The 142,171-nt window shown below is 49.1% G+C and overlaps 2 protein-coding genes across 2 annotated transcripts; one reads left to right on the top strand and one right to left on the bottom strand.

The window, feature by feature from the left end:
* Positions 1-53,501: 53,501 nt before the first annotated feature.
* GREB1 (growth regulating estrogen receptor binding 1) lies at positions 53,502-118,026 on the top strand. Its single transcript, XM_069494748.1, has 32 exons — positions 53,502-53,658; positions 58,468-58,587; positions 61,031-61,207; positions 69,486-69,668; positions 70,991-71,131; positions 72,779-72,907; positions 76,536-76,649; positions 77,133-77,264; positions 79,747-79,932; positions 83,299-83,646; positions 84,784-84,912; positions 85,612-85,737; positions 87,198-87,395; positions 88,118-88,298; positions 89,593-89,788; positions 91,192-91,328; positions 96,255-96,594; positions 97,377-97,492; positions 99,144-99,343; positions 100,682-100,771; positions 102,054-102,682; positions 104,422-104,524; positions 105,800-105,958; positions 106,903-107,045; positions 109,402-109,563; positions 111,308-111,512; positions 111,893-112,067; positions 112,797-113,015; positions 113,884-114,019; positions 116,012-116,212; positions 116,651-116,789; positions 117,863-118,026. Exons 1-32 carry the CDS (start codon positions 53,502-53,504, stop codon positions 118,024-118,026), a joined length of 5,835 nt encoding a protein of 1,944 aa, XP_069350849.1.
* Positions 118,027-126,696: 8,670 nt separating this feature from the next.
* On the bottom strand, positions 126,697-134,477 carry NTSR2 (neurotensin receptor 2). The gene is made up of 4 exons (XM_069494932.1): positions 133,789-134,477; positions 129,792-130,065; positions 128,194-128,284; positions 126,697-127,231 (listed from the first exon to the last, which is right to left on the bottom strand). The coding sequence occupies exons 1-4, from the start codon at positions 134,410-134,412 to the stop codon at positions 126,970-126,972; spliced, it is 1,251 nt and encodes a 416-aa protein (XP_069351033.1). The 5' UTR covers positions 134,413-134,477; the 3' UTR covers positions 126,697-126,969.
* Positions 134,478-142,171: the final 7,694 nt, after the last annotated feature.

The following is a 142,171-nucleotide window of genomic DNA, read 5'->3' as shown; positions in this document are numbered from 1 at the left end:
TGTGAACCCCAAATTATTATTAATTGTGAAAGGAAGATGGTCCTTTTGGTTTGCTTCATTCCAGCACTCCATTCACACGCCAGTTTTGTCATGAAGACACAAAGCTGGCTTGGAAAAAAAAAATCGTCCTCTCATTGGCTGAATTGGGAGAGAAATTTGACATCCTGAGGCCTTTGTATGTGGCTGCAGGGGTTAGGCTGGCGACCTGGCAGTAGCGGAAGGTGGGCGCGTGGAGCCGGCTGCGGCCAGTACTGCAGAAGGAGCTTTTGTTTCCACTGCTCTGCTGTCCAGGATGATGGCTGGGGACATCAAAGACATGTCTAAACACTGCGATCTGGCCCTGTCCTTTGCCCTGACTGTGTAAGGGGTCTCCCCCTGGGGAGCTCTGAGGGCATAGAGCTCCGAGCTTCTATCTTGCTGTTAATTTTGGACAGAAGTGGATCAATAATATTTGCATTATCCACATACATCAATCTCTGTTTTGTTCTGAGGAAAATGTATTGATTTACTTATCTGATTACAAGATTAAAAATTATTTTCTTCAAATTTAAAAATTATATGTGTTCATTGCAGAAAACTTATAAAACACAGAAAAATAAAAAACAAAAAATGAATTCCTTCACCTAGAAGTAACCATTGTCAGCATTTTGGGAGGTTCTTTATATCTTTTTAATGTATACATATAATATAAGTTTTACAAAGAAGGCTATCTATACAATTTTTTCTGTAGGTCTTCTAGGAACCTTTATCCATGTCATTGCTGTAAGTATTCTAGTCACATTTTGATATCTGCAAACATCAGATGTCCTGTTACACAATTTCTTCACATTACAGAATTGTAGCTTTGAAAAAATTGAAATGGTATCTTTCCCCTTTCTGGTTGGTAGAGTATTCTTATTGTGGCAACTAAACTGTTGCCCGTAAAATTATCTGGTTTTCTTACAGGAGCTATTCAAAAGTATTATTCAAGTAACAGATTATTACTTTATTAGGTAAAATGTTTCCAGCAGCTGGGAAAGTGGAACCTGGGAGCTTTCCTCCGTTTTGATGAGCAAATCCTGCGTCCTTTACATCTTCACAGCAGGGAAGGCTGCGGTTCCTGACCAACTGCAGCACCCCTGTGGGAGCAAGTCAGAGTAGGAGGAACCGCAGAAGAAATAGAGGGAGTGGAGAGAATACTGGCAAACTGCAGTTCGATTTGACTGTTAGCATGAGATGTAGGGAAGTTTAACAGTTTCAGAGATACCGTTTCACTCCCCAGTTTCAGCTGTGACATGATTTGGATGAGGTACGGGGCCGGGGCCCCGTCTCAGAGCCTTAGATGAGGCAGTGACAGGCTCTGTCTCTGCTGACCGCATCGCATTATCATCGTGTGGTCATCCTCTTGTCCCTCCACGGCCCAGTCCCTGGGAGGCAGGAATTGGAGCTCCATCATCTGGGCCCCCATGGGCCCCGAGCCGAGTTCTCAGCCTCCAGGAATTGGCCAAGGAACACGTTCCATTTGTTTTCGTGAAGGGACGACTCAGCCGTGTCCCTGTCACCTTTGCGTTTATCCACCGATGTAACAGGTGCTTTGATTACAGGGCAGGGGCTGCTGGGGAGCTGAGAGGCAAAAGCACAGGCCTGAGAGGAGGGGAGGACGCAGTTCTGGATGCTGAAGTGTTTTGGACGCATTTCCTTTTCTCTCTGAGTTAACCGTGACCCAGGCCACTAAAGAGAGAAGGCGCTTTCATATCCTATTTTGTGTTGCACCTTTTAGGAAGGTAATTTTCAGCTGTGGCCAAACTCAAACACATGTGAGGTGCCTGCTTCCTACTACGTCTTTGCTACATTTTGTTTGTTTTCAGGAATCACGCTCTTCGGGCTCCCTTTTTATTTATGTTTGTGCTGAAATGATTTTTTAACTCATTAGGGCCTGGATTTCCTCTTAAGTTTACAGACCTCATACAATGTGGGGCCGTCCCCTGTTCATATGTTTGTTCCTTTAATATTTAATCTGAATGAAAATAAACTATTTTATCTTTATAATCTGGTCTTTATACAAGTATGAGGAAAACATTTTTTGACCCCAACTATTGTACCAGGTACTTCATTTGTACTGACGTCTGTTTTATGTATGATTTCACCTGCCGCATGTCGAATAGTGATGTCACAGGCCGAATGAATACGTAATTTAATTATGATAACAAGTCCGTGAGGTAAGTTTTGTTACCTCTGTCTCGTTGTTGAGGAACAGAGGCTTAGACAGCCTCAGTGACAAGGTCGTGTGGCCAGGAAGGGGTAGAATTAGGACTGAAACCAAAGTCGTCTGGCCTCAAGGCTGCATTGTTGCCATGGGGCTGTCCGGCTTCCCGAGGGACCAAGCGTCATTGCCGGTGCTAGACAGAGAGGAGGACATGGGGCTGCCGCAGAGGTGACTGCTAGAAGAGAGACCAGCGTTGTAGTCACGCAGGGCTAGTGGAGCTGCGCTCCCCAGCCGGTTCCCCACCGTGGATGCAGTGTCCACGGCCTGATCGTGGAACACACATTCCTGAGGGAGGGAAGTCCCCATGTCACTGCCTTCGTCCCAGAGGGATCACTCTCACGAGTGTGACATGTCTCCTTTCTGCCCACGTTTTTACACGTTTGTTACCTAAATGTGTATGTGTTGCTTTGCGTGCTTACATTTTTTTGGTCATAAATCATTCATAGTCACGTTATCGATAGATCTAGTTCATTTTAGCTGATCTTTGATATTCTGTGGTGTGAATATGTCATAATTTATTTTTCCTCTCTCACCCTAATGGTGGACGTATTAATTATGTCCTTTTTTGTAATACTATGACAAATGTTGCTCTAATCCTCCTTTGTATCTCTGTGTGCTTGGGTAGGAGAGTTTCTAGGGGTGGAATTGCTGGGTTAGATTGTGTGTGCACTTCCACTTTAACTAGGTAGTGCCAAGTCGCCCACTAGAGTGGCTAGACTAATTTGTGTGCCCAGTAGGGGTGGATTAGGGTGCCCCCCTCACATTTTTGCCAACACTAAATATTGGCAGGCTTCTTAATTTTGGCCGCTTTCCAGGTGTGGAAGTATAGTTTGAACTTTGATTACTGGTGAGATTGCACACCTCTGGTTTTATTAGGATTAGCAGAGCAAGATAATCTTCCTTGTTTATTGCATGTTTCACATTCTGACTTTTAAAAAGTTTTACTCAATATTCAGCATTATAGTGATCTCCCCTTATCCATGGAGGCTACGTTCCAAGACCCTCACTGGATGCCTGAAACCACGGATACAAGCTAACCCTAAATATACTATGTTTTTTTCCTATACATACATACCCATGATAAAATTTAACTTATAATTTAGGCACAGTAAGAGATTAACAATAACTAACAATAAAATAGAACAATTACAGCAATATACTGTAATAAAAGTTATGTGAATATGGTCTCTCTCAAAATATCTTTAATTGTATTATACTCACACTTCTTTTTGTGATCTGTTGGCCTGAGACCTGAGATGGCTACTAAGTCACAGGTGGGTGGCAGCTACAGTGTGGATTCACTGGACAGAAGGATGATTCACCTCCCAGGTGGGATGGAGTGGGGCAGAGTGGGAAGGCTTGAGATTTCATCATGCTACTCAGAACGGTGCATAATTTAAAACTTATGAATTGTTTATTTCTGGAATTTTCCATTTGTATTTTCAGACCTTGGGTAACTGAAACTGCAGAAAGTGAAACTGTAGATGGGGGAGGACTACTGTACTTTTTAAAAGCATTTTTTATAGAGATATTCACATAACATAATTTACTATTGTTAAGGAGTATACTTCAGTGGTTTTTAGGATATTTACAAAGTTGTGCAACCATTGCCACGAATTCCAAAGCATTTCCATTGACCCCCAAAAGAAACCTGGTAGCGATTAGCAGGTAGTCCCCTTCCCCTCCTTGCTTGGCAACCACTAATCTACTTTCTGTCTCTATGGCTTTTGCTTATTCTGGACATTTCATATATTTGTGTCTGGTTTCACTTAGTATAATGTTTCAAGGTTCATCCATGTTGTATCCTGTAATAGTACTTTATTCCTTTTTATGGCTGAATAACCTTCCCTTGTATGGATATATCACATTTTGTTTTCCCATCCACTGGTTGGTGGACCTTTGGGTTATTTCCACGTTTTGGCTATTATGGGTCATTCAACATTACTTTTAAATTTTCATTCCTATACTATTCATCAAGCCCTTCCTTGTGCCAGACACAGCACTCTATGCTACTTTATTGGTTCTAGGCAACAACTGCCCTGCAAGATAGCTATTATATTAGCCCATTCTACAGAGATGGAGTCTGAGGCTAAGGGGGAATAAGTAACACTTCCAGCCAAATCTGATCACTCTTCTCCTTTGCTTAAAACCTCTCCTAACAGCTCCCCATGCCCTTGGGGTGGAGAGCACAACTCGTGATGGGGTCTCTGTCCTCACTGTGTCCCTGGCCACCCTGGACAGAGCTTAGAGCCTTTGCACAAGCCGTTCTCTTTAGCTCTTCTGTCCTTCCCTGAGAGCTCATCTCACATCCTCAGGGATGTGAGGAATCCAATAATAACATGAGTAAGTTATGACAAACAATGAAAGTGTTCAAACTTACTTGTAAACAGACGTTGGCAGTAAAGCAATAGTAAGGTTCACCGATGTAACTATTAAATCAGGAAGGATGATGACGTTTAGCATTGGCAGACTTTCAGTGGTGACAAGGGTGCAGAGAGCCAGCGCACTTTACTTATGGTTCTGCAATGCAGAGGTGACATGGCTGGCTATCAAAGCCTGTCAGGTTTGTTTATTGCCTCAGCAAACATTTATTGAGCACCTGCGGTATTTCAGGCACCAGGGACAGACCTGTGAGCGGAATGCACATGTTCTCTGTACCCCTGGCTCTAACATCCTCTGTGGCCTAGGAGTGGTGTTTCCAGCCACAGTGAATCAGCCGATGCTTTCTTGGTTGAGTGTAGGTGCTGGGATTTCCTGTCCTGGAGAAGCATGGTTTGTAAGGGAGGCAGGTGTGTCAGCAGGTAGTTACCATGCAGCTGAGCTGGGCTGGATGGTTTACTGGAGGGTGTATCTGGGGATGGAGCTTGAGGTAACAGCCTGAGGGGAACCAGGGCACTTCTTGAGAGGCCGATGGCGAGAGCCCTGAGGCTCATGGCTCAGAGCTTCCCTTCCCTGACTGATCTCTTTCGCAGACCTTTCTGCACATCCTCCCAGATTGCTGGTCTTTTGTTAATAGATGATGAGAAACCTATCCTGACAAGGGTAGACATTAGGGGTTTAGTTGTTGTATTTATTATTTTCTATTAGACCAGGTGCTTTTGCAATTGGTTAGGCAGTGGAGGTGGCTTTCCCCAGAGTAGTTAGGAATGATGATATATTAATAGTCCTCTTTCTCCTCTTCATTCATTTATTGAAAGTTCATTGTGCCGAAGCATTGTGTTGTGTGCTAGAAGAAAAAAAAATGTCCTAGGGATGAGACAATGGGAGCCCAGGGAGGTTAAGTAAATAGCACAAAAACGGAGTCTGTGCAGCAGAGCAGTTTGGAACCAGGACTCTGGACTCTTCATCGTGTCCTGTGTCTTTTATTTCATAGATGTGGAACCTCCTTCTGGTCCCCGACGTTCCAGACACACTGCAGCATGCTTGGCAGACTGTACTGGGGACATGGCACTTTGTGTTTCACAACTTGCAGGATCAAGGATTCACCCATGGTAGCCATTGTCTTAAGTACAAAGTATTTATGTCACTTTATATATTTTGTACAAAGCAAAGAATATGCTGATTTTGATAGAAAATTACACAATCATTGTTAATTTATTTTACCAAAAAATTTAAAAGAAGTTATAATCCTTTTCTATATACCAGTTTTTCTGAGTAGGTGATATAACAAATATTGGTATTTCCTCATGAATCACAGTGATAACGACATCATAGTAATAGCAACAAACATGACCCTTAGTGGCTGCCTACGCTGTCCCAGGCACTAGGTCAGGTGCTTTATATTTGCTATCAAGAAACCAATCATGAACATGCATACTGTGTTTTACTAGTTCAAAGACCTTGCCCAGCACTTGCAGTTCTGTAAAATGTGTATTTTTCTAGCTGGTACAGGAGTCTTCTGGCACAGAGCCCCTGCCCGTGTGGGTACCAGCCTCCTGCTTCTCAGCATCCCGCCTCCTGGGGATCTGGGTTGAGCTGGCTTCCCAGTGCCACTGTCAGCTGTGCCCACATGGAGTCTGTCCCTCTGCGGCCCCCACTTTGCACTGGAGTCCTGAGCTCGTGAGCTGTGGCTGCTGTCACTACACTGGCCTTGGAGTGGGTGAGAAAAGGGCTACTTTCTCCTTTCCTGAGTTATTCTAACTGAGGATTCTGGATTTTCCTTTAATTCTTTCCATCGGCTCATCTACGCATGGGCTGTATTGCTTTGCAGTAATGTATTGAGGAAATTATCTCAGGAGGGAATTATAGTCCAAAAACCATAAAACCATTTACTAGATCTGATTGTTTGCAGAGACTGGTAGACAGCCTCTAGCCCCTTTCTCCTGTGGTGGAGGTCTGCTTTCTTCTGAGAGTGCGAGAGAGAGTGTGAGCGCTCTTCCAGCTGTCCCCACTGTGGCCCCACCCCATGTCCCAGGCCTGCTCCCCTGGTCCAATTTCCATCCCTGGATCTTCCTTCTTCAGGGGTTCTTGGCAATTGGGATTGCTATTTCCTTTCAGAAAAACCCTACTCCTTAGAACCAAGGGTTGGCCTTGCCCTGCAGCCGCCCTCACCATCGCATGCCTCCGGGACACGCGAGTCTGGCATTAGAGCATCTCCCAGAGTCTTCACTTCCCCACAGAGAACAGCGCCCTGCACGGCTCTCCAACAGAACGGGCTCCCGAGGCTGGCCTTTTTCTGTCCTTCACCCAGCAGGGCGAAGGCTTGTTTGCTCCTCCTTCCTGATATCTTTGACCTGACGCTCCCCTTTTATGTGGCTAGCTGCTTGAACAATAACACACACAATCCTTCCAAGAACAAACAGTCATTTTCTAGGACAGTGTAGTCTAAACTCATATTTAGAATGAAACAAAACAAAATATCCTTTTAAAGCCAAAATAAACTTCAGGGATTTGGCTTCAACTGTGTTGGGGATTTTTTCCCTAGATCTACACTATTTCAAATGCCATTGTTTGCCAGGACAGAATCTCTATGGTTACCATTGCCTGCCCAAAATGTGCACTGAGGATGTCTTTGGAACACAGAGGAATCTCTCCTGAAGGTGAATCCAAATATTTTTCCTCTAACATGAATTTGCCAGAAATTGCTATTTCCCCCCAAATCTGAAAGTTCCAGGGCCAAATCTACTTTTTCCCCCTTTTTAAAACCTTTTATTATAGAAAAAAATTTAAATATTCAAGAGAAAAAAGAATATTTTAATGAGCCCGCATAGATGCATTTCCCAGATTAAAAAAATAGCAACATGTGGATAATGTTATTTTATTACATCCTCCAACAATTTTCTTTTCTTTGCTGGAATATTTTAAAGCAAGTCCCAGGTATATCGTTTCATCCCAAAATACTTTTGTGTGTATCTCTAAAGGTATTCTCTTTTAAAAAACATAACCATAATACTGTTATCACTCCCAAGTCAAAAATTAGCAGTAATTCTTTATTATACCAATTACCCCGTTAGTGTTTGGTATGGTTTAAATGTTGGTGTCCTCCCAAAATTCATATGTTGGAACCTAATGCCCAGTGTGATAGTATGACCAGGTGAGACTTTAGGGGGTGATTAGGTCACAGAGTGATGTTAGTGCCTTATGAGGGAGGAATGAGGGAACCTGTTTGACCTTCCACCACATGAACAGGCAGTGAGAAGGCACATCTCTGAAGCATGGACTGAGCTCTCATCAGACACCAAATCTTCTGGTGCCATAATCTTAGAATTCCAAGCTTCCAGCATGTGAACAATGAATTTCAGTTGTTTATAAATTACCCAGTCTGAGAGGTTTTGTTATAGCTGCTCCAATGGACTAAGATTATTCAATTTCCCCTTATGTTTCATTAACATGTTTCTGCAGTTGGTTTGTTTGTTGGAATCAGGATCCACACCAGGTCTGTGTATTGCTTTTATTGGTAAGTCTCTTACATAGAACACTTTAGATCTATATGGGTTTTTTTCTTGCCATTTATTTGTTGAAGACATCAGATTATTGGTCGCTCGGATTCCCTACTTTCTGGACTTTGCTGATTGCATCACTGGGTTGTTGTTTAATATGTACCTTCACCTCTGTGTATTCAGTAAATGGGTAGTTTGATGGAGAGGCTTGGTCAGATTCAGGTTCAGTATTTGGCCAGAAGATGTCAGAGTGATGGTGTGGACCTTACATTGCGTCATGGCGGGATGATCATGTCTGTCTCCCTATGTGATGTTAGGATTGGCCAGTAGGTTCAAGTATTGTCAGCCTGATCTATTTGTTTTAAAATCCTCCTTCCTTTCACCATTGGAGTTAGCCACAATTGACAGTCACTGCCAAGATCTCTGATTTCATTAGGGGTTGCAAAATGATGATATATTATTTATAATTCTTTCCTCATAGATTTGCTGGAATTCTTTATAAAGGAGTTTTCATCAACTGTTGGGTCACCCTAAAATACAGCTCATACTGGAAAGGCAGTAAAAGTGCTGGGTTCTTTTCCTTTATCCACTAGTTTTCAGGATAATGAGTTGATTCTCTAGCATCTTCCAAAGCTGACCAACGAGTGTTAGTTTCTTTTTGTTTTTATTTTTTTAGTATTACTATGAACATATGGACTTTTTAAAAAACATATTCAGAGTGCTTAATCTATTGAAGTCATTATTCTTTTTGGAACTCGAATCGCCCACCTTTGGCCAATGGGGGCCCTTCTCGTGGCCCTGAAGGCCGGTGGGGAGAGCTCAGGCCCGGGTGTCGGGCTTGCCTCCTCCTGGCAGTCAGCTTGAGAACGAAGCTTTTCTGGGGTGAATGGCCGCGGGCAGCCAGGCTTTGACAGAAGGGCAGTAGAAGGTCACTTTGCCCATCGTGAGCATCTTACTAGGAGTCATAGCTTTTGGGGTGTTACATGATTATCCCCATTTTATGGCTGGAGAGCCGGGGCTCAGAGATATTAAATTTTTTTCCAAGACTAAATAGCCAGTAAAGGCAGAACTGGGAAACCAGCCAGGCATTTTGACTCCACATCCCTGAGAGTCGACGAGGGAGTGAGAACAGGGAAGGGGAAGGCATTCCAGGTGGGGGGAAGCTCGGGCAGAGGCACGGAGACAAGATAGGGGTGTGAGTTCAGGGGAAGGCCAGCTGGACCCAGAGCCCATTGGGGTGGGCGGAGAAGGCAGCAGGAGCTCAGCACTGGAGAACTTGAATGCCTGGAGGCTCGGGCTCCTACCACCGAGGGTTGCTGGGGGTTACCCTGTTTTGGTAGATGGTGCAGTGAGCTTGGAGCAGGTCGCCTGGGCTGGGCTGTCTGCCCTGTGTCTCGCCAGCTATTACAGGAGCCGGGTGCCCAACCACCTGAGCCCCCCTTTCCTGCTGAGACAAAGCGGGTGAGACCTCTTATCTCACAGGCTGCTGGAAGGATGGCGGTGCCTGGCACGTGATGGGTGGTCAGGGACCCTATGAGGGATCTTAAGAATCCTAAGAAAAGAATGAGACTCAGGAGACATTTTATGCAGCTTAACTAATTTCATGTTTTACTGATGTGAATATGATTTAAAATTTATAGACGAAGATAATCCGGTCAGAATGACCTTCCTTCAGTTGCTGGGGTGGCGGGGGTGAAGGAACAAATGGATCTCGGAAAGAGAGTTGCGGTTCCTTCCACACGCCGCCCGCCTGGGAACGGAGGATTTGATAAAGATGGATCTTCTCTGTTCTTGAGCTGAAATGAAAAGCTTAAAAACAATAGACTTAACTGAGTCTGATTGTTTTCCTGTTTATATTCATAAATAACACTGTGTAAGCAGACAGGATATGGTTCCAGAAAGGCCCCGAGCAGTAATCAAATCTGTCTGTCCCTTTATTTTCCCACGAGGGTAAATTTTCGGCTGTCCTGGAGGTCTGTCAGGGACCCACAGCTCGTATCCGGACGGAGGGGATGGGCACCTCTCACTTGGTCCCATTGTGGGAGGAGTAGGGGCCTCTGTGTCATCCTCACGGGGTTTCAGCCCGAGAACTGAAGGCTGGGCATCTCGGAGAAGGGAGTGTTAAGCAGCTGAGGGTCATGGCTATTCATTTGTGCAGGAGCAGCATTCAAGATCTTTGCCACAAACTGGACTCTTTCAGTCTCTAGCCCAGTGCTGGGCTCACAGGGAACCTAGGAGTCATTCTTCCAGGTCTAGTCCCTTCAGGAAGCCTTCCCCGATCTCCTTAGCCTCAATCTTCTCCCTTTTCTGACCTTCTGTAGTCCTGGGTGGAGGTTTATTCTGACGTCCTAGACACAAACTAACAGGAACACTTCTTTCCTGATCATTTTAGTTAATGGATGGTTTTTAGTCTTGCTTTAAAAAACTAAGATCAGTGACTTCCTTGTAATAATTCACATTTATTTAGTACCCAGTGCTTAAGAAGTGCTCTTTCCAGGCCTGATATTGACATGTCGACTGGGCACCTTGGCTTGGTAGGATGCACCATGTGGGCTGTAGTAGTGCTGGAGTCATCAGCGTAACTTGTGGTTCTTTCAGCCAGTAATTTCTAATAGTTTGTGGCAGGTACTGAGCTAGGCTTCGGGCTGAATAAATCCTGTTCTCTGCCCTTGGGAGCTCACAGCAGGGAGAGGGGAAGATGAATCTCCTACCCGCTCCCACGGAATAGGAGCTGGATTGGGGTGGGGATGGGTGGAGGAAGGGATATTTTTGATTGGGAGACTGGACCAGATGGAATCGAGTTGGATCTACATGACAAAAGGCAGTGGAAAATGAATGGTGTCTCCAAATCCCAGGCAGCAGGAGATAGGCGATTAACACTGAAGGCCAGATGTATACATGCCGGATACTGTGCTAGGCTTGTTTTCATAGAGTTCTCAACTAATCTTTTAAACAATGATGTTCTATAGGTAGTACCATGTTACCTGTTTTAAATATGGGAAACCTGGGAGTCAGAGAAAATAACTTACTTTCCTAAGTTAGCTATTGCATTGTTGAACTTGGAATTCACCAGCAGGAGACTCTGATTCCAAATCCTGCATCCTTCCCACTACCCTTTGCCAACATCCACTACCACACCACATCGTATTTCTGTTATCGAATGTTAGTGCCGTGTCCTCAGGTGTGTGTGCTGTTTAACTGCTTTGTGGCGGAGGGTGTTGACCCACAGCAGTGATTGTCCAGACGAAGGGGAGGGGCAATGATTACAGAGGGCTCATTAGAGGGAAAGAACCAGAATGAGCTTTTTGGAGACTTCATTTGGGCCAAGGAATGCCACTTCCCAAACCAGGAAGGCACGTGCTGAACCCAGTGACCAAGAGATGCTGTGCATCTTCCGTGACTCAGTCTGTTCTCCGCTCCTCCGCTTTGTTACGGCTCGTATCTCATACTGATTTGGTAAGGCGGCATTTCCCCTTATTACAGTTCCTCTGAAGATGAGAGCAGGTGCCACCACCTCTATAACCCCAGTGCTTAGCACTGGGCTTGGCACACCGTCGGTGCTTAAGAGCTATTTGTTGAATCCACCACGTATCCATCTACCCATCTTGCATCCACCCACCCATCTATCCATCCATCCATCCATCCACTCACTCATTCAATCTTTCCGTACGTGTTCCCTGAACAGCACAACGTACCAGGTATTACAGCCAGTGCTGAGGTAACACAGATTGAATTGGATACAGATGGTGCTCTCAGAGGGTTAATGAGAGGAAAATGAGATAACAACAACAAAAAAAGAATGAATGAATGAAGCTGTTATTATCTTCAAGCTTGAGACTCTCCAAAAAGAAATTAGTTTTTTTTTTTTTTGATCTTAAGTGCTGTACATGTGAAGGAGGCGGCTCTCACGCCGTCTTGTTTCCATTGCATCCTGGCCCCTCCGAGGTTTTCGCTGGCACCATCTGGTCCCTTCCTCTGCTGGAGGCCCGGAGACGTGAGGCTGTCCGTGGGGGCCCGAGTGTGCAGGGGAGGGGAGGGCAGGGGCACTGACCTGGCAGCTTGAGGTGGCCACATCCCCGTCCCCTCCTGTGTCCCCCAAGGGGAACACTGCCTGAAAGGCCAGAGCAGATGTTCTCAGGCCAGAGCCATCATCCATCATCCCGTCCTCTGGGAACAGGAGGTGACAGCACATTTCTCTGAGAGCAAAGGCTACATCCCCTGACGTTATTTTTGACTCACCCTACTAGGGTTTTGTGAAACACTTCAGACTTTTGCGGGGCGGAGTAAATTCTTTCACCTTCTCCAGGCTTTGTGACCCAGAAGTCCATGTGGAACGGCTCAGGGAGGCAGATTTAGCCACCCAGGATGCACATGGGCGTGTTTTGGAACACAACCAAAGAAAACCTCATTAGAGCTCAGTGTTTTATTTTCAAACTGACTTGGCAAACCTGTAAGCTGGGCATTTAAAGTGAAAATGTGTATCACATGAACAATCGGAACAAGTACTGTCTGTGTCTCTACTTGATCTTCAGACTGGGACATCCCACTGTTTGCTGGGGAGTCTCTCCCCAGAGCATCACATCCAAATGACCCCAGCATCTTCTCCTTATTCTAGTTTCTCCTGAGTTCTTTAACGCCATCTACGGAAACTTGGGAATCTTGCTTCACCTGCACAACCAGGTAATTACCAGGTGCTATAGATTTCCCTGTTAATCATGTGTGTGTGTGTGTGTGTGTGTGTGTGTGTGTGTGTGTTCTGGGGAGGCAATCTCTTCTCTTCTGTCTTCCCCTATGACTGCCCTGGTGCTGGTCCTCGGCTGGACTGTCATAATGGACTCCTACCAGGTCTCCATGGCAGGTCACATCTCCACCAGTGCGTCCTCCTGTGCCTTCTAGAACACATGTCTGGTTGTGTCACTCAGAAGCTGCAAACCCTGCTGTGTTTCCTTTTGGGCCTTGGCAGCTAGTAAGTAACTCTCCTTTCCCCTGCTCCAGTTCCAGCTGCAGGAGATGAGGAGTCAGGCAGATGGACACTGTGGGCCCTTGCGGTCAAGGTGTGAGGGCCAGATGGTCTTGCTCGTGCTCCCTGCCCCAGCTCTGGACTCCCTGCCGGCAGGATGGGCCTTGGGCCGTCCAACTAAGGGAATGTTCACACTGAAGTTACCTAGGAAGCCGCTTCACATAAGCAAGGAAGAGAGACAAAGTCTCCCGAGCTTTCACTTGATCAGATCTACTCGTTGGAGGAAAGAGGATGGGCTTCCATCTCCTAATGAGCTAGCTCTTCCTTCCTCCACAGGGAGGGTTTGTGAGTGTCATGAGACTGGGGCATTGTTTTGGGGAAGCCCTTCCCCTGGGGATTCCAGGAACAGAGCAAAGGTTTGTTCTGCTGATATGGGACATGCATGATATGACCCCTGCTTATTTTCCAGTGTCTTTCCCTGCTGATATGTCTGGAAAGTTCTCTGGTGTGGGCAGTGGCCCCACGGTTACCTGGATGAGCAAGGTCGTGTAGGATGGGGTCATGTGCTGGTGGCCCCCTCCAAGGCCAGGCCAGCCCTCTTCCTCGCTGCTCCCGGCCACCCTGCCCTTTGCCTTCCAACAGCGCGAGTGTGTGGCCTGTCTCCGAGGCTGTGCTCCTGCCTCGTTCCATGTGGCTGCCTCCACCCTGACCCAGGCACCTGCTCTTTAGGCTGCCTTTTGTGACACTGCCCTCCCAGCTGGCTCAGGTGCTGCCTTCCCTTAAAAAGAGAAACAGGCTTGATTGGAAGGTGGATTGAAGTTAGCCACTAGGAGCAAGTGCTTAGACACTAGGCCTGTGAGCCAGAGTGATCTTGGAAGAAGGCCTCACGGGGATGTGCCTACTCAGTGGAGTCTAGGGGCATCAAGATGCTGGGGCTGAACCTTCTGGACTCCTAATGCTGTCCCTTCCCATAAGTTCCAGCAGTGCCTAATCTAGTCCTCCCTTTTTAGCATTCAACTATTTGTTGTCAGGTCTGGTCCCCCAAATGTGCCGATCTTGTCTCCTTGAGGTATCTTGAGCATACAGCGACTATCGCATCTGGGCACCTTTTCCATACTGCAGAGTATGGCCCGGGGTGAGTCTTAAGAGGTGTTTATGCCAGTCCTTTATGACACTGAAACCTGGACTGCCCCGGTCCCTGGGGACCACTACACCTTTGCAAAGCCATTGGATGGCAGTGTGATTGGTGTCTACTCTGCATGATTGTGGTGAGATTAATTTTGCACAGTGTTTACTGAGTGTGGTGTCATGCTCTTTGCCAAGCACCATGCAAATGCTCAGGCACACCTTGGAGATAGTGTGGGTTTGGTTCCAGACCACTATAATAAAGTGAATATCTCCATCAAGTGAGTCATGTGAATTTTTTGACCTCCCAGTGCATATAAAAGTATGTTTACACTATACGGTGGCCTATAGCATTATGGACTGTGCATTACATACTATGCAATAGCATTATGTCTAAAACCACAATGTGTATACCTTAGTTAAAAATGTCTTATTGCTAAAGAATGCTAATGAACATCTGAGGCTTCAACGAGCTGTAATCTTTCTGCTGGTGGAGGGTCTTGCCTCAGCGCTGATGGCTGCTGACTGATCAGGGTCGTGGTGGCTAAAGGCTGGTGTGACTGCGGCAACTTCTTAAAATAAGACAATAATGAAGTTTGCCGCATCAATTGACTCTTCCTTTCACAAACGATTTCTCTGTAGCATGTGATGCTGTTTGGTAGCATTTTATCCACATTAGAACTTCCTTCACATTTGGAGTCAATCCTCTCAAAGCCCTGCCACTGCTTTACCTACTAAGTTGGTGTAATATTCTAAATCCTTTGTTCTCATTTCAACAATGTTCACAGCAGCTTCACCAGGAGTAGACTCCAACTCAAGAAACTACTTTCTTTGCTCATCCCTAAGAAGCAACACCTCCTCCATTCCAGTTTTACCATGAGATTGCAGCAATTCAGTCACATCTTCAGACTCTGCTTCCAGTTCTCTTGCTGTTTCTACCACATCTGTAGTGAGTTCCTGCACCAAAGTCTTAAACCCCTCAAAGTCATCCATGCGGGTTGGAATCAGCTTCTTCCATAAATGTTGATATTTTGACCTCCTCCCATGAATCATGAGTGTTCTTAATGACATCTAGAGTGTTGAATCGTTTCCAGAAGGTTTTCAATTTACTTTGCTCAGATCCATCAGAGGAATTAACCATCTATGGCAGCTATGGTCTTACGAAATGTATTTTGTAAATAACAAGACTTGAAAGTAGAAATTACTCTTTGATCCATAGGCTACGGAATGGATGTTATATTAATAGGCCTGAAAACAACATTAATCTTCTTGTACATCCCCATCAGAGCTTTTGGGTGACCAGGTGCACTGTCAGTGAGCAGTAATATATTGAAAGGAATCTTTTTATCTGAGCAGTAAGTCTCAACAGTGGGCTTAAAATATTCAGTAAACCATACTGTAAACAGACGTGCTGTCATCCAGGCTTAGTTGTTCCATTTATAGAGCACAGGCAGAGTAGACTTAGCATACTCCTAAGGGCCCTAGGATTTTTGAAATGGCAAATTAGCATTGGCCACTAGCTGCAGTAGCCCCCTAACTAGAGAGTCAGCCTGTCCTGTGAAGCTTTGGGCATTAATTTCTGTCTAGCTATGAAAGTCCTAGACAGCATCTTCTTCCAGTATAAGGCTGTTTTCGTCTACATTGAAAATCTGTTGTTCAGTGCAGCCACCTTCATCCGTGATCTTGGTTAGAGCTTCAGGATCACTTGCTGCAGCTTCTCCATCACACTTGCTGCTTCATCTTGCACGTTCATGTTCCTTAAACCTCAGGAACCAACCTCTTCTAAGTTCAAACTTTTCTTCTGCAGCTTCCTCACCTCTCTCAGCCTTCACAGAATTGAAGAGAGTTAAGGTCTTGCTCTGGATTAGGCTTTGGCTTAAGTACCACAGCCTGGGAGGCTTAAACAGCAGGCGTGTATTGTGTCACAGCTTTGGAGGCCAGGAGTCTGAGATCAAGGTGTTGGCAGGGCCAAGCTCCCTCTGCAAGCACCAGGGAAGGCTGTGTTCCGAGTATCTCTCCTGGCTTCTGGGAGTTTCTTGGCTTGCGGCAGTGCAACTATAGTGGCATGTGTGTGTCTGTGTCCATATTTCCCCTCTGTATAAGGACACCAGGCATATTGGTTCAGGGGCCCACCCTACTCCACTATGACTTTGTATTGACTCATTACGTCTGTAAGGACCTTGTTTCCAAATAAGGTCACATTCTGAGGTACTGGGGGTTAGAACTTTGACATATGAATTTTGGGGACATCATTCAACTCCTAAGTTACCTTCTTGACTTGAAGGTGCTTAAGACCTTGATGGGCTGAGACATGGAATGAGAGCATTCTTGGGGTGGGGAGAAGAGCTGGGGCTTTTGCATGGAGGTGGGAAGTCTTCCTTTCAGGGAAGCCTGGTGGGCTTGATCAGTTTCTCCCATGGTGGTGGCCACATCCCATGTGTTTGATTTGTGGTTCATTTCACCCTGGTGACAAGCTTGATTCCTGGGATAAACTTGGGCACTTTAATTATGTATGCATTTCAGACCTGTGGCCTGGACACCACTTCCCCCAGCTGGACCTCAGGGCCTCCCCAAATGACTTCCTCGACTTTTTGCCTCTGGGTCGCCCAAGGGAGGCTGGAAACGTGGTGATGGGATGACCCACTTCACGCGCAGGAGCAGCCTGGCTTCAGCTTGGATTCTGTTGGTGCCACAGAATTGACTGTCTCTGATGCTCAGACTGAGAGGATGACGATCAAATGCCCATTTTACAGGGAGCTGAGTTTTGAGGAGGAGTGTGGGGTAGTTGGGGGAGTTTGCCTGAATGGATCGTGGTGGGTTGGCGTACCGACATGTAGTGCCTGTAGTACGTTCATGGTGGTCTCTATGCCACCCACAGTGCCCTCAGAGGGGACAGCATGTGGCTCTGAGAACTGCCTTCCAGGGCCTGTCTAGTCTCTTTCCAGCCTCCTGTGGCTCCTGTGGCTCCCATGGCTCCTGTGGCTCCTGTCTCCCCTCAGTACCCTGGGTCTGCCACACGTCTGCCACTTTGCTCTGATGATCATCTTTCAGGCCTAGCCACTGGTCACTCCTCTTGGCAGTTTTCCCTATGGAGTGGGATTGAGCTCAGGGCTCAGACAATCCTGGGGTCTAGTGTTAATCTCCAGCATGGGGAGCCCTGGTGACCCACTCGTAGAATAATCCCCGTGGCTCTTTCCTCAGGGTGGTAAGTTACTGCAGATGCCCAGTAAACATGCTCAGCGGGCGTTGGTCCCTCTGCCACTCCCAGCAGGGGCCACTCTGCCCCCCTGGGGCCCCCATGGCTATGGTCACACATATCACTTGTCAAAGCAAGGCAGTGTGTGCTCGTAGAACAACAAGGAATCCTTTGCTATGCCTTGGTGAGGAATGACAGCATATTTGCTAGTCCATTTAAAAAAGTCTCTTCTTCCCCCATGACCCCCTCCTAATTATTAAAAAATCTATGCATTAACAATTTTTTCTGGCATAAGTTACAACTAACGTGGTTCAGTGGGTGAGTGACTCTTTCCAAAACTTCTTTTTTATATTTGCAAATATTTTCCCACTTGCTTCTCGTTTTGTAAATCTCAGAAAGGTCATGCCTCTCTGAAAACCCTTATAAAATGTCTGTCATAGCATTTTATTCAAGCCTTTCGGGGATTTGGAAAATAGGCTATTCAAAATGAATGTTCCTTGACATTCCCATTCTGTGAGTTGTTTCTATTTATTGATGGTTGTAGCAGGTGCGCCAAAGTTGGCAGCCAATCGAACCTTTGATTCCACTATCATTTCCTGTCTGTGTGGCCAGCATATTTCTTTATCTGTAAAAAAGGCAACAATAGTAGCCACCTTCCTAACCCGCTCAGTTATTGAAGAGTGAAGCCAAGTGCTTGGAATTTTATAATTACCCACTATAAGTTGGCTTCCAGCAGCTGTAGTCATTGTTCCAAGGAACAAGTCCAAGGAATTTTCTCACATACCTATCTTTTTTTACATCTTAGTCTTACTCCAGGCCAGACTTGGGATCTTTTGTTTTAAATGTGCTAATGTAATTCTTGTTTCCGTTACATTTAACAACTAGGAGTGACACATTTAGAGATGCTGGTAACTTCCCCAGACCCAGAGAGTGGCGCTGAGGACAGTGCTTTCTCTTCCCCTTGTCTGTGGGCATTTTCCTGGAGAGGGTGGCGTCCTGCTCTTCCTTCAAGAGCAAAGGAGAAAAGGACTAGCAATTCTTCACGAAATGCTGCATGCCTGTTTGATCACGGAATAGTTCTCTTCCATCACCTGCAGTGGGAGGACAACCTGCTGAGAAAACAGGGGCCTCTTCCCAGACAGGTGTCTGATGTCAAGGTCAGGAGGGGTGTGAAGAGCTGTTCGGTGGGAATTTATGACTTTACAATCATTGAAAGTTGAAAATGAACACATTTAAAAAATTTAGTATAGAGGAGAAATCACACTCATTTGAAGGTAAATCTGGGCTGCCTGGGTAATGTGATGATGTCTTCCTTTCTTTTCAGTAGGGAAAAGTTGCTCTTTGCTTCTCCCTGGGCTTCTCATTGTGTTTCAGACACCGAGTTTAAGAGTTCCAGCAACCAGGGTCAGGGCGTGGAGCAAGATGAGGCTCTGTCTGTGCGCCACGGCTGCTGCCGCCACAGCAGGGGAGGGATGGGGGGAGACCGAGGCCCTAATCGATGCAGACCTTCGTGATATCCCGTGCTGGCCTCCGGGTGCCTTTGGCAGCCTGTCCTTTAGCCAAGGCCCGAACCTGCTAAAGCAACTTACCCGACTCTGATGACATTTTTGGTATCAGTTTGAACAGGACTTGGGCAACTCATTCAGATCTAATAGGTGAATAGAGTGAAATAGAAAAAAAAAAGCATGCATAAATATAAGCATTTGCCTTTTAGATGAAAAAATACCCTTGCAAGTCTTACATTTCTTTTTGACAGAGATCTTCCAAAAAGTTTTGACAGAAAGGCACCAATTGTTTTCTCTTTTAATCAGATTAGTAGTTTAATAAAATTTGGATAGACGTAGTTACCTATACTGTTAGCAATAAGAGCTATTCCAATGTACTGTTTGTTGGATGTTGAAGGAAGGCATTTTGAACGTAGGAAACCACCATCTCTGAGAGTCTCTGGGAAGTTAACAGCCCGCCCAGCTAGATGATCCTTATTTTCCCTTCTTAGCCCCTTCACATTTTATGATTACAGGTGTTTAGTGCTCCTCCCAAACTGAAGTTCTGTGAGAACATGAACTGTACTTATCTTGCTCACCATTAAAAAATTAACTAAGGAACTAGTTCCTATATGCCAAGTCCTGTTTTAAGCTCTTTTTGTAGATTAAACTCATTTCATCGTCACAGCAACCCCTTGAGATAGAACGTTAAGTTCCTATTGTTGCTGTAACAAATTGCCACAGATTTAGTGGCTTAAAACAGCACAAATTTATTATCTTATAATTCTGGAGACCAGAAGTTTTTGGTCTTGGTCTCACTGGGCTAAAATCGAGGCGTCAGGAAGGCTGCACTCCCTTCCGGTGGCTCAGGAAGGGATCTCTGTCCTTGCTCTCCTGTGATGTTGGCACAAAGAGCCACCACTAGCTGCTGGAGGCTGCCCACACTTCTTGGCTCGAGCTCCCCTTCCCCTATCTTCAAAGCCAGCAAGGTGGGTCAGGTCCCTCTCATGTTTTGAATTCCTCTTCCCTCCCTCCTCCCTTTCCTCTTCCTTCTTGTCTCCTCTCTTTCACTCTGACTACAGAAGGCAACGTCTCTCCCTTTTTAAGGACTCCTGATTAGATCGGACCCACCGGATTATCCAGAATTATCTCCCCATCTCAAAGTCCATAACCTTAACCTCATCTGCAAAGTGCCATTTCCTGCAGAAAGTAACATATTCACAGATCGGAGGATTAGGGCATGGCTTTCCTAGGGGGCCGTTATCCTGCTTGCCAAAAGGTGGGTACTACTATTGTCTTCATTTTACAGATGGGGAAACCGAGGCACGGAGAGATCAAGTAACTTTTTCAAGGTCATACAGTTAGCAGGTGGGGCATCTGGGTTTCCCATGCGGCAGCCTAGTGCCTCATCTTAAGCGCTGGGCTGCAGAATCCGCATTGCCCATGCAGCAACTGAACCGAGTGCTGGCCGCAAGGGGAGACGCAATGCCCACCCACTGGGGGCGAACTGATGCCAGTCTCTTTTCTTAGAGCAGAAGTGATCTATATTCAAGGTGCAAAAGAATGGAATATGCGAGTCCCTAAAATTTTAAAGAATAAAACAATTTGTGTCCTATGCAGACATCCCTCTTTGTAGCTTCCCTTGATTGGAAAGGCTCCCTTGTTATAAACTCAGCTATTTCACTTCTACTCATCTCGTATTCCTGAACCCCAGCCAGGATTGTCTGTCAAATATTGAGGCTCAAAAAATCAGCTACAAAACCCTCTACTTTGTCATCAAGGAACTCTTTGAGATTGAAAATTGATGGTAACGTGTAAATAAATCTACTTGGAAATCTTATAAAATGCAAATAACATGTGCCATTTCTTGTTTGCTACTTTGTGCCATGTTTATAAGTGTTCCGGACCAGTTTTTGCTGCACTGTAGTTATTGCCACAAAAGAATGTTATGTGTGGCACTGGTGTAGTTCTTCTTCGTACAATACACTCCATTGCATCAGGCACTGTTCTCCCAGATGCCCTAAAGCTGGGGGCCCCAGGCCCCAGGCCCAGGACTCATATCAGTCCGGTGGTCTGTTAGGAACCTGGCCGCACAGCAGGAGGTGAGCAGCAGGCCAGCAAGCAAAGCTTCTTCTGTATTTACAGCCACTCCCCATCGCTGGCATCACCATAAGCTCTGCCTCCTGTCAGATCAGTGGTGGCATTAGATTCTCATAGGAGCGTGGATCGTACTGTAAACTGCGCATGTGAGGGATCTAGGTTGTGTGCTCCTTATGAGAATCTAATGCCTGAAGATCTACGGTGGAGCTGAGGCCGTGAGCTAGTGCCAGGGAGCGGCTGCAAATACAGATTATCATTAGCAGAGAGGTTTGACTGCACAATAAATGTAATGCACTTGAATCATCCTGGACTGCCCTCCCCACCCCAACCCCAGTTGGTGGAGAAATTGTCTTCTATGAAACCGGTCTCTGGTGCCAAAAAGGTTGGGGACCGCTGCCCTAAAGTGAACATTGTGATCTGCACATTGTGATCTCTGGTTTTCTCTCTCAGGGTGTCATTAATCTCCTGGGCCCTTTAAATTCAAAATATGGAGTTGTGTGCAGTAAGTCCCTACTTTGTGCCTGGGGAGAGGAGGATGAGTACAGATCACCCCCAGGGACATTCTAGGGGTTTTGCACATTTCTACGTGTTATTTGCATCATACAATTTTCAAGTTCATTTTTTTATGTTTTAACATTAATTCCAAGTATGAATGAGTCCCACGATGGCAATTAAAGTGGAGGCTTTTTGCAGCTGATGCTTTTTAAGCTTCTACATTTGAGAGAGGCTGAGGAAGTCCAATTCTACGGGATCCATCACAGCTGTTGACTGGGACTCTGGTTTTTGTGCCAGACCCCGCACTGGGCACTGGGCTCACAGCAGGAACCTAGAATTCATGGTCCCTGCCCTCCTGGAGCTTTTGCTTTGAAGGGGACAGCCGTTGAACACATGGTTCTTACAGCCCTGATAGGTGTGGTCCAACGCCTGCCTGAGGAAGTGCAGGTCCACAAACAAATCCCCTCAGTCTGATAAAACAGCACTTCTGAAGGCGCACAGGATGACGCACAGTCCGGATGACGCACGCACTGGGTGACGCACGCAGACAGGCCTGGGGAGGCCCTGGTTCTGCAGCATGTGAGCCGGGTGGACGCTGGGATAGTATTTTTCCCTCCAGCAGCGTCAGTGCGGTGCTTGGACGGCCTGAGTGCTATGCCGTATATTCCGTGCCTGTTACAGAGTAAGGACCAGTTCTGTTTCCCACCTTCCCCTTTGCCTACGCAGGCATGAAACAACATTTTTCTTGTTCTCAGCACATCTTACCAGAATTCCTAAAATGCCCGCTATTAAGCCTGCACACCTTGTCTGACATCTTCTGGTTAGAAAAAAATCATATTCAGTGGAATCTATGTTTTGATGCTATTTTTATTTTGGAAACTAATTGCCGTTGGTCTTGGGATGCCATAGTAGATGGTCCACAAAAACCTGTCGATTGAAACATCAGCACACATGTAGGCTTCTGTGACGTGTGTTTTTCCTTGGATGCAGTAAATGGGCACCCTGTCCTCGACTCAGAGATCTGCAGAGTTCTTACCAGCCTTAGGCTCTGAGGTGTATTTTGGATGGATGTCTGGTCTCCTCAGCAGAAGTCCTAATGCTGTGATTCAAGCTGAAACCAGAAAGACGGGAGGACCTATGAACAGCCTGGTGTTTTCAGTCTGTCCGATCACAGACTCGCAGGCTGGCCACAAGAGGCCTTGGCTGCTCCTCTGCCCTGGGCTGGCTCTGCACCGCGGCTGGTGTAGCTCGCAGTTCGGGGGTCGCTGTCAGTTACCACTGTCTCTCCCATCTAGATTGGTTCAGAGCACCGGGTGCAGAACGGCGACTTCTCTTGGGGTGGATGGTGCCCTTGGATACGTAACGGGGCAGGTCTTTTCTCAGGGCTTACACAGGCTCAGCCCAAGAACTCTGTTCATAGGAAAGGGATAACAGTTTATTGTATCTGAGGAAACACACACACACCCCTCGACAAGTAAACATTGCCAGTAGAAATTTGCACTCCTAACAAAGACATTATTAAACACCCAAATATGAAATTCACCCTTTTTTCTCTCCCTCCTCTCTGTAGCAGGTGTTAGTTGCAGAAGGCAAGTTGGACATTATCGATGAGGCTTGGTGAAGCCCAGAGAGGAAAGAGCTTGTTGCAGGGTCCGCGGGGCATGGGCTGGGGCTGCTCAGGGCCAGGTTGTAGCACTGAACAGGTTGAGCATGTTGATTAGAGACCACAGCCACAAGGCTGAGCGGCGTGACAGGCAGAGGGAAGTCCCTGTGACTCTTGAGGACAGAGGCAAGGTCAAAGTGTGGGCCAGTCGGGCCACACTGCTGGGGTGGCTGTGATCTGAAGCTCTGTCTGTCTTGGCATCCCGTGCTCTGGGTTGAGCAGAGCAGAGGCTAACGCGTGGGCTCAGGCCAGTGTCCAGGATCCCGGAGATGGAACCGGACAAGAAGAAAGGTGGAGAGGTCATAGCTTGGGTGCATGACAAATCCCATCTCTCCTGTCTCTGCCTCATGCTAGTGTGTGTCCCGTGCGAGTTACCCAGTCTCCCTGGCCCTCGAGTTTCCTCTGCTGTGTGTCTCATGGAGGATACTCGGATGAAAGGAACCGACGTCTAAAATGCCGCAGGAGTACCCGTGAAGGGCGAGCCATGTGCCATGCTTAGGTGGGAGTAGCCACCTCTGCAGGGCTGTAAAACAGTACTTTGATATTTTTGCATTTGCCTTGCAGTACCATGTCCTGTCTGAACATCCTCTTCTCCCCAAAAGGTCAGCATGACCTTATAGTCTGGGACAGATTTGGCCTTGCTCTGTTTTGGTCTTTTTGTTACTTTTCATACTGTGCTTTCCAAAACACATCACTCATCTTCTTGTCACTGGTTGAACAGACGCTGGACTCTTTGCAGCCTGTGGCAGACAACTCTGTCCATCCCCCTCCCTCCTGACTGACAGAAGCCTGGTTTTGTTAGGGATAGCAAAGTGCCCAGCTAAAACTCAATTTCCCAGGGTCCTATGGAGCTACGGTGGCCAGTGTGTGTCAGCAGAAGTCTGTTGGGTGAGACTTCTAGGAAAGCTACTGTCTTCCTGGAAGAGGCCATGTTCCTTTTATCCTTTGCTTTCCTCCTTCCTCTGGTCTGGAATGGGAACTACAGTCACCACCTTCCAAAGGGCAGAAGGAGCTTTGGTCTTGGAAGCCACTGAAAACGTCTTATGACATGGGAAGAACAGACCCTCCTGGGGTAAATCACTGTGGCTGGGTTTCAGTTACATGTAGCCAAATGTGATTATTGACATGTGTGTGCTTCCCTGAACTCGTACCAGCACGAGTTGATTAACTTTAACCTGTTTCATGTGGCATTTTCAAAGATGTGTAGGGCATATCCTCTCTCTTTTGCCTATTTCCTTTCAGAATGACCCACTCTTTCGATTGACCTGGGCCTCATTTGGCCAAGACACAGGAGGCTGTGCTCCTGCAGAGATTCTGCCTCTGTGGTGAGGGGGAAGCCCCAGCTGGGGGTGCAGCCAGTGTCTCGGGCCAGGACTGCCCCACCAGGGACAGACCAGCCCCGCAGGGTGTAGCATGAGGCCGGGGCTCCCTCACTCAGGACTTTCCATTTGGCTCTGAACCACTCACCTAGATTTTCTTCATCCTGACTTGTCTCCCTGCTTACTCCCCTTCTGCCCCACTTGCAGTATCATTTCTCCCACCCAGCTCTGAGGTCCCCCTGACCGATCCTTAGTTGTGAAGCTTCACACTGCACGGAGTTAAATGCCCTTCTGAGTTTCACTTTGCCCTGCGACCCGGCGTCTCTGCTCTCGTCTTGGAAGTGGTGCTTCCAAAGGCTTATCCCAGCTTTGCATAGAGGCCACATGCTTGGCAGGGCTTCATCCAAGGCTCACTTTTATAATTGCAAACTTAGCTTGAAGAAAGAAAGAAAGGAAAAGAAAAAAGAACAAAGAAAAGAAAAAAGAAAGAAGAAAGCAAGCTCTGCAGAGGGGTCGCAGATAAGTTACTCATGGAACCCTAGTTTAATGAATGGTTTTAAACATTGTTCTTCATTCTTCTTCATACCTCTTTGCCACATTGCTTTCTTTCTTTCTATCATGTGATACTTTATGAGACAATATGGTTCTAGGCTTTCTTCCTTTCTATCACTAGTTTCCTTAATATAGGAGAATAAGAGAAGACACATAATGTAGCAGAAAAATCGTGAGCTTTGCATTTCAGTAAACTCAATCAAAATCTCAGCTTGACTACTGACTAGCTATGTGATATTGATTCCTTAATATCTAAAAGCCTCAAGTTTATCATTAGTAAAATATGAATTCTTGTGAAGATTAAATAGGATATTAAATATTAAATACTAATTGCAGTCTTACTCTGTAGCTATCCACTCCTTTCTTTTCTTATTCTCTGGTGGCAACAAATTTTAATACTTTTAACTGATTCTTTTGGTAAGTATCTGATATTTCTAAATAACGTATTTTGCTACTTCTTGATTTTTGAATTTTAGGTAATATTTATTAACTTCCTAATTTATAGAAGACAAGGATTTTGTTCTCTTTCACACATACCCCATTCTCCCCACATGGATACTCACATCTTGCCCTCCATCCTTTCAATATAGTTATTTATAGTTTTGGGTTTTTGTTTTGTTTTGTTTTTTGTTTTCGAGACAGTCTCTGTTGCCCTGGCTAGAGTACAGTGGCATCATCACAGCTCACAGCAACCTCAAACTCCTGGGCTCAAGCAATCCTCCTGCCTCAGGCTCCTGAGTAGCTGGGACTAGATGTGCATACCACCACATCCAGCTAAATTTTTTGTAGAGATGAGTCTCGTTGTTGCCTAGGCTGCTGTAGAACTCCTGGCCTCTGAAAGTGACAGGAATACAGATGTGAGCCACTGTACCTGGCCAGTTAGTTATAGTTTTGATAGCTCAATTCAATGTATATGTCATTACATCATGTAAGCACTTTGACAGCTGAGCCATGTAGTTTCCCACTGCTAGTTTTCCTTTGTTGTGAATAGGTTTTTGTTTTCCCAGAAATTAGTAATTGCTTATTTTTTGTATGCATTTATCACTATCTGGTAGTCAAAACAAAACGGGGAAGTTATAAGTGCTAATAGTCATATTATCAGAAAGGAAGAGGCATGCCAGTTCTTCAGGGGAAAGGACTTTTTCCCCTTGACATTGAATTCTCAGAGTAAATTTTGTTGTGGAACCTCATATAAATGATAGGGTGGACTTAATTTGTTAGCAAATGCCAAAGCCAATTCCACATGGCTATTTTCCATAATAGTTTTGGGAAAAGGGCAAGGTTATAATATTACAGTGCAACTCTGGGAAGGTGACTCCATTAGGGACCAAGGTAATGGGGTTAAAAATGTTTTGAGGTGAAGCTTGATCCCAGGGTAGAACTTAGGCACCTGGTGGACTGGATGGATGGATAGCATGTCTCGATGACAAGCCTGTCTACACAGCAGGACTGCACCCATTCATTCAACCAGGAAGTATTACTTGAGGCAGCCAGACACTGGGCTCTGGAGATTCTGTAGTAAACAGAACAGTTGTGGTCTTTGCCCTCAGGAGTTCATGGTCCTGAAGCGTGCACTGCTGGTGTGAGGGATGCTCCGAAGGGAAAGTGCAGGACGGCCTGGGAGGGCGTGCCACCTAATCCTGATTTTACAAGTAGACTAACAAAGTCTGCCACATTTATTATTCTGCTGACACAAATTCCCAAACTGCTTCAGTATCTATAGATGTCCCTAATTTCCCTTCCCTGCAACTTTTGGAAGGCTTATTTCCTTTTTGCATTGACAATTAAATAACTGTGGAATAAACACACAAGATCTCAGAATCAGTCTTTCTCAGGTTGTAAAATCAAATTCCATCAATGTCAAACATACTGAGGAAAACAGTGACCAGACTGGACACTCCTGGTCCCAGCTGTCCACACCGGGAAAGGGCCCTGGACTCATGTGTTTGCTGTTGTGTCTGTGGACAGATCACAAAAACTCAGGGGTCCACTGTCCTGATAGAACAGAAGGAAGATGACTTTTCAAGGATGGAGCCCTTTCTGTCACTTCACATCTACTTCAAATCCACATTTACATGAAAGTTAGTGGCAGAAATCTCTTTCAAATCTATCTGCAAAAGGTAAGAATTTATAAAGTGTAAATATCCTAGTTGAAAGTAGCAGAATTATAAATGTTCTATTCCTTTTCTTTAAAATGATATAACAGTTTCTTATTAATAGACAGAGGGTTGGACTGGGTGATAGTTTTGAGTCCCCTTCCAGTTGTAAATCCTATGTTGTAGAATTTGTTTTTTGAGGTGGGATCTTGCTATGTTGCCCAGGCTGGAGAGTAGTGGCTATTCACAGGTGTGATCATGGTGCACTGCATCCTTGAACTCCTGGGCTCAAGCCATCCTCCCCCACCTCAGCCTCCCAAGTAGCTGGGCCTATAGGCACACATCACCATGCCTGGCTGGTATAGAATATTAGATAAAGCCCTTTGGCAAGCTATGCTCTGTCTCTAAGCATTAAGTGGTACCAAGTCTGTATTTCCTGGGGGAAACCTTAATACCAGTACTCTTATGAATAATGTACATTTGTCAAATTTCACCTTTTATCTTTACTACCTATAGATATTTATTCTGAAAGGAAGACCAGACAACTTTTTTAGATTAGAAGTCATTTATTAATTAAATCAAATAAAGAATTAGCCCTTGGCAATTTTTTTCAATTGGCTTTGGCAGCTCTCAACATTATTAAAATGTGACTTTGGTTACTAGAAGTACAGAATTAAATTGCAGTATATAATTTTATTATTTTCAAAAAATATTAATAGAAGACTCTAATTATGTTCATTTCCTCTTAGTTTAAATATTTTTTGCCCACAATGACTTTGAAAGTTCCCATTCACCAGGATTCAGAGACTCTGCCTAATTTGAAAATAATAATAAGAAATTCTAAAAAGTATTGAAAATAGTGACAAATCTGTATTAAACTTGTGAAGATAGAAGAGTACCCCTCACCCCTATTGGGGAAAAAACCTTATAAAACAGAAAGAAATCAGAATATATGTAGGGCAGAGACTAAAACAAAGTAAAGGTGAGATATTAATATCTACAGAAGTTTCTTTTGGTTTGGTAAGATAAACTGAAGGATAGTTTAGGAATTTGGAAAAGAACAAGAAATAAACAGATAGCTAATAAGCATATGAAAAGATGCTCAACTTTACTGGTAAAGAGGGAAATGCAAGTTAAAACCACAATGAGATTCCTTTTCATACCCACCAGATTAGGAAAAATTAAAAAGTCTGACAAGGGTGGGAATGGTTGTGGAGCAACCAGAACACTTACACGACCAACGATGGGAGCACAGGTTGGTACGACCCCTTTGCTGACGCTACTTAGGTAGCCTGCGGTGTGAATGGCGCCCCCTGCAGTTATGTGGCGGCCTTGCGACCCCTGCGTGTAACAGGAGACATTTGATGTTTATAGGAGTGTTATTTGTATTGTAAAAACACAAACACAAACTAGAAATAACTCAAATAGCCGTCAACTATAGTTTGGAAAAATAAATCGTGGTATATGTATACAATAAAACGCTACACAGCATTGAAAAAGCGAATGCCGCACAGATATAGGCAACGTCATGGAAGAACTTCAGGAACATTGTACTGGGCAAAAATGCAAGTTGTAGAAAAATGGTACAGTATGAGTCCATTCATACAAAGTTCAGAAATGTAAAACGGAACAATATGTTGCTTAGGGTAAAAGTTAAATTAAAATAAAGTGAAATTAGCTAGTTAAAAATGCCAAATTTCTGAAGGGCTCTAGCCCAGACCTGCTGAAACAGAATCTGCATTTTAACAAGACCCTCAGATGACTCTTACACACACTAAATTTAATCTTTGCTAAATAGGAAAAAAATTAAGTTAAATATATGTTAAATTCAAGGTTAAAATTCAGTTACAATTAAATTGAAAATTTTGTTAAAATTATGAAGAAAAGCAAAATTCAGGATGCTGGTTTCTAGGGGGTAGGGACAGATAAGGAGGACTAGAGGGCTTTGAGGACAGCGATGATGTGCTCCTTCTGCAACTGCAGGTGGGCATGTGGGCATCCTTGTATCAGGAGTCTTTGTAACATAAATACTTTACAAATATTCTTTTGTACCTATTCAAATTTGATATATACAATTTTGCAAAGGAAAGTTTAGAGTGAGGGTTGGGCCAGCGTGGGAAAGTGGGATCTGAGGTTGGCGGAGAAGGATGGGAAGCGTGGTGACTGTGAGGCAGAGGCCACCCCCGGCGGGCCCGAGAGGCTGCGTGCAAGGCCGTCCATCCTGGTCCATTACCCACAGTCAGCTTTGTTCCAGGGAGCAGTGACCTAGGTTGGTCGGCTGATGTCAAGGGGGAGGGCCGGTGTCGGGGCTGCCTCCCAGCTTCCTGACAGTGACCTCAGGCCCTGAACTGGACGACAGTACAGACAGTGCCAGCTCCGCCTCTGGGTAGTTGCTTCCCATTCAGCCCCTGGTAGGGTTCTGAATTTACCCTGGGAGTTTTGTCACTTGATGTATAAACATAGATGTTAGGAGCCACAGGCTGCCAAAGAGATGGTTTAGCCCTGACCACTAATTTTTTTTTATTTTTACTTTTTAAGAGACAGGGTCTCTCTCTGCTGTCCAGGCTGGAGTGTAGTGGTGCAATCATAGCTCACTGCAACCTTGAACTCCTGGGCTCAAGTGATCTTCCCACCTCAGCCCCCCACCTCAGCTTCCTGAGTAGCTGGGACTACCGGTGTGTACCACCATACCTGGCTACTTTTTTCTACTTTTTGTAGAGACGGATTCTTTCTATGTTGTCCGGGCTGGTGTCAAATGCCTGGCCTCAAGCGATCCTCCTGACTCGGCCTCCCAAAGTGCTGGGATTACAGGCATGAACCCCCACGCCTGACCCTCAGGTTAAGTGACTTGCTTGCTGGAGACTGGCAGAGCCAGGTAGGTGTAATTCCAGCATTCAGGTCCTTTCATCTGTTCCATATTGTGCAGCCTAGAAATGGACTCAAGCTTGATAGAATTTCATGATTATAATAATCTCCCCAAAGAGTTGTTTATAAAAATTGCATGTGATCATTTGTAAAAAGTTTTTAAAAAATACAGATTAGGAAGAAGAAAAAAAATTCCCATAATTTTAGTTCCTAAAATGTCCACTGTTAACATTTTAGTGTATTTCCTTCCAGTCTTTTTTAATGCATTGTTAAAAATTGCTATTAGATTAGGTGCCAAGGATGTGAATGACACAGCTCACTTTCCTGATGTACACGTTCTCTGCTTTCCACTATAATTTCATATTTTTGTCATTTGAATATTTCAGATGAAATATGTAGAAGCTATCATTGCTAATGAGTCAACATTAGCAACAATAAAGTGGGAAATGTTAATTATTCCCGGAGAGTTTAGCAAAGATCAGATATTTGGGATCATTAATTCTCTTTTTTCTTACTGCTTGAAAATTAACCTACCTAGGAACACTTCATTAATAAACACTCTCATGGTAGTTGTTTGTGATGAGTGCTTGGGAAACAGATAGGTAAGACAGATTTCTGGGAGATCCAGTCTTAGGGGGGAGGTCCATGAAAATTATACTTACGTTCAGTTGTGTCCAGTAAAATAAAAAAACAAGTGTTAATGGTTTCCTTGATCAGGGCTTGCTTCTGAAGGTCAGAGCTGTTGACATCTTTACTTTGAGCAAAAGCCACAAAGCAGTTATCTTTTCCTAAGCCTTCAGTTTTTGCGGTAAAGTTCACTACAAACTTTAGCAGCGAAAAAAATTGTGGTAACTGGGTCATTCTGACCTAGAACCAACCAAAATACTTCTAATTACTGCAGCAGACAATGATGAATCATATCCAAGGAAGCTTGGTGCCTTTTCAGTTATATGCATTCATAATCAGGGGCATTGTTTTGTAGCCAGTGAAACTTTTGCTCAAGCTTGTTTGGGTATGTGAGAAGAGAGAGGTTTGTAGATCTTCCCAGCCATGAATGTGCTTGTCAATGGAAAGAGAGTCTTCATGTTACCAGGGTTTAAGCTCTATTATTGCAGGATTGTGGTTTGTTCATTTTCACTATGATGATACAGATAAAAGCTATCCTTTGTTGAGCACCTAGTATGTGCCAGGCATTTTAAAAGGTACTCTATGGTCCTAGTATCATTTAAAGTCTTCCAAAAACCTGTAAGGAGTGTTATTATCCTCATTTTGCTGAGAAAACTGAGGCCTGGGAAGTTAAGTGATTCACATCCCCCATGTATACCAGGCATCAGTGGATGTTTGTTGAGTGAATGAATAAATGAAGAAATGAGACTCCAAACTGATGGAAGAGAAAGGCAAGTGGAGAGATTGACCAGTAAGAGCCCAAAGAGTTTGTGCCAAATGTTGAGAAGTTTTGTACCTCCCAGTTATTCATTTTTGCAATTTTAAAGCCCCAAATTTAAATAGAGATGGGGAGGGGAGGTGATTTCAATGTAGACAAATAACACAAGAGCGATGAGGGAATATGTTTACGACCAGCAAAAACATTACTAGTCCTCAAAAAACAAACAAAAAAATAAATGGAAACATACTGTTTAAGTGGCAGCCACTTGCTAAATGCTTCACTACATTAGCTTACTTAATCCTCACGAAGCCAGCTTTGAAGGAAGCATTGTTATCTCAACTATGGCCGAGGAGACTGAGCTCAGAGAGAGTTGGGGAGCCCGCCCAGGTCATGCGGCTCACATGTGGGTGAGGATGGGGCACGTGGAACCCTCCTTGGCTTCCCTGAGACTCTGCTGCTTTCCTGTAAACAAAAGCCAGGAATGAAAATTTCATTATTTATGTTTGGATTTTATTTTGTATTTGATAGATTAAAAAAAATGGATGCTATACAGATTTTTACAATAGCAACAAAACCCCAAAACTGGTCTTACCCCAGGAAGAGATTCTAGCTCAGTCAGTTCAGGGAGGCACCAAGCAGGTGATGACAGTTTTGGGGTAGCCAGAAATCATGAACTAGGAGTGACTGATGGGAAATTAACTTGTGGGGACCATATTTTCCAAACCAGAACCAGCACACTGTCATTAATGAGTCAACCAACATTAGCAAGAATAAAGCGAGAAATGTTCATTTATTCCTGGAGAGTTTAACAAAGGTCAGATATTTTGGATCATTAAGTCTCTTTTTTTTTCCTGCTTGAAAATTAACCTGCCTAGGAACATTTCACCATGCTCCCACCCCACCCCACCAGGAGTCAGAGGAACTCCTGAAAGTTTTTTAACTTGTGTGCAGAAATATAGATGTATAGTCAGTTCTATTATAACACAACATGTGTGCTCCTAAGAATCATTGCATGATGCAGGATTGTGCAATAAAAACCACAGGGTTTATGGATAATATGGAGTTCAGGGCATAGCACTCACAAACTGCATCAATGACACATATTTTAGAAAGATAAGAACCTACTAAAAAGGGTAGCACAGTTTTAAGCATGCTAAATGGTTAAGAAATACATAAATACAGTAGTAAATATGAAGTGCAAAGAGAAATGAGATTTTGCTTGGGGCACTGGGGATGGGAGGGCTGCATCTTGTGCATTACTCTGAAGTGGAGGAAGGACGGAAATCTGGAATCCTGCAGAAATTCCTAACACCAGATGTGGATGGGCGTGGCTCATCACATGAGCTGTGACTGGAGGAAGCTGGTAGGTGTTTGAGGGATGTCTGTGTGTGTGTGTGTATGTGTGTGTGTGTGTTTTGTGTATTCCTCGGCTGCTCAGTTCAGCTGGGTACCATTTTTTGCATTCACTTTTACGTTTCTTGCAGAGGAAATCACTCCTATACACACATAAAACTTGCAAGGTGTCCAGACTGTTCTATAATATATCAACCTGTTGGTAAAATTTGCAGTTTCAAAACAAGCGTCATAGCAGAATTGACTGCGTATGGGAACATCGTAGAATATCTAAAACTCCCCCTGATCCCACATGTCGCCGTGGGAAATGCATGGTTCTCATACCCACCTCCCCCAGCCCCCTCAGCAGTGAAGGCAGATGAACTGGCTCAGCTGGAAGGGTCCTCCTCTGTTGTTGAGAGTCCTTCAGTGAGTGGGTCAGGTGGGAAACTGAGTGTGGCCCCCAATCTCTAGGTATGGTAATTAAAGGATTTTTAAAAATTCTTTATATATACCTGGTTTTTCTCTGATTGCTTCGGTGTTGTTTCTTCTTCTGGGTGTTGATTTCAGGTTACATTCCTTTTTTTTTTTTTTTTTTTTTTTTGAGACAGAGTCTTACTCTGTTGCCTGGGCTAGAGTGCAGTGGCATCATCATAGCTCGCTGCAGCCCCAAATCCCTGGGCTTAAGTGATCCTCCTGCCTCAGCTTCCTGAGTACCTAGGACTACAGGCACGTACCACCATGCCTGGCTAATTTTTCTATTTTTTGTAGAGATGGGATCTTGCTCTTGCTCAGACTATCTCGAACTCCTGAGCTCAAGCCATCCTCCCGGCCTCAGCCTCCCAGAGTGCTAGGATTACAGGCCTGAGCTACCTCACCTGGCCTCATTCCTTCATTAGATGCTGGGTGATCCTTGGATTTTCATATGCTTTTCAGAATGAGGCAGAGAAAGTTGACTGGGAGTATTGTGTCCACAGGTGGAACTTGGTGACTGGCAGGTGTTGTTTTTGGGGTACTCAGGGCAGAATCAGCTGGCATCCTGGAGGCCTCTAAGTGTCAGCCTGTATATTAGTGGCTCTAGGTGGGAGGTGGAAGGGCCACGTGCTCTGTAGCCAGGATTTCACAGAAGTCCCCTGTTCTCAGAACTGCTGCTCACTTCTCCTAACACACGCTGGGCGTATCTGAGTCCTGGATCTCTGTATTTCTGCAGGGCGGGTTGTTCTCCTGGGTACATACCATCCCGCTTTGCCCATCTGTGTCAGCTACACATTCTCTCTCTAGTTTGGGTTCTGGAAGTTCATTAAACCCGAACCTCTCCTTTAGCAGATGGCCCCCTTCTCATTTTCTTCTCATTGTGGCTTAAAACATCTCACCCCCAACTTAAAAAAAATTTTTTTTAAACTTCACTATCTTTTAAAGGTGCTCTCAGGAAGGCTCAGGTACCATGCTGAATTAATTCTCATACCATAATATAAATTTATGTTTCCCTTAAAATGCATTTGTAGAAGGAATGGACTTTTCATCTATTCCTCTCTGAGTTTCCAGTGCCTGGCACAGAGGATGACGCTTAATAAATAATAATAAATAAATAACAGATAAGTAATGAATTTCTTGATTGAAATGAATTGATTGGATTCTTTGCCTACTTGTAGCTCTGATGGTCCAGGATTCAGTGATTCAAGGGGAGGGGCTGGGAAAAAGCTTTACCTAGGCAGGAAACTCTGGGGCCCCTAGGGTTCCATAAGCATGCAAAAGACTACATTAGCACCCTTTACATTATTTATTTTCCCAGCTTCCTGGCTATTCCCACGAAATCTGTAGGATTTCTGTATTTTGCCTGGACATGGATGTCTGAAGTGTTCATGTTCTTCTTCCTTGTCACCTTGAGCTCTTTGCTTTTTCTTTTTCCCTCTGTTAAAATGCAAGCACTACTTTGCAAATAGACTCTTACCAAATAAATGCCTTATATTTGCCAGGCACTGTGGTTGGTGTTGGGCATGCACATCCATGTTCTCTGCTCTCAGAGACACCCACTGCAGGAGGGGAGACAGGAGCACACAGACGGTGATGGCTCGGGGAGAGAAGTGCAAGCATGGTAGCCTACACCAGGGGCAGTCGAGACACAAAGAAGAGCTCAGTGTAGCCTCGGGAAGCCAGGACCACCACACAAGGGAAGAGATGCATGAACTGGGTCTTGAAGGATGAGTAGGAGTTCATGTCATGAATGAGGTGCCAGGGCTTTCCAGGCCAAGGGAACACACAGCATGTACAGCGTCGGTGCTGTGACAAGACGTGGAGTGTGCCGCATTGGCAGCACCAACTACAGTTTGTCCCAGGAAAGCTTTCTCTCCCTTTGTAAAGTGTTCTGGAAACCTCTCAGGGAAACATTTTGTAAAAGCCAAGGCACATTTATTTATTAATGGTGGTTATCATGGTCTGTAGAACATTTTGGTGGATAGGTAGAGACTTTTCTGCTTTTTGAATGTCATTGTCTCCAGCCCTTGTGGTCAGAAACAAGACAAAACAAAACAAAACAAAACAGAACAAAACCAAAAGCCAACACATCTCAGTCTCAAAGGCTAGTGTTGGTTGCCTGTTTGGTGACTTATGTCTATGGCTGTCATGTTTAATGTGGAGAGGGTTTGGCCAGGGGGAGAATAGCATTTTATATGGAATAGAAGAAAGGCATTTATGGCAAGTGGATATGTTGACATAGAGCAAGAATTTTAGCTGTAAATTTACAAGGAAGATGCACACCAAAAACATTCATACAGAGTTAACATTGGGGATGAGGTCTCTCTCCCCTCTTAGGGTACCTCAATGTCATTTTCATACCAAAAGCCTATTTTGTCTGTAATGGGAAAGTGTAGTTAGTTCAAAGCCATAGTAATTCAGACCTAATGAAGGCAAATCTTCCTTTGCTAATTTTCTTTTCTTTTTTTTTTTTTTTTGAGACAGAGTGTCGCTTTGTTGCCCAGGCTAGAGTGAGTGCCGTGGCGTCAGCCTAGCTCACAGCAACCTCAAATGCCTGGGCTTAAGCAATCCTACTGCCTCAGCCTCCCGAGTAGCTGGGACTACAGGCATGCGCCACCATGCCCGGCTAATTTTTTTTTTTCTATATATATTTTAGTTGGCCAGATAATTTCTTTCTATTTTTAGTAGAGACGAGGTCTCGCTCATTGCTCAGGCTGGTCTCGAACTCCTGACCTTGAGCGATCCACCCGCCTCGGCCTCCCAGAGTGCTAGGATTACAGGCGTGAGCCACCGCGCCCGGCCCCTTTGCTAATTTTCTTATCACAATGACAATTTACATCAATTAAGAAAGCTAGCAAATTATAGCACAGATGAAATGAGCATTAAAAAAACCTTGAAGGCCGGGCACAGTGGCTCATGCCTGTAATCCTAGCACTTTGGGAGGCCGAGGCGGGTGGATTGTCCGAGCTCAGGAGTTCGAGACCAGCTTGAGCAAGAGCGAGACACCCCCCACCCCCCGTCTCTAAAAAAAAATAGAAAGAAATTATCTGGACAACTAAAAATATATAGAAAAAATTAGCCGGGCATGGTGGCGCATGCCTGTAGTCCCAGCTACTTGGGAGGCTGAGACAGTAGGATTGCTTGAGCCCAGGAGTTTGAGGTTGCTGTGAGCTAGGCTGACGCCACGGCACTCTAGTCCAGGCAACAAAGTGAGACTCTGTTTCAAACAAACAAACAAACAAACAAAACACCTTGAGTTCTTTCACTTAGAGACAACTACTGTAGACATTTTCTTTCAGGCCCTTTTATGCGTTTTATTTATTTATTTACAGGTGGAAAGCTTAGAATGGTAATAATCATTACTATTATCCTGGCATGTATAGTAAATATTATATATGTGCCAGGTGCTGTTCTACACATCCTTGAGTCGTATTTCACTAAATTCACACAACAATCTTAAGAAGCAGGTACTCTCACCCCATTTTTCAGATTGGGGAGACCGAGTCACATAAAGGTTAAGTAACTTGCTCAAGGTTTAATATCCAATAAGTCAGGATTCAAACCCAAGCCTGGGCCCAGAGTCCATCCTCTTAAAAACTCTGCTGCTTAAACTCTCTCTCTCCCCACTTTTCTAAAAAATATAAATATCATATTATTTAATATTTATATATATGTTTATACATATATAACAATATAAAATTATCTACAGGGTCTGTCTCTACAGTATATGTACCTTGGTGAACGTTATATCCTAAGTATATCTGCATCCCTTATGAACTATCCACCTGCATAGCTTTCTTGCGTGTGGATATTGCATTAAGCATTCATTTCGTGGGTATTTCTGTAGTTTCCAGTTTCCCACCGTTACAAACAGTGCCCTGAGCGGCAGAAGGTAGTGGGCACTCCATGTGCGGTGGCCTCCTCTCCAGCCCCCTCCTTCCTTCTCAGGCCTGACTTTCTTCCCCAGGTGAGTGAAGTCAGGGCACTGGGGCTGCTTCTGAACCCCAGATCCTTGCTCAAGCAGAACCACCAAGGGGGCGCTGGCCCTGCCCTGGCTGTGAAGCTGTGGAGATGGGCGGGTCTCACCTGCCCTTTACAGGGAGACAGCCTGGGAACGAACAGGTCTGCCGCGTGGGGCTTTTCCTTCTACCCTGTAGCACCTGGTACTTTTGGGAACTGGGCCCAGAAACAGCTGGGAGCTCTCTTTGCTGACTTGGGCACCAACAGGAATAATTCATCTCTTTAGCCTTTGTCACAAAAGGTAGATGACTTTGGGAACCCCTGGGTCATCATATTCAAGTCATCTTTGCAGGAAAGACACTAGCAAGATGATAAAAATCAAAAGTATTTAGTACCAATGGAGTGGGCCCTCATTTCTTCTCTTTCTTCTCTCAGTTAGGATTTGATCAGGAGTCCTGGATTTGCAAGAGTCAATTGCAACAGGAATGTCTGTACATTCCTGGACAAGCTCTGGACAAGAGCTGGTATTTTCTTGAAGATTTCCTCAGTGGTAGATACTATTTACGAGAGAAGTTTAAGAACATGCATCCTGGGTTTCTCAGGGGAGTTTTCTCAGAATCTGTCATATGTCAGTGCTATCCCCTGGTCCCTGGGAGGCAAACCAGGCTGCCCGGCTGACCAGCTCCCGTGGCAAAGCCCACGTTCTTCTCCTGACCCTTTGTTCTCTGCGCAAGTATACATGGTTCCACTCCAAGTACAAAAACTTTCATGTTGTTTCAACAGAATCAGTTTAACTGCTGGTGATTAGACGGACGGATTGGTATGTACCTGTGTAGAGAGCGCTCTGACCCAGAAAAACACTTCAGGGATAAGAAGACTTGAAACTGTGGCATTTGCCATCTGCCCCTGCTGGGGCAGATGAAGCTCAACTTGGAAAGGCTACTGCTGGGAGCAGATACTAGCTCTGAAACCTTTACCCCGGCTGGCTTGGCTGCCTCTCCCCGCTGGGCAGGGGCCACGGAGGAGCCGCTGTGTCAGGCTGACCCAAGCTGCGCAGCAGGGCATTACACGCCCCACGCGTCCTCCTCCTGCAGCGCAGATCAAAGGCGCAGCCCGGAGGCGGGAGCTCTGCACACTTTCTGCCTTTGCTGGGCGTAGCCTGCTCTTGGCTGGTTGGTTTATGGGGTGCCTGAAATGACCAGCTTTTTGTAAGCTACGATGTATCTGCCTTTGGGAGCAAGCACCCACTGTGGGGGTTGGAGTGGTCTGTCTTGGCTTTTTGCTTAGTATGAAGACAGCTTCGGCCTGTGTTAAGCAGAATAATGGCAAAGTATTACCCTTTAATAATGTGCGAGGGAGCAATAAATCGAGGGAAGTCCACTTCATGAATTAGTGTCCTTATTATTGTTTGGAATGGTATCTAAAGGGGTTGCAGGCGGTTAGTTTTGCACAGAGTGGACACAAAAGCAGCAGGAAGTGTTCTTATGGATGGTAGGCTAAGGAGATTCAAAACATGTTTTGGACCCTGCCTGGTTGGTTCTGGTGAGACGTTTTTCAGTAGTTTCTTCTTGGAAACTCTTCACTGGCTTTATTCTGAAGGTCCTTCCCTCCCATTCAGTTCTCGCTGAAATTGGAGGGGACATAGCTAATTGCTTTGTAGAGCACTTAAAGACATCCTCCAAAGAAACTCTAACAATCTGTGAACAGATGTCTGAGCAGGTCGGGGCTGAGCCGTGGCTGCAGGCCAGGCAGTCTCAGTTGGAGAGACAAGCAGGTTGGACACTAGTCAACCTCTCAGCCCGGCTTTTCTTCCTTAAACAACACCTGTGGAGTTTATGAGTTCCTCTAGGGAAAATCGGAGAAATCTACATTAGAATGCCCTGTTTCCTGCCAGGGGGACTGTCAAAGAGTTTATTGGACACCATTCTGCAGTCTCAAAGCGTTTATTGCCACATCATATATGGGGGCCGACCGTTGCCACATTACTGGAGGGACACCGGTGCCATTCGTCACGCTGCTGGGAATGACAGAGTCACGTTAAGAACGCAGTCCCGAGAAGGCATGGCTTTTTTCTGTGTTTTGAAACTTTGGACTCGCCAGAAATAAGTCATCATCTTTGTGTGTTGGCTGGGGAATTCTTCCAGCCAGAATTTGGCTGTAGGTAGAAGGAAAAGGAAGAAGCAGGGGTCAGGGGTGGCCGGAGTTTGGGGTGTTCTGGTGAGATTTGGGGTGGGGCCGTGTCCGTCACCTTCCCACGCGGCCCCAGCCGGCAGGGATTCTAGAGGAAGGACGTCTCCCAAAAGGAGACGGGGCCTCTGGTTGGAGGGTCTGAGGCGTTCGGGATGGAGACAGCTGGGCAGACGAGGGGGAAGGGGGCCCGGCAGGAAGCCAGGCACGGGGGTGCTCTCCTGCGGACTTGACTCCAGGGCAGGGCCCTTCTTTCCCTGCCAGGGTTATTTCTCGAGGTGAGGGGACCGGACCACATAAGGCTTTGTGCATAAGGCAGCTCCGAGGACTCTGGGAGTGAACGGTGAGCAAGGGGACGGCCTGGGGACTCTGGACGCTGGGCGTGCCGCCCTCGCCAGCGTGCCCTCGGACTCTCACCCTGCCATTCTCTGCATGGCAACACCACCACTGACTGCTCTTTCCAAAGCCCGAAGTCAAGTAGGCTCCTCCCCTTCCGCATCCTCCGCAATTAGCAGGCTTGCTGTCCTCTTTGAGTCTTACCACACTGCGACATTCTCCTACAGTTCTACCTTTCGAAGCCTAAGTAGTCTCAACTGGTCTCACCAAGCCTACTTAAATCCTTTCGTGGCTCTACAGGGTTGATTCCAAACACTTTAGCAGGGTGTAGTCTGAGCGGCCCCCCCGCCCCGCCACTACCCTCTGTTCCCTGAATACAGCTCAAGCTCCAGCCGTCTGGAAGGACCTGTGTTCCCCATTCATACAATGAGGTGTCACCCAGGGTCAAGCCTGCGTGCATTGTCCACCTTGTGCCCAGAAGGTCCTTTCTTCCTCTCAGCGGCAAGCTAGTACTCATCCTGCAAGATTGAGCCCTTCCATGAGGCCCTCTGAGATAGACCTGATAGAATTTTCCACCTTCTTCCTTGGAAGCTGCTTTGTGCCTGTACCCCTGCTAAGGCAACAGCCACGGTATGTTTTGCATTATGTTGCTCACCTGCATTTTTAGTGTCACTGTGAGGTTCCTTAGCAGGGGTGACATCTATTTTACTTTCACCCTTAGTTCCAACTGGGAATGAAATATTTCTGCCACATACCCAACTTAGATTATGTAAGCATTTAATTAAGGCAAAACCATGATTCCAGAAGAGGAAAGTTCTCTTCTTCCCACAGGGCAGACATAGAACAGGCCAGAAGTTGTGGATTCGTGGCTTGGGATAGCCCCCTCTGTCTGAACTTGGGCCCCTGTACCCGGAAGGCCCCCAGCTGTAGCCACTCTGGGCCTGGGGTGGCCTGGGTGGGGGTGAAGCAGGGTCGCCAGCAGCCATTGCCTTGCGGATCGACTGTCCATGGGAAGCTGTTCTAGGCTCGGAGGGGAACGGGGAGAACGGGGAGATGAGCGAGCTTCCTCACTGTGTTCTTACACAGACTCGCTCTCTGTGGCCTCAGGGAGAACAAACCAGAGCCCAGGGGAGGCGCCAGCAGATCACTGTGTGTGGGTGGGGGAGGGGCAGGAGAGGGAGCAGTTATTTTTGGTTAAGTGTAAGCTGAAGAGAGAACAGGCACAAACGGGGCCCTCTGAGCAGCGGTATGTTCAGCAGGAAAGAATAAACCCGCACGTCTTGTACTTTGATGCTCATAGCAATGGCTTCTCTCCGACTTTGGCGCAGAGAACAAGGTGAGTTTAGGTGCTACCTGGGGGGAGGCAGGGAATTAGCTAACCAGGTTTCTGGAATTGGAACAGGAGTGACATCTTGGGAGCCTAAGCTAAAACCACAGGTGTGTTTATTTGGTGCACCTGTGGCTTTCAATTCTGATCTGCGTGCTTTCAGGAACAGGACGACACTCTTATTTCTTTATAATCCTCACTATAGCCTTAAACAGGTGGTCTTCCTCCCTCTCCTTTCAGAAGGTATTTTCTGGGGACCTGCCATGGCCCAGGCACTGCGGGATATAAAGAGGTAACCAGAGTAGTCCCTGAGGTCAAGGACCTTCAAATGTAGTTGGGGGTAAGAGGAAGGGAGGGTAGGAGACCAAATGATGTCTACTGGGAGAGACATGTTTCAGCTGGCTCCTAAGGAAGCCACAGCTTTATCCCCATTGGAGTATTATAAATAAAAATGGAGATTGAGTGGATTAATTAAATTAAGTCAAGATTAATACTTAAGTCTCTGGTTTGCATCTAGAAATTAGAATTATGAGCAGTTATTCCAATTTTAGGGAGGTAACTAGAACTTATTATAATCTATTATATGCCAACTGCCCTACATATGTTCTTTAGTCCTCATTACAACTCTGTAAGGTGGTTCTTATTATCCCCATTTTATAGATGAGGAAATGGAGGTTCAGAGAGGTTAGTTAACATGCCCAAAGTCACACAGCTTGAAAGAAACATAACCATGAATCTTACCCTTGGTGGTCTTATTTCAAAGGATATGCCTTTATCATAACAGCAGACATTACAAACACTTTACAAGGCCTCAAGTTTGAAAAATTTTTTGAAGTTGGTGGAGTTTAATGATACTGAGAGGTTTCTTATCTTATAACTTGAAGGGCCCTCTCTGAGCACGCTGCTCTTTTTCACCTAACTGGACATTCATCTAATTGGACTAAGAACTAAAGAGCGACGTGTTCTGAGCACATCCTGGGCCTCAGTGGCCGTGTGGGCAGGGTTGAACCAGTGATGTGTGGCACTGGATGTTCTGGTGTTGGTGACTGTGAATTAACTGAGCCCTCCGTGGGCACCGGGGAGGGGGAGGACCTGGGTCTGAGGAGTGTGAGCAGGGGGAGGTCATGGCTTTACTTTTTTGAGCACAGTGCTGAGTGAGCAGCACCCAGGAGTACCCAGAGCCGGGTGGTAACGCAGGAAGTGAGCTCCAGCCCGTTTCAGGAATTCAGTCCCAGTGTTGACAGATCAGCCCGTGGGTTGAGACAGAGGTGCCCCTTGCTTGATCGATAAGAGACGCAGTGAAAGGAGCAGGGAAGGTAATTAGGGACCTAGATTCAGCTGGACACACAACTCCATGTTCCCCAGTAAGTGCTGGAGAGGCTTTTGTGACAAACGAACTTTCTATCTCTTGGGCAAGCCTGTGGATATTCTCTTCTTCAAAGAAAAGAAAGAAAGAAAATAAAGGGAAAAAGTCACTTCGAGGAGGGGCCAAAACAAGAGTGTTTTCCTTTGAATGGGCTAGAGTTGAGTCTCCCACTTTACTGCCCAGGGAGGGGCCGTGCTGCTAGCGGTGCGGGTGGACCTGTGTGGCGGGTGCAGCTGTGTGGCCGGCGGCCCCCGGCTGGTCGGGGAGCGAGGATGCTGTTGTGTGGCCATCCTCCCGCAGAAGCAGGGCCTGCTCACCGCCTCTGCCGGGGACGTCTTCAGGCCACATTCTTAGAATGCTCCCAGTTTTCTTTGTCTGGCTAGAAATGTGTCTCTTACAGGGGGGCTGAAGGCTTATTTTCTTGTCCTGGGAGCCCCCCTGTTGGTAAAGCACCATCAAGAAACAACCTGCAGCAATCTTTCTTCCAACCAGAAGTTTTAGCACGGCTGGACAAGTGGACATCATTTTAACAACAACTTTGAAAAACACTCCCTTTTCTGAAGTCACCAGCTTCATGGAAAGCAAAGATTCTCACACTGAGGGCCCTCGTGGTATATTCTAAAATTATCCCAAATGTGTGACCTTGGACAAGTCATTTTAATGTCACCCACCACCGGTTCCCTGATGTGTAAAATAAGAACCTGATTCCTGTGTTTTTAGGGCTGTGATGAGGGTGACATAAAATTACAAATGTAAACCAAGAAAAGTGTCTGCACAAAGTGGCCCTGATAAATAGTAGCTATTGATTATTACTTAAACTGTTCTTGGGTTTATGTTGCTAAAGACAGTAATAAACATGTGAAGACAGTAAATGCCTTTCAATTTCATTCTCCATCTCTTCATCTGCAAAATGTAGACAATAAATCGGGCTATTGGGAGAAAATTTCTTGGCACATAGTAGATAGGAAACAAATATTGGTTTTCTTATTCTTCCATTCAAACTGTCAATACATAAATATATATATACACATTCATATATATATGTATACAGCACATTTGTTTATGGATTTATAAATTGCATGCATGGACTACAGTATATTATTTATATTATAAAACATACTGAAAATAATTGAAATGAGTAGATGAAATAAATATAAACTGAAGTTTTGATATTATTTATGTGTTCACCTGGGATATAACACCGTCACATAACAAGTGCTGTAATAGGGACCTTATAAGCCTTGTCATGTGGTTCTGGGAGTAGAGGTAGAATCTTTTCTCTAAATAATTGCAGGATTTTTTTGGCTCCCAGAGTCATGAAGAGACCACTCAGACCGGGGGATGTCTTGTTCTTGACATATATGCTTAGCCTCTTCCGGCCAGCTTTCCAGTGCTGTCCTTCAGAAGTTTAGAGGAATGCCGTCACTTTCTGTAAATTAAGAAGTATCTTGTCACTACTAGAAAAGGCATTAGGAGGTAGTGGTAATGCAGGTTTATGACCCTGAAAATGAGGATGCCTGAGAATTTTATATTCTGCTAGTTTAAATTTCTTAATGCTGTTTTTCATAGAAGAGATTTTTTGGAGATCAGCTTTTAATTCTGGACTAGCTGTGTGTCTTCACACAGGTCCAACCTTTCCTGCCTTACTTTCTTATTTTCTTCATTTGTAAAATAGGGGTAAAAGTAGAGAGAGAAATAACTACAAGGCAGGGTTGTGGCCAGGATTAAGTTAGATGTAACAGTTCTTGTGGAAATTCTTAACAGGGTGTCCTTGCTTGGATGTTAGTCTCTGCTCTACCGTGATCTTCAGTTGGATTCCCCCGAGATTCCATATAATGTCCATTTTCTACTTTTATGCCTGCATTTCATTTATTTTTAAAAAGTAGACTTCCTTTTAAAATAAATGCAAATATGCACATGGTCTAAAAAGGTTAACTATTATAAGCTTTAACATTAAAAATGAAAAACCTATGTCCAATCCAATTTCTGCTTTCTAGAGGCAACCATTTTTTAACTCTTTGCTTTTTTTTTCTTTTCTGGAATTTACCTCTTTATTTCCAAATAACAACTTATACTGCAATTTCTTGTTTGTGTCTAGACTGTTCTTTTCACTCTTGCTGTGGAATCGTCAGGTTTTAGTCTGAAAATGTTGGTTCTTGACATGCTTATGGCCAAAGAATGACCAGATGCACCAAAGTAAGGCGTGCGTGAAAACGAGGTTTATCGAGGAGAGAAAGATGGGATTATAGGGTAAGAGCAAGATACAGGTTTACAGAGCATGCCACATACGCCACGGCTGACGACTGGACCCACTGTCACAGCCAAGGGAGAGCAGAAGGAAGGGTGCAAAAGGGGACTGGTTACGGTCTGCATCTTATTTTATAGTGCCTGGATTGGGACCTCCCTCATGGTTCAGAGGTTCCTATGGAACCACTTTAATTGGACAGTTGCGAGTCACATGACCTGAGCCTTAACTACGCATGCAGGTTGTTCTAATTCAATTTTTGGACTCTGTGATACCTCTACTACTTGGCCCTTGGGCTAGAGAGTCCTCTGCATTCTTTTGCAGCTGGCACACTAAGTTCTGATGGGCAGATTCGTGGGGTAATTCCCTCCTCCCCAGGTATGGCAACCGTTTGGGAGATTAGGATGGGGCAGGACCGAGATGGGGGCAACAGCACCCACTTTTGTCCCTAGGAGACCCAGAATCCCTCGTTATCTACATAGCAGAATATGAGAATTCAGCTTTCTTACACCTCTTTCCTCCTACCCCAAGAACGGTCTCCTATGTACACACCCACATACATGCTCACGTGTGCACACATGTGCACACATCTGCACCCGCCCCATTCCTTTCCCCATTCTTCCAAAATAGTTATATCAAAACTTTGGTGAGTTAGCGCTCACCATAGACTTACAGTGCGCTATAACTAAATTTTCAATTCTTGTACATTTTATTTTTCCTGTAGCTACTATTGTCTCTTTTTTTGTTTACTTAAATTTTTTTGAATCTATCAATAATATACCACCATATTCTGATAGAATGTGTAAAGCTCCTTTCAGTATAATGAAACACATCAGACAATCAAATCTGTCACCTTGTTTTCTTCTTGGAGACATCGTTCCTGCAGCCTCTGTCCCCTGCTAGTGTAGATTGCCTCACTGTTGTCGTCACCTTGTAGTCCCCTTTACCTCTTTCCTTTGTTGGATTCCCCAGTCCTGGGTGCCATGGCTTCACAACTGTTCATTTTTTTTTTTTCTTGAGACAGAGTCTCGCTCTGTTGCCGGGGCTAGAGTGCCATGGCGTCAACCTCGCTCACAGCAACCTCAAACTCCTGGGCTCAGGCGATCCTCCTGCCTCAGCCTCCCAAGCAGCTGGGACTACAGGCACATCCCACCACGCCCAGCTATTTTTTTCTGTTTTAGTTACCCAGCTAATTTTTTTTCTATTTTTAGTAGAGATGGGGTCTCACTCTTATTCAGGCTGGTCTTGAACTCCTGAGCTCAAGCGATCCTCCCGCCTCAGCCTCCCAGGGTGCTGGGATTACAGGCGTGAGCCACCATGGCCGGCCCACATTTGTTAATGTACACCACTCTTGAGTAGCTTCTTGAGAAAGTGAACTTGAGAGAGACATTTTTTTATGATCTTGCATTTCTGAAAATTTTACTATACTCTCACTTTTGATTGTTATTTTTGTGGGTCTAGAATTACAGGTAGGACATAATTTTCCCTCAGAATTTTGAGGGCATTATTTATTTCCTAGTGTCCAGTGTCATTGTTGAGAAATTCCAAAGTCATTCTGATTATTTTAAGCCCTCAAATGTGACCTATTTTTACTCTCTGAGAGTTCTTAGGATGCTCTTTTTATCCCTGGTGTTCTAACATTTCACGATGGTGTGCCTTGATGTGTATCCTTTTTCATTTATTGTGCTGATCACTTGAGGGGTCCTTTAAATCTAGAAGTTTATGTCTCTCAGGTCTGGAGAATTTTCTAGATCATTTCTTTGGGAATATGTGCCAAAGTCCCTATTTTTTCTTTGTTTTCTATACTAGAGTTTTTCCTGGACTTCATGAATTAATTTTCAAATTTCCTTTTTTTTCCCCCACCCACCCTCAAAGAGTTCATTTTCAAACATGGGAATAGACTAAAGACATTAAAAGGAAACATAAAAACATTTTCTCTTTGTGGGTATTGGTGTCTGTTAAATTTTTCCCCAGCTAATGCCTTAATTGCCCTTCTTCAAGAGGAATAAAAAAATGATTAAAAATACAAATAATATAAGCCACATTAATGAAATGTTTCAGAGTAACTGTTGGCCAAAAGTAGCAATTATTCTATTATTTTGGAAATAATATGATGGGAAAATGTCATTGCCAACTGGTGAAAAAAATGTCATCTTAATATTATAGTTGTCCTATTATGCAATAACAAAATCATTCCGTCCAGTTTTCTTTTTTCTATTCTTTGTGTCTTTATCTTCAGCTTTGCCTTCTAGCCCTTCTACTAAGGTTTGAATCTCTGCTATCATTTAAACAGTTTATAAGAGTTCCTTCTTGTTTTCTGCATGTTTACTTTTCTATAGTATTCTGTTCTTGTTTTGTGGATACGTTGTCCCTCTGGGATATTAATTGTGGTGGATGCGTTTCCTTTGTGGTTTGTGTTTGCTCTGTTTTATCTCTTTGTTTCTTTTAGTCTCTAACTTTTCCATTAGAGGATTTTCTCAAAAGCTTTTGTGATGCTGGTGATCTTTGGATGTCTGCTTATTTTTAAGTCCAGCACAGAAAGTTGCTTGAAAGTGCTATACACATGGGTGCAGCTGGGTGAATGGCGGGCCTCACAGGTGCTGATTAGATGTGGATCTGTTACATTGGGAGCACCTCCTAGTTTTCAATATCTGCCCATCATGAAGCCTGACTGCATCTTGGGGGAGCCAAGTGGAAGAAGAGGAATGGAGAAGCGGCATTTTATCATCCAGTGTGTAGACTTTGAGTCAGTTCTCTTGTTTTCAGACATGCATCTCATACCTGTTGTCAGCTGTGTTCCAGAATCCAGATTCTTTGTGGTTTAATTTGTCCTGAGTAAATCCCCAGGCTTTGGCAGAGACAGGGAAGAGACTGCTGGGGGAGGGGGAGAGTCCTCCCATCGTTCAGCCCCATTTTCACCTTGTTGCCTGGGGTTCCTAAGCCGTTTCTGGGTTCTGTTGTGGGTAGAACTGGTTTGCTTCTCAGAGGATGCCTCACCCAGTTCAGGACTGGGCTTCAGTTCTGGCTCTTTCCAAGTCTGGCCCTACTTGTCCTTTGCTTCACTTCTAAATTTTGTCAGCATGTCTTGTCTGCTGTGATTTCTCTCCTGTCTCTTTGTCTTTGTGTGTTTACACCTGTGTATTCTTCCATGGTCCTGTTAGTGTGGTTTTGGGGGGAGTAGAGATAATGTGTGTTTTCCATCTGTCCCATTTCACCGGAAGCCACCTCTCCTTCCTCTGTCCTCACTCCTGATAAGTCTTTATCTTCCTTGAAGCTTCTGCCCCGCACTTATTCTAACTGAACTTCAACTCAGCCTAAAGATCACTTCTCATTCTCCCTGAGTCCTCTAATGACACAGTTTGATTTATGGTGCCACTGGAAGGGAATGGCTTGGGTCTGATGTCTCGGCCATCCAAAGCGTGTTGAGATAGCTCACCTGTGTGACTCCAAACTCACCTGGGTCAATCTGCTTCATCTAGTCAAGGGTGTAGGTGCTTCTGGGGTCACATGGACCAGAGGCAGTTAAGTACCGTTGTCAACTGTGTCACAGACTCCACCCTCTCTGTGATTTGTCCTGAGTAAATCTCCAGGCTTCCACAGAGATGGGGAAGGGGCTGCTAGGGGAGGGCGAGGGAGCCTTCCCATGCTTTTGTCCCATTTTTCACCTCGTTGCCTCAGGTTCCTAAGCCTTTTTTGGGATTTGCACTGACAGAGGACTATATTTGAAGCTGATTTGGTGAAATAGACCCACATCTGATTACCTCCTGTGAGGCCCAGCAGTCAACCAGCTGCATCCTCGTGCATGGGATTTCCAAGCAACTTTTTGTGCCTCACTTTTGAAAACAAGCAGATATCAAAGGTACAATTGAAACAGCATCCACTAGGCCTTCTGTCTTCAGGTCTTCCCTCCAGTTTTATCCCAGACTGCTCTGTCTGATTGACCTGCCTGAAACGTTACCTTTGTCATTGAAAATCTCTAACTCTGCAGCTCCAGGGACTGCCTCTCACCTATTAAAAACATCTAATTTTTACCCTTAGGTTTCTTTTTGTTATTCTATCACTGTGTCATCTTGTAAACCATTTACAAATGAACTTATTTCTTTTGCTAGAGTATGTCTGTTCCCTTGGAGTTTCATGCCTTTGTGCTCTCCTGTCCCTTTCTCAAATGCTGTTCTCAAATTTTTGCCCAAACTACCCTACTGGCCCATTTCAAGTACCAGCCCCATTGGCCACCCAAGTTCTCACTGAGTTTTTCACCTTCTCAAGTTGTAGCACTTATGGACGACAGTACTTTTTGTCCCTGGTTATTATGATATGAAATTCTTGTCTTTTCATGTGAATGTTCATATTTAGCCAGAAATTAATGATTGTGCACTGACCACTGGGCACCATGCCAGGCACTTGCACACACTCCATCTCTTTTACTATCTGTAACGACCAATCAGCCAAGTTGCCCATTTTATAGATGAGAACACTGAGACCTAGCAGAAAGCACTTTGCTCGGGGTCACACATGCTCTTTCCGGTCTGCTACAGCCAGCTTTTGTGCATGAAGGTGAAGGTTGTGGTTTGATGTTGTCTCTGCTCTGATGGGCACTGCTCAAATTCTGCAGCTGAAGCACATCATGCATCAGCGTTGTGGGGAGCTCGTTCAGGCCTTGCAGTGCAGGCAGTGGACACGCGTGTCAGGGTACGGAAGGAGCCCTGGAGGCAGTCTGCACGCTTGAATAGCTGCAGCAGGAGTGAGCGGTCAGGGCCAGGGCAGGGAAAGAAGGACCAGCGCAAGGAGGCCTTTCCTAGGCGTTGGCTGTGTTTGTTCCATGAGGCATTTGGGAGGATTTGAGCTTTGATGTTTGACCCTGAACTAGGCTCTTCTCTGTCTGGGTCTTTAGTTCCCCACTGGTCAAGTGCTGGTTTATCATCGCCCAGAGCCCAGAGAGCTCCAGGTGTGCCTCCTCTGCAGGCCTGCCGTGGCCTGCCTGTCCCGAACCTTCCTCACCTGGCAGGTGTGGCTCTGAGGCCGAGCCCTGCCTGTAAGATAGAGCACGGCCGCCGCGTCTAGGAAGTCCCTGCACTATTTGGATGTGGTCCAATAGGGAATAACACAAATGGCTACAGCTTTTAATAGTGCTTTTAGCGCATCTTTCTTGTTCTTATTTATCAGTATACTAGGTCTGTCCAGAAAGTATCCAGCCGTGTTAATCTACATATTCATCTTACATGGCCGAACACTTTCTGGACAGACCTCGTATACTTACTGGTGTGATTTCACATGCATCACTCGATACGGAATCGTATCTGATTCCTCTGGCACTATTCACTTATGGAATTAAAACTTTGATGTTCACTTAGGGCTATACAATGAAATTTCCATTTTTTTGAGTGTGGAATCTCTTCTTTGCCACGGTCTTTTTTGCCTCTGCCCCACTCCACCTTCCTCCCCCCGCCCCGTTCTATTTCTTTTCTTTCAAGAAGAATTCCTCTAGGTTATGAATCTCTAAGATTTGAATTTATCGTCTATAAAATGGGCTTCATGACACCGCTCCACGGCTGCCACACCCGTTAGGTGGGGCACACGCCCAGCGCCGTGCACCCGGTGGCGGGACGGCGAATGTTAGTTTTGCTTCTTCCTCTTTATTACGCCGTCTGCACTGGGCATGGATGTGCCTGCACCGGTGGAGCCCTCTGGGCGCCGACCAGCCATCAGCTGAGCTGAACCGGACCCTGTCACAGGGCGTGACCCTGCAGGGCTCTGCGTAATATGGGCCCGACTTAAAGCTGCTGCTTGTGAGCCTGAAGCGCTTCAGACAGAGATGCTGTAGGAATAGGAGGCGGATGTGATGCTATTAATTGGCAGTGGCTATAAATACGCCACCTGAGAGTGATGCACGTGTCCCCCAATGTGGCTGCTAACTCCTCAGTCCCATGTTGAAGTGTGCAACAGGTCGGGGGTGGGGAAAGGCAGGCGAGAGGACCCTGAGGCCTCTCTGACTGCGCTGCCCTCTCTCTTTCAGGAGCACTTTCTTTTTGTTGGGGCTCATTCCTGAGCAATCCTCCCGACAGCTCATTTCCCCTGGGCTGTAAGCAGAGGCTGACCCAGGGGCCCCGTAGTCAGCAGTTACTGCCACAAGCAGGAAGTGTTTAATGGTTTGCGTTTACTTTTAGTTGGAAGAGGAAAGGCTGAACTTTCCTTACGATAGGGACAGAAAAATCAACATGACCACAGCAGTTCATTGTACCTTAAGGAGGGAAACCAGAGCTCCTGAGGGCTCCGAGGGTAACATCTTGAAAGTGCTCTGTCACCAACAGAACAAGATGAGGAGAATCTATTACATATGCTTTGAGTCAAACTAACGTGCGAGATTTTGCCTGGCTGGTGAAGCCAGTTGCATCACCAGTGTGTGTGCGGTCGTCGCAGATGAAGGCAGGAAACTACTGTCCTGTGGTGGGCATCTTGTGCTATCTTGTAAGTTAAGTGCTACTTTAAAGATTAACAGTATAGTTGACAAGAAATACACAAGGACATAGAATAATTGAATAATCTATCTCCTTTCATCCCTTGAAGAGATCCTCTTTTCTCATATCTATAAAAATCCAGCAGGTATACGGCAAAAAGAAACCCTTAACAAGTTTAAAAAGTAGAGTTTCTAAAGACCACAGCCTTGATTATAAGCCAATAAAAGCTAGAAATAAATGCTATGAGGCTGACCCCATCCCTTGCCCAAGTCTTTACGATTTAGAATTAAACACAAACTCGAAGATAATTATTGGATCAAAGAGAGAATCAACGAGCCTGAGCAAGAGCGAGACCCTGTCTCCACTAAAAATAGAAAAATTAGCTGGGCCTGGTGGCATCTGCCTGTAGTCCCAGCTACTGGGAGGCTGAGGCAGGAGGATTGCTTGAGCCCAGGGGTTTGAGGTTGCAGTAAGCTATGATGATGCCACGATACTCTAGCCCAGCGACTCTGTACTAAAAAACAAAAAGAGAATCAAAAGGGAGATCATAAACTGTCTAGAAAGGAATGAAAAGAACTCTTTATACTAAACCTATGCACCATAGCAAAAGAGGCACCCACAAAACAATGCGTATAAAGATGACAATAAAGTAATTAGTTTAAAAGTTTGGGAAATGTACAACAAATTAAACCAAAAGGAAGTACAAAGAGGGAGATATAAACAAAGAGCTACATTTAATAAAATAGAAAATAAACAGGAAACATTAGTGATGTATATCCATTTAAATGCCTGTTCTTGGGAAGGACTAAAGATAGAAATCTAACCATATGTCTGATCAGAGAAACATCTGAGCAAATATTAGCACTTTCATTCAGTGGAATATTATGTAGCTATTAAAATTGTTTTAAAAGCATTTGTAGCCGGGCGCGGTGGCTCACGCCTGTAATCCTAGCTCTCTGGGAGGCCGAGGTGGGCGGATCGTTTGAGCTCAGGAGTTCGAGACCAGCCTGAGCAAGAGCGAGACCCCATCTCTACTAAAAATAGAAAGAAATTATATGGACAGCTAAAAATATATATAGAAAAAATTAGCCGGGCATGGTGGTGCATGTCTGTAGTCCCAGCTACTCGGGAGGCTGAGACAGGAGGATCGCTTGAGCCCAGGAGTTTGAGGTTGCTGTGAGCTAGGCTGACGCCACGGCACTCACTCTAGCCCGGGCAACAGAGTGAGACTCTGTCTCAAAAAAAAAAAAAAAAAAAAAAAGCATTTGTAAACGGGTTGAGTGAAATGCTTATGTCAAGTGAAAAGAAGATGTATTATAGAACGATCATAATTCTGTGACTTTAATCTCCCATCCCTTCCACCCCCAAGTTCTGAAGAGCATGAAGTGTGTAAAGAAAGTCCGTAGAGGATACATCAAAGTGTCACAGTAGGAGTGAAGCACTGACTCGTGCCACAACACAGACGAATCTTGGAAACATTGTGCTAAGTGAAAAGTGCCCGTCACAAAAGACCTTGGAATGAATGATTCTGTTTATATGGCATGTCCAGAATGGATAAATCTATGGAGACAGAAAACAAATCAGTTGTTGCCTCCAGCTGTGGGGAGTGCTGGGTGTGGGTTTCTTTTTTGGGGCGAAGAAAGTGTTCCAACATGGCCTGTATGAAGGTTGCACAACACTGTGAACATACTAAAGACCACTGAGTTGTACACTGTCAGTGGTGTGGTACATGAATTATATACCAATTAAGCTGCTCTGGAAAAAAAAAATCACAGTAGTTATCTTAGGGGATAGACGTATCGGTGATCTTCCTCTTGCTTTCCCATCCTCTTCTGTAATTTCCACGTTTCCAGGTGTTCCGGATGTAATTCCGCAGTACTTGTAGAGTGGAAACACATTGTCGACTAAAAACCATTTTAAGGGAAGAATTGCTAACAGTCAGCCTTTTACCAGACAAGGCAGTATGAAAAATCTGCCGGCTTACCTCCTGGGAAGGTGAGGGAGGCCGACTCCTGTGATCCTAAAATCTGGGGACGGCTGCGGTGGGTTGCTCAGTCGCCATCACATACGTAAAGTGCCGAAGGGCCACTGGTCTGCAGGTCATGGAAGACAACGTCATTTGTCTGGGATCCCTCGGGGGAAGGGACGTATCTCTGGGGAGAGAGAAACCTGGGGATGGCTAAGAGGCCGTTTCTAGTGGAATATTCTGAGAGGTGTTTAGCAGAGTGCTAAATTAGAGAAAGCTGTTACTTATATAACTTCCTGTAATTGCCCAGCAGTAGCTGCAGCTGAGGACAGCCGCCCTCTCCTGGTCTTTGCTGAGCGGAGGCCGCACGGCCCTGCCTCCTTGCAGCTGGTTTTCCTTCCACTCTGAGCTTCGTGCGTGGAGTCAGACTTTTCCACCCAAACTGAAATGCCATTTTAAAAAGAAGACTGCGTTCCCTGTTTTGAAGATGGGCAATTCTTACGCTGGCCAGCTGAAGACAACGCGGTTTGAAGAGGTCTTGCACAACTCCATCGAGGCCTCCCTGCGCTCCAACAACCTGGTGCCCAGACCCATCTTCTCCCAGCTGTACCTGGAAGCTGAGCAGCACCTTTCCTCTCTGGAAGGTAGGAGACGCGCATTTCTTCCCTTGGTGTACTTCTTTTATTGTGTGCAGTTTAATGTGAGCAGCAGAACTTGAAACTCTGCCTTCTGCTCTGTGTAGAATACGAGTCTAGCAGAAAAGAATTCTTAGAAAAAGAAGGTTGCACATAGGTTCTTACTTGGCTAAAATTGAAGTACATTTCAATCATAAAGTTGCAAGGAATAAAAGTAGCAGGAGAAAGGAAGAGGGCAAATTGTTCTGAACTGGTTGCTACATGTACTCTTATTAGAAAGCTTTGACATTTTCACTTGGATAAGCAAGAAATTTTTTTAACATGCTTTTGGCCCTCAGCTATATATTTTTTCTCTCTGTCCTGTGAGTCACAGCCATATCTTTGCCAAGTAGTCAATGCCGTTTCTCTTTGTAATAGCAGGTACAAGAGCCCTCCAGGAACTTTTAAAAACCAAGAGCAAACCCTTATGAATTGCACATGTGCCAAGAATAAACAAATTACCTTCAGGCCTGGGGACTCACTTTAGGATTTACTTAATTATCCAGAGAATAAAACGGTTGTGTTCTTTATAGCAGTGTATCATCATGTCAAAAGTTACCCCTCGGCAATCCATAGTATGAGACAGCTACTGTGTTAGAAGTTCATTTTGTAAGTTTATGTCTTTTAATTGAAGTTATCTGCAGACGTAGCTACTGAAGTGAAAAGAGGCCATGGTTTAAAACTAAAATCAAACAAGAAAGCATTCAGTGTGCCAGGGCTTGTGCTGGGATGCCCTTGCGTGTGTGTGTGTGTGTGTGTGTGTGTGTGTGTGAGTGGATGGTAGGCTGGAGTGAGTAGAAGAACATAAAGAAAAACAAGTCACGGAGGTGCTTGTCTTCAAGGGGCTTTGTGTTGAGCTTGTGTGATATTTGATAGTTCCTTCTTCTAGCAGGGAGGCATTCCTGTGTGACTGTTTAAAATGTCCTTACTAAATTAACCTTGCAAATGTCTCCTCTAAAGACCTGTATCTGAGTCTGAGAGAAACTAGATTGTGGGCAAAACCATGAACTAGGAAAACCAGTAAGTCTCTGGTATTCACGTTGAAAGTGCCAATGTTTTCTGGCATAGAAAACATTACTGTGACATTGTGGGGAGGTGAGAAATAACCAGAGAGCCTTTTATAGACTGTGTTTTTGACCAGTTGAAAGACTTTCGTGGAATATATATTTTGTGGTCATCCTTAACTTCTTATAGTATTGAAAAGATTTGTTGCTAAAGATAAATTAATAGTAGTAATGATAATTTAGTACATTTGAATGGTACCTTAAAATCTGCAAAGTGTTTTTTCACCTCCACCAGCCAAAGTCATTGAATCCTATGATTTGGGAAGATGCAAGACTGGTTTGCTGGAAGTTTAGCAGAAGTGACTGAGCAGCAGTTGCATCCTAGCTTTGCCAGCTCTGAGAGGAAAAGGAGGCAGACAAGTGGTTGAGTGGACTTGGCTGCCCACCTGGGGAGAGGGAGAAGTAGAAAGACCTGTAAGGATTCCTAATCAGCTTGTCCTCCTGTTTGAAGATTTGATAGGCTGCCCCCGGCACACCTCTCCTCGGGAGGCTGTCTCTAGCCTTCTGAATGCTCAGGGTGCTCTTCTCTGCTGCTAGACGTGATGGCACTTTCCAGGGACAGCTTTGAGGCTTGGACTCTTCATTCCTTTGCTGAGTGTGGAAAGTTCCCTGCCAGCCACCAGCAGGCTTGCTCAGCCTTCACATTGGTCTGAAAACCGAACAAGCCCGCTCTGTGATTTTCCCATTTGTCCAGCAAACAGAAACCCCCCGAGATTTTGGTTTTCTAGTGCAGGCAAACAAGGGGGCTTAGGGGATTGGTGGGAAGGGAGTGACTCTTTTTGGTTTGCTAAATGTCACCATAAACCAAGCACTCAGCTTGGGCCCCTGTTTCTGCATCGTAAAACTTGATGCAGACAGGCTTGTCTAGGCCGTATCTTGTTTTGTCTGTGTGTCAGGGTCTCTTATCTTATTTCTTGCCTTCCTCAGACAGCAACATGAAAGATGATTTTTATGACCAGGGTGCCAATATACTAAACACCCCTGGATCTGTTAACATTTTATGTATTTGTGAGGGTGATTTGGCAGGGGTCTTATTCCTTTGTTCTTTGAATTAGAGTTCTTACCTGCCGCCTCTTTCTAGGGGAAAAACCTTTTATACATTGTTGATTTTTTTTTTTCTTTAAAGAAAGACCAACAAAACAAACACTACCCCAGCATTTGGGGATAAGTGTTTATCAATTAAACAGGACACAGGTAAATTCCTGTAATCCCACCCACTCAGAATGTCATGGAGTTTCTTCTCCAGGAAAGAAAACAAGATTGAATGTGAGCATTAAAATGCATAGCCTCATGCCACACGGAATCGAGTGGCTCTGAGTTCCTGAGTTTTATTATTCCGGCTCTCCTCTCCCAATCCAGTCGGTTTTGTCTAATGCCATTTTACGGCTCTCATCCTGCCGGGAGGGCTGGGTAAACACGCTGGTTTAGTCTGCTAGGGCTGAGCCCCATCAAAGGCCCTGGGACATCTGATGCAGACCTTTGACCTTTAATCCCGATTTCTCACTGACTGGACACCGGGCTCTTTCTTTGACTTCCTGAGGCCCGAGAGCCTCCTCTTTCATTCTTTCTGAGAGTCTGAATTCTTGTTCTTGTTGCTTTGGCAGAATAACGTGCAGGCATTCCTGCATGCCCCCGCAGCTCTGAAGGCCTGGGCTTTGGGGGCTGCGTGTTTCATTTCTCTGGGATATTCTCTCCTTTTTCCAGTCTGATGGTTGGTGTCTGTGCCATCCCCTTCTGAGTCTCTGGAGTGCTGGCTCAGAGAGGAGAGAGCCTAGATCTCACAGTTTTCTGTGCCACCCAGGCTGGCCCTGCGCTGCGTCACAGATGCCTGGGGTCGCCTCTTTTTACCTTCTGCTAAAACCGCGCCATGCCTGCATTTAATGGCAGGAAGGAAGCCTCGGAAGGAGGCTCAAGAATTTATTCTGCCCCCTCCCTTGGGTAATCTTTTTACAGTCTTCCCACCAAGTCCCTCTTGGCCCAGGAAGACCGAGATAGCAGGAATCCTCCCTTAGCTTCCTGCCGTCAGGATCCCCACCTGCTGGAAATGCTCAGCGTCCTCCTCCTCTTGGCCCACAGGCAGCGTTACCGCGGCAGCCCTGTGAGGTTATGTCTCAGTGCGCTGAACTGTTTAAATCACATCGGGAACATGCTGTGCAGTTCTGAGAGCCATACTTTCCCACATAGACTGTCACAACCCCCAGTGACTTTACAGTTCTTCTGGATGAACCACCTCATTTTGAAGGTGCAGGATCAGACGCACAGAGAGGTTAAGGAACTTTCCTGCTGCCACACAGGCAGCAGTGGTGCAAGGGAACCTTGAGTTCCCTGATTCCCTGTCCAGTCTCTTTCTACTGCACGTGATTTTTGCCATGAACCCAAAACCACTTAGCCCACTGGAGAGAGGAGGGTGTTAGGACCAAGAGAGGAGAGTTTGAGACATGACAACAAAGAAACCAGAACTGAAAGGAGACAGAAACAAAAAATGAAGAAGGGACTGTATCCCAGCGCAGTGTATTTAAGGATGTTCATAATGACCTCGTTCCCCGAAGACATCTGTGTGCTATTTATTAAATGACATTTAAAGATAGACAAGTTGAAAGGGACTTTTATCCAAAATGTCTAAGTTAAAGGAAGTTGGCAGGACTGAACGTCAGTAGCTCTGGAATCCGCTTTCTCCAGCAGTGCCGGGCCGTGTGGCGGGACCCTGCTCAGAGCGGTTGGGCGCCCAGCACGCAGCCGTGCTTAGACGCTTCTCTGCTGGGCGCAGCACCTGGGGTACAGGGTGCAAGTCTCTGGGAGACGACAAGAAACTCATTTCACTGCAGCGACAGAGCCACGTGCCCAGGGAGGGTGGATTTATGTGGTCAGCTGTGGCTCCCCTGCCAGTTCCATGTTCACCAATCCTCCTGAAAGGTGATCTCACTTAAAAAAGTTTTCTAAAGCCATAAGACATTCGTGTAAGACAAATTTGGGTGTGTTTGTATTTCTAGTAATAGATGCATGCATTCTTCCCTTGGGGAGAAATAGTAACCTGCAGTTTAGCAGTTCCCTTGCTACGTAAAGGTAGTTAGTACTACTTACGTTTTGTCTCCTGAACTAAGCAGTGCAGTTTAGGTGGCGAGAGCATCAGCTTGGGCATCAGACACGACTGGAAACGTGCAGCCTGTGCTACTTAGCACGTAGCTGAAGAGCTGTGGACCAGTCACCCGCTCTCTGAGCCTCAGTTTCCTTATTTGTAAAATGGCCTCCGTGTTACACCATGAGACCTCCCGCACACATACTTGGAATGCTTACCATGCACAGGCGTTGTGCTCAATCGTTATCAACCACTTATACTCGTATTAAACCCCTAGCATGCGTGTAGCTGTGGTGGGTAGAAGAGAAGTGACCTTGAATTTGAAGTCACCAGGCCAGGCTCGGGCCGAGTCTGTTTGCCACGTGACCTCAGGAGCCAGCCATCCTGAGCGAGCCTCAGCTTTTCCGCCTAGTGAGGAAGGATGATGGTGCCCGGCTGACGGTGCGTTTGTAAGGACTAGTCACTCACTAGCCAGGACTTGCAGAGTGCGCGTTAACCGAGTGGGACTCGTTCTGCATTAGGCCCACAGTCCTGCGTCCTTGCTGAGCCCGAGGCCCCGGGTGGGAGGAAAGGCCCCGTGGGAGCTCCGGGGGGCTGGACGGCACAGCCTTGCTCATCGCTCTCCCTCCCCACATCTAGGTGGTAGCCGAGTGGACAATGAGGAAGAGGAAGAAGAAGGAGAAGGAGGGCTGGAGCCAAACAGTCTCCCAAACCCTTACCAGCTGCACCCTCCCCCTGAAGGATGCTGCACCACAGATGGTGAGACTGACTGCCGGGCCACCGCCGGCCACTGCCCGGAGTCCGTAGCTGGGCCGGTGGCCAGGCCTGTGGCTGTGTGTGGCCGGGGACCTCTTTTCCCATCCTGTGTCCCTGAGGCATGAGCCGTGCCAGTGGGCTGCGGCCTGCCCACCTGAGCCAGCAGCTCTGCAGACACCGAGCCGTAGATGCTAAGGCAGGGCCACAGCCTCTGCCGCTCCTTGGACAGCCTCAACTCATGAGTGGCTTGGGAGGCAAAAATCTGTTTTTTTGAAAACTGGAATCTGTTTTCCCTGCTCAGGCGTGCTTGTACAGCACACTTCACTCAGAATTGATTTGGAGGAATAATCTCACGTTTATCAGTATTTCACTGTTGAACAAGCAGATACACGTTATCTCGGGAACCCTGTAAAATCAGTCACGTTATTCCTGTTGAGAACCTGGACGGGTGGCAGCTTAGTCCCATGCTGACGGCTCGTGCTCTGCATTCAGGCTGGTGTAGCCCCTGCTTCTGCCGCCCACCGGCCAACAGCCTCTCTGACTGTTAGTAAGCTCATGTGTCCTGACACCACACCAGTCAAGGGGTGGCACTGGTTATTTAAAATAACTAGTTATTATAAAGCAGTGACTAATTAAAGTAAGTATCGAGCCCTTGCTCTGGAAATACGGAAGTAAATGGTATGAGAGCTCCCAGTTTGATGGGGAGCTAAGTAGGGAAGCGGATACTTTGCACACAGTGTGGAGAGTGCTGGGGTGGGGGCAAGCAGGGGTGCATGGGAGCAGAGGACAGGCTTCTAGCTCAGGTAGAGAGTTTGGGAAGACTTCCTGGAGGAGGCAGGGTTTGGGAGAATTAGTTGGAGTTAGCCAGGAGACTGCAATGGCATTGGAGGAAGCTGGGGAGTCCTAGACAGAGGGAACAGCATGTGCAAGGGCTTGGAAGGGGGAGAATATAGCCATCTAGGGAATTGCTAGCAGTTTCTTTAGGTAAGGGTGCTGGGCTGGGCTTGGAGGTTTATGGAGATACCACGTACCCTCCCTGGAGGCCTGAACTTGACCTTGAGCCTGGTGGCCTGCAGGGGAGGGACTCGGCCCTTGCTGGGTTGCTTTTTCAGGCAAAGGGAAGTCAGTACAATGGCTTTTCATGGGGTAGGACTTCTAGTGTCCGAGTGTTAAAAAGGCCACTGAATAAAATGATAGGAGGTGAACTTTCCAGTGGTCATGATAGTGATTTTTGCATAATTTCCTATTGAATGCAGTAGATACTATGACTGCTCAGACCTCTCTTCCTCCGGCTTGTCAGAAGGTGGGGGCCACACTGGACTGGGAAGGCCCTTCGTCATGGAGTCGGGGGCCCTGCTGGGTGCTTGCCCTGGACCTCAGGGAGCTGGCCCACCTTCCCCAAGTTGATATGGGGAACACCCCAGGCCTGGGAGTCAGCCTGGCTCCCCTTCTGGTCCTTCTCTGCAGCTTTGGGCAAATCATTTAACCTCTGAGCCTCAGTTTCCCTCTCTTCAAACTGGGAACAGTAACACTTTCCCACAGGTGACGCGAGAGCTCTGCAGGCCTTGCCGTGGCCCAGTGCCTGGCACGTGGTGGCACTGGCCTTGTGCCCGCCAGCCTCTCCGCAGCCTTCTCCTGCCTCTGCCCAGAGACAGGTGGGCAACCCTGGAGCAAACGGGAAAGCCCAGCACACAGGAGGAAAGTCTCCTGAACTTTGAAAGACTCTCACGCAAATGAGATTAAATATGCCGTGCAAACATGTGGCGCTCTGCAGGGCCGCCTTGGGCTCCGTCTGCTGTCTTGGTCTCAGTCTGTAGCTGGAGGGAGCCCAGGAGAGAGGGCTGGGACACCCTCCCCTGGAGGGAGACCCTGGAAAGGGCTCATCCGAATGAATCTCTGCCGTTTCCCTTTTCTTGCTTTGGCCCCAGATATTTGTAGAAACTTATTTTTTTGAATAGGAAATAAAAGAGCTAAAACATGAAAGGTTCGAAAGGGCATAGAGTGACAGTCTCTCGATGCTCTCAGTCTTCCACGTGTCCTGTTCTCCTGTTGCCTGTGCAGAGGAAACTGGCGTTACCAGATTCTCACCCCTCGTTCTTGACGTTGGCCTTTTTCTCATCCATGTAAAATGCAGCGTGTAAAAAATGTCAAATTACCCTCTGTGCCTTATGGGTTCATCTTTTACATGTTATAATTTGTCATCATTTGCCTTAAACCCTTTTCCTGCTGAGCTTCATTTGCACATTAGTGTGTATTGCATGGTGGCACCAATAGACAAACGATTAACGTCTGGTCGGTCGTGAATAACTACGATTATAGTTTTAGCTCTCCGAATTAATTCTGAGGCCAGCCACACCCAGAAGTAAGGGTTGCTCCTGACTTTGCCCCTGCGACCCCGGGCTCTGGGAAGCGCTGGGTGGCGTGCGAGCCCTGTCTGCCCTCCTAGGGTTCTGCCAGGCCGGGAAGGACCTGCGCCTCGTCTCCATCTCCAACGAGCCCATCGACGTCCCTGCCGGCTTTCTCCTCGTGGGGGCCAAGTCCCCCAGCCTGCCAGACCATCTCCTGGTGTGCGCCGTCGACAAGAGGTTCTTGCCAGATGACAATGGCCACAACGCTCTTCTTGGTAAGTTCTTCTTTTGCTTGTCTCTGGGGCTCTGTCTGCACGTGGTGGGTAGGGACAAGGGAGGACTTAGCTGCTAGTGGTGGTGGCAGAGAGGCCACCTTTGTGACCCGTTTGTCAGCACGGCACGCAGCCCAGTTTGTCTCTGGGTGGACCGTTTCTTTCTGGAATGGGGTACAAATGAGATTTATTTTAAAATGTGACTGCCTCTCTGTAGAAAGCCCATCATTTCATATTAAATTTTTCATACATTTATTCCTTAAACCTTCCTAAGCGCCCACCTGTGTCAGGAAGGGGCTACAAACCCTGTCCTAGACACTCAAAACCCAGCTGACATGAGGCAGAGGAGAATAAGGCTGTATTCCTGCCTCCAGAACATTCCTGTCCTGAGTAACCGTGGGCGCCCGCTGTCTGTGGCTTGCCTCTCAAGAGGTGGGCATTGTTACCCCAGTTTTATAGGTGGGCTGGGACCTGTTGCAGACTTGCCCAAGGGCACCCTAGTGAAGAAGACAGAGCCGAGTACAAACTCCAGTCTCCCTGGCTCCAAGTTCTACCCTTCACCGTACCGCGTGGTCTTGACCGCGTCGGGGTCAGCGTCAGGATGGGGTGGGGGGTGGGACTGAGCCTTTCCCTTCCAGCCACTGGCACCACCAGCTTTTGATTTTCAAACCAGCGGGGCCCACTGAGGCCCGACTTCAGTGCAGAGCTGAGGCCAACCTTGCCAGGCTTGGCTTCCATTCGCTCAGGTGACGTTACTGAACTCCTGCAAGCCGGGCCCCACTCGGCACGCTCCCCCTGTTGTGGAGCAGAATCTGGGAGACCCGAGCTTTGGATGAGGAACCCAGAGATCTAGGCCCCAGCCCTGCATCCGACTGCAGGTCTCTGTTTCCCCCTCGGGCCGCTGCGCCCTCATCCGTGAGGGGGGGAGGTGATTTCCACATGTGCCCAGCAGTTTGCTTCTGTCCAGTGACTTTGGGTGTGGTCACTTCACCTGCCCTGGCATTTTCTCTGGAGAAAAACCCCGGCAGATGGAAGGATTGGTAATGAATGATCAATTTCAGTTGTAGCCTCAGGAACAGTCTTCATTGTAGAAGTGAGTGTGATTGTGAGAATTTGTGGGAAAAACTTCCAGGTTAAACCGCATGATTTCGTCCCTATTTCCCATGTGTATCAACATTTAAGCCTCTATCTTTGTGCGTGATACAGCCCTAAAACTGGGTAGACAAACTCACTTCGACGGATATTTACTGAGTGCGTTTTACGTGTGGGGCACCGTGCAGAGGGCGGAGGATGGAGAGAGAAGAGAACGCAGTGGTTCCTGCCGTGCGGGCAGTGGGGGCCACACCTGTGTGCCAGGTGAACACTCTCGGGAGGGACAGCGCCGCTCTGGGACAAAGATGAGGGGGAGAAAAAGTTTTAGCCAATTCTCTCTTTAGGCAGGTCCATGGACTTGTAACAAGCTCTTTAAAATGAGAACCACAGAAAATTCACTCTCCCAAAGGAGCTGATGGGCTCCCTGAGCCTGGGGTTGAATTTGCCTTCCCGGGCTGCTCGGGACCGAAGTGTGGCGGGAAGCCAGTGCCTGACCCCGCGTTAGCGTTTGATCCGGCGCTGGCGGGGATTTGTCTGAATCCCGCTGCTTTGCGACTGTGAAGGAATTGCCAGGGTAGTAAAGGAGCTGCTGCCTCTTGGCCTCTGGAGATGAGAATCTTTAGTTCCTTCACAGCCAGCCCCGTGACAGCGCCGGCTCTTTGGGGAGTGTAGAGGAAGTAGGAGCTTTGTTAATTGCTTGCCAAAAAGCCATCTGAAATGGGTAACAAGGGCCGGTTGGTAATAACCGTCGCTTTCTTCTTTTAAAATAACTTTATGCTCTCGGCTCGCACACTTAATGCTGTGTAGGTTTCCTGCAATTAACCCTGATGGCTGCACAAGACACGGTGGCTCCTTATAGCCGGGCGGTGGCCGGGTTAGGGACCTATAAAACGGAGGCTGTGGAATCTCTTGAGGACAACAATGGCTTTAGGAGCCTTGTTTCAGGGATTTTGAATCAACTGAGGGATTTTATCTCAGAAAGCTGGAAGATTAAAATCTAGGTGTGTATTTCAGTTTTTTGCTGGTAATTTATCTAAATTGGATAATAGCTAAGACCTAAGAGAAGAAAACATATTTTGCTAGACTGTTCATTCTTAGGTGGAAGTAAACCAATCCTTTGTTCATTAGGCAGGCAAATACTTGGTACATTTATTGAATAGATTATATAACCTGAAACTCTTCAGCTATGCCTGAAATCCCAAAGCCAAGTTGGACCCAGCCCTTCCCTTGGGGGCACCCCATCTGGCGGGGGGTGGGGGGAAATGCAGGCAAACCAAGATGTCCAGCCCAGATGTCCACAACAAACGACCTTGTTGATAAATCTTAAATAAATCTTTGTGCAACGTGCTGTAGCAGAGGGGTGTGGGGATGTGGAAGAACACGCTGACCCTCAGTGGTGGGAATGGCGTCTCAGGGGATGCGGTGTCTAAGTTGGGTCCTGAAAAATGAGTGGAATTTTGCCAGTTGGAGACTAACAACAACAGCAACTAAACACTGATAGCAGCCAATGTTTATTGAGCATTTATTATGTGCCAGAAACGGCTCCAAGCAAGTTAAGATAACCAGTGAGGTGGGTGCATTGTTATCTAGCCTTCCTATATAGATAAAGTAACAAAGGCACAGAGAGGTTAACTGACTTGCTCAGGGGCACCCAGCCATTTGGACCCAGGTGATCTGGCCCTGGTGCTAGAGGACGAAGGGCATCTCACAGAGGGAGCCACGCGTATCCAGAGCGTGGCATGCTGGAGAGGTACTTAGAACTCCCCGAGTCTGGAGCAGAGGCTTGGGGAGTTCAGTTGGGTCCTGCTTGGAAAACTCTGTGGCACCCAAGAAGCCATGTTCAAACTGTGGAAATAGGAGCTATCGTGATACAGTGTATCTGTCCTTCCTCTTTAACAGTTACCAACAAAGGGCCAATCTTGTTTCATTTATAACTCCCTGCTTTTCTTCCTTTTTCGGATTATTTTGAAGCAAATCTCAGACATGGTGTCATTTCTTCTGTAAACATTTCGTTGTGTATCTCCAAAAGGTAAGGGACTCTTTGGTTAGAAATCCAATACTATAATCATATCTAAAAATTTAACAACAATTCTTTAATATTATCAACTATCCAGTGTGTTCCAATTTTATGTTACACTTTTTTTCAGCAGTTGGTTTATTTGAATCAAGATCCAAACAAGGTTCTCCGGAAGCATTTGGTGGATATGTCTCTTACGTCTTAATCTGTAGGTCTTTCCTTCCTTGTTTTCCCCTTACCATTTTATATTTTTAAGAACATTGGAGTGTTAAAATAAGGTGATCACTATGCTTTAATTTGTGTTTTAGGAAGATCTTACAGGTCACACACCTAAGTTATTTTTACTGAAAGGGAGAAACTGAGGCCGAGGACCTAGTTATAAACTTATTGCAGGATTCCAGGGGACTGTGGTGGCCTGATGGTTATGAGTGTCAAACCTGACACCACACTATTAATATTTACCACCCCCGAGTGCGTCCCATCTTCCCCACGCACACCTGGGACCCTGCCTCAGTTCCTGTCTCATCTGGAATAGGATATGGCGCCTTACGCTTTCCCAACATAGCTAGGTCATTTTTATACTTTAGTCAGGATTTGCCCAAAATGCCAAGCCAGGGGCTCTGGATATATTTTTTCCCCCTCATTTGTTGTTAGGCTATATTTACTGCCACAAGCAAGACAGTGACAGGAATAACAGAAATCCAAAAACTCAAAAAGGAAAAATTGCCCAAATCTCACTCCCTAAAAAAGGAACATCCTATTTTATTTTGTCCATTTTCCATTCACCATCCAAGTGGGGATTTAAAATAATTTTTGTAAGTGGTAATTACATTATAGATATATTATGAGATTCTGTTTTTTTTTTCACTTAATATACTACAATGAGCCAAAGATGATCCTACTTTTGTCCCAAGTCACCATTCACTTTCAGAGACCGGGAGGGTGGCCACGTAGCTTGCCAGGTGCGGCCTGTGCTCATGAGCTTTCGGGCTCCTTCCTCGTAAGGAGCACGGAGGTGCCGCCCAGGTCCTACCTTTTCTCCAAGGCCCAGCGGGAACCCCATTTGCCAGGACGTTTTCCCAAATCACTCCGGTTGCTTTCCCCACCCTTCCCACAGCACACTGTGCTGGAAGAGCAAGTCCCAGCCCAGCAGAGAGGTGCCGCCTCTCTTGGAGCTACAGGTTTTCCATCTATGAGAGGGACAATGACATATGCTCCACCTGACCACTGCTTGGAGGGTAAGTGAGCTCTATGTGAGGCTCTCTAGAAACTCTGAAATGCTGCCCAGACTTGAGGAACTGCTGTCGTGCCCGCTGGTACTTCTGGTTCCTACTCATCACTGCCTCAGTAGTGGGATTGTCTGTGTCTGTCCCTCCTTCCTAACAGGGAACATGTGTTTCTTTAATCTATGTCTTGCTCAGAGCACCTGGTTTAATTTCTAGCAACTTTTCTTTGAATGAATGCTCAAAACATATTTGTGCTTGAAAGTATTTGTCAGATTTGCATTTTTTTTTCATAGAGGGTTGACAGCTCGGGCCGAGTGGCTATCTGCACTGGGGCAGTGGCCTACAGCAAGACCCTTCTGAGTGTCCACTGTCCTGGGAATGCACCAGGTGGAGGTGTCAGGCCTGGAGGACTGGTTCATGGCTGGCTCAGGTCTGTGTGCTGGCTGTCAGCGAGGCTGCCTTGGGCCGTGGGTCACAAAGGCAAGGTCAGGTGCTGGTGGGCTTGCAGGGCCACCCTGAAGTTTGGTGGGAGGGACCCCTCTCTGTAGAAGGAGTAGCCCAAGCGATAAACCTGGGCCACCTCCAGCCTCCTGGGAGCTGAGTGCTTAGATACCACTGGGTTTGAAGGAAGCCACTCATGGATCCTTCCAAGGAGAATCATATAACTGGTTTTGGAAGGAAGCATCAGGCCCCTTTAGTCTTAGCCTTCTCCTTTATGGTCGGGAAATGGAAGCCCAGAGAAACTGAGCCACTTCTCTGTGTCTCACAGCCCTGGGAGGGACTGTGTAGTGGCCTCCCTAGGGTGGGACGTGCATTTCCTGACCCCACTGGGCTCTCCTTCCCGACTCGGCTTAATCTGAGAGAGGAGGAGAGATGACACCTTGCGGAGTGCCTGTGGTGTTAGACACGTTGTAGACACTTAACCTTTGTGGTGCTCCTGCAAGATGGATTTTTGGGAGGAGATGGCATAGCAGTGGTGCAAATTCCAGCTCCAGCACTTCCTACCCTGTACCCATGGACACTTTACTTCCCTTCTCTCTGCCTTGATTCCCTCATCTCTAAACTGGGGATATTGCTATGGATTGTTTTGTGGGGCTTCATGAGGTTTAAATGAGAATGTTTATTATGTAACGTGCTTGGCACAGTGCCTGGCACATGGTCGGTGTGCTGTGCATGTCATCTTGTTTACAGATGAGGAAAGCAGAGCTCAGAGATGTTAGTTACCTGCCCAAAGTCACGTAACTGTCAAGCGAGGATTTGAACCCAGGGACCTCTGACATCCAGATTTGTGTACACTCCGCTGCACAGGAGGAGGGAGTGGACGGTAGTTTTCCTCCCAGGAGAAGGGGAGAGCCTTGCTCAGTGGCCTGCACGTACAGACATCCCTTCAAACAAACGCTACCTGTGGCTGCTGAACTAGCCCTGTGGGGAAAGCACACAGTGTGGCTGTGTGTGGTCGCGACAGGTTCATGTTTGTGGGCTATTTCCCGGGGTGCGGTGCACTGAAGGAATGATTTCTCTGCTCTGGACGTTTGTACCTGGCAGGAATTTGAGGTTTTGGGTTGAATCCCTGCTTTCTAGGCTTGTCTTCTAGAGACATCGTTATAGACTTTCAAGTCCTAAGGCAGATTTCTCAAGAGAATGGCTCAGTATTTTACTCTTTCTCATAAAATCTTTTGTTGCCTTTCAAATAACTTCTTGATGAGTTAGGATTACCTCTGCGTTTAGCTGAGGTGGTCTGCACCTTGGGCCCCGTCTCCAAGGCCAGCTGGGAAGCTGCGTGTGGGTTTCCTGGTTGGCGTCTGGTGCCATCTCTCCAGGGCCACCTCTCAGGACAGTAGCTGCGTCTCCTGACCAGAAAGTTTTTGCCAAAGCAAGAGAGCAGTTTGCTTGCCAGCTCCCTAAATGTTTGCTGTACCAGCAAGACCTAGTGTGTCCACTCTCGTTTCTGGACCACAGAGAGGAGCTCCTTGTTCCTGTGCTCGCCGTTCCTGCTGTGGACACTCCTGCAACAGAGCCATGGCCCCCAGCCCATCTGGCCCTTGGGGCAACAGCCTGTACCCTATTTAGCTGTTTCTGGCGAGGGACAGCAGCACTGGCCTTGGCAAATTGCTCTTGGCATCCTTGGTCTTGCAGTTCCGTTTCCTGTTCATCTTTCCAACACTCAGGTTTAGAATTCCTTCTGGGGAGCTCTGAAGGTTTCTTGGGGCCTCCTCCTCAGGTGGCAGTTGAGCTGTGTGTATCTCAGGCTTGCTGGGTTGGAGATGAATGAATAAATAAAAACATTAGGCTATTACTTAGAAGTGCATGCAGAAACCCTACTGTGTTCCCTCTTACAGCTACCTTGTGTCCCCCCTCCTCCCTTCCCTCTCAGTATTTACTGGCTGGCTGCCTTGTGCACAGCGTTGGTCGGCACACACACGCTTACGTGCACAAATCACACGTGTGCAGTCACACCGTGAACCTGGTCCTTTGAAGGATGGGGATAATGGCGGGGAGAGGATGTGGATTTCAGTAACTGTAACACTGAGGAAGACGTTCCAGTGCCCCCTGAGCCACGGAAGGAGCACAGTCCGGAGGAGGGTACTCCTGGCAGGTCCTCTGGGGGAGCGGGCACTGGAGAGGGCGGTGAGTGAGGCCAGCCGCGTGCGGTGGGGCTTGTGGAGGGGGAGGGTCTGGGCAGCCTCAAATGTCAGGCCTCTTGTGAGGTTGTCATCCTCCAGCTGCGAACAGATGCCACACTTCCTGTCCCTGTGACTGTGGACAGTTGCTTAGCCTCCCTGGTTCTAAAAGTGTCCTGAACTGTCCTATGGCTGGGCCAAGAGATTTGTCTTTATCTCTAAGGCCTTTTGAGGAATATTAACTTTGCTTAAAATAGATCATGGACTTCACCAAGTTTCTGTAATGTAGGCATCTTACTTCTCTGTGGAGATGTGTTTAACCTCCACTAACCAGAGTTGTTTTGAACACTAGCCGGAGACCTCAGGGATCCTCTGTTTAAGAGCAGAGCTTGTTCACAGAGCCGTGTGGCCCTCATGGCCCAAGGCAAAATAACCTTTGTAGACTTACCAGCCAGAGAATATGATAAAATAAATTAGTCTCCACTTCAGGGTCTCTCCTGCCAAAGGCCCTTGGACCCAGAGAAACCAGACGTACCAGTGGGCAGAGCAAGGTCTGCTTGGGACGGTGGAAGTGACAGTGATCGTCAGACACGGGAGCCAGATCATCACTTTGCTCGTCTTCACCAACACTGCTAGTGAGCACAGTCTGAATGGGATCTACAGTTTATAAAGCATATTCTCTGGATTTTAATAGTTTACATGAGGAGGTTGTGTCATTGCCACTGTGCAGGTGGTCTGCCTACAGCCTCACAGTGGTTGGGAACCTGCATCAGCTCCTAGAAGAGCCCCCTCTGGCCTTGGCAGGAAGATTCTGACCGTGCATTGTGGAGCTCTCTGGACTTGTTTTCTGCAACTCCTGGGATCAGCTTGACTCCAGCATTGAATTTCGGACTCTCAAGACGTCTCCCAATGTAACCGGTCCCACTGGTCTAATTGCTTTGAGATTCTGTAACTGGCCAGCACCAAAAGAAATAGAGGCCTATCAGGGTATACAGGTGCTTGGTCAGTGTAGACAACCCAGTGGATCATTCTTGTCCTGCATGGTTTGCTGTCTCTACAGATTTTACAGATGCCCCTAAGCAAGGTAAGTCTTCTAAGCTTGCCTGGGCCCATGCCTATGACTGAGTCTTCTTGGTCATCCTTTTATTCAAGTCAACGCCATCTCCACCTCTGGGCCAGTCTGAGACAATGGGCACCTTTCCCCTGTGGGGTTCTCTGGTTGGCCGTACAGGACATGAACCTTCAGAGTCTCGATGAACCATGTTTTATTTCATAAGGACTTTGGAGGTGAGTTGGAGTTGCTCATGGTTTGTTTCCTTCTCTAGGTTTCTCTGGGAATTGTGTTGGCTGTGGGAAGAAAGGCTTCTGTTACTTCACGGAATTCTCCAATCATATAAATCTGAAACTGACCACCCAACCCAAGAAGCAAAAACACTTGAAGTATTACCTGGTCCGTAATGCACAAGGGACTCTAACCAAGGGACCTTTGATTTGTTGGAAAGGCTCAGGTGAGCAGTTTGGCTGTGGCGGGGATGTGGAGGTGCTGGGAATGTCCCCCAGTGGGCCGTGGAGCCTGTCAGCGTGACGCTGGGGGGAGACCACTCTGTAGTGGCACAGATCACAGGCAGAGGCCAGGCCTGTGAGACTGAAAATGCTCCTCTGCATTATGGACACTTAGCTGGTTGACAGTGACGGACTGTCGGATGGGACATGTGCAGGTGGGCAGAGGGCCACACTGTGCTGCGCCTCCATGTGGCAAGTATTTGGGGCAGTGGTTCTCAACCAGCGGTGGCTTTTGTCCCCCAGGGAACATGTAGCAATACCTGGAGACATTTTTGATTGTCATGACTGGGGGGTGTGTCTAGGGGTAGGGACCAGGGATGCTGGACACTCTGCAAGGCACAGGACGGCCCCCGGCACACAGGGTCCCGTCCAGAACGTCAGTGGTGCTTAGGCTGAGAAACCTGACTCGGGGAAAGCTTGGCTCAGAGAATGTGCTGCCACCCCCCACCCCCACCCCGAACCCTGTTGACTGTGACCAGACAGACCAGCTTTACACTGCTGGCTCGCGAAGAAGTGAGTGGCTCTTGCTCCCCGGAGCTTTAGGAGAAGGTCCCCCAGGCCCCTCTGTGCCTCCCCCGCATCTCACGGCCACAGTCCGCGGTGAGGGGCAGAGGGAAGGGTGGCTGGGTTTTCAGAGGCACAAGTCTGGGAGGGGCTCTCTGTTGAGGTGACCAGGGCTATTGTTTTGTCCCTCACTTGCCTGCGTCTGTTCACGCCGGGCCTTCTGGGATCTCCCAGTACTCGGGGTGGGCAGTTTTGGGTACGCCCCTCCCATCCCACTCTTCCTCCTCCCCTCTTTCTTTGCTTTATTAAGTATTTCTTGAGCCCCTTGGGCCAGTTCACCGCCTTGGGTCACTTGCTGTGACCAAGCATCTCTCGGTTAGCTGTGCCTCTGGGGCTGGCCCTTCCCGCAGGGAGGACTCACAGGGTGGGAGGGCGCATGGTTTTTCCTTTACCTTTGAGTGACACTCTGTTCTTTCCTTGGACTTCAGGGGCAGCTGTGGGATGACTAATTTGTATAATTTGTCTCTTTCTTCCAAATACTCACAATCGTGCCCCCTCCTGACAGAGCCGCCCTCTGGGGCCACAGGGGGAGGGTTGTACCCCTGGCCCCAGCTGCACACTGAAGCAAGGACGAGGAATTGGTGGCACCTTTTGTGGCCATCTGCGTATCTCAGTCTCCGCAGGACAATTCCAGTGTAGGGAATCGTTCTGTGACTGTCGGAGGAGAGCGCGTTGGTTTTCACGCGTGCGTCTTGCCCCCTAGAGTTCAGAAGCCGGCAGCCCGCCGCCACCACGTGCTCCAGTTCCCTCTTCCCGCCGCTGGACAGCTCGGGGCCTCTGGCTGCCTTCCCCGGCGAGCCCGCGCCCGGGACGAACCCCGGCATCCCGACGGGAGCTCAGGCAGGTGAGGCGACGGAGAAGCACCAGAGGTGCCAAATCCACAGACCTGGCACGTGGCCAGCTTGACTTTGTAGTCAAGCATTCTTCAAAATAAATAAAGGGCATACTTTGTTACCTTCTTCTACAGCGCCTTTACATTTCATCTGGAATTTGTAACAGTTTTCAACGAAGAATACCGTGGTTTTAATTTGGAAAGCTTTCCTGCACCCTGTTTGATACGTGATATGATCCCCTTGACTGTGGGGTCATATTTAGGGTCTCTCTGCATCCCCCAGTTCGCAGCCTAGCGCTGTCCACATAACAGGTTCTGCGTCAGCGTTTGAATCGGATTGCTAGAAGGGGCGGGTAAGATGCGACTGCTGCCCCAGATCCGTGCGTGATCTCCTTGGCCCTAACAACCTCCCTGCCAGCAGGCATTAGCTTCCGCATTTTACTGACTGGGAAACTGAGGCTCACTGAGGCTAAACGCTCGCCTAGGACCTCACGGGCAGGAGGAGGCAGAGGCGAGAGTTGATACCAGTATTGCTGATTCACGTGCTTGGTGCTCTGCCACTTTGAACAGACTTACAGATACAGCATTCCCGGGACTCTGGAAGGCGGCTGGTTGTTTTCATTCCTGCTGCCCTGAGAGGGGAGCCAGTGCCCTGGTCACTTGCTACCTCGCCAGGCCCAGGCCCTGGCACCTCTGCCACCGTGGCCTGGGGAGCCACTGTCGATGCCGTCACAGCGCCTGGGTGGGAGCTCCAGCTGCCGTCTTCTAGCTAGTGATTTGGGACAACTCACTTAGACCCTCTGAACCTCTGTTTCCTCGTCTGTAAAGTTGGGGACAATCTCTTCTGTCTAATTTGCAGGGCACTTGTGAGAATAAAGATTATAGCACTAGCAATGCTCACTTAGTGTTTGCTACACACCAGATGCTGTTCTGCGCACATTCTTCTACTAACTCATGCTGTCTAACGGTGGCTCTGAGTTGTACGACTGTCACCTCATTTTATAGATGAGGACATTGAGCGCAGGGAGGTTACATAAGTGTCAAGGTTACGCAACTGGGAAGTGGTGGAACTGGACTCAAACACAGGCCCCCTGGCTTCAGAGCCACATTCTTAACCCCCTCCTTTGGTACTGCTCCTGACCCGAGTGCCTTCCAGATCATTCTGGCCGACTTGGGCAACTTGAGCAGTGCATGAGCCTCAGAGACCAGAACCTGGAATCAGCCGCAGGCCTGGGGAGCTCAGGCCCTGCACCCAGGCGGCTGCATACCTGGCCGCTCTCCTGAGCCCGGGTGAGAGCAGTTTTAGGTGTGGTCCTGGAATTCAGGGAGCCCCTTCTCCCACGCTGTGCCACTGGGGCGTGAGCAGGAGTGTGTGTGTGCATGTATTCCTGTGTGTCTCTGTGTGCGCATGTTTATGGGCATGCATGTGTGTGCGTATGTGGGAGCATGTATTGCATGGGTGTGCACATGTGTATGCATGTGTCTGTATGTGTCCTCCCTGTGGGGCAGAATCACTATGTCAGGAGTTCTGACCTGACGGGCCTTGCCAGGGAAAAGCCACTTTGTGAAAATGGAAGAAAAGTAATGTCCTCCTGGCCTGGCCCGCAGGGCGTCCTTGCAAACTGACGCCCTCTCTGCCTTTCTCCTCTTTGCTTTCAGGGCCAGCCTCTGACCACCCCTCACTAAGTGCAGCAGTGGCTCCAGCTATTCTCAACGGCAAAGATTCCCCGAAGCACCAACAGCTGGCGAAGAACGCCCTGTCGGCCCTGCCGCGGCCCTCTGCCTTAGGTAGTGCTGCCTGTCCTGGCCGTCCTGGGGGCCCTGCGCTCCTCTGGGCCAGGGCCAGAGGGGGCACAGAAACCGCTGGGCGGGGGCCGCTGGGCCTCCTGGAGCCTGGTGTTGCTTCCCTGGGAGTCCGGCCAGGACAGCAGGTGCCTCCTGAGCCTGCGGGTCTATGCCCAGGCCCTGGGGCTGTGGGTCACGGCCTCTGCCACTGAGGGTGCAGTCACACTTGGGAGATGTCGTGTGAGCCGAGAAGCAGTGACACACCCATGGTGATGGCAAATGGCCTGTCTCATGGGCCACACAGCTGGATGGCTGGAGAGTTTTGGAGCAATTGGGGGGGTGGGGGGCAGTGTGCTGTCAGGGAATAACTTGCACTTGGAATCAGATAAATAAACCCAGCTCTATCTCTTATTAGGGGACCTTGGTGAAGTCTCAATAAATGTTTCCTCATCTAGAGATAAGAATTCTGCTCTGAGGGTACTTAAGAGGAATGAAGTGCTGTGTGTAAGGTCAGAGCACATCTGGCAGCTCACTAGTTGATACCAGCTATTGTCATGTGTCAGCATCATTGGTGAGGCTGGTCTGTTCAGAGAAGGCTTCCTGGAGGAGGTGATAACTGAGCTGCAACTTAGAAGTTGGGGAAGGATTAAGTAGAGATGATATGGGAGGAAGTGAGCAAACAGGGACGAGGAGGTGAGGATGTAGGTGAGAGGTGAGTGAGGGGTTCAGACCTGTGAGAGGAGGGGTAGGAGGAAGATAGCAGGGTGGGCAACCTGGAGAGCCACTCTTGGACTCCAAATCCAGTGCTCTCCACGTTGCCATTTAGAGCCATTTCATAAGCCAGTCTTCTCTCTCTTCCCACCCTCCCTCATGCACACAGCTAACCTGGATTTTAGGATCCAACATACCAAACTGGAGGAGCCCTTAGAAATCCTCTAGGTCAACACTGTTTTGCAGAGGAGGAGACTGAGTCCAGGGAGGCGAGGCCAGACCTAGCATCCAGTCTCTCTGCTCCCGTGACTCGGTGCTGGTGGAGGACTTCCCTGGGGAAAAGCCGTGAATTGTCTAACTCTCACTGAAGGAACAGATATATTCACTGCATTAAATCTGAGGCTTCCCAGCCCTAACCATTGTGAAGCCTAAAGTCAGCCTTCACCTTCTGTCAAGTGCTGAATTTAGGGGCAGCCGTACGGCCGAGGAGCTGGGCCTCTTGGGAGGGTGATGCTGTGTTGGGGCCTCCCTCCCTGGCCGAGTCTGGACGCCCGGCCTTGGTCCCGAGCCGCAGGGAGATAAGGGCCTCCCTCAGCCTGGAACCCTATGCTGGTGGCTCTGGGAAGACGTCTGGGCTGGACTGAGCGTACTTTCCTTGCCGTACCACCATGGAGGGATGTGGGAAATGGAGGACCCCCCCCCAATTCGCTTGGGGGGCACTCAAGCCCCTCTGGAGTCTGGCACCAACCAACCTGCTGACCCTCACTCGCTATTTCAGCTGCACTGGGCAGTTCAGTCCCCATTCTCCTGTCACTGCCCCATCCTCCCGAATCCACGCCCTGTTCCTCCTCCTCTGTGCACTCGGCAGGCGCCTCTCTCCACCCACCTGCTAAACCGCCTTTCAGCGCTTAGCTCAGGGGGTGCCCTCCATGCAGGGGGGCTCCCAGGCACCCCAGACTCAGTCCCACAGCCATTTGTGGCTGTCAGGGCCAGAGGCTGTCCAGGCCGTGAAGCTCCCGAATGCAGGCCTGTGGTTATATCCGTGTCGGAGCCCCCAGCACCGGCTGCCGTGGCCTGGCCAGGGGTCTGCAGGTGCTGGCTGGACTGGGTCGCCCTGAGCACAGCTGAAGTGTCTGAGTTCCTGAGCCCTCTGGTCTGCCCTGGGAAGAGTTCAAAATCAATTTTTAAAAAATTGTTTCTAGAAGGATAAGGAGTAGTAATGAAGGCTTGAAGCCGTCACTGAGTGGTTCTCAGTGGAGAAATGCTGACCCTGGGGGCTAGGGGATATATAGATAAAGAAAGGATTTGCTGTCCCAGACAGGGGTCTTAACTGGCATTTAGTGCTGCGGGTGGAGTGGACAGGATGCCGCATGGCCCTCGATGAGTCGGCTACACGATGAATCATCTTCCCCAAAATGCCACACAGCGCCCCCATGAGACATTTTAAGAGATAGTTGGTCCACGTTGGTACCACAGGGGCAGCTCCCGGGGACATCGTTTTGGGAGAGCTCACAGGCTTAGAGTCCACTAGAGGCATTTAGGGTTAGCTTCCCAGAGTGAGAGTATCTGTAGATCTTCCATCCTCAGGTCCGAGACCCGATTCTACACCCAGTCCCGCTGGGCAGTCCGGTCCAGTGGGAGCCCTTCCACCGCACGCGAGGACCGACGTGTGGTGGCTCACGGCCTGGCGTGAGGGGCGGAGGGACAGGAAAACAGCAGCTGCCTCGGGCTGCAGGGAGGGCTGGAGGAGCACACTGGTTTGAGAACTCTCTGCAAACAAAGTGCTTTATGCTTTTAACTTTCTATTCACTTTCAGTGAGTCTAAAGAAGAGGTAGAACTAATTTTTGAATTACTTTCAAGAGACTCTAAAGCAATAATTCTCAAACTGCAACATGCTTAAGGCCACCAGGGTGGCTTGTGAAGATGGCGTTTGCTTCCCATCATTTCCAGAGATGAGGCTCTGGTCTGGGGGCGCCCAGGAGGGACAGGTGCCACATGCCCCTGCTGTCTCTGCACACTCCTCCTCGGGGAGCTCAGAGGACTTGCTCTGGTTGCTGCTTCTCTGCCCTGTAGAATCACCGGGGCCCCACCCACGTGCTTCTGAGTTTCCCGGGAAGTGGGGGGTGGGGCTGCCTCCAGACAGATGCGTTTTAAGTCTCCCAAGTAGGTTTAACCTGCCCCCAGGGTTGCAGCGTGGAGCTCTAAACATAGGGGACATTTTGTGTCAGATTGGTCAAGAAACCAGCTCTTGATTTTTTGAGTCATTCACGATATCGCTTGAGTCACGAGCCTGCTGTTACCTTGAGTGGGCAGGGATGACTCACGGCGGCAGTGGGTGTCAGCCTCTGTGCTTGAATTTCTGAGTCTGAAATGAGCTTTCCTAGGTGGGGAGGGGAGCAGGTGGATCTGTACTGCCCCCAAGTGGTGACATTGTGGCAGTGGCTTGCGTGCCGCTGCTGCTTGTCTGCAGAAACACACGTCTCCTTTCCAGCTCTGTGGAAGAGTTTTGGAATGTGTAGGTAACAGATGATGGTGATGATGATGTAGGTAATGGCAGCCGCCGTTTAATGGGCCCAAACTCTCTGCGAGGAGCTGCGCGAAGTGCTCTGCGTGTGTTCTCTTTAGTCCTGATTGAACCGCCTTTCACAGGAGATTTTATCCCATTTTAAAAATGAAAGAATTTGGGCTCAGAGACAAACTTGGGCTTAGACACATGCACAACTAACTGCGGAATGAAACATTTGCAGAAGTTGACAGGGTGTTTCCTTATGCTTCAGTACCGCACTGGATGCTTGAAACCTATTGTCAAAGTGTGATTTAAAAGGAAAAATGCCGGATAAGTGTTCTTCAAACCAGGGGAAAGTTTTATTGATGCTGTGTCCCAGTGATAGCCTAACCCATACTCTGAATGTTGTCCAGGTATCCTGTCAAACTCCGGGCCCCCCAAAAAACGCCACAAAGGGTGGTCTCCAGAATCCCCATCAGCTACGGATGGTGGCTACCCCCCGAGTGGTGGGAACAGAGCTAAGAATGGTAAGTGACCGCAGCCTTGCCCCAGATCCCAGACTTGGGCACTGGCAGTGCTGCTGCCGGTGTGTGTACATGTGTGTGTGTGTGCGCGCGCGCGCGCGTGTGTGCGTGTCAGTGAGGGTGTTCTAGGAGGCAGACTTTGATACAACAAAAGGATCTCTTATGTGCTAGGGTTGCTTTACAAGGCCTAAGATCCCTGTGTAATAATGAATCCCCTGATCCTAGAGAAACTTAAAAAGGGCTTGTCTGTCACTTGGCAGAGAAATGGACGAGGAGGAGACTGAGTCATGGGTCGGGAGGGTTGGACCAAATGAACTTAAAGGTGCCTTTGACCTTGGGAATCTGTGATTCCAAGACTTTGGTGCTCCCGTGAGCAGGGATGTGGGTCAGGTTGGTAGCAGATTTGTTGGCCAGCCTGACGTCAGTTCTGCCAGAGATGGATGCCTGGTCTGATGTATTTTACTAACACTATTGGCATGTTCCTAGAAGGTGCAGGCGTGTCCTGTGTGCCCCAGGTTGGCGTGGTGGGACCAGCTTCAGTCGTGGCCTCTGGAGAACCAGTGTCCGTTCCTGAGAACTTGCTGAAGATATGCAAGGCCAAGCCGGTGATATTTAAAGGCAAGTGGAGCAGCGTGCTGGGTCGTGGGGGCAGGAAAGCCTAGAAGGAGACACACAAAACAGGCAAAACGGAGACCTCATCCCGGTCTGACTCCAGGTCTGACTCTCTCCTCTGAGACAAACCTCAAACTCTTTCTGGGGCAATGAAGGAACCAAGCAGAACCAGTCACTGGTTTAGGCTGGTCAGATGCCAAGAATTGTAGATCTTGCTGTAGTTTTCCACAGTGAGTCCAAGTGAAACGATTCCCTTCTGTGAAGCCCATTTGCTTGTCCACGCATTCCTTCGTCCACTCGCTCAGCTTCACCTGGCTCCACCCAGCTCCTGCCACGGTAACAGGCCAGTGCTGAGCACCGAGGATCAGGCCAAATCAATCCCTTGCCTCAGGGAGCCCGGTCTGGTGGGTTGTCCTGGTGTCACCCTAAGCCACTAGTATTTTTGCACTGTGACATCTGACTTTGGTTGGGCAAGGATAGCCATGGTCACCACTGTAAATGCATAAAACAAGACCAGATTTGATCCACTTTGTGCAGTGGGCTGGTGGGTCCACTGAGGAGACTTTTGGTAAAGAAATCTCTTTCCAATGAAGCCAGAGACCTTGAAATGGGAGACCGAGTGAGGACTTGATTGACGACTGTGCTCAGCGGTGTGGTGTGCTGGCATGTAGTAACGCACATGCGTGTATGTACACACGTAGCCACAGCACACACATGTACACACACATGCACACTTTCAGGCCCTTCTCAAATAAGTTAATATTGATTAGGTCTCATGCTTGTGGGTAGAGGGAGAGTGGTAGGAAAGTGGGAGAGGCATCCTACTGTTCATTAAGAAATAAGAAAAGACACTTCTTTCTTTTTTCTCAAAAACAACAAATGGGCAGGGTATTCAGGGAATAGGGTGCAAATCTGGGTTTTGACCTTGGCATGGGGCAGGGCCAATGATTAGGTTGGTTCCATTGGGCCCTACTGGCTAACTAAAATGAAGGCCAACCTCCAATCTTGTTGCCTGTGGCCTTTGTCCAGTGTGTGCCTGCGGTAGACCCCGAGAACACAGTGCTGGGTGTCAGAGCTAGGACGGCGGCAGGGCTTGGAGGTGCGGCAGGGCTTCCCCCGCACCTGCTCTGAGCCAGGAGCCTCAGAGAAGGAGCCCCGCAGGCCTGCGCCTCGCACGAATGATCGCAGAGTGTAGACTGTCCCCTTCGTTCTCAGGCGCACTGTCTCCCACTTCCTCTGGTTAAGCCGCACCCGTCTCTGCAAAGTGCTTGTTTCCCTCCCTCCTGTCCCCAGACCGTTCGCCCAAGCCCCACCGATGCTTCGAGACCAGACCCAGTGCCGCGTCCGTGAAGCCGTTTAGTCCCCTTTCATCCGGCTCCCATCGCAGCTTCTCTGTGCCTCTTTGATGACAAATCACGTCCTTTTTGTCTAGTAACTCTTTCCACTGCCTCTTCCAAACCGTAGTGTTTACATGGTCCCTGGTCCAGCAGGACCTGCACCACCGGGGGCTTATTAGAGGAGTGAATTCACAGGCCCGTCCCCGGGTCAGGCCCCAGGTCTGAATCAGGCTCTGGGGTGGGGCCAGCAAGTGTTTTAGCCGGTCTGTCAAGGGGTCCTCTCGCACATTCAAGCCGAGATGCAGTTTCCTTGGGGACGTGACCGTGTCTCAGGTCCCATGTTGACCCCGGAGTGTAGTGTGCTGCCTGCACCATAGCAAGTGGCAGAGTTTGGAAAATGTGTCTCTGGTGACTAAATGGGGTACCTTCTGGGTACAAGACATACCACATACCGCCGTCTTTGGTATCTCAGCAGCCCTGTGAGGCTTTGACATCTTCACCCCATGTTATAAATGCAGAGAATGAGGCTGAGAGAAGTTAAGCTTCTTGCTTAGGGCCACGTGGCTAAAGAAGGGTTTGAAGAGCTTTGAACCTGGCCTGGGCAATTCTGCCTCGGAGACTTGGCATCAGAATTCATCTCACGTTTGCTGAAGCATTTGTCGAGGCCTGTCAGTTTTCCAAGTCTGTGCAGCGATTTCTTTTCCGCTTGCCAGAGAGCCCCGGGAGGAGGCGGGGCTGGCGCACTGCACCCGCAAGGAAGCGGAAGGTGGCATGGCATGCACACGGGGTGTTCCACCGCCAGTGCCGAAGCAGTGACACAGGCCGGGGCTGCTTGGCGGAGGGCAGTTGCTTCTCCCTGGGCTTTAGCTAGCGCACCTGTAAAATAAGGGACTGGGCTAAATGAGCAGACATGCTACAGCCCCTGTCAGTTATACAAGCTTACACCTCTGTCTCTCTGGGGCCCAGGAGGGTGGAGCAGGCGTGCTAGGTTAGCAAGGGCTGGAAGGCCGAGACTTCTGGGAAAGGGGCACTTGAGTGGCCCCAGGTGCAGCTCACCTGTCTCCTTTAGCTCCTCAGCCCAGATATCCCACACGTGAGGCCATAGGCTATGCACGAGGCCAGCTGCCAATGAGCTGCTGTTTCTTCCGCAGGCCACGGGAACTTCCCTTACCTCTGTGGGAACCTGAACGACGTTGTGGTCAGCCCCCTGCTGTACACGTGCTACCAGAATTCCCAGTCCATCTCCAGAGCCTACGAACAGTACGGCGCCTCTGCCATTCAGCCCATCTCGGAGGAGATGCAGCTCCTGCTGACCGTCTACTATCTCGTCCAGCTGGGTGCGTCTCCCGCCCACGCCCTGGGGCCGCCGGTGGGGTAATGACCAGAGGAGGGAAACGCCACAGCCTTGAGCATAGACCTCCCTTGGGGCCGTTGGGAGGCCGACTTGGGCTGTCGGAAATGAAATGCAGGGGATGTGCTTGTGGCCCCGCTGGGAGGACGTCATGAGGTCCCTGCGGTGGTCAGCACATGGAGGGATTGAAGGTAGGTTGAAACTGATGGAGACAGTTCCAAAACCATTTACTTGCCATTCTGGGCGAGGGATATGGTAGGGAATAAAACAAAGTCTCTGTCCTCAAGGAGAGTCTATCCTAGTGGGAGAGAGAGGCAATAAATAGACGGAAAGAAGGCAGGTAAAGGTGGGGCACAGTGTCTGTGTGTGTCTGTGTGGGGTCAATTTAGTGTCATCACGAAAGGCTTCTGTGAGTAGAGACTTGAGCCATGAGAAGGAGCCAGCCTTGTGAAGATCTGAGAGATGAGGACAGGTGAGGGCCTGGGGGGGCGGGGTGCAGGGAGGACAGGTGAGGGCCCTGTGGGGGAGGGAAGATTGGTGAGGGCCCTGGGCAGGGCAGGGAGGACAGGTGAGAGCCTTCGGGGAGGCAGGAGGACAGGTGAGGGCCCAGAGGTGGGAAGGGGCATGAAGTGTCCAGGTTGGCGGGGAGGCCAGTGTGGCTGCAGCAGGGTGAGGGTGAGAGGTGTGGTCAGAGAGGAGACAGGGCCTCAGGCTGCAGTCAAGAGTGTGATCGTATTTTAGACACATTGAGAAGCCACTGGAATAGTCTTAGGCAGGAGGTGGATATGATCTGACTTTCATCTTAAAAAGGCCACCTTGGCTGCTGTGTGGGGCTGGATGGTGCGGGGGCAGTGGCCGAAGCAGGGCTGCTGCTGTCGCCCAGTGAGGTGGGCAGTGACTTGGGCCACTTTAGGTGGCAGGAGTGGGACACAGAGTATATCCTGAACGTAGGGAAGGTTGGAAATCCATTTGAGGGAGGTGAGGGGAAGATGAGGCCGGGGTTTCATGCTGAGCAACCAGGTGCATGGTGGAAGCGAGCCCAAGTTCTGCCTTGTAAATTTCAAGTTCAGGATGCCCTTGAGACAACCAAGTGGTCTGTGTCATTTGGACGGGCAGGTCATGTGCCCTGGGAGAGGTTAAGGCTGTAGGTGTAAATCTGAGAAACACGGGCTTAGACATGATGTATATTAAAGCCATGAGACCAGCTGAGATTCCCCCGTGGGTGGCTACAGGTAGAGGAAAGTGCCAAGGTTCCAACGTTCGGAGATCTGGAAGGCAAGACTGAGCTGGAACAGGGAGGAAGGAAAGGGCAGTCAGGAATCTGGGAAACACACCGTTGCCTCTTTCTCACGGTCCACGCCACTCTGTCACTAAGCGCAGCTTCGTCCTGGATCCACCTCGCCCTCATCCGCTGCTGCCCCCTCGCCCAGGCACCGCTCTTGCCTGTTCTCCACACCTGTCAAAACTGGGCTCTGATCACATCTCTTCCCTGTGCAGAGCCCCTCAGTGGCTTTTTTCCCCATCCACACTCACTCTCCTCCTGTTCCAGGCCCAGTGACCGCCTGCTGCCTGCTCCCATCTGCTCACTCCGTTCCTGCCTGCTGTCCTCCAGCAATCTTGGTCCCATGGGGGTGTCTTGTGCTTGCTGTCCCTTCCCTGTGTCATGCTCCTGCCCAAGACATTTGCACACCTTGCTCCTATATGTCATCCATGTCTCTTCCTCTCGGAAGCCCTATGTCATTGTATCTAAGACAGCTCCCTGCCCCCAGGCCCCTGAGGCTGTCTGTCCTATTCCCTTTTGTCTTTTCCCTTAGGGTAACCACCACTCCCAGAAATTATAGTCTGTGAACATTTATTTGCTTTAAGTAACAATAGGATATAAGCTCCGTGAGGCCGGCCGGTCAGCTAGTTCCTTTCCATACGTACCTCTAACAGCATCTGCAGCTCAAGCTCACACCCAGCAGGTGGAGGTTGAGGGGATGGAGGGATGTTGATACGGAAGCCAGTGAACAAAAGTGTTTCCAGGAAAGGAACGAGTCACTTGTGTCAGAGTGACTGCGAGTTGAGTGGAGGGAAGGCTGACTGTGGACCACTGGGTGTGGCCCTCTGGGAGCAGCTGGCAGCCTTGAGGAGTGATGGACGAGTAGGTTGAGGACAGATGCCACACGGGAGTGGGTTAGAGACAATGGGGTGGGGAACCAAGCACGGCGAGTGTAGACAGCTCCCTTCAGGAGCTCTGCTGGGTGGTGGTGGCTCTGGGATTCTGGAAGGAGATGTGGGCGGGAGGGAAAGTTTCTAAAGATGAGAGAGAACAACTAATCCAATCGAATTCTAATCTGATGAGCTAGTTCAAATAGCGAATTCTGATCAAATCAACCCGATCAAAGATGGAGACATAAACGAACCAGACTCTGGCACAGCCCACTGGGCAGGCGGCAGGAGCCCCATTTTTGCAGGTCAGGAAGCTGCGTGGTGAGAGCGCTCACGGCCGCACGGCGGGTGCTGAGTAGAGCTGGGCCCGAACTCGCCTTCGCCCCTCCAGCTCATCAAATAGAAAACTTGGACGTGTAAACCAGACAGTTCACCAAAGAGGAAATACTCATAGGAAACAAAGTATTCAGTCTCGCTTATCATCAAAGTGATTCAAATTAATAAACAAGTATTTTTCTCGATAACAGCCCAAATGATGTTATCCATTGGTGCTAGGTGCAGTAAAACCAGTACCATTGCACACTGTTAATGAGGTTAACTGACACGTTTTGGCCACTCGGGAGCAAGCTGATGAGATGTATTAGCTGGCTCTGTAAACCCACTTTTGAGGATTTAGGCAAAGGAAGTAATTTTCTATACATAAAGATGTGTATTTATATAGGTGTATTTGTATAGGTGAATATTTGGAAGAAATTAGAGGATCCACGATAAATGGAGACCTTGCTAAGTAAATGATGGTGCCTCCATATGACAGGGTGTTACGAACACACTGACAGTGCTATTTATGAAGACTAGAAAACGCAGGGAAACATGGTTATAGGTAATGGTTAAGGAAAGAAGGCGAGACTGAAGTTGTATGCCCACAGTCGTTACAGCGGTTTAAAACCTGCATACACACAGACACACACACACACACACACACACACCTGTTTTTAAAGACTGAGAAATACACAAAAATAATGTAGGTCTATTAGGATGCTGAGATTATAGAGTTTATGTCCTCCCTATGTTCTCCAGCTGTCTGTGACACCATTTAATAATAGCAATGATTCAGATTGCATTACTTTTAAGTTAGCCGGGCACGTGTCCCCAGATGCCACGGCATCTGTGTCAGGCTGCCTCTGCCCACGCTGTGTTGCAGCGGCGGACCAGGTGCCGCTGATGGAGGACCTGGAGCAGATCTTCCTGCGCTCCTGGCGCGAGTCGCACCTGACCGAGATCCGGCAGTACCAGCAGGCAGCCCAGCCTTTCCCAGCCACGCCCAGCACCGCGGCGCCCGTGACCTCGGCGCAGCTGCCCTGGCTGGCCAGCCTGGCTGCCAGCTCCTGCAACGACAGCGTGCACGTCATCGAGTGCGCCTACTCCCTGGCCGAGGGTCTCTCCGAGATGTTCCGGCTGCTCATCGAGGGCAAGCTGGCCAAGACCAACTACGTGGTCATCATCTGCGCCTGCCGTAACGCCGCCATTGACTCGTGCATCGCCGTCACGGGTGAGCGCTGCCACCTCTCGGCTGGTGGAAGACCAGCCATGGCCACGTCCCCGTCACTCTCCCTCTTTGCCTCGGGTGCCCCTGCCTTGCAGTAGTGGGTAGGCCCTGCAGTTCGGGCTCAGTAGCTGGCTTCAGAAGGTGGTCTTGGTGCCTGAATAATGTGCTTAGTTCCCATCTCCTTCCTGCCTGAGCTGCGAGGTTAGCAGTTCCCATTTCTTCCCTTCAGACACTGGGGTCAGCCTTGGAATCTGCAAAGACCTGGTTGCAAATCTGGCTCCACCGTGCACCTGGCGCCGTGGTTGGTCACTCACGCCAAGACTGTGGCCCTCGGTTTCTTCCACATCTAAGGGAGATAAAAACCATGACTTTGTTGTGTTGTGTGGGTTCGTGAGCCAGTTTACTAACTAACTATAAACACACTCATTGACGCCCTATGTGTACAGCCACTGTCCTGGAGGCGGGGGCTGCAGAGTAAACACGGCAGGCTCTGCTTTGCTGGACTGTTCTTTTAGGCGGGGGAGCAGGCACCAAACATGGAGCTTGTCTGGCCCGCGCAGACTTCCCCAGGTGGCGTGTGTTTCCCACCTGAAATTTTCATGTCTCCATAAGAAGTGCACATTGTTACATGCAGTGGCTCAGTTGCCCTTTGCCTTTCTTTGATCCTAAATTCACTGTTTTTTATGAATTCTTTACCTTAATTCTAGTACATTCAGTAATAAACCCGTAGCCTCTGCTGTGTGTCAGGCGTCACTGTCTTGTGTCACCTTACAACAGGCCTGGGAGGTAGGCGCTGCCGTTAGCCACGTATTCCGGGCGAGGGTCTAGAAGGGTTAGGTGACCAGTCCAGGCTCACGTGACTAGTCCAGGCTCACATGACTAGTGGGGGAGACACGTCCTCAGCCAACGCGCTGGATTCTCTGTAAGTGATCTTGGCCTTTTGGATCCTCATCTCACCCTGCTCACCTGGGACAGGAGGTTGTACACCATTGGTTGATTTAGCAAACTCGAAAACCTGCTCTTGGCCAGGTGTGTGCTGGGTTTGCCGGGTAGAGAGAGAAAGGTGTGGATCTTGTCATCAAAGAGTTCATGCTCATTCTAAAAAGAGAGGTCCCAGTGAAGATTATTGTTGTTTTGCAGGAAAATACCAAGCCCGGATTCTTTCTGAGAGCCTTCTCACCCCGGCAGAGTACCAGAAAGAAGTCAATTATGAGCTGGTTACGGGGAAAGTGGACTCACTGGGGGCCTTTTTTAGCAGCCTCTGCCCAGGTAGGCTTGTGCTGAGACAGGTGCAGACGCATGAGTGGCTGAGACAGCTCAGTGCGGTGGGAGACTGGTCTCTGCCCGTCCCGCCTTCGGCTGATCTTGATGTGCGGGGCCCTCCCTGTCTCCTGTGCACTAGCATTTATGTCCCTGTCCTCCTTGCACGTCAGCCGTGGCTTCTGTCTGGCTGTCTCTTCCTGCTCTGGCTGGAGAGTTCTCCTGGTGGGGGAGACCTTGGGGGTTCTGTCCCTTTAGGGTAGACAAGGCCCTTGTGCCTGTCCCTCTCTACCTTTCCTTGTTATCACCGCTCCCTCCCTCACCCTCTGAGTTGCTCGAAGCCCCTGTGGGGAGCTCCTCTTGTGCTCAGTGCAGTGAGGACCCTTCCCCCTTCTTTGCCCGGCGACTCACCTCTCAAGACTCCTCTCTTGTTCCCTGGAAAGTGGGCTGGACCCTTGCTTCCCTGATGGGCTTGGAACCTTCCTCTCTGTCCTCTAATATCATTCTTCCTTCTGCCCGAGGACTGGCCGTGTCTGGTGGGACTCACTCTGTTAATGTGTCCCATCCTCATGGACAGGAAAGGCCATGTCACCCGTATTTCCATTACTCTGGGCCTCAGGACCGTACCCGACATGTGTTCTGTAGATGTTTGCTGAATTTCACTGAGATAGAAAACCCATTTCTGGTTATTTTCTATGTTTTGGGCAGAGGGTGACATTGACATTTTGCTGGAAAAATTTCATCAGGAAAATCAAGGCCATATTCCTTCCTCACTCACTGCCTCTGTCACTAAAGCAGCGTCCCTGGATGTCAGCGGGGCACCGGTGTGCACAAGTGAGTGATAAGAGGAGCTGCCCAGGGTGCTGGGTGTGCTGGGGTGGGGTCAGGGGCACAGGTGTGCCCAGGGAGTGATGAGTAGGAGGGGAAAGGTGTGCTGGGGGGCAGAGGCACAGGTGTGCTCAGTGAGTGGGGGTGGGGGCACAGGTGTGCTGAGGGAGTGGGGGCGGGGGCACAGGTGTGCTCAGGGAGTGGGGGCGGGGGCACAGGTGTGCTCAGGGAGTGGGGGTGGAGGCACAGGTGTGCTTAGGGAGTGGGGGTGGGGACACAGGTGTGCTCAGGGAGTGGGGGCGGGGGCACAGGTGTGCTGAGGGAGTGGGGGCGGGGGCACAGGTGTGCTGAGGGAGTGGGGGCGGGGGCACAGGTGTGCTCAGGGAGTGATGAGTAGGAGGGGAAAGGTGTGCTGGGGGGGCAGAGGCACAGGTATGCTCAGTGAGTGGGGGTGGGGGCACAGGTATGCTCAGGGAGTGGGGGCGGGGGCACAGGTGTGCTGAGGGAGTGGGGGCGGGGGCACAGGTGTGCTGAGGGAGTGGGGGCAGGGCACAGGTGTGCTCAGTGAGTGGGGGCGGGGGCACAGGTGTGCTTAGGGAGTGGGGGCGGGGGCACAGGTGTGCTGAGGGAGTGGGGGCAGGGCACAGGTGTGCTCAGTGAGTGGGGGTGGGGGCACAGGTGTGCTTAGGGAGTGGGGGTGGGGGCACAGGTGTGCTCAGTGAGTGGGGGCGGGGGCACAGGTGTGCTTAGGGAGTGGGGGCGGGGGCACAGGTGTGCTCAGGGAGTGGGGGCGGGGGCATAGGTGTGCCCAGGGACTGATGAGTGGGAGGGGCGCATGCACCTGGGTCTGGCCACGTGAGGCAGCATCCAAGGTTCTGGGGTTCTGGATAACAGTGTCAGAGGCACATGCACGAGTTAGGGCATCTTCCTCGTATCAAAGTAGATCTGATACCTAATTTTATGTTTAGTCTTTGTTGACAACAATCTCATTTTATCCTGAAATGTGCATCTATACACTATTCCTGAGAGAGTACATTTCTCTAAGCTGATTTCCTGCCTACAAATGAATTGCTGAAATTCTTTATTCATAGCAAGTTCCTGAAGCCCTGTGATGGTTTCCTCTTTTCTGGAGAACTTGCAGTCCTTTTCCAAACTCCAGTCTCAGCATCACCTACCCTGGGATGGGCTCCTGGTCCCCCCAGGCAGATCAGGTCACCGTCTCCTCTGTGTTCCCCAAGAGAGTGATTTGTACCTTTATTGTCAAATGGAGAAAGTCGTGTAAAGTGACTACCCGGTGCCTGGCTGAGAGCAGACACTTGATAAATGAATTGTTTTCTTTTCCTTCACTGCTTTGCCCGTGGGTCCATCTCCTCCTGGGCTGGGGCTCGCTGTTTGATTCCCACGCCGGAGGCCAGGCGGTAGCTGTCTGCTGTGGCGCTCACTGGCACGCTGGGGTCTGGTTCCAGGTTACCATCTGGAGCCGCATGGCATTCGGCCGCTCCAGTTGGCTGTGGCCCAGAAGCTCCTCTCCCACGTGTGTTCCATTGCGGACTCCAGCACTCAAAATCTGGACTTGGGATCCTTCGAGAAGGTGGACTTTCTGATTTGCATTCCACCCTCAGAAGTGACCTACCAGCAGACTCTCTTCCATGTCTGGCATTCAGGTACGGGGCCTTTTGGGGACAAGCTGTGTGGCCTGCATGGAGAAGCTTCCATCTGCCTAAATTCACGTTTGGACATTAACACCATTCTTTGCTACAGAGTGGGTAGGACAAGTGTTATTGCTCCCATTTTATAGATTGTGAAACTGATGTCAGAGACAGTGACTTGCCCAAGATTTTAGAATCTGTTGACGGTAAAGCCAAGACTTAAACTTTTACTACGTCCCACCACTAACTACATGTTGTTATTTGGCTTCCGCTGAACGTGCTTTCCCTGTTCCTTCAAGGATGTCGTATGTAGACATGACATACACAGAGAGTCAAGGTCTTAACTGAAAGGACTCGCTCTGCAGTGGTGTAACGTAGGGCCCTGTGGCATTCAGACTGAGGGAGGGACTTTGTTGGTGGTGGGACCTTTCCATCCCCCCAGCCTCACCATGGCTGGGCCCAGCTGCTCCACACAGCCAGCTTTGTGGGTGCCCCTGGGTGGGCTGCTGTGCACACAGTGAAGCTGAGGCACAGCCTGCCTCTGCCCCAGCTCCTGTGTGGAGCAGTTGCGTGGCTGTCACATGCACGGGAGTCTCCTCCCTACTGGTCTCTGCTGTCTGCGTCCCTGAAGCCTCAGGCCCAGCTCTGCACCTGCTGTGCAGAAAACCCCCGTCTGAGCAGGTGGGAGCTGGGGAGCGTGTCTGTGGGGCTGCTGACCTATCTTCACGGTGTTGCAGGGGTTTTGCTGGAGCTCGGCCTGGACAAGGAACATATGACCAGGCAGAGGGTAGAGCAGCATGTTCTGAAGCTCGACACGGAGGCACAGACAAAATTTAAGGCCTTTCTGCAAAACTCCTTCCAGAATCCACACACGCTTTTTGTCCTAATCCACGACCATGCCCACTGGGACCTTGTGAGGTTAGAGTGACTTGGTATATGACGGGTTGATGTTTTCCTTCTTTGAAATGATACAGGTGAATGTTACTTGGGGCTGAGGGTACAAGTCTTGAAAAGCTGGATGGTGTTAGGGCTTGGTACTTATAAGCAGATGCCATGATGTTTTCTAGAATCTTAGCGCTGGAAATCATCTCAGGGATCATCTACTGCAGCCTCTGAAATTTACCACCATGGAGGCTCAGAGTCGCGTGGTGGGGTGGGGCTAGTTGTTGGTGGCAGGGACAGGCCTACAGCCCAGGGCTGGGAGTCATGCCCTGGAGCTCTTTCTCCGTAGCCCACTCAGTGACGGGGAGCCACTTGGTGCATGGTGAGGGGGAGTGTGGGGTCCTGACGGGAGCAGCTCAGCCCAGCCCCTCCCAGTACCGTGGTCCCTGGTGGCCACCGGCAGGGTTTCTAGTTCACCATGATCATCGCTGTGAGACCGGCCTTGGGGTTGTGTGTTCAGACGCTGCCACTGATGTAGGTGAGGAAGAAGGAGGCTCGTGGGCCTGATGCCGGAGAAAGCCTTTGGTTATCAGAGTACTCGCAGACACTTAGGGCTGGCCAGGCCTGAAGGATCACCCGGGTGAAGGGTGTACCACCTGGGGTCCTTGTATGGCCTTGGGGAAGTTTGACATTCTGAAATTACAGAAAGAGCTGTACTGTGAACATCCACTTTGGGGGTAGGTTTCTCAGAGGGGCTGCCTGCCACCCAAGAGGTTAAGCACTGATTTGTTTCTTCCCACCCCCCACATTTAAAGCAGAGAATGCTGAGGCCATTGTCTCGCAGAGAAAGGCTGAGCTGGGCCCGTCTTCTAGACGCCTTGTCTAAGCTGCTTTCCATTCCTTTCATGCTGCCTTTTAAATTTAGTATGGAAGTTGCCATTGTATATCCTCTTTGGCCATTTCAAGGTCAGAAGGACTTTAGGGAAGAGAATCTAAGGAGATAAATACACAGATTGGGCCAGAGGTGAAAATACAATTCACTTCACACTCCTGGGTACAAATCACTGTTCTGGAGGAGTGGATGGATTTGTACCTCGTAAGAAATCCTTTATAGATACTGTTCCCCCAGGTGAATTTTTCATAAGGAATGAGTATCAGGGGAGTCCCTCGCAGGTACCTGAAGTCTAGTCTTTTTTTTTTTTTCTTGTCCTAGTCATGGGTATAGTTGTTGGCAAAGTCAAGAATTATTTATTCAACTGCTTTATGCTTGTAAAATTATAAAACAATATTAGTAATTCCATTTATTGTTTCTTCTCTTTTCCTCCCTCAGTAGTGCTGTTCATAACCTCTATTCTCAAAGTGACCCGTCTGTGGGATGGGTGGACAGACTGCTCAACTGCAGGGAGGTGAAGGAGGCCCCCAACATTGTGACGCTGCACGTGACGTCCTTCCCGTACGCGCTGCAGACGCAGCACACCCTCATCAGCCCCTACAACGAGATCCACTGGCCTGCCTCCTACAGCAACGTGAGTGCCCTGGGCCGCTGGCCTTGGGGTGGCGCGGTGCTTGAGTTTGGAGAAATTGCATTTACTAAAAATCTTCTCCAGCGTGGTTGGGGATCAGTGGGTTCCAGCTCCTTGGATCTTTGATTCAACCCAGGGTTAGATTTAAACCCTTCTTTGTCATTTTGGAAACCTTCTTGCAACACACCAGTTGGCTTCCGCATCTCAGAATTCGCAAAGCAGTGCAGTTGGTTTGGCATTTTCTCTAGTGGCTGTGGCTCTTTGAGCAGCCTGAACGTTTGCTCTCGTGGCATCAGATACAGCTGTTGCAGATAGAGCCCTCGAGGGCTGTGGGGATTTGGCCTCCATATGGAGTGACTCTAAGTGTACCTAGAAGCCTTAGGAATGTTCCCGTTTTTCCTGTCTCTGCATCCTTGCGAGATTCAAAATGTCCTCCTTCAAACTGAACATACATCCTCAAAACCTGGTGAGTTTAGTTTTAGTTTATCACCTGGCATCATCTCATCGAAAGAAAACAGACTAAGACAATTCTGATAATTTGAGAATTCTGGGTGGTTGGATCCTAGCTAATTACACAAGGAATAAACATAAAATTCTTGATTTCTTTGGAGTGCCTCACAATCACCTGAGGAACTTTTAAAAATAACTGATGCTTGGCTTCAGTCCTGTAGCCTCAGAATGGGCGAGATGATAGCCTGTGTCTTTGTGGCACTTGCCGTGAGCCGGGGGCTCTGCTAGAAGTGCCTCGCGCCGGGAACTCGCACAGAGCCAAGTGCTAGGGTGAGGTCTGATTGACAAATGGGGAAAGTGAAATGGAGGCTTGGGCCACTTGCTGAAGGCCAGGCAGCCCGAGTGGTGCAGCCAGGATGTGACCCAGGCCGCTGGCTCCATGGCCCTGGCCCTTAGCCATTGTGCTATTCGGGGGTAGAGTTCACACCTTTGTATTTAACAACCTTCCCCTACTTTGAAATTTTATGTTGATGTGAGTAAAATTGGCTACATAAGTATGTTTTATTTCTATTGATTTTTAGCAGCAACTGAATGCAAGATAATGGATATAATTGATTTGCCTAGTCTTAAAACTAGCGTAAGGTTGTGGAAATAAGCAATTTTAACAAAGTTGTATGTTAAAATCAAAGATAAGGTTAATTTTCTTCTCGGCAAAGATGTTGGGAACAAATGAAATGGGAAATGCTTGACTGATGGGAATATATCATCCTTAAAGCATGGGATGCTCTCTGCTCTGGGTCTGCAGACAAAAGAAATTTATCAAATGCCATCCAAGGGACGGCGTAGTTGGCACAATTAGATCAAGATGCCCGTGCAGGTTGTCGCAGGCCTGGCACGCGAACCTCCGACCATCCTGTGAATGCAACGTTTGAGTGACTGACACTCTTCTGTTTTAGGGAATGGACTTGTATCATGAAAACAAGAAGTACTTCGGGCTGTCAGAGTTTATCGAATCCACCCTTTCAGGACACAGCCTTCCCTTGCTCAGATGCGACAGCTCCTTTGAGGCCATGGTCACTGCATTAGGAAAAAGGTACGTGTCTCTCTTCGAAGGTACTGGAAGTGCTCAGTAGCTTAATGTGCAAGTTGAGGTGTGTTTAGCCAACCCAGGAATTCCCAGAGGGGCGTTCACCTCCCTTCCTTCCTCTGTGACTCAGTCTCTCCGTTAAAGTGACCCTGGTTTATTTCTTCTGTGTTTGAGTCTCTTTGGGTCAGTGATATTTTTGTCATGTAGTTGCTCCAGAAAATTTTAGAGATGAGAATGGGTAGAAATCTGCTGGCATGTGGGGTTGTGTTTGAGCATCCATGGAAGGTAGGAAAATAGGAGGTAAGACACCAAAGGTTTAAAGGAAACGAGTGATGGTAACAGTTGGCCTCATTTTTATTTCTGATGCACGTCATCCATTCAGTGCTTATTTTGTGCCGTTCACCATTCTGTGAATCTTACTTCATTGTCTTGGTCCTCACTCCCTCTCTGACCAGTTGCTACTATTATCCCCGTTTTACGGATAGAGAAACTGAGGCTCAGAGAGGCTCTGTAACTTTCTCAGGGCATCTGTCTAGTGAGTGACAGAACTGGGTGAGAACCCTGGATCATTCTGACTGCACAGCTAGCCCTTTTAACAATTGACCTCGTTACAGATGAGGAAACTGAGGCTCAGAGAGGCTAAGTCATCGCCACCATCTACATGGTCCATACGTGGTAAAGCCAGGCCAAGTTTCATAGACTGTCTAGCGCAAAGCAAAAAGTGCGGCTCTGCATCGACCGTTGGCACGAGCCCGTCCCTGCCCACCCCTCCTTGCACCTCGTTCTTCCCATTTGCAGACAAAAGGATTAAACTAGACATGTGTTTCTCAAGCTGTGTTCCAAGGTAACTGCTTTGGCTGGATACTAGTAGCTGTTAAGCCAAAAGGGGTTCCATAGTGAAATGTGTTTGAACATTTAAGAAAAGAATTCCTTTTCCATGAGCGTTCTCAAAGCTGTCAGTGTGCCCATGTGTGCTGTAAGTTTCCAGACGGCTAGAGATGTCCAGTAGCTCATGGGATTAGTGTTCCCCAGAAGTCCCTTTGAGAAACTAAGTCTCTTAGATACCTTTCAAATCCGTGATTCTGACAGAGATTAATCAGGCTGGTTTTCCAACTCATGGATTGGTAGCTGAGCTCTCATCAACTTGCTGAGTGAGGAAGCCCTCTGAGATTTTACATCGAGGCTCAGAGAACCAGCCTTTGCCCGTGCTCTGCCAGCTCCCTGGCTTCCCTTTGGGCAGCGAGCACAGAGGGTGCTTAGGGTGCTGTAGGCTCTGGGCTTGGTGCCCTACGGTTATTGCCTAAAACCATCCTCACAGCTGCACAGTGAAGTAGCACATACTATTATTCCCATTTTGCAGATGAAGAAACTTGAGACTTAGGTCACTTTACCCATGGTCACATGGGGGGTTTATAGCAAAGCTGGACCCAAACCCTGGTCACTTGGCTCCAAAACTGCATAACCACCAAGCCATATAAGGTCTCTGGCAAACTCGTGAAGGCCAGGCTCGACCACTGTGCTGCTACATCTTGGCCTTGGCAAATCATTTAGCCTGTCTAAACTTCCGTACCCTCACCTGCAGAACAAATTCGCTTTCCTAGTGGCAGCTTATGAGAGTTTCATGAGATAAAGTACACGTGCACCTCAGTAGGTTGCACGCTGAGAGCTCAGGCTCCAAAATCATCCCTCCTGGGTTTGAGTCCTGAGTCGACCACTAACCAGCTGTGAGACTTTCAGACAATTTCTCAGTTCCCTATGGGGACGATCATATCTACCGCACAGAGATGTTCTGAGGATGAAATGAATACCTGGCACACATCACAGGCTCCTGTTGGCCGCTGCCACCTCCACCGCCATCATCACAATTCCCTCTCTTCTCCCTTTCCCTTTATTAAACTAGAAGTATTGCGTAGAGATCAAATTCGTACATTCCACTGCGTGAGAAGGGAGTATCAAACCCTAGGTTGCTGAGATATGGAGAATCATAGGAACTTCTGGGAGTAATGTAGCCCAAACACCTCATTTTAGAATTGTGGGAACTGAAGCCCAGAGAGGGAGAGTGATTTGCCCAAGTTCACACAGCCTATTTGTGGCCAGCTGCACTATAGCCAGGCGTGATGTTCTTCCCACCGAACCCTGCTGCCTTTCCTAGGAATCATGTGTCTGGGAAACTCTTGAAACTGGTAATTTGAATGGAAGGAGATAAAGGTAAGAACACAGCTCACCTCCTCTTGCTACCGTGTGCGCGGCCAGACTGCTAGTTCACCGTGTGTCACAGACACCGGCACACAGCTGGGGAGTCTGCTTGTAGGGCTGCAAATCTGACACAAACCTACTGCGACTTAAAGAGCTAGACATTTAGCAACCCTGATTTTTATTCCAGTATGTTGTCTGTGCACCTGCCGTGCTTTAGGGCCTTACCATAAAGGCTTAAGGATGGGCCTAGTTCTCTGCTGAGCCACAGCTGGGAACATTTCTGTGCCTGATCTGTGGGTGCTGTTTGGAGCTGGGCACCAGTTCTGCCTCCAAATGCTTTTTTTTTTTTTTTTTTTTTTAAAAAAAAACACAACGGCTTTAGTGAGGAATAACTGACATGGAAGAGACTGCACATACTTAAAGTATCCAATTTTTTTTTTTTTTTTTTAGACAGAATCTCACTCTGTCACCCTGGGCTAGAGTGAAGTAGCATCATCATAGCTCACAGCAACCTCAAACTCCTTGGGCTCAGGCGATCCTCCGGCCTCAGCCTCCTGAGTGGCTCGGACTATGGGTGCATGCCACAATGCCTGGCTAATTTTTCTATTTTTAGTAGAGATGGGGTCTCACTATTGCTCAGGCTGGTCTCAAGCTCCTGAGTTCAAGCAGTCCTCCCACCTCGGCCTCCCAGAATGCTAGGATTAGAGGTGTGACCCACTATGTCTGGTCTTCAATTTGAATTTTGACACATGTAGACACTGGTAAATCTTCACCACCACCAAGATAATGAACAAAAATTTCCTCCTGCCCTGTTGTCATTCCTTCCTCTGATCTCTTTCACACTATAGTTTGCATTTTCTAGAGTTTTATATAAATGAAATTATTTGTACACTATGTACTCCTTTTTGGTCAGCTTTCTCAGTGTAATTATACTAAGATTCATTCATATTGTTGCATGTATCAATAGTTTGTTCGTTTTGGGGACTAGCATTGTAGAATGGAATACTATTGCATGGCTGTACCAGTTTGTTTATTTCCTGGTTTAAGGGACATTTAGGTTGTTTTTCAGTTTTGGCTATTACTGATAAAGCTTCTCTGAACATTCATGAACAAGGCTTGGTGTAGGTATATGCTTCCATTTCTCTTGGGTAAATACCTAGATGTGGAATGGCTGGGTCATGTGGGAGATGTACATTTAACTTTTTAACAAACTGCCAATTGTTTTCCAAAGTGGTTCATTTTACAATCCCACCAGTTTCAGTTGCTCTACATCTTTGCCAGCACTTGGTAGAGTCAGTCTTTTTAATTTTAGCCATTCTGATATTTGTGAAGTTGTATCTCATTGTAGTTTTAATTCGAATTTCTCCAATGACTAATGATGTTGAGTATCTTTACATGTGTTTATCTGCCATTTGTATATCATCTTTGATGAAGTGTCTCTTGATAAGTTAACTTCTTTATCATTATGAAATGACCCAAAGAATATTACTCTTTGTTCTAAAATCCATTTTATATGATATTAATATTGTTATTCCAGCTTTCTTTTGATTAGTGTTAGCATTGGGTATAATTTTCCATCCTTTTACTTTTAGCCTATTTACTTATTTATTTATTTGAGATAGGGTCTCACTCTATTGCCTGGACTTGAGTGCAGTGGTGTCATCATAGCTCACTGCAACCTCAAATTGCTGGGCTCAAGCAATCCTCTTGCCTCACCCTCCTAAGCAGCTGCGACTACAGGTGTGTGCCATCATACCTGGCTAATATTTCAATTTTTTTTGTAGAGATGGGGTCTCGCTATGTTGCTCAGGCTAGTCTCAAACTCCTGGCCTCAAGTGATCCTCCTGCCTCAACCTCCCAAAATGCTAGGATTATAGGCATGAGCCACTGCACTCAGCCTCTTTGTGTCTTTGTATTTAGTTTCTTGTAGGCAGCTTATAGTTGGGTCTTGCTTTTTTATTCAATCTGATAATCTCTGCCTTTTAATGGATGTGTTTAGACCATTTACATTTAATGTGGTTATTGATATGGCTGGGTTTAAATCTACCAGCTTGCAGTTTGTCTCATCTGTTTTTTATTTTTTCTCTCTCTGTCATCTGTAACTCTTTGTTGTGATATTTAGTGGCTGCTTTACAGTTTATAGTATATATCTTTAACTTACAGTCTACTTTCTGGTGATATCACACCACTTTATGTGTAAGATTCTTACAATAGTATATTTCTATTTCTCCCCTCCTAGGCTTTGTACATTGTTGGATACATTTTACTTATATGTTATAAACTCTACAATAAGTTATTTTTGCTTAGATAATCACCTTTTAAAGCTATTTAAATAATAAGAAAAATACTTTCTACATTTACCCAACATGGTTACTATTTCTAGTGTTCTTTATTCCTTTGCGTGGATCCAGATTTCCATCTGGTATCATTTTCCTTATATCTGAAAAACTTCCTTCCTCGAACATTTCTTGTAGGGCAGGTCTGCTGGATGAATTCTTTCAGCTTTTGTTTCCCAGCTGGAAAAAACAAAGGACCTTATCATTTGGTTTCTAAGGGAGGCTTCTAATCAGGGTTCCAATAACCAGCTTCTAAAGGCAACGCCACCGTTCGTATTGGGGAGTTGCCTGCGCCGGAGCGAGGACGTCTTGGCGCTGCTGGCCGCGCAGGGCCGGGGTCTCGGGACGTTGTGGGTCGGAGCGAGGCCGTCACGGCGCGGTGTCTCTGTGTTCCTTGCAGGTTCCCCCGCCTGCACAGCGCGGTGATCAGGACCTTTGTTCTCGTGCAGCACTACGCCGCCGCGCTGATGGCCGTGAGCGGCCTCCCGCAGATGAAGAACTACACGTCGGTGGAGACGCTGGAGATCACGCAGAACCTGCTCAGCTCCCCAAAGCAGTGCCCCTGCGGCCACGGGCTGATGGTGCTGCTGCGCGTGCCCTGCTCGCCGCTGGCCGCCGTGGCCTACGAGCGGCTGGCCCACGTGCGCGCGCGCCTGGCGCTGGAGGAGCACTTCGAGATCATCCTGGGCACCCCCAGCTCTGGCATCACCGTGGGGAAGCACTTCGTGAAGCAGCTCAAGGTAGGCAGGCGCCGTGCGCAGGGGCGGGAGGTCGTCGGGATGCCTGGGGACCCGCCCAGGGGACCACAAGGGCCGGGGAGGGGCAAGAAACTGCTTAACGGGGCCAGCCATCCTGGCCACCCTTGCACCCGACACTGCCCTGCCACATCAGTCCTCGGGGTTGCAGCATGGCTTTCTTGCTTCCTGGGAGCACGTTTGTCCTTGTCTTTGTTTAGATGACAGTGTTGCCTGCAGAACTCAGCTCCATGTCTTCTCCTCTTTCTGGAAGTGCCCTCTCCAACGCCTCCCATGGGCGGTGCTGGTCCCCGCCTGTCACCCCACTGCTTCCCCCTGGGGGACAGGGCCACCCCCACCCATCTCAGCTCCCCAAAGCCTAGCACAGTGCCTGGCCCACAGTGGATTCTTACTGAACCTGCAGGTGACAGAAAATGCAAAAGTGTTACGGAAGGAATATTGAATAAATGAAGGGGAAAGTATGAAAGGCATGACACCATCCTGAGAAGACAAAATAGAAGACATTAGGGTCAACTGAGGACACGTACTTTCTCCCAAAGCATCAGTCAGTAACATACCCTTGAGCACCCACGACGTGTTCTGGGCGGCTGAAAGGACAGTGGTGAAGTGGACAGTGAGCTTACGGGCAGCATGAAGAGCTTCCTCTTTTATCATAGGACTCACTTTGAGGGCTTCAGGTCCGTGGGAGGACGTCAAGGTTCCCCTGGAGCTGGGCCAGTTGGGAAGTAAGCAGCCTCATGGCTTTATTTCTTTTTAATTATCTGCAGATGTGGCAGAAGATCGAGGACGCAGAGTGGAGACCTCAGACGTACTTGGAGTTGGAGGGCCTGCCCTGCATCCTGATCTTCAGTGGGATGGACCCGCACGGGGAGTCCCTGCCGAGGTGAGCGGAGGGGCTTATGCCCCTGGTGGGCTTCGAGGGGCTGGCTACCTGGGCCCCGGCTGGGGCAAGTGTGCCAGGCTGGGGTATGGTGGCTTGACTGCAGGTGGTGCCATTTGCGCTCATAGGCATCGTGGGTTGTGTGTTTATTGTGATAGTTTCCCAGCAGAGGGCAGTGAAATGCATCTGAGTCACAGGCAGCTTTTTCTGACTCTCAGAGGGCCACTGTCTGGGCTCATCCAGGGGCTATTGCCGGCTGCGTGGGTGCAGGTGTTCTGGGAAGGGGGACAACAGCTGCTGCTTGGAACTGGTTTTTCCAGCACAAAGAGGGGACTGTCTCAAAGGCTGTGTTCCTCTGACGCCATCACAGCCTTGGAGATCTCAGCCACACACCCACTCAGTGTCTCCTGGTGGCCTCTAGGCCTCCACACCGACAGGCAGCCACTAGGACAGGAGTCCCTGGGTCTCCTGGAAGGCAGTCGCTTGGATTAGCAGTGACAGGTTGGCTTTCAGACGTATCCGTGGGGGAGGGCAGGCAGCGGGGCCTTTGCACATCTGTCCTGTGTAACAGCATGTTAAGAGCTGACGTTGATTGAGTTCCTGTTAGGTGCTGGCCACTGTCCTAGATTCTTCTTATGTTTTGTTTCATTTTATTCTCACCTGAGCCCTGGGGAAAGGTAGCATTTCAGTAGTCCCATCTTACTGATGAAGAAACTGGTGTTTATTGAGTTTACTCCAGTACTGAGAGAAGCTGGCGGTGGGCCTGGCTTCTTTCCACTGGGCCACACCACGCTCAGGCAAATGGCACTGTGCGTGCTGTGTGCTCACAGACCAGGTAAAGGAGGCTTTGGAACATTTGACCTTGGTTGTTGCTATTTCACATGGATTAATTCTTCTACTCCTCAACTCCTTAAAGGACTAAGACAGTATCTTAATGTATTTAAAATTTTAGCATTTACTGAGTACCTTCTTTGTACCAGGTGCTGTGGTCTGTGCTAGTCTTTTAACATAGCACTTGCTCTTTGCAGCAGTGGTGTCACTATCCTGTTTTATAGTTGGGTAAATGAAAGGTCACTTGCCTGAGGTCACATGAACAGTAAGTTGCAGAGCCCGATTGGAACCCACATCTGCCCCCTGCAAGCCCTGGGCTTTGGTTGTGTTTCTACTGCAGGACCCAGGGGGTTCTTTCTTCTGCTGCTCATAGATGTCATTTCTTGTTGGTGTCACCTCAATTGCCGTCATATCTCAGCATCTACTACCCTGGCACATGTTAAATGTTGATTAAATAATTAAACATCCACTTATTTCATTTAATCTTCACAGCAATGCACTTAGATAGCCATTATATGTTCCCATCTTTCAGATGGAAAAATCAGAGCCTCAGAGAAGTTGTGCAGCTTGTTGAAATTTCCATCACTAGGAAGTGGCAGAGCTGGGCTTCAAGCTCTACTTTTGTCTGACCCAAAGTCCTTGCAACACAGGACCAAGTACACAGCCGGTGCCCCCCGAGCTGCTGGCCTTCCCATTCGCACCAGTCCCCGGGTCCTAGTGAGGAAGGCAGGGTGTGGTCCTGGTCACCACTGCCTTTAGCACCGCCAGCAGCTCCTCATCTGTCGAAGGCACGTGATAAATGCCCTCCTCTGTGTCCCGCTAGGTCTCTGCGGTACTGTGACCTGCGTTTGATAAACTCCTCGTGCTTGGTGAGAACAGCCTTGGAGCAGGAGCTGGGCCTGGCTGCGTACTTTGTGAGCAGCGAGGTCCCCTTGGAGAAGGGGGCCAGGAACGAGGCCTTGGAGAGTGACGCGGAGAAGCTGAGCAGCACTGACAATGAGGACGAGGAGCTGGGTACGGAAGGTGAGGTGGCCTGGCCCTCAGCCGGGAGTTCCTGCTGGCACATCTTCCTCGGCTTCTGATCTCTGAAGCCTCCTGTACTTGTGTAGACAGCTGTCCGTGGGCCTGGCTGCTTTCCACTGGGCCACGACACACTTAAGCAGGCGGTACTGTGCGTGATGCGTGCTCACGGGCCAGGTAAGGGAGGTTCTGGGACGCTTGATCTCAGTTCTTGCTATTTTGACAGCAGCAGCTCAGCAGGGTCCTGGGCCTGCCTGCTGGGCAGCAGCTCGGGGCGGCAGTTATTTGATCTTTGATGAGGGAGATGGCAGAGCCCTCACCAAGTTCAGATCTGGCTCCCTCCCCTTTCTTTTCTGGTGGTATGAGAAGATGGAAACCCTGTAGGTTCTTCCTAGTTCTAGAATTCTTAAAGAATAGGAAGAACAATCGAGATTTCTTAGAGTTCAAGTCCATGCTTTGTTCATGTTGGTGGAGTCCTACCTGGTGTAGAATTTGCTTATTTCCTCTGTGAACCAACAGTGTGCTGTCCATTACTGAGATTTATGAAAACAGGCCAGTTTCATTTGCAGACTCTTAAAATCTGATGCCATAATTTTAATAGGACACATGAACAAGAACATTGCAAGGCATTTGGCTGTAGTCAACAGTGTGGCGAGGAAAACTAAAAAGCCAATAATACAATAAGTACAAAGCAGTCGTGGAGTGTGGCAGGGTGGAAAGAGATGGACGTGGTCATGGCCTAGGCCTGCAGTCGCTCTCCTCTGTCTCCCGACTGTGGGAACTCTCCTAGCCTCGGCTTGCTCATCTGTAAAATGGGGCTGGAGAGAGCTGCCGGCCCAGGGCCGTCTTTCAGAGACACCACCGCAAGCCTGATACGAGACGCTCCCACTTCCCTGGTGCCGCGGCACGACTCCCTGGCACCTCACGACCCCCCTTTAGTTTCACTGCACCTCTCGGGCCCCAGCCCCCGCCCAACGTACTTGCCCACACTAGACTCGTAGTGGTGGCCGGGCCGCCCTCCTCACCTGTGGGATTCTCCTTCTCTGTTTCACCTGGGAGCCCCTGAGCCCTTCAGGACCCGGGCCAGACGGCACCACTTGCAGCAGTTCTCCCCGCTCCTGCCTCCGGGCCACCCGGCCCTGTCCCCCACCTCATCCACCGTCTGCGGCCGCACCTCACTGGGCCTGTCTGCTCAGTGCCGGGTGCCTGGGGAACGGCAGACGAATGAACGAATGGATGGAGGGATGATACGTGTGAATGCATGTTACAGACTGTAAAGTGCCTGGCAAATGTAAGGGACGGTGATTACGATGCATCTCCAGTGTGTGTGTTTTGCAACAGGCTCCACCTCGGAGAAGAGAAGTCCCGTGAAAAGGGAGCGATCCTGTTCCCACGACTCTGCATCCTCGTCCCTCTCCTCCAAGGCGTCCGGTGAGTCTCCCTAAGACCGTCTTCTGAGGATTCAGAGAATGAGAGGTATAGGACTGTTTGCTGACCCTTTATTTTTCCATCAGAGCTGGAAAGAGAAGGAATCTGTGAAGACCCAGATGCAGTGGAGGGTCAATGTTTCAGGGAACTTGGGATCTGGGACCTTGAGGCCTCTGGGCAGGGCTGCAGGGCTCAGCCGCACTGTTCTCAGGGGACAGCCGTGGACTCTGCCCCTCGCTGTGGCCGGCCGCGGGCAGAGTCCTCGCTGTGCTGGGGGACTCCCTCGGGCCTCTCCACGAAGCTGTTGGGTCGGGAATCGCTCTGCCCTGGGCAGGGGTGTGAGGGCGGCTGTTCTTGTGGAGGGAAGTAGACACGGGAGACTTCGCTGGGGAGAAGTAACAAAAGGCAGCAAGAGCACGTGACCCCTCGCCCGGGACTGCGCTTTGGCGGAGGGAGTGGGCAGTGTGGGTAAAAGGCCTCGCGTGGCCTCTGCCCCGAGGCGTCCCTTGGTCTCCAAGAGCAGTCAGGACCTGCGTACTTGAAACAATGTCCCCTCCTCCTGCCAAAAGCATTTATCGAGAGCCTACCTTATATCTGAGTCAGGGCGTTTAAAGATAAATGAGATACAGACCCTGCCTCAAGGAATTTATCATTCTCAGTAGTTTTTCATACACTTGAAGCGTTACGGTTCCACATGTGAAGACGTAATTAATTCTGTCCCGAGTGGAGGGCAGACTCCGGGGTGGGTGTGGTCACCCCAGGTTTCAGGGAGCAGCTGACCTTGCCGGGGCCCTGGAGGAGGAGTTCCAGGTGGAGGAAACCACGGGCAGAGAGAGGCCCGGGCCTGAGCGTGTGCAGGGCCTGGACGCAGGGAGCGGCCTAGCGGTGGTGGTCTGGCCTGCGGGCGGGCGGGGGCCCGGCTGTGGCTGGGGGGCGGCTGAGAGTCCATGCTGTGTGCTTTGGGGCGAGGGGAGCTCAGAGCCCCCCAGGAGATTTGGCCTGGGGGCATCTGGGGCAGCCGTGAAGGGCAGTGAGCCAGGTGGCGGGGCCTCCCTAACAGATGTCCCCCATGGGGTCAGCACGGGCCTCCTTAGCCCGGCCGGGAGCTCTGTGACCCAAGGAAGCTCCGAGCCGTCGGCTCAGGGGCAGTCGGAAAAGCCTAAGGCTGTGGCCACCGGCATGTTTGCCCGAAACAGTGTAGGGAGCCCGGGGCACAGACAGGAGCAGCCAGGATGTTCTGGCCAGATCATCCCGGGACGTGCCAACCAGGTCCGTCTCTCCTCAGGCTCGGCACTCCTCGGCGAGGCCTCGGCCCAGCCCACGGGGCCCCCCCAGCCGGAGCAGGCCAGGTCACCCCAGCCCTGCGGCCCTTCAGAAGAGGGCAGGGCCCCCAGTGAGAAACAGAGGCCCCGAGTGGGACAGGGGCCACTGTCAGTCGTCAGCAGGCACAGCCCCGGGCTGGCCCCGCAGCCTGACTGTGGCCTCAGGCCCTGCCAGAGGAGCGTCCAAGTGTTGGCCACCTCGTCGTCCTCCCAGCTGTCCTCTTCGGGCTCATCCTCCTCGTCGGTGGCACCTGCCACGGGTGTGCTCGTCCTGCAGGCCTCCCAGTGCTCCATGACCAAGGCCTGCCGCCAGCCACCTGTCGTCTTCCTGCCCAAGCTTGTGTACGACATGGTCATGTCCACCGACGGCAGCGGCCTGCCCAAGGCCGCCTCGCTCCTGCCCTCCCACTCGGTCATGTGGGCCAGCTCCTTCCGCCCCCTGCTCAGCAAGACGATGACGTCCACGGAGCAGTCCCTGTACTATCGGCAGTGGACCGTGCCCCGGCCCAGCCACATGGACTATGGCAACCGGGCCGAGGGCCGCGTGGATGGCTTCCACCCCCGCAGGCTGCTGCTCAGCGGGCCCCCGCAGGTGCGTGTCCCCCACAGCCCCCCAGGACCAGCCTCGTGCTCAAACCTGGAGGCAGTCTTGGGGCGGGCAGTATCCACTTCTTGTTTTGCCATTCCCGTGGCGGGATTTTCTCTGATGGCCCAGGGTGGGCAGGTGACTTCCATTTCTCCTTCGTGGGATGGAGGGGATGGAGGGGAGACATCTCTGGGTGCTGCTTCTGCCTTCAGGCTACGATTCTGCGTTCCCGTGTCGTATCACGGGGCCCCCTGTGTCCTGTGCACGCTCGCTAACAATCAGAAACTCAGCTCTGGAAGGTCTGGTGACCTGTTAACAGTGAGGTGGGGGCTCTGCTTCCCCCTGTCAGCCCTCCCCAGCTCACGGCAGTTCCCTAACAAGCAAAGTCCATTTCACCTCTCGAAGTGGCAGAACCTCCAGGACGTGAGTGTCTAGAGTGGGGTGGGTGTGTGTGTGTGTGTGTGTGTGTGTGTGTGGAAGAGGGGGAGGAGGAGGAGGAGGAGGAGGAGGAGGACTGTGGATCTGGCTTGGCTCTCTAGAACAGAGCAGAGGCTGGGAACTGGGCTCTGGGGTGCTCTGCTTGCATATCCTTCTGTGTTTCTTGAGCTTATAAGAAACATATTATTATATATTATGTTTTATTACTTTTTCTAATTGAAAAAAAAATGTGAGAAAAGAAAATGTTTCTTAACAGGGAGTCTCCATTGCTCCTCATGTTGGATTGGATGTTATCAATCTGTAAACTTTTTGCCTGTGTGATAGGTGAAAAATAGTATATTTTTATTAGTAAGATTTGACGTATTTTTATATATTTCTTGGTCATTGGCATTTTTCAGTGATTTTTCTGGCTGTTTCTCTTGTTTGCTTTTTCTTTAGACCATTTGGCCTTTTCTTATTGATTTGTGGGAGTGCTTTAGATATTACAGATTTTTGTCCTTTGTTTATTATATGTATTGCAAATATTTTTTTCTGAAGCCCACTCCTCCCAGTTGTATGTCATATTTTTCCTCTTTAAAGTTAGTTCTTTTCATTCATTAACAATTGCTGAGTTTCTGGCTGTGAACCGGCACCAGGCCCTGTACTTGGAAAGTGCATCCCTGGAGTGACTGTCACGGGGTGGGTGCGGGGAGGATCCCAGGCCAGCCCACGGGTGCTTCTCTAGTCAGTTGTAACCAAAAGGAACGAGGATTAGTAGTCAATGTGCTGTCCTGGTGCTGGGCTGAGGGAACAAGGGGCTCTGAGACACAGGAAGAAAGAGAAGGAAGAAGGGAAAAATCGTTCTTTCCTGAGTTTAGGAGGAGAAAGATGCCAACTTTTTACGTCTTGTACAATGAATTGTATTATCCTGCTATGGACGTATTAAGAGCAATTTGCAATTTTCAAGATTCCTAAGATAATGTTTTTCATTGTCAGTGCATTTTTTTTTTTTTTTTTAAGAAAGCTTTCTTCAGCTTGGGATTAAGTCCTATTTCTAACAGCTTAACGGCCGTGACTGGTTGAAATCTGGAGGCACATCTGCAATGCTGTGTAGACAGACAGGCCTCCTGCTCTCGGGAGTCCATCTCTCCACCTGCCAGGGTCCTGGAGGCCACATTTCCCCTCCACTGTCTGTGCGTCCACGGGCTCTTGTTTTAATGGCGGGAGGTGTAGGTGAGGTGGGTGGCACCAGGCGCGTCAGGTGTCAGCCCGCGCCTGGCCGTGGATGGGATTCCTAACCGCGGGCTCTGATGGCCACGTTTCCGCAGATCGGGAAGACGGGCGCCTACCTGCAGTTCCTCAGCATCCTGTCCAGGATGCTCATCCGGCTGACGGAAGTGGATGTTTACGACGAGGAAGAGATCAACATCAGTGAGTTATCTGCTTGGTGACACTCGGGCGTCCAAGCCTTCATCACTTTCTCAAGTGACTTTCGCTCTGTTGCACTTTCTAGATGGAATCCTCCGATTCATGGTCAGACTTGTCTCAGGGGCCGAGAGGGCTGCTGTTTACTCTTTCCTTGTAGTTGTCTTTCTCGACACCACCTTGGTACCTCGGAGGCCTTTGTGGGGATAAGATTACGGAAGTCATGGCTACTGAGTACCTTCTGTGTGTCGGGCACTGAGCTAGAGACTTTACATAAATTACATAAAATGTAAAGCTAGAGACTTTACCTAAGTCCCCTGTGCCACACCGTGGGATTGACATTGTTATTCCCCTTTCCTGGTAGCAAATGTGCTCAGGAGCCAGGCTGGGGGTGGCACAGCTGGAATTAAACTAGATGTGACTGTTGCCTCTAGAAAGTGGACTCAGGAGATTTCCTCCATGGACACTGAGCACATTGGTCCATATCTTGGGGCAACATAGGAGATGACAGCTCCACGCACGTTATTGCCCCTGGAGACCTTCCCCTGGGCGAGGTGTGGAGGTGGAAGACGGTGATGTTGATGATCCTCACCCTGTGTAGGCCTAGGCAAATGCGTGTGTTTGTGATTTAGTTTTTAACAAAAAGTTTAAAAAGTAAAAAAAAAAAAAAAAAAAAAAATGTTTTTAATATAAAAAAGCTTATACAATGAGGATGTAAATAAAGAAAACATTTTCTGTACAGCTGTACAATGTGTTGCTGTTTTAAGCTAAGTGTTATTGCAAACGAGTCAAATAGTTAAAAAAATAGTTCATAAAGTAAATAAGTTATAGTAAACTTAAGGTAGTTTATTATTAAAGAATGTTTTTTATAAATTTAGTGTAGCCTAAGTGTACAGTGTTTATAAAGTCTACAACAGAGTACAGTGGCGTCCTGGCCTTCACACTCACTCACCCAGAGCAACTTCCAGTCCTGTAACCTCTATTTATGGTAAGTGCCACTTAATTGTATTGTGGCTTTCCATGTTTAGACAGACAAATCCTTACCATTGTGTTACCATGGCCGACAGCACTCAGTACCGTAAGGTGCTGTGCAGGTGTGCAGCCTAGGTGTGTGGTCGGCTGTCCACCTAGGTTTGTGTACGTCTACTCCATGAGGTTAGCACAATGACAAAATCATTTAACGTTGCATTTCTCGGAACGTGTCCTGTTAAGGGACACATGACGGTAAGTCATTTTTACTTCCTATTTTGTCACACATTTCTGTTTCTGTCGATCTCGTAGACCTCAGGGAAGATGCGGACTGGCATTACGTGCAGCTCGGTGACTCCTGGCCAGACCTGGAGCTGTTCAAGAAGCTGCCCTTTGACTACATCATTCACGACCCCAAGTACGACGACGCCAGCCTGATTTGTTCACACCATCAGAGCGTGAAGAGTGAAGGTCAGACTTCTGCATCCCTTGTTCCACCTCCTTCCAAAGTGCTTGGGCAAAGCCTCTGGAGGGGGGAGCTGAGTCATGTTAGGAATGAAGTCTAGTCGTGGTGAATCAGCCAGCGAGACCCCATGCAGAACTGAGATCACCCCTCCCTGTAGGAGCAAGGGGCCGCCACGGAACCGTGAAAGAAAGACATGCTGCTCAGGAAGCACGAGTGGTGGCAACAACACGCTTGCCGATTTGTCACAGTCAGAATTTTCCACAGGCTCTGGTTAATAGAGGATAGAAGGCGTGCATGTTTACTTATGAACTTGGAGTTGTACACGTGTTCGCGCTCCTCGCTCAGCCTCTCGCTTTCTCCCTGCCTGCCAGACCCCCGGCTTCCACGGGGTTGCGTCTGCGCAGAACTCCGCGGCGTGGCGGGGCCGGTGTGACGATAACGTGCGCTAGGACAGTTTGGCAAACGCAGTGGGAGACTCGCCAGTCTCCAGTTTAAACCAACAACTTTATCTTTGTTGCTTTCAGAGTAGATCCTCCACTGGGGTCCTCCTCACTGGCCAGTCTCTAGCGAAGGCTTAGTGTTAACCTTAGTCCTGCCTCGTCATTTGAAAAAATGAGGGCAAGTCACCTGCAATATGATATTTGCATATTAAGTATTGCAATTGACAGTATTGACAATTGATTTAAATTGTCTTCTGGTGACTTGTGGTCACTTAGGTCCACACGTAGACACCGTATGAATAGTCCGTCGGTTTATCCCACTGAGACTTTGTCGTTTCCTTTGGTGAGCCGCCTCCCCTCAGGGCCCAGGTCGGTGAGAGGCCATCCTCGGTGACCACACTGTTGCCTGGTTATTTGGGGCATTCCAGTTAGTTTTGGCTTGAGCAGGCGGGGGATGAAATATTTGCTTTGCTTCCTGCTGCTCTTTAACGCTGGGGAATCTGGTGCAGACAGAGGGATGTCCCGGAAGCCGGAGGACCTTTACATGCGGCGTCAGACGGCGCGGATGAGACTGTCCAAGTACGCGGCGTATAACACGTACCACCACTGTGAGCAATGCCACCAGTACATGGGCTTCCACCCCCGCTACCAGGTAGGCCCCGGGCGCCAGGCCTCTCCTGGCTCACGCTGGCCGTGGGTCCACCCACGTGTTTGACCGCAGCCCACGTCATTTGTTCCCCTGTTCTTTCATGTTTTCATTCCAGAGTGGACAATGGAGAGTTCTGGAAGCCCTTGCTTCTGGTCTGCTTGCATCCTCGGTTCCCTTCAATAGTCTGAAATTATTGCTGACGCCAGAGAACAGTGGTTCTCCTGGGGTCGCAGGTTGATCAGTGGCCAGGTTTCCTGGCTGTGGAGGTCATCTTGTCTTCCGGCCCTAGCGATTTGGGAAGTCAGTCGGGTGCAGCAGGCACAGGGGCCGCAGAGACGAAGGAGACGAGTACGCTTTGTCCCCATCCTCCAGACTCAGTCTGGGATGGAGATGTGCACGGCGGCAGAACTTCAGAACCACTTGAAGGAGGCAAAAAGAGCATAGGAACTGTATTGATAAGGGGCAGACTCTGCATTCCTTGAGCACCTACTGCATGCCAGTCAGTGTGCCCATCACTTTTTATGGATCAGTCCCTCCCAGCCTTTTTACATGGTAGAAAATATTTGTCCTAGACACACAGAAATGGACAAGGCTACCGACTTGAGCTCCAGCGACCTGCAGCCCTGGCTGGTCACCTGAAGCCACACCTATAATCCACTCGGGGTGCACTGGTTAGGAACTGTCCCCTCTAGTTTCTCATTTCGCACTGAAGCCTCATTGTCCCCATTTTATAAATGAAATCTATCTGGGCGGGAAGCAGAGGATGTGGAAGCATCAGTAAGAATTTGCCGAGGGCCGAGGCGGAAGGAACAGCCTGTGCAGAGGAGGGGAGGCCGGGTCTTGGGGACAGGAAGTGACCTGCGTTGGGTGTCACTGGAGCCAAGTGTGGGGCGGGTAGACTCAGGCCAGGAGGCCAGAAGGGCGGGCAGAGATCTGACCAAGGCCCAGGTACCATGAGGAGGGGTGGGGACTTTTGCAGTGAGAACTGGGTAGAGCCAGATACAGGCAAAGCTGCAGTCTTGACGAGTGTCTTAACAGCCACGTGGAGGCGTACAGGGGCCTCCGAGGCTGGTTCTTTCTTCTTGGAGACAGAGTTTTTCTTTCAAGGCAGAAAAAAATATATGTGAAGACATTCTCCTGATTTTGAAATTTAGGGACTTGGAAAGGACTCGAGAATGTGAGTCCCAGTCATCTCAATAAGCATCAGCGGTGACTTGTGGCCTTGTACCCTTGGGCCGCATTAACAGAGGGCAGAGTGCAGGGTGGGAGGGACCAGGAGCCTGTACCCTGGGAGGCTGGGCCACACCTGGCCTGTGTTTAGGGGGTGCTCAAGTCTGGGGGCCGTAGTCAGAGAGGAGCACACCTGGCAGGTGCAGGGACTTGGAACCAGTGGGTGAGGGACATGGAGGGCACGTGACCTCCGGGCGGCCTTCTCCACACCTCTGTGCTTCTGCTCATGCTGTTCCCATCTCCTTCACCTGCCAGGGCTCCCCTGACCTTTTCTGTGAAACTTCTCGGTTGCATCCTCCTTTGTTTCTCCCCCAAGTCAAATCTCTCTCTCCCTCATCTCTGCTGCCGAAGGGCTGTGTGGCTGCGGCCACCGTGGGAGTTCAAGGCCACTGTGCGCAGGTCTGCCTTTCTCCAGCCCAGAGCACGTGCTGGGAGGGCGGCTGTGGGAGGGCCCTGAGAGGACGCCCGTGGGCAAGGCCGGGCTGCAGGCCACACGCGAGAGCAGCCTGTGCAGACCCGGAGTGGGGGGTGGCTGGTAAGTGGAGGCTGGAGGAAGTGGCTAAAGTGCTGGTAGACATGGGGACAGAACTGAGCCTAAGACCTCTGAGTGTCAGTTTCCACATCTGCAAAATGGGGATGGTGACAGTACCCTCTCCTAGGACTGTTAATCAGGACATGAAAGGGACAGAACAGGGCCTGGCACGCAGTGTTATGAAAGTGTGTGAGCAGATGCAGTTGTCTTCTTACTACTGCGCTGCTGCGCATGATAACTAGGACAGAAAAATACATCTGTGAGAATTAAAGCATGCATGCTGCAGTTTGTGACCCACAACAGGCCGGGTCACATCCAGACTCCAGAGGGCTTGATGCCTGCGTGGCGTGGCTGGGGGCCGCACCATCGGGGTTGCGGACGGAGCAGGCTGTGCTGTGTGCGTGGCCTTGGGCGTGCTGGCCCCGTCACCAGACTTGGGTGTCTGTGCTTTGCACTGGAGCCACGCTGTGGGTTTCTCACACTATGGGGTGGAGGCGGCTGTGACCTGCGTGGTGTCGTGGCAGGAGGGGCCTGGGACCTTCTGGGAAGCAAGGCGGACCCTGATGACAAGTTTTGTCCTTTCCCCTCTCACCGCAGCTCTATGAGTCCAGCCTGCATGCCTTCGCCTTCTCTTACTCCATGCTAGGAGAGGAGGTCCAGCTCCACTTCATCATCCCCAAGTCCAAGGAGCACCACTTTGTCTTCAGCCAGCCCGGGGGCCAGCTGGAGAGCATGCGGCTGCCCCTCGTCACGGACAAGGTACTGGCCCAAGCCGCGGTGGGGCAGATCTAAGTGGCTTTATGTGGTCCCCGAGCTGGGGCACCAGAGTCAGTAGCCACCTGACAAGTTGGGGCATGTGGAGCAGAGCAGAGGCGCCGACATGGTGACTGAACTTGGAGCAGGCTGGTGTAGCGCATGGAGGCACTCAGATTCCAGTGTCAGTCTTGTTCTACCATTCACTAGTTGTGTCACTTGGACTTGTCACTTAATATCCCTGAGCCTCAGTTTCCTCACCTGTAAAGTGAGGCAATGATAACTCCTGAAAAAGCTTGTGGTGAAAATTATTTGAATAGCCCATGTAAGGAGGGCACCAGCACCGTGCCTGGAAGATAACAGGTGCTGGAGAGACGTTTGTCCCCTCCCCCGGCTTCTCTTGAATTCTCTCTGTCATGGAGCATCGTGAACAGTCTTGGGCAGACAGAACAGCACAGTGAATCCCTGAGGGCCATTCTCCAACTTCAGCCTTGTTTTGTCCTTCTGTCCTCATCTCCCTTCCTGTGTTGTTTGGAAGTAAATCCCAGATGTCACGTATTTCATCTATAAATATGTCAGTATATGTCTCTGAAAGACACATTCCCTTTATCTTTTGAAAAGATTACTCTTAATAATCCACTGTCTTTGTGGCCACCATTCTTCTTACAGAGATGCTCCTTGCAGGGCTCTTGGCTAGACAGTTCCAGCCTCACAGTCTCAGAGTCCACCGGCTGCTCTTGAACTAGCCCCAGTAACACAGGCCGTGGGGAGAAGGCTGCCTTTCCTTCTACCTGTGCAGTTGAACCTGGCCTTTCAGACCCAGCCGTCTATTAAGCAATGAAAACATTTGTAAAGCACCAGAGAAGACACTGTAAGGTGTCTCCTACACCGTGGGCTGGGGTTGGGGATGTTGCAGAGACACTCCTGGGTGCAGCATAAGAGCTGGGATTTGTCCCGCTCTCTGCCTGCGTCCCAGCTTTCCCATCAGACCTGGCCACGAGCACCAGCTGCATGCACAGCTTTGTTGCAGGTGCTTGGACAGTTCGGAGGGAGCAGAAACCCTGGCTTGGCCAGATGAGCTCATTGCTAGGGAAGGAGTTGAGGAAACCTAGTTACTTACGTGAAAGATATTGCAGCCTGAGTGTATGACTATCTAGCTACATGGGAAAGCGATTGGGGGTGCCATGTGCTCACCGTGTGTGGAGGATTGAAGACACACGGGGTAACCTGTACTCTGAGCACAGTATTAGATCCAGTATGAGAGGGTGATGGATTTGGCTGCTTGATATATGCCAGTTAGTTTCTGTCGCCTAACAAACCACTTCCAAACACGCATTTATTTAGCTTGTGATTCTGCGGGCCAGCAGTTCGGCTTCGCTCAGCCTGATGGACGGTTGCTGTGGCTCAGTTGTGCCCGCTCGGGGTCTGCAGTGAGCTGTCAGGTCAGCCGGGGCTGGCTGGTTGGAGTGGGCTCCGCAGGGATGTTCGTCTCTGCTCCGTGCGGTGTCCCGTCCTCCAGCAGGCTGGCCCCACTGTTCACGTGCGAATCTTCTCAGGGCAGACTTGGAACTGGTGTGGCGCCATTTTTCCTGCACTTTATTGGTAAAAGGTCACGAGGCCTGCTCGGATTCTAGGAGTATGGCAGTCGTCTCCATCATGTGATGGAAGGTGCTGCAGGGTCACACGTCAAGGGCGGGGAATGACTGTGACCACGCTTACAGACATACCTCACCGTACCCCTACTTTGCAGAGTCACGAGTACATCAAAAGTCCGACGTTCACTCCCACGACTGGCCGTCACGAGCACGGACTCTTCAACCTGTACCACGCGATGGACGGCGCCAGCCACCTGCACGTGCTGGTGGTGAAGGAGTACGAGATGGCCATCTACAAGAAGTACTGGCCCAACCACATCATGCTGGTGCTGCCCAGCGTCTTCAACAGCGCCGGCGTGGGTAGGTGTTCCTGACTCAGCGGCGTCTGTGCGCGAAGACTCCGGAGAAGGAATATTCCAGAGATGAAAGAGTTAAACGTTTGACAGCAAGCCTTTTGTTTTGGGACTTTTAAAGCCATTTTGCTTTGTTTGACTGTCTTATGAATATTCCTTTTTCCCGATGTTTGGTTATCAGTTCATATTTGCAGTGGTTAGAAAAGGAAGGATAAGGAAGACACGTGTGAGTACGACTTGCAGCATTTTCCTCTCTCTAGTTTCTCCCCTGAGTTGAGGGCCGTGGTCAGTGGCAGTGACACATTAGGACAGTCGGAGCCGGCTTGTCTGGCTGCCTTGACCGGCGGGTCTAACCGGGGCCTGAGCTGGCTCTTGTGCCCGTTGCAGGCGCCGCCCATTTCCTCATCAAGGAGCTGTCCTACCACAACCTGGAGCTCGAGCGCAACCGGCAGGAGGAGCTGGGCATCAAGCCGCAGGACATCTGGCCCTTCATCGTGATTTCCGACGACTCCTGCGTGATGTGGAACGTGGTGGACATCGACTGTGCCGGGGACAGGAGCAGGTGAGGTGTCCCGAGAGCTTTGCCTGCCCCCCAGCTGCAGTGACAAACAAGCTGTCCGGGGAATGCTGTCCCCGCTGCGAGGACCAGAGGGCCCCTCCATCAGAAGGCGTGGCCTGCGGTGGCCCGAGCCCTGGGTGTGGCACAAGTGGACTCATATTCCAACCCTGGCTTGCTTTTAATTTTAAAAAATTGTTATTGAAGTATAATCATACAGAAAATCACATACTTTATATTAAGTGTAATATGTACATACAGAAAAGGAATTTTCGTAAACTGAGCACACCCGTTTAACCAACTCGATATCGAGAAAGGGACGTCCTCCGCCAGGTCCCCCCTGCCACTCGCAGCCCTGCCCTGCCCGCCATCCTCACCGCTGACTGCTAGCTTGACATTTATTTGCTGTGTGACTCTAGGCAAACGACTGAATCTTTTTGGGTTCTAGCCGCCTCATCTTTGACAGGTGCTTTGTTAACACCTGCGCTAGAGGTCTGTTGTGAGGATTAACTAAATTATGATCCGCAGTGTGTTCAGCACATAGAAGCAGCATGACAAATGTGACGTGCTTAGCGGGGTGCCTGGCCCCTGCGGGGGACACGCTGGGTTCTGGCCACACTGGCCCGTCCAGTGTGTGGTGCAGTGGCAAGGCCAGGTCCCGCTGGCCCGTGCACAGCCCCTTGCTGCTGCTGCTTGCATGTCAGCCTCGGGACGCCACTCCCCCACCTTCAGCAGGGAGTTTTCCTGGTCGGAAAGGAACGTGTCTTTGAAGTACATCATGCAGCACATCGAGGCCTCCCCCGACATCACGCACTACGCCCTGATCGGCCTGCGCAAGTGGTCCAGCAAGACCAGGGCCAGCGAGGTGCGTGAGCCTTTCTCCCGCTGCCACGTGCACGACTTCATCATCCTGAACGTGGACCTGACCCAGAACGTGCAGTACAACCAGAACCGGTGAGCGCCCGCGGCCCTGGTGGGCGGAGCCCTGAGTGGGAGGCGGCCTCCGGCCGGACTTGGACAGGTCTCTCCCCTTTGCCCCGAGGGTCCCCCTGGGCCAGGGCTTCCGCCCCGCAGCTCCAGCCTGGCCCTGCTTCCGGTCCTCAGTTTTCTAGTGCCGTATATTTTTGTATATTCACATAAGATCACTCAACTTCATCAATCCTTGTGAGACTTCACTTTAGTGAGTCATGTCGGACGATGTGTTTCTCTCGACACGTTGCCTTTTAGGAGCTCTAGCACTGAAGACAAGGATGAAGTAATTTCCGTAGTTTGTTCTCTAAACATCTCGCCACAGAAGTGCTCATGTCTCCGGAATAATTCAATTGCCAGTTGCTTGCTGAGCACCTGGCTGTGCCAGGCAATGGGCGCGGCCGAGAGGGCCTGCCGGGGAGGTTTGCAGCCAGGCTGCCGGGTCTGCCGGAGTCTGGGTTCTGCCACTGACCGACTTTGCAGTTTAGGCACGTGAATCATTTCTGAGCCTCGTTTTCCTCACTAGTATTTTACCCCGGGGGGTTGTTTGTTGTTTCTTTCTAACAGATCAGAGAGGTAGTGTTGGTGCCTGCACTTGGCGTGTGGCCATCGAGCAGCAGTGTTTGGTGGTGCAGGCCTTAGGTGCACGCTGCCCCTCCTGGTGCACAGACGTTGCTGTTTGCCTCGTTTGTTCTCCTTGTAACCCCTTCTAGAGTAAGGTCTGGAGGCAGGCTGGAAGCCCACCCCACCCTCTCAGCTCCCCAGGACAGAGCCCACGCTCTGGGTGTCTGGGGGCAGTGACGGGGGTGTGAGCTGTGTCCCCTCACACCTGCTTCCCCTCTGTCCTGAGCAGGTTCATGTGCGACGACGTGGACTTCAACCTGCGGGTGCACAGCGCCGGCCTCCTGCTCTGCCGGTTCAACCGCTTCAGCGTGATGAAGAAGCAGATCGCGGTGGGCGGGCACAGGTCCTTCCACATCACGTCCAAGGTGAGCCTCTGCGTCTGCGCATCCTGCCACTGTTGTGGTGTGGAAATGGTGGGAGCCTTCGGGAGAGGAAGCAGCGTCTCTTTCCCGGGAGTGGAGCGGAGCTTGACCCCCGGGGAGTGTGCGCAGAGGTTTGTAACAACTGGGGAAAGGAGGCTCCATGGGGTTTCTCTTCTCTCTGATTTTAACCCTGTCCTGTCGACTTCTGCTCAGTGTGAGACCGCCACCAAGGCATCCTGTGCTGGCTAAGGTCCAGGGCCGCATTCTTCTCTGGGCCCTGGGCTGGTGCCTGGCCACGTAACTGAATGGCCCTGCAGGCTAGCTCGATGGCCATGCTGTCTGCCCACAGGCCAGCCTCGGGTGGGGGGAGACATGATCCCCTTGTGTCTGTTCTAGCTGAGCAGACCTAGGGAATTTAAGATGTCAAATCACAGCAAGACCTGAGAGTTGTGTGTCTTCTGGGAAATCATGCAGGCTGGGGTACCTCTGCCTGAAGGTCTCCCCGATCCTGTGGGCCAGAGCCCCTTTCTCTGTCACCTTCTGTCTGTCTGGTATCCTGCCCTGACACCATCAGTCAGTTTCGGTACCAGCTGCCTTTTCCAGCCTCTGTCCTTCCTGGTCTCTGCTAACTCCTTCTGTAGTTACCTGCTCTGAGCTGGGCTGCGTCTAGCTGCAGACACCAGCTCCCTCCTCCACCTGCCCCTGGAGGCAGGGATCAAAGCCTTCTCTGCCCCTGAAAGCCCGTCCTCATTTCTCTTGCAAAGTAGCAATACTTTTCAGTAAAAGGCCTGTACTTCCAGAAGGACTTGGGAATCAGAGTTAAGGCCCCCAACCCGCTACCACCATTGAAATTTTTAAATTAAAATTGTGTTAGATTTGTAGTTTAATTTGGGGAGAATTGAGATCTTCACCATGTTAAGCCTTTTCTACCAAAGAGCTGGATGTGCCTTTAAAGATCATTTTTCTCTTGTGTCCTTTGGTGCCACTTAAAAACTCTCAGGTATTTTTTCTTTATTCCTATTTTGGGCATAATCTTATTTTTCCATTAGGTTTCAGTGCATATCGATTATATATAGGAAAGCTAGTAATGTCTTATCTTACATATGAGTGAAATCACTTAATTGCTTTCATTTCTTTATTCATTAAATATTTACTGAGCACCCAATCCCTTTGCTTGGAGTATATCCCAGAGGCTGAGACAGAGGTTAAGTATTTAGTTCAGCACTGTAGTGAGAAGTACCCCAAAGGTGCAGCGTGTGTCACAGGGACTGTAGGGGAGTCTGTGGGAGTGTCCCTGAGAAAGTGACACTGGCAGAGACTGGAGGGTGGGAGAGCAAGAGCTGTGCGTCCAGGCAGGGGCAGAACGTGGGTGAAGCCACCGAGCAGGGTGAGGAAGAGAGTGGCCGCGAGGAGCTGGGGAAGTAGGTGGGCCTTAGCCAGGCGAGAGTTCTAGACTTTTCTCTAGGAGTCATTGCAGGATGTCCCGCAGAGGGTCTGATTAGTTTTAATTACACGTATTAAATGTAGTCTCTCTAGCTGCACCATGGAAAACATGCCAATGATGGAGTGAGTGCCCACGGCCTGGGTGTCCACCCTGGAGGGGAGGGGCCGTGGGGACAGGCCGTATTCAGGTCCCTGGCACTGGCCCTCCCCGAGGCAGGCGTCACTGGGTGTGGGGAAGAGTCCCCCAGGTCCACAGTTCTCTCATTCGCTCTAGACCAGATAGCCGGTTTCCTGCACGGAATGATCAACGTCTCTAATTCTTACTGATCATGTTAGTTAGTTTGCATGTGTCCCACTTTGGTAAAACCTCATTTTTCTCGACAGAGGATTTCATTTTTGAAGTCTGTGTTCCGCATTCCCGGCATTCCCCTGAGCAACACAACCTTCCCTGCTGGGGCCGCCCCGAGCCCCTGGGTCCAGCCTAGAAGCCTTGGGAGGGCCCTGTCCCCTCCGGGCAGCTGGAAGTGGCCTGACGCCCCTCGTCCCGTGCAGGTGTCCGAGAATTCTGCAGCAGTCGTGCCAGCCCAGTACATCTGCGCCCCCGACAGCAAGCACACGTTCCTCGCGGCCCCCGCCCAGCTCCTGCTGGAGAAGTTCCTCCAGCACCACAGCCACTGCCTCTTCCCGCTCTCCCTGAAGAACCATGGCCACCCCGTGCTGTCCGTCGACTGTTACCTTAACCTGGGATCTCAGGTGACCTTCAGAGGGGGCACCGTGGAACGCGTAAATCAGAGAATCCTGGAACAGATGAGCTAGAATCTAGGGCTCTGAGTCCTCACGGGTCAACTACTGTGTCTCAGGTGGTTACTCCACTTTACAGCTGGTAGTAGCCAGGCGAGAGCGCTGAGACAGCTGCCCAGGTATAAGAAGTTACGAGTGAAACCCGATTCTGATGCCAAAACATTTCCATTCCCAAGTGAATCCATGTGTAGATAAATCTGGATGAATCTCCTGGAACTGATTTTGAGGCTATAGATCTGGAAATAACATGAAAATATCTCTGCCCTCCCCACCCCCGAAATCTTGAGCTTGACCAAGTAGGTAGCATTTGTTAGAGGCAAACCCGGAGTATGATGTTATTGAGTATTTTGTGGGAAACGGTGTTTTTCTCTTGGCTTCCTCCTTTTTCAGATTTCTGTTTGCTACGTGAGCTCCAGGCCCCACTCTTTAAACATCAGCTGCTCCGACTTGGTATTTAGTGGCCTCCTGCTATACCTCTGTGACTCTTTCGTGGGAGCTGGCTTTTTGAAAAAGTTTCATTTTCTGAAAGGTAACTTACCCCATTGCAATCCTGAACCCTGACTTGAATGGCTGTCACCACCTGGGTCCTCCGAGGAGGTGTCCTCTGGGGCTGGTCCTGCTGCCAGTGGGTAACTGAGGCTCAGAGAGGACAAGCAACTGCCCCGACCAGGAAGGCTGGGGCTGGGTTCTCGGGGGGCTCTCTCTCCCCTGTTCCTGTCCAGGGAGAGACAAGACACATCCCCCTTTCTTTCAGTCACACTGCAGATATATCCAACTGTGTTCCTTTTCCTCCTAAATCCTTCCCATCAATGCCGTGGTCCCCTTAGATGCCGCTTCCTCCTGGCAGAAGGTCCTTCCTCCTCACCTCAGGACGCACCGCGTGCTCCTGTGCTCTTACTCTAATCTTTCTGCTTTCCGTGCTGGAGCGGCTGAGAATGGCAAGCTCTTGTTCTGCATGACTTTGAAAAAAATGATTTCCAGTCTGTGTTTCCAATCCTGATCGGTCCCTAAGTGATCTTCACTTTCCTTGGTGGTTCTTCGCTCTGACCGTCCTGTCTAGCAGGTAGTTAATGGGCACCAGCAGTGTGCAAGGCCTTGGGGAAGACTGAGTGGTGTCTAGAGCATCTGTGTGTCAGGAATCACTTCCGCTAAAGGGAGGACTGGATGTGCAGAGAGGGAGGAGAGAGACGAGATGAAGGAGACCTGGTTGATGTATCGCTGTATGCCAGGAGGGAGAGGAGGGAGCGTTGCCGAGGCTGGGCACAGGGGGAGCTGCCCCCGCCTGGACGGGTGGGCAGGCTCTGGCTGGGTGAAGAAGGGGGTGAGGGTGGGTGGGGTGTGCAGGGGTGTGAGCCGAGGGCTGGAACTGAGGATGCTTGGTTTGCGACGCTCAGCTTTCCTCTGCCCCCATGGAGTCTCCCCGCCAAACCCGCCACATGCCACTGTACTGTCCGTCTGGCTAAGAATCGTCCCGAAAGAAACAAGGGACTTTGCCCTTCCAGGCGGTGCCCGATCTTGTTACTGCCAGTAGCATCCAGGCGGTGACTTTCATCTGAGTAAACTCACCCTCCTCCTCCCCACGCCTCTGCCCTCTCTGCGCAGGTGCCACCCTGTGTGTGATCTGCCAGGACCGCAGCTCGCTCCGCCAGACGGTCGTCCGCCTGGAGCTGGAGGACGAGTGGCAGTTCCGGCTGCGAGATGAGTTCCAGACGGCCAATGCCAGGGAGGACCAGCCACTCTTCTTTCTGACTGGACGACACATCTGAAGAAGACACCAGCAGGTTTTCTGGAAGAGCGGAGTGTTCAGCACCCTCATGCTGTTGAGGCTAAAGGAAGTTCTAGAACCACGGGGTGTTTGACTGGAGCAGACCCCAGACACTCTCTGCGGCACAGCCCCTCACGGGGCGCCGAGGCCCAGAGGCCCTGGTCTCCGGAGCCAGGAGGAGGAGGAGGAGGAGGAGGAGGAAGATGTTTCTGGGAAGGGCAGGACGAAGCCTGGACTCCCAAGTGCTGGGCCAGACGGCCCTGGGCTGTTTTGAAGTCCCTTTCATGAAGAACAAAGTTTTACTTCCTGTCATGTCACTCACGTGCTTCCACGGACAAACTAGACTTTTCTCTTGGTTCTAAAGAATCTCGGATTTTCTTGTAGAGGTGCCAGTATTTCGGGCAGTGGATGGGATTTCAGTTAAGTAGGTTTCCCTATGACCTCCTACAAAGCAATATTCCAAAGGAACATTTCAACTGTAAAGGCTGGAGACAAAAAAATGAGAAGCAGATCATTTTAAGAATTATTTAATTGTCTGCAAGTTTATTTTTTTAGAAGCTAGCCCAAAGGCATCACATTTAATAAAGTAAAACACATGGTTTTACTTCAGAGCAAATATGATTCTATTAAAATAGTATAGGGTCAATACCCTACCTCTTAGAAAGGGCAAAAATGCAAAGAAGCTTTCTTTAAATCTAAAAGGTTTTTTTTTTTCCTTTAGGGAGGAAATGAGGCTTACAGAGGTTGACCTACAGTTTGCCTTACAAAGGAAAGAGGACCAAACTGCTTACTTGAAACCGATGATAAACACACCAAAGTGATATAAAATAGTTGATAAGAACTAGACTTATGATTATAATTTATTGACGCTCAGTTTTCGGTTCCTTAAATAGCTTGTTTTCTCTTACCAATGGTTGGTTCTTTCGGGGAGGATCTCACCTGACTAGAGAGGCAGTGGGAGCAGAGGAGAAGGCTGTGGGGACACGTGTCCCTCGGCCCTCACCCCTGCACAGCCTGGCAGAGCGGGCTGTAGGCCAGCGGTGTAGCCACCTCCTGTCGCCCAGACATCGGGCCAGGCGCTTCCACGGTGATGTCTTGCTTAATCCTTTCCACGGTGATTGGGATGATGATTCTTCTTTGAAGGACAAGAAGGTTGAGATACAAAGTGCACCTCACCCAGGTCACGCAGCTGGAAGAGCTAGAAGCACAGTTCAGACTCCTGGGTCCTGGATTCCAGAGTCCAGGGCCCCCACCCCCACCCCCAATACCACTCTGCTTTTGAAGTGGCCCATAGCTTGAAGGAGAAGTTTTAAAGACATTAAAAAATTAATCAGAATGCATTCTTATACATTTATCTCGGACATTTATAAGCACTCTAATGGATAACAATCCAAGAATAAACTATTTTAAAAGATAATACCAAAGAGTTAATGTCAATCTTTTTTTTCCCTAAGAAACAAAGGCCACGAGGACTAAAGATTTAGATCAATGTTTGTAAACTGATCACTTTGTATATGTCATTATTCCTATTTTGGAATAAAAACTGACCTCCTTTGGTTGTATTTGTCTTTTGTAAATAGCACCATCTGTGTCATTCTTCCCATTTTGTTAGTTAATTTAAACCTGGAAGAAAAAACCCAAACTAATATTCTTGTCTGTTCCAGTCTTATAAATAAAACATAATGCACGTATTGGTTCTTTGGTGGGTATTAATTGCATTGTTTTGAGAAAAAGCAGTGGCCAGAGATCTTTGGGGTCCACCTGCTTAAAATCTCATGGCATGACAAAGGGAGTTTTGGGAAGGAAATAACAACATTATAAATGTGAGCTATGTTAAATAGTGAGGAATTCCCGAAGGAGAAAGGGCAAACAGAATTGGATGTGTTGAAAAACAAATATGGGGAAACCAGCTCAAAATGTGCAGAGAAGCCTGCCGCAAACAAGGACAATTTGGGGACACCGAGCTTCAGAGTGGCTGCAGGAGGAGACCTGGGGTGTTTGTGCGGATGCTTCACAGGGGAAGCGGTTTGGAGCAGCAGAGCTGTGTGGTTCCCTGCCGCTCCTGTCACTCCTCGCGTTCCACCCACCTGTGCCAAGCGGCTGGCCACAGCCAAGGCTAAAAGTGAATGTGGGGACCCCAACAGGGGGAGGGTGCCAGGGAGCCAGGCCTTTGTGAAAACGAGCCGTCGGCACTCCTCTCTTCCCAGCATGTCCTGTCCCCCGTAATCATTTCAGGTCACTCATGGTAAACAGAACAAGCAAGCAGGAGCTCTTAGCACAGAAATAAACACACAACTAAGATCCAGAAAAAGTGCAGGAAACACAAAGCAGTGAAAGAAAGGCGGTCACCCAACCTCAGTTGGGGGTCGACAAAGCAAACACTCCTGTGGAGCAAGTGTGATTAAAAGCAAAGAAGTGAGGTTATAATGTATCCAGAAACTTACAGAAAAGCAGTTATAGATCTTGGAAATTAAAAACCTCAGTAGGCGGGTGAAATGGCCAGGCTTGAGAGAATGGAGAGATGGAAGGTGCGGCCGGAAGGAAGGTCCATCACCTGCGCTAACCTCCAACTTCTTCCCTCGCTCTCTGCACACCAGCCCCCGGGACCCCCGGACCTCTGCTGGGCACGTGCCCACCTCAGGCCTCTGCTGGGAGAGCTCTTCCCTCCACGTCCCTTGGATCACTACGCCTAGGTCACCTCCCCAATGTGGACCTATCCCAGATTGGGTAACTAACAGAACAGTTCTGGGTTTTTTGTCTCTCCCAGTGAAAACAGGAATTTTGTAAGACACGTTCACTGCTGTGTCCCCTGAGCCTGGGAGGAAAGGGCAGCGCCTGCCCGCTCTCCGTGCCTCGGGTTGGGGCTGACTGGGACACACTACTTTTGGGTCCATTTCTGGACATGACCTGACTCTGGACTCTGGGTTGATGGCTGTGTTCTAACCGGGCTCTTCCTAAGCTAACAAAGAATGGGGAACTGATGGGGAGGCCTAACCTGGGGATGCAGGTCTCCAACCACTTGGAGAGCCCCCGTCTACACTTACAGCAATAGGAAACCGAGCAGATCCCAATCTATTTGAGGCAGAAGTTTTGCCATTTGGGGTGATAGAGCATTTGTCAGCCATTAGTTGACAATTTTCACCAGGTCTATAGTTAGTGGATGTTCTCGGAATTTTAGTTTCCATCCTCTGCTTTTCATGACGTTTTGAGCTCTTCCCTGCTGTATCTCATGGAAGTGGCTCTGTCAGGACGGCTGTGTCATGTCTTAGCCAGATGCCATTGTGAACAGGAAGCTCCATTCATGCACATCTAAAAGCCCACACACAACCAAATGTTAAACCTCCTATTCTTCATGTAGGACGCACTCCAAGGCCTACGAGAATCCTTTCCAGAATACTCAGGGAGTCAAGACCTTCACTTACCCCAAGTCTCTGCCTCATAGTCCTCAAGTCTAACCAACTGGAAAGCCCTCAAAACCCAGGAGTGGTGATCCAAACCAAACAAACTCAGCCTAACTGCAAGAGTCCACAGTGAGCTGGAACTGTAAGTTTATGTCTGGTGGGTCTTCACGACTGTGTGAAATGAATATGCACCATGTTTATATTAATAGTACTTACCATGCCTGGCTTTAAAGAGGGACTTTTCTGATGTGCCTAGTAGCCTAGTAGGGTCAGAGGAAAAAATCCCCTGAATATTTTTAGCAATTTAAGAGCTGTTACAGTGAAGGAGGAGAATTCAAGCTGCAAGAAGCAACATTTATTATACAGGTGTCATAGTTCCCATGGCAGGACAGGAGCAGCAGGAAGAGCATGGAGTATGAAATCAGGGGACTTAGGTTCATGCCTCCATTCCTTGGCCAAGTCACCCAGCTCCCCAGAGACTGTTAGCTACAAAGTGAGAGTCAGTGAGTAGCAAACATTTTTGAGCACCTACTATGTGTCAGGCATTTTACTAGATGACTAAATATCCGTTATTTCATTTAATCAGCACACCAGTGCTCTGACGTAGGTATTATTGGGACTATCTTACAGAAAAAGAAACTGGGGCTCAGAGAGGGTAAATGACTTGTCTGCAATTACACAGCTATTAAGCAACATAACACATGCCTGCAGGTATAATAATATTGCCACCCTCATCACGGCTGGTTCTTAGGCAATTTGCTTCCACTGAGCACCGTGTGTCAGAAAGCTCTGTTGGCTCCTACAGCTTTGCCTATGGTGAAAGTACTGATCCAATATTTTCTTACTGGGAAACCCAACTGTTAGGTTGCCTGGCAGAGGTGGTCCTGGATGTGAGCATATATGAAATATGCTACATTACATGCCATCCTGAGTGTGGGCAGTCCCAGTATTAAAGTTTAGAAGTCACTTTTAATAAACAAATTTGTATTAAACCTCCTAGATCTGGCTTCAGAGCCTGCAGACAGCTTTTGTTTAAGGGAAGACCATGAACCAAGGGTGCGTCCAATGTGGACAGCTTTCATTTCTTTTTTAGTCTACTAGCTTAGGCAGGCGTCCCAGCTCGGAGGGAATTAGCATTTTAATGAACAAAACAGTTGGAAAGGCCAGTGCAAATTTTTAAAGCCCTTCATGTCTAGAGAAGAAACAAGAATTCTATGAGTGCATTTGCCATTCGCCGAATATACCGTCCCAGTTTTCTCTCCCTTTTCTTTCTAAAACTTTGGCGAGCACTCATTTTTCTCATTTGGGATTTCAGGTCACTCTAACTCTACTTGTCGCTCCATCAAAGGGTCTTTCCCAGGCCTGCTAAGAAGGAGAAGTTTGAGTGGTGGTAGGGGTTGACATCCTAGGCTCCGGTACCTCAGAACAGGACCTTATTTTGGAAATAGGGTCGTGACTGATGTAATCAGCTAAGTTGAGGTTACAGGGGAGCGAAGGGGGCCCCTGGTGCACTGTGGTGTCCTTATAAGTGAGGAGAGACACACAGGCAGACTTTCCTGTGACGGCAAAGGCAGAGATCAGAGTGATGAACCTGCAAGTCGAGGAAGACTTGCCGAGAGGACAGTCGGAAGCTGGAGAAGCAGGGAAGGACCCTCCCTGGAGTCTCCGGGCTCTTGCACGGCCCAGCGGACACCTCGATCTCAGATCTGTAGCCCCCAGAATGGCGAGAGAATAAATGTCTGTTGTTTTAAGCCACAATTTGTGTCACTTACTTACAGCAGCCACAAGAAACTAGCCCAGGTGGGCAATGCATGCTTCATCGTTCAAAGGTTAGCAAAAGCCTCCTGGGATGCTGATGCTGATGACGTCATGGCTGGGAGACTAAGCCTCGTGAAATTAGCACTTTGGGGGTCTCTCTCTTGATCTTGGCAAGCAAGCAAGCACACATGTAAATATATGGCTTCACATTTTTAAATGTAGAATTATAAAAATATTCTGCATTCAGGAGCCTAGAGCATCCCCTTATAATAATGACAGCTACTATTTTTTTCCCAGAAGATGTATTTAGTGGTTACCTGTGTACTAGGACTTCGAGTGCTCTTTTTTCCTTTTTTTCAATTTTGAGATAATTATAGATTTACATGCAGTTGTAAGAAAAAATACAAAAGGATTCTGTGTGCCTTTACTAGCACGCTGACGTTGATAGGTGTAAGATAGGGCACAGTTCCATTGCTGCAAGGGTCCCTCATGTGGCACATTTGTAACCACAGCCCCTCCCTGCCAGGCCCCTCCCCACATCCTGGAGCCTGGGCAGTCACGAATGTTTTCTATGTTTCTGTAATTTTCACGGCTACTATTCATTGAGCTCTTTTGGGCGCTGGGCACGACACTAAAAATTTTTTCATATTCATAATGTCATTTAATTCTTAAAACCCAGGGGTAGTTGTGACCACGTCTACGGAAGTGGGGCCTGAGCAGGTGAATGGACTTGCTTAACTCACCCAGCGAATAAGTGACAGAGACAGTCGCCTGGCTCTCTGCTCAATGCTCAGTGTCCCCTCCTGGGACAACAGCAAGGGGAACTGAATTTCTACCAGTTACCTTGAGATTATAAAAACAGGGTTATATCAACAAGTTAAAGAAAACTGGTTTTACGTTTCCTCTTTCTCCCAATGTTTCTGAGCACACCCTTGTGCTCAGATGGTGGAGCAAAGAGGACAGCCTGTTACGGGCTCACTCGTGCCTCCTCAGCAGACCCATTTTCATTTCCAAGTCCTTCATTCTGACCTCTTTTCTGTATCTATATGATATGTGCATAATAACATAATGTGATTTTGTCTTCTGTTTTCTAGCTAATACAATAGTATCCTCGCAGTATGTTTATGTTGCTAAATAAGTTTGATACTTCGTATTTGTTAAGGGTGGCCTAACAGATAGTTTGATCAAATGTATGATTTTTCTCAGTTCCATAACATGGACGCTTTAATCACTTATCATCTTTTGCCATCAAGCTCTTGGGCAGCATGTTTCAAACACTGCGCACCCGGCTCCCAAGTCCCCGAGTTACCTGGGTTCCAGTCCCCGAGCTACCAAGCGGTGGGAGAAGAGCCTTATTTAACTTCTCTTCGCTTCCGCTGCCCACGTGTGAAAGGGTGATGGCGATAACAGTATGCACAGTTGGGGGCTGCGGTGAGGGCTGGACAGGGCATGCTATTTATGTCCTGGGTCCGGTGCCTGCTCGTAATGTCCGAATGAAGAACGCTGCAGTAAACCTGTGTGCACCCACAGAGAGGCCTTTTCTTCTTCAGCAAATTGCCTTAAAGTAAATTTCCAGAGGTTGAATTACAGGATCTAAGTTGCTGAACATTTTATGGCTTTCAAAATATATTGCCAGTTTGCTTTCCAGGAGGGTTATTCAATTTCCTCTCCCTCTAAGGCAGGAGCACATTGATGTCACCCAGTTACTGGCAGCAATCTTTGCTCTTGTCATGGACATTTTTGTTGACCTGCTAGTCATAAATGTTGCATCATTGTTTGAAGTGTCATTTCTTTAGCAACTATTGAGGCTGAACACATTTCCTCTTGTGTCTTTCTTGGCCTTTGGAGTCCTGTGGTTTTGCTTAATGAATTCGCATGAAATTTTTGGATAATATGTAAAGTAGCTCATCTATCATGTTCTCGATCTGTTATTCTTTAAGCTTTGGTTCTATTGGTTTTCACTGTGCTTTGGTAACATGTAGCAGAGATGTGCCTCATTCCTATAGCTCCAGTAAGGGATGCTTTATCAGGTTTTGCCCCGTTTGGGTCTAGGGTGATGATGACAATAATGACAGCTGGTATTTATTGAGCATTTACTATGTGCCAGGCACTGTGGTAGGGACTTTACACTCTTTATTTCATTTATTCATTATAAACTTATTATTAGCTACTGCAGATCCACAGTCCCTTATCCGAAACCCTTAGGACCAGTTGTGTTTTTCAACTGAGGGTTTTCCATATTTTAGAAAAGTAACATGGGACATACACCGCACATTATGTAACCCCTGGCAGGGTTTTGGGAGAATCCTCATAACCAAGCACATTACCATTTCTGTACCATATACATATGGACATTTACATGAACAGGGATAAATAAAGATTGTAAGTTGCTTCAAATTTAGATCCATTGTTGCTGCCCAGAATTATTTTTTTTTTTAAATGACTTAAGAGCTTTTTGCCCCCACTAGTTTTTAGGTGAAGAAATAGACTCGGGGAGACTGATCTGCTCAAGGGTCACCTGCTCCCGAGCCGTGAAGCCCAGGGCCCCCACCCGCTTGCTCAGCCCACCCAGACCTCGCCGGGGCATCGCTCCATGCTCCGGCTCACGGGGCTACACCGGCACTTGCACTGAGAGCTGCTGCTTGCTCTTTCCTGCCTCACAGAGCTCTGCGAAGCTTCTGCTAGAATGTAAGGAGGCCGAGACCTCCAGTGAGTGTGCGTGTGTGCGATGAGTGTGCGCAGCGCTGGTCACGGCAGTGGGGAGGGTGGGTGACAGGGCTCAGGAGGCGGGCAGAGTCCAGGAAGTGTCAACACAGTTTGTCACTCCTCTTCTTGGTGCTGCTCCCCCATACCCCTTCTACCGCACAGACCTGTGCCTCACCTGCCTCACCTGCCTCACCTGTGCCTCACCTGCCTCTCCATGTTTTGTCCTCCACACTCAGGACAAACCACCATCCTTCTCAGCTCTGGCATCACCACCTGCAGGCACAGGGCTGGCAATATGAGTGGGGCCTGGCAGCCTAAGGCCTGCGGGGAAGCAGGCAGAGCTCTCCCTGATGGCAAGAACTGAGAGATCCAAATCATCCAGCTGTGCCACCAGGGCACGTCTGGGCCCGCCTGCTCTGCGGCTGGGAGCACACAGCCATTTCCCCGTCGGCCACAGGGGCCGGCCTGGCCACCGCGCGTCAGGCATCACGCAGGCCAGAGGCAGAGGTGGGGTGGGAAAGCTGGTGGCCCACTGGTTTTCTGAGCCTGCAGAAGTTACTGTCAGTGTGAACAGCTGCCCCTTTACTGAGAGAGACCAGAGAATTTTACTACAGGTCATGTGATGTGACAATTTCTCCAGCTTCTGGGACAGTGGATTTGTCATTTGAGGAAATCTGTAGGACATCTGAGTCATTAGAGGAAACCATAGGATGTGTGAGCGTGAAACTACAGAGGAACGTGGTAGACTTCCAGGATGGCAGGAAAACAGCAATAATAATCATGCAAAAATAACAACAAAAATAAAACCAGCAAAAAGTTATTTATTATGCACCAGGCACTGTGCTAAGTGTGTTAATCTCAGACAGCACTGAGAGATGGGCACCGTTCTTTATCTCCGCTACACAGATGAAGGAAACCGAGGCCAGGAGGGGTCACGTGACTCGCCTGCAGCTAACGGGCGAGCAGGCACAGGGCGGGGGCGGACGAAGTCCTCCTGACTGCAGGGCTTGAGTGATTAGTGATAAAGTTGCTTGTCTGTCTGCCAGGTGACTGAGCAGTAGGTCATCCTGTGTGCCCATTCATTCTTGTATTTCATCCAGGTCGGGGTTTCTGGGGGCTCCCCCAAGCCTGAAGCTGCACCCGTTAGGGCGGGACTCGGGGGCCTCCAGGGGTAATGGCTCCACGGAGCGGTGCCGTCGACACAGGGAGCCCAGGGCCTCCAGGAAGAGCTTTCTGAAGGAGGAGGACGTGGAGTTGTAGAGGACAGGCGTCAGAGCCGAGCTAACGTAGAACAGTGTGTTGGTCACCATGTAGAAGTAGTGATAGAAGTCGTAGAGCGTGCTGCAGGAGAAACCCAGAGGGCCCGGTTAGAGGACCTGTCACTTCCCCACAGTGTCCCTTCCTGCGGGAGGGTGCCCCTCCCCTCCAACGGGCAGGTGAGGAAGCCTGTTTTCTGCTGTCAGGAAGCACAGTGTGAATTCGACAAAGTTCCGTCACCATGAGCTGCCCTGGGCTGCGCCCTCCACCCAGCCTCTGTGACCTGCCGTCCCCGGCTGTGGCTCCTGGTCACTTGCATGGGAAAGGTGACACCACTGCCTGACAGGGGCCATCTGTCCAGCCCACTGAGATGCCAGGAGCGCTGTGCTGCCGGGTGCGGTCAAGGAGACGTGGCCTCGCCCAGAGGCGCAGGCCTTCCTGAGCAGCTGTGCTCCCCGCCACAGAGGCCTCTGCGGTGGGAAGGGCCTGGTGTGGCTCGTGCTGCACCCCGTGTGTGAGGGCTGCTGGCAGCTCCCGAGAAGCAGGAGGCTACGTGGGCTCTCTGTTCTCCTGGATGTGTGACCCCCACTGTGATCAGGGGCACAGTGATGTCCAAAAGGCAGAGGATGAATTCTCGCCTCTGCTCCCACCATGTCATAACATGGGGTGCACGTGTTGGTCTCTGTCTAAGGAGCCTTTGTTAGCTCAGGAATCCCAGCTCTGAGCCTTCCTCCCTCCCTCTTTGTAACAATATGGCCTGTGTGCCCCCCTCCTAGCCTGTGGGCTTCTCTCCAACCTGCAGTCAGGACGCCCATGGTCCTGACCACCACCCACAGGGCCCCACCAGCTCAGAGAGGTTTCTAGACAATGCCTTGTTCCCCATACGCAGCTGGGAAGTTTTGAGGGCACAGACAGGGCAGGGAGGCTGGCATGCAGGCCAGAGTTCCCCAGGAGCCAGCAGCTGAGGGTTCCCCTGGAGAGCAGTGGAGACACGAGGCCCAGCCCAGGGGCCTCCCTGCGTGCTAGAGCCTTTTTGCTGCACTCACTCGGTCCACTCGTCATCTGGGACGTAGCAGTACATGAGCCTGCGGGCATGGTACGGCATCCAGCAGATGACGTGCACAGCCACGATGGCCCCTGCAGAACAATTGGAGACAGAGACAGTGACAGACAGAAATCAAACACATTCTCAGGGATGCCATCTCCAAGGGAGAAAGATGCCGAGGTCACAACACATTTCCCTCTAACTTGTTCCTGGAGTCCAAGGACTGGAAGGGAACTTGGAAGTTTTTTGATATATCCCTATCTGAATCTGTTCTCAAACCTTGCAGGTGACTGTCCACTTTGACCATGACTTGGACATGGCATGCTTCTAAACCCTCCTCCTGGCCATTAGAATATACTCCCGACTCAGGGCTAGATATTGCCACCTGTTTGTCTAACCACGTATGTGCAGAACTTGTGTCTTTCCTGCCTTAGGAAGCCTCTCCCTCCTCTGGTCCTTTTTCTGATTGACTGGTGGCACCACATCCATCTGGCACTCAAGCCATAAGCCTGAAAGTCTTACTTTTCTGTTCCCCCTGCATCCACTCTATGAAAGAGCTCCTCCTTAGCATCTCTCCTCCCCATTGCTTCCCTGTCCCCGCAGCTGCTGCCCTAAGAGGCAAGAGGCTCTTATGTCCGTCCCACGGACTATGATGACAGGCCCCCAATCATCCACCCCTACCCCGTCCTGCTCCTACTCTGCCCAACTGGCAAACCCACTGTCTAGCCCAGTGTGGCCCCTGTGGCAGCAGGAGCCTGGGAGAAGTCCAGAGTATGGGGCCCTGCAGTCTGTTTACAACTTTCCAGATCATTCTTACATCAGTTTGAGGAGCACTGTTTAGCCCATTCTCCAAAGAGCTCATGAGTGCAACAGATCTCAAAAGCAAATCGCCCCTGTCACTCCTGGACACTGCCTCTTTGAATGACCACCCGTTGTCTATAAAAGGAAGTCCCACACCTTCATGTGCTGACTTTGTGTTACTTATCACAGTGCATTACACATCTCTGTCCATGCACAGGGCTGTGGTGTTGATGAGAGCAGAGACTTGTCTTGCACTCAATCCTCCCAGACCTCTTTTAGTGCCTGGGTTATAGTAGGTGCTTGAAGAGACCTCTGTTTTCTTGTTTCTCTTACCAGGTCATGTTTTCCCAGATACTTACAAAAACAAGCAAACAAACAAATGTAGCAATATTATGGTAGGGGAAGTGGAGAGTTAGACGGGAACTGGATTTGGAGACCCAGCCAGTGTGAGAGTCCACAGTTCCCAGCTGCAGTTCTTAACTATAACTTCTCAAGTGTTCATCCACACGGCCGGACCTATTGAAAAGTGGCGGGGTGTCTGCTTGTCCATCTGTGCTGCTTCCCGGGGCAGATCAGGGGTTTCATGTGCAGAACTCTCATTCCTGCCTGCAGTTAGCCCACCACACCCTACAAGAAGCCTGTCGATTATACAGTTCCCCTGGGGCATAGGATGCAGGAAGCCTAGAGAGAGGTGGTGACTGGCTAGGGATTAGCGGAGGTGGCCCTGGGCTAGGGATTAGTGGAGGTGGCCCTATACCGGACCCCTTTCTCTCGGGGCAAGGTCACAGAGGACTTAACTGAGAACCTGGACGCTGCGCTGGAGGCTGCGGATCCGACTTGTGTCCTTGTGTCTCCCCAGGCTGGCCAGGCCTCTCAGGGAGAGGGTCTTCCTCCATGCGATGAAGCCAAGGAGACCCTCCTCACTCAGCAGCTCCAGGCGGCTGGGGGCAGAGCTGCCTGGGGCGGAGGTGGACGGCGCCTGGGAGCAGAGGGCCAGCAGGTGGCACACCGTGACCCCGTTCAGGAAGGTGGTTAGTGCCAAGGGGAGCACGAAGGACACCAGCACATTCACCTGTGGAGGTAATTCCCAGGGCTGTGGGGCAGCTCCGGGGCCTGTGACTCCAGTCATAGGCTGCGCCCCAGGCCCGGAACGTGCACCAGCAGAGGGAGCGACAGAAGGGCTGGAAGGTAAGAGGGAGAAAATTCTCAGAAAGTAGAAAGAGAGCAAAGAAAATAGAAGAGAGAGGAAAATTTGGGATTAGTTTAGGACATTCATCATCTGAATAGCAGGGGTTCCAGAAAGAAAAAGAGAAAACAGAGGGGAGGAAATATGAAAAAAGAAAACACATTCAGGAAAGTTTTCCCAAAATGGGGGGAGCTGAGCCTCTAGATTGCAAGGCTGCCTGGCGCCCGGGACAATGGATGGAAATGGATTCCCATCACATCTCGTTCTTATGATATTTAGCACCCTGGGGACAAAGAGACGATCCTGACAGCTTCCAAGGACATAAAACAGGTCACATAGAAATAAATTTCAGAAACAATTTCTGACATGCAAATTCTCAAACTTTTTACCTTCTGTAGATCTTTTCTCAGGTCTCAAGAGGTCATAAGAACATATGTTCCATCAAAATAAGGTTATAAACCAATAAAGAAGAAAAACTGGGGTGCAAAAATAGGATACCCAACAGAGGAGCCAGGAGCGATGGCGGGGCTTCCTAGGGGGCCCCAAGTAGATGAGAGAGTTTCCAGGGGTCCCTTGTGCACGGAGAGCAACCAGTGGGGTTGTAGCAGGAGGCCCGAGGGCGCTGAGGATTGGAAAAGAAAGGATGAAACTGGTAGGTTACCGGATGGGTCTGAACATGCTGCAACAGTATTTACACTTCTGGTAGAAAGAGGTAGGCCTCTTTATTCTATCTGCACAAAAACCCCATTAAGCCGGAAGTTCTGCCCAGCTTATCATGGGGCTAAAAATTACTGGTTTTCATGACCATAAATGTTGGTTCTGACATTAGTAGTTCTGCAAATACACGCCCCATAGCCCATATATCAGCAGCTTTGGGATAATGTCTTGCTCTAATAAGTAGTTCTGGGACTTAGAACCAGAATGTTACAACTGCTAGATTCAAATCGGCCAAAGGCTTCAAAGTGAACCAAAATATTGGGTATAGCCCATCTCAGCAACTTTGATTCTTCTTTGCTCAGGATCTTCACCCATAATTAAAATACTGGCAGGTTCCATGTCCCTATGAAGCACCCCGTTAGCATGTAGGCTAACCACATCTAAGATCTGATATATTATAATAATGACTTCACTATCGCCCAAAGTGGCTTCTTGTTTGGGTTAGAAGCTCTGGGACACTAGATTATAGTCCAGACATTGAACACAAGCCATCTCAGCATGAGACAGAAACACGTTCTGAAAAGAAAGGATATTTGGACACTCAAGCTTGGAAAGGGACCATCTTTCCTCCTGGTTTTATAGATGTGATCTCACGGGCTGTAGCTGCCTGAGTGCCTTCCTGCAGTCCCCTGACCTGGTTCCCTGGACTGTGACTTTAAAGAGAAGCTGTCCAATGAGTGGCAACCATTTGAGGACCTGTTGAGTCCTCTCAGGTGGAAAAACAAGGGAGGAAAGAGAAGAAGGTGAGCGTTTACTGAGGACAGGCTACCTACCGAGCACTTTCACATGGGCTCATTTAATTATCACAGAGGATGCCACTGGCCACGTTCTTGCCCTGTGGACAAACCTGTGCATGTCAGCCCTGCTCACAGACACCTAGACACCCTTTTCTGAGTCCAAGATGCACAGCAGACACAAGGACCCGTGGGAGCCCTGAGCCTCTGATCTGACCCCAGGTCCCAGGGGCAGCCCCCACATCCAGGCCGCAAATCTTCATTTTGGCTGATGCCACTTCCAGTTGTGTTTCTGTCACTTGCAACATAAAGAGTTCTGACTAAAACCCTCAGCAGCCTCTTTTTATCTCCTCCACAATGGCTAAATTCTTTAGTTTCAGAAACAAATGACAATTTCCCTTTAAAAGAAATAAAGAAACTAATAAATAAACCTTCCTCAGGCATTTGGCCCCCCGTCCCCTTCCCTCCAGGCCTGGCCCAACCCTCGGTCCCCCACATTCACGGGGACCTGTGGCTAGCTCTTTGGTGCCCTTCTTGACCCCCAAGGCCCCAGGGAAGGCCACTGCAGACAGTGCCTCATGGCAATTCAGAGAGATGGGCCAGGGGGCTCTGGCTGAGCCTACCAGTGGTGTAAGCGATGTTGTTTAAGGAAATGAAAGGTGACAAGTTCAGCAGAAAGAAGGCCCCACTTATTGGAAAGCTGCTCTACAGAGACACACTTCTGAAGATGACTCCATGGCCTCAGTGGACCCTGGGCAACTGGAGGAGCCACATGCTCAAGACCTGGGAGCAGCCTGGCCATGGTTACCCCCTAAGGTGAACCCCTCCCCCAATCTCCTGCATCCAGGAACACTTGGGTTGAACAAAGTGGCTCCACTGAACACCCATGAAATGTTAAGATGTTGCTCGTGCCCATGGACTTCTGATTTCTCATGAGAGAAAAGCAGGTCGGTGAGGGAAACCTTCTGTGAGGCCCTTCGGTCCTCTGTGCCTGCCCAGCAGGTGGACAAGCAGACACAAACGAGGGAGGGGCCTTCAGGGACAGGGAGAAGGGGACTTCAGAGAGGGCCTGAGACCCGTAGGCAGGCAGGGCTTCCAGCTGCAGAAGGAAGCTTAGGATCAGGAGAAGGAGGAGCCCCACTTAGGGAGGTGGCACGTGAGCCACTATGCAGCCACTGAGCCCCCACGTCTTGACACGCTCACACAGCACCCTCCACGTGCTTTCACGAGCTCCTGGGCAGAGAAGGGTCCCGGCTTTGGGCCTCCAGGTCTCCTGGAGAGCCGGGGGAGGGGCCTGGAGAGGCCTGGGCGGCCTCAGCCTTTCCCACTTCCCCAAAGTGCTGGACACACAGGCTCTCAGCCCTACATGACCAGAGCAAAGTGACCAGAGGGCTTTCCCACTTCGCCAAAGTGCTGGACACACAGGCTCTCAGCCCTACATGACCAGAGCAAAGTGACCAGAGGGCACCGGCTTGTAGACAAGCGGAACCAGAGACAAACACTCTGAAAGGTGAGTATCACTTTCAGAAAATGCATTACAGAGTGCTGTAAATATATCACATGCTGAAAGAATTCAGAAGAGAGGGGGAGAGCGCCCCAGGAGTTGGGGTGTTGAGAGAAGGTGCTAGGGAGGAGGTGAGGGTAGAGCAGCATTTGGGGGGATAGGAAGGGTCGGAGGAGAGTCAGCAAAAGAAAGAGGTTTTTTAAAAGCCAAGGGTTAGAGCAGAGGGAGAGCCAGTGGCCTGGGGGAGGCTAGGCTTGGGGGGGGCGGTAATAGGAAGTGAGGTTAGAAGCCTGATCAGGAGATCAGAAGAGAGGCCCGGAGCACCTCCCCATCCTCACCCCGCCACCAGGGAGGTCCCCTACAGAGCTATAGCGGGAGGTGTCATGAAATCTGTATTTTCAGTCTCCCGGGGCAATTTCATACCTTCAATAATTGAGCACCACTCTCTTAACAGTGGGAGGAACACGGACTTTGTAGTTAATTTTGAATTCAAATGGCAGCTTCTCTCAATGCTTCTTCACCTTGGCCAAGTCTCTCCCCAAATCTTTTGTAAAAAAGGGCAACGAGACCCAACTTTCTGGGTGGTGGCAAGCATCAGTTGAAAGTGTGTGCTTCTGGGCGGGGGCGGCTCCCTCCTATCTCCCGACCCCTTACCTGGATGAAGACCTGCAGCGTGGTGCGGCTCACCAGCACGGTGCACACGCGCGAGGCGGGCTCCGGCTCGCCGCCCGGCGTCTCCAGCTCATGCTTCTGCCCCATGATCACGGCCATGGGCAGGGCGAGGCCGAGCGAGGCGGCCCAGACGAGCGCCAGCAGGCGGCGGGTGCGGCGCGGCGACAGCAGGCGGCGGGCGCGCAGGGGCTGGCACACAGCCAGGCAGCGCTCGGCGCTCAGGCTGGCCACGCTGAGCACCGTGGCGTAGGCGCACAGCTCGCGCACGAAGTAGTAGCCGCGGCAGCCCAGGTCGCCGAAGACCCAGGGGTAGTGGAACCACACGAAGTTGTAGAGCTCCATGGGCACGCTGACCACCAGCAGCAGCAGCGCGGAGAGCGCCAGGCTGAGCACGTGGTAGCGCAGGTGCCCCGCGCGCCCGGGCCGCGCCTTCAGCACCACGTGCACGGACAGCGCATTGCCCGCGGCGGCCAGCGCGAAGATGAGCGCGTAGAGCGCGGTGAGCAGCACCTTGGCCCAGAGGCGCGTGTCCACGCCCAGCCGGGCTTCCAGGCTCGGCCCCGCGCTGGGGCTGGGCGGCGGGGGCCGCGGGCGGCTGGTCTCCATCCCGCTCCCGGGGCCTGCGCTCCCTCCCTCTCACTGCCCCCAGACTGGGCGAGCTGCCTGGTGAGCCAGCGCCTCCTCCTCCCCGGGAGCCTCCAGGAGTGGGAGGACACGCCCCCGAAAGGGTGTCCTTGAGCCAACACCAGCTGCGGGTGCAAGCCTGTTCCCAGCGGTCACACTTCTTGGTTCAGTTCCATTCAGGGAGAAGTTGCTGGTGGAAAGCGGGCCGGACTCCACCACTTACCAGCTTTGTGACCTTGAGCACGTTTTCTAAACCTCTCTGAACTTAGTTTTGCAACTTGAAAATATTGTCTACATTGCAGAATTTTTGTGAAGATTAAATGAATGAATCTGCGAGAGTTTTTACCTGTCACACAAATAGACATGGAGATTTTGTCTTGTGCCTGGGCCTGTGTGCACCTGTTTTCTCCCTGTGCAGTCCCAGAGGGACTTGGGAAAGACTTTGCCAGCACTTCAACATTTTGGAATGTTATGGTTCTTGTTAAGGTGCTGTTTCAATGCCACATTGATAGCCTCAAAGAACTCCTTTGTCACTGACAGATACGTACTTTCCCAGTCCTTTGAGAATGTCATTTAAGTATCCCATAGGGATGAATATTAAACACATATTTTTTGAAGCAAATAAACAGTACCAATAAATTTTTAACTTTTTAATGGGTTTCATATAGCTCAATAAGGCCTATAGGACCTGGGAAAAGGCAAGGTTTCTGTTTCTCTCTGGAAGAATTCTCCAAGTACTTAGTCTCCCAAAGCCTAGGCTGTATAGCCGAGAGGACTCTCAGCTTGCAGTCAGAAGAAGGGACAGGTCTCAATAATTAATAACCTCCCTGAACTGAAAGCACAAGGCCCAGAGGGTTCACTGATGAATTCTACCAAATATTTAAAGAAGACATTATATCAGTTCTCTACAATCTCTTTTCAGAAGCTAGAAGCAGAGGGAATAATTCCTAACTTATTCTGTGAGGCTAGCATTACCCTAATACCATAACCAGAAAAAGACATTACAAAGAAAGAAAACTATGCATCAATATCTCTTATGAACATAGGTGCAAAAATCCTCAACAAAATATTAGCAAATTGAATCCAACAATGTATAAAAACAATTGTACACCATGACTAAGTGGGATTTATTCCAGGTATGCGAGGCTGGTTCAGCATTTGAAAATAATTAATGTAACCCCTCACATCAACAGACTAAAGAAGAAAAATCACATGATCATATCAGTCAATTCAGAATAAGCATTTAACAAAATCCAGCGCACATTTATGATTAAAACAAAAATTCCCAGTAAACTAAGACTAGAGGGTATCTTCCTCAACTTTATAAAGAATAGCTACAAAAAACCTACAGCTAACTTCATACTTCATGGTGAGAAACTTGAAGCTTTCCTGCTAAGATCAGGAACAAGGTAAGGGGCCGGGCACGGTGGCTCACACCTGTAATCCTAGCACTCTGGGAGGCCGAGACTGGAGGATCACTCAAGGTCAGGAGTTCAAGACCAGCCTGAGCAAGAGCGAGACCCCATCTCTACTAAAAATAGAAAGAAATTATCTGGACAACTAAAAATATATAGAAAAAATTAGTCGGGTATGGTGGTGCATGCCTGTAGCCCCAGCTACTTGGGAGGCTGAGACAGAAGGATTGCCCAGGAGTTTGAGGTTGCTGTGAGCTAGGCTGATGCCACAGAACTCTAACCTGGGTAACAGAGTGAGACTCTGTCTCAAAAAAAAAAAAAAAAAACCAACAACAACAAGGCAAGAACATTACCTCCTCTCATCACTGTTTTTCAGCATCATACTGGAAATCCTAGCTAATGCAATAAGACTGGTAAATAAAATGAAACATATACTGATCGGGAAGGAAGAAATAAAACTGTCTTTGTTCACAGATGACATGATCATCTATGTAGCAAACCTGAAAGAATCATCATCAACAACAACAAAAACCTCCTGACACTGATAAGCAAGTATAGCAAGGTTTCAGGATACCAAGTTCATACACAAAAGTCAATTGCTTTCCTATACACTAGCAGTAAACAAGTGGAATTCTTAATTAAAAATACAATATCATTTACATTAGGACCCTCCAAAATGAAATACTTAGGTATAAAATTTAAAAAATATATGCAAGTTCTTTAAGAGGAAAAATACAAAACTCCAATCAAAAAAATAAAAGAAGAATTAAATACATGGAGATATATCCCATATTCATGGGTACAAAGACTCAATATTGTCAAGTCAGTTCTTCCCAACTTATCTATAGATTCAATGCAATATCAATCAAATCCCAGCCCAGCAGGTTATTTTGTGGATATCAACAAACTGATTCTAAAGTTTAAATGGAGAGACCAAAGACCCAGAGTAGGCAACATGATATTGAAGGAGACAAACAAAGTTGGAGAACTGAAACAATACAACTCCAAGACTTACTGTAAAGTTACAGTAATCAAGACAGTGTGGTATTGGCAGAAGAACAGACAAATAGATCAACGGAACAGAATAGAATAGAGAGCCCAGAAATAGACCCATGTAAATATAGTCAACTGATCTTTGACAAAAGAGCAAAGGCAATACAATGGACCAAAGACACTCTTTTCAACTAACAGTGCTGGAAAAACTGGATATTCATACGTAAAAAAAAATCTAGACATAGACCTTACACCCTCCACAAAAATGAGCACAAAATGGATCACAGATCTAAATGTAAAATGCAAAATCATAAAACTCCTAGGATCTGGTGATGACTTTCTAGATTCAACCCCAAAGGCACAACCCATGAAAGAAAGAATTAATAAGCTGGACTTTATTAAAACTGAAGTTTTCTGCTCTGTAAAAGACACCATCAAGAGAATGAGAAGATAAGCCACAGACTGGGAGAAAATATTTGCAAAAGACACATCTGATAAAGGACTCTTACCCAGAGTATACAAAGAACTCTTAAAATTCAACAATAAGAAAACAAATAACCTATTAAAAAATATATCAAAGACCTTAACAGACACCTCACTGAAGAAGATATACAGATGGCATGTAAGCATATGAAAAGATGCTCCACATCAGATGTCATCATGGAAATGCAAATTAAAGCAATGAGATACCACTGCACATTAATTAGCACACTCCCAACACAAAATGCTGTTGAGGATGGAGAGCAAGAGGAACTCTCATTCATTACTGGTGGGAATGCAAGATGGTCCAGCCACTTTGGGGGACAGTTTGGTGGTTTCTTACAAAATGATATATACTCTTACTATAGAATCTAGCAATCATGTTCCTTGGCACTTACCCAAATGAATTGAAAACTTACATGCACACAAAACCCCGCCCGTGGATGTTTATAGTAACTTTATTCTTAATTGCCAAAACTTGAAAGCAACCAAGATGTCCTTTAGCAAGTGGATGGATAAATAAACGATGGTACATCCAGACAATGGAATATTATTCAGTGGTGAAAAGAAATCAGCTATCAAGCCATGAAAAGACAGGGAGGAACCGTAAATGCATATTATTAAGTAAAAGAAGCCAGTCTGAAAAGGCTCCATACTGTACAATTTCAACTGTGATATTCTGGAGAAGGCAAAACTGTGCAGACAGTAAAAGGATCAGCGGATGCCCGGGGTCAGGGGGCAGGAAGGGATGAGTAGGTGGAGCACAGAGGGCTTTTAAGGCAGTGAAATTACTCTGTATGATCCTGTAATGGTGGGTACATGTCATACATTTGTCAAAGCCCATAGAATGTACACCACGGAGAGTGAAGCCTCATGTACATTGTGGACTTTGGCTGATAATGATGTGTCAGTGCTGGTTCACTGATTGTAACAAATGCACCACCTGGTGGGGGATGTTGACAGTGCGGTGGGGGTTGGGTGGGGACAGTTTTGCATGTGAGGGGACAGGGGGTATATGGGAACTCTCTGTACTTTCCGCTCAGTTTTTCTATGAACCTAGAAGTGCTCTAGAAGTAAAGTTTATTAATTAAAAAGAAATAACCGGATTTGACATTTTTCCCCACAGTTTGTACTCCTCATAGTATAGAGTAGTATTAGTGCTATTAAAGCAAATTAAAATTGAAATGGAGACCAGGCCTGAAGAATCCCCAATCAGATAAAGCCAGTTAAACCATGGAAGCAACCTTGACCTTGCTAGATTTGCAAACATAAGCAAAACTTAGTCTATTTCTTGTAAATGCCTATATTAAAGGAAAAGAACACTTAAGCTCACCCTATCAGAAGCTGCCAGTTCACTTACAATTATACAACTAGAGGCATTCCAGGGAGAAATGCCAAAATAGGCAGCTACATTATTGTAAACAGTGAAATACTGTCTTTGCTGTATTTCTGCATTCACCCTATAAAAACCCTCTCCTTGAGTTCCCCAGGTGGAGCCTGAAACCACCTTCAGTTTGGTGCTTCTTGGTTGATGAATCACTATTTACGTAAACTCTTTAAAAATTTTATTGTACCTCAGTTTACCTTTTAATAATACTAAAGATGAGTGAGGCCTGGACCGTGTCCTGAGGGGGCCCCGATGGTGGTTGGGATGATGTGACATATACTCCCAGGTAACTAACCCCACCTGGCACATTCTAAGTGTCCATTGAGGAGCGTGGATGGGGAAGGCTGTGACTAAGTTCTACCCCTTCCTGGCCAAGTGAGCCTCCCTGAGCCTCGGTTTCCGCTCCTGGGAAAGGGTATCGCCTCACCTCGAGGAACGCGGTGAGAATTAGAGATGACGCGTGCAAGAAAGCACTCGGCACACAGAAGGAGCTCAGAAATGTCAGTCCCAAATCTCACCCTTTCCCTCAAAGGCCAAAGGAAGGCAAAGTCATTATGGGGTTGAGAGTTCAGGGAAGGCTTCATGGAGGAGGGGGTTTGCCCTGGGCCTTGAAAGTGGACAATTTGAAAAGGAAGAAAGCAGGAGAAGCGCACTCCAGGAAGGAGTCACAGCAAGAGCTAAGGTTTGAAAAACAGGAAAATACGAAGAGCTCTTGAGGGTTCATAGGTGACTCCCAGACCCAGCCTGGTGCCAGGTATCCCGTGGTGTCCTGTGGATTCCTGACAGCCAGGGGCTCCCAGGGAAAGTCTCAGGGGAAATTCAGCGCGGTCCTGGCTGTGGTCACCAGCGGAGGTGGAGGAGGCGGGAGCTCTGCGGTGGGAAATGCTGGGGGTCGGCAGCCGAGGGCGGTCCGGCAGGAAACAGAGGCTCAGCTTCCCGCTCTGCGAGACGATGCTGGCTGCGCCTCCTCCAGGTTCCTGGGAGGGTTCACAGCTGTCACCACTCACCCGAAGTGTCGAGGACGTTCCTGCAGGGCTTCAGGTACCCCCACAACAGCCTTCTGGGGGAGAGATTCTGTTTTAATCCTGGATTTTCCCAGGCAAAGAAACAAAGGTTCTGAGTCATAACGACTTCCAAGGGGCAGAGTCAGGCCAGGAGCCCCGGTCTGTCTGGTCCAGACTGTGGGATCTGACCACTATGTGGACCTTCCGGTGGGCCCTGGCGCAGGCTCAGGGCCCCTTCAGTGGTCACGCCCCCACTTCTTTGCGCACCGTCCAGGCAGTGCCGCTCTCAGCAGCCTGACGTAGCAGTGGGACACATGCCACTCCGACTGTGTCCTCCAACACCTGCTGCCAGCAAGGGTGTGAAATATCATAACTCCGCCCGGCCCAGAGCCCCGAGGCCCAGGGCCAAGGTGCAGCTGGCCGCAGGCCTCCCCTCACCGTCTAATCGATGCGATGCCTCCTGCTCTGTGACGTTCACAGTGACTGTCACCTATGCACGTGGTGCGCTTCTATCAGATTTCTCGCCAAATGCTAAACATGACCAGGTATAATTCCTCATAATCTTATCACTCATTGGTCATGCGGTTCTTAAAATATCTTGACAGGATGAATTAAAAATAGTAAGAGTGCTGGCGACCCAGCCCGGGAGAAGTATCTCAAAGCGTTGTTATTTTCTCCCTCACACTTAAGGACGTTTCGGGGCCTCGGACTGTGGCAGTTATTCCAGGGGGTTCCTCGCCACCACTCCCTGAGCTCTCCTGGGGAAAGGCAGGCCAGGGGCTTCTGTGTCCCAGTGGCCAGGGTCGTGGCGTGGGGACCTGGGATGGCAGAGGCCTGGGTTGAGCCCCCCACGCCCTTAGCGGGTGCATCCTCTGAGCTGTCCAATGAGACAGTTGCGGCCCACCGCTTGCATGAGACGGGAGAAGCCGGGTACCTTTCATGCATTTTCCCACTTTGTTCGCACATCAACCCCAGATGGATCTCGTCAGGGCCCCTCTGGAGGGAACGAGGAAGAGGAACCCCTGTGAATGCAGGGAAGGCCCCCTGGGGAGAAGGAGGGAACCGGGGACTGTGCTTCGTGGTGGGAGGGGGAGGTTGAGTCAGGAAGTCTGCGGAGCCTTCCCCCTCCACGGCCTCGTCTTCACCCCGCACCGTGTTCACGTGGCACTATCCAAAAGTCCCTTCCCTCAGCCTGCCGTGCTCCAGGCGCAGAGTCCTCTCCCTCGGTGGCTGTCGAAGCAGTGGTGGCCTCGGTGCCCACTCCCAAGGTGCATCTGCAGCCCGGCCTCCCTGGAGACCGCCCCAGTACCGTGCCCTCGCTCCCCTGCAGGCCCCCTGAGCCCAGCCCCGCCCTGCTCTGGACGGACTCCGAGACGGCAGGGGCTGCGGTCAGATCCAGAGCACCGTCCCTGGGGTCGCCCTGGCCCTGCTTTGCCACTTCTGGGATTTGGACCCAAGGTCCATTCTTGAAGCTTCTGTTTCTGTCCACAACCTTATAGGGCTGTTGTGAAGACTGTGTGTGCTCCTGCTTCTTCAGTGCTTAGCATGGGGCCTGTCCTGGAGCGCTTCCCAGTGGCAGGTGGGGCTGAGTGCCACACGTGTGACCCTGAGCCCTTCCCCCCACCAGGCCCCCTGCGGGGTGCCGAGGCAGTGCCGAGGGACAGAGAGGGACTCCCCCAGGCTTTCAGAGTACAAAGTGGAGGGAATATTATCTAGAAAGCACCACGCCCACCTTCAGCACGTGAGGTGGGCTCTCCCTCTGCACCTCCTCCATCAGTCCCCTCGGGAGGGAGACCGTGGGGACGTCCTGCTTCCGCAGAGAGCTGGAGTGGGGACATGGGAAACATGACGTGCACAGGACCCTTCCCGGGGGTCCCCTTCAGAGTTGACAGAAACCAGCGGTGTCTTCTGGAATCTCTGCAGCCGGGTGCTGCCTGTCAGCCGGCCCCAGGTGGGCGAGGATTTGCAATTCAACACTCTGCTCTTCTGCTGAGCCTTGTGACTTGGCCCTGGCTCCGGGGAAGGGTGGAAAGGGAAGCGCCGGCTGCCCTGGGCTCCGGTGTCGCCTGGCCCAGCTTCCCAGCTCCTGAGCTGGTGTCGCCCCAGGGACATTTCTCTCCCAACACCGGGTGAGGCGGCGGCCAGCACCCCACACTGGGCCATGGAGGAGCAGGACCCCGTCTGCAGCTCCGGCTGGGAGCCCCCGCAGGACAAGATCTCCCTGGATTCGGCGTGGTCCTGGGTAAGGGCCGCCAGGTGGCCATCTGCACACGGCCCTGCTCTCCCGCCTTCCATTCCCAGGTGCCCGTGCTGACGGGACGGGGTCCCCTGTGCCCAGAGGGTCTGGCTCGGGACGCGTCCGTGCATTCAGGTTTCTCCAGAGGAGGGACGGGCCCCGCTTCCTCCTCAGCCGCTGCTATTCCGAGGCTGCATTTTATACAGGAAGATTTAGGACTTATTCA

The sequence above is a fragment of the Eulemur rufifrons genome, chromosome 19 (genome assembly GCF_041146395.1).
Source record: "Eulemur rufifrons isolate Redbay chromosome 19, OSU_ERuf_1, whole genome shotgun sequence".
In the NCBI taxonomy this organism is placed as follows: Eukaryota; Metazoa; Chordata; class Mammalia; order Primates; family Lemuridae; genus Eulemur; species Eulemur rufifrons.
Note: the sequence above shows the minus strand (reverse complement) of the source record. Positions and strands in the feature narration are given on the sequence as shown.

Coding starts and splice junctions, on each gene's coding strand:
- GREB1 (XM_069494748.1), top strand. CDS start 53,502: ATGGGCAATTCTTACGCTGGCCAGCTGAAGACAACGCGGTTTGAAGAG. Junction 96,595..97,376: donor ACTTCGTGAAGCAGCTCAAG/GTAGGCAGGCGC, acceptor AATTATCTGCAG/ATGTGGCAGAAGATCGAGGA. Junction 105,959..106,902: donor TCAGAGCGTGAAGAGTGAAG/GTCAGACTTCTG, acceptor AATCTGGTGCAG/ACAGAGGGATGTCCCGGAAG.
- NTSR2 (XM_069494932.1), bottom strand. CDS start 134,412: ATGGAGACCAGCCGCCCGCGGCCCCCGCCGCCCAGCCCCAGCGCGGGG. Junction 130,066..133,788: donor CGCTGCAGGTCTTCATCCAG/GTAAGGGGTCGG, acceptor TTACCTCCACAG/GTGAATGTGCTGGTGTCCTT. Junction 127,232..128,193: donor CCAGATGACGAGTGGACCGA/GTGAGTGCAGCA, acceptor TTTCTCCTGCAG/CACGCTCTACGACTTCTATC.